This window comes from Paroedura picta, chromosome 2 (assembly GCF_049243985.1).
Source record: "Paroedura picta isolate Pp20150507F chromosome 2, Ppicta_v3.0, whole genome shotgun sequence".
Lineage (NCBI taxonomy): Eukaryota > Metazoa > Chordata > Lepidosauria > Squamata > Gekkonidae > Paroedura > Paroedura picta.
The window spans coordinates 128,409,958-128,536,993 of NC_135370.1; the positions used below are offsets into that span (position 1 = coordinate 128,409,958).

The 127,036-nt window shown below is 45.2% G+C and overlaps 2 protein-coding genes and 1 long non-coding RNA gene across 13 annotated transcripts; 2 read left to right on the top strand and 1 right to left on the bottom strand.

The window, feature by feature from the left end:
• Nucleotides 1-716: 716 nt before the first annotated feature.
• Nucleotides 717-44,798, top strand: TTC9 (tetratricopeptide repeat domain 9). The gene is made up of 3 exons (XM_077322645.1): nucleotides 717-1,187; nucleotides 28,327-28,509; nucleotides 41,528-44,798. The coding sequence occupies exons 1-3, from the start codon at nucleotides 806-808 to the stop codon at nucleotides 41,605-41,607; spliced, it is 645 nt and encodes a 214-aa protein (XP_077178760.1). The 5' UTR covers nucleotides 717-805; the 3' UTR covers nucleotides 41,608-44,798.
• Nucleotides 25,633-119,698, bottom strand: MAP3K9 (mitogen-activated protein kinase kinase kinase 9). Of its 11 annotated transcripts, none has more exons than XR_013228418.1 (13): nucleotides 118,841-119,464; nucleotides 112,673-113,086; nucleotides 104,859-105,039; nucleotides 102,557-102,705; nucleotides 98,449-98,624; nucleotides 97,757-97,997; nucleotides 96,867-96,989; nucleotides 93,519-93,672; nucleotides 82,991-83,103; nucleotides 80,748-81,536; nucleotides 77,784-78,189; nucleotides 56,078-56,412; nucleotides 52,913-53,081 (listed from the first exon to the last, which is right to left on the bottom strand). XR_013228418.1 is itself a non-coding variant. In XM_077322641.1 (12 exons), coding segments are annotated over exons 1-12 (3,126 nt in total). In that variant the 5' UTR covers nucleotides 119,220-119,464; the 3' UTR covers nucleotides 25,633-27,835. The 11 variants fall into 11 exon arrangements, 8 of the variants coding, with proteins under 8 accessions (XP_077178756.1, XP_077178753.1, XP_077178752.1 ...); XR_013228417.1 differs by having other exon boundaries at nucleotides 77,784-78,277; nucleotides 118,841-119,463; XM_077322641.1 differs by lacking the exons at nucleotides 52,913-53,081; nucleotides 56,078-56,412 and adding an exon at nucleotides 25,633-27,836.
• LOC143830312 (uncharacterized) lies at nucleotides 85,709-87,504 on the top strand. The gene is made up of 2 exons (XR_013228420.1): nucleotides 85,709-85,789; nucleotides 87,275-87,504. It is a non-coding gene; the product is annotated as an uncharacterized LOC143830312 (long non-coding RNA).
• Nucleotides 119,699-127,036: the final 7,338 nt, after the last annotated feature.

Genomic DNA, 127,036 nt, shown 5'->3' on the forward strand with positions numbered 1-127,036 from the left:
GAACAGGAGACACCTCCCCCCTGTTTTTGAAATGTGAGGCCTCCTTAGGTTAGGGGACCAAACAGACTAGTGGGACCACGCACACAAAAAGGGGGAGAAGGGACTGAACTGTTGGCCTCCTCCTTCACTCCTGGCACCAGCCAGACCATTCCAAGCACCAACTTTCCAGACGCCCCCCCCCCCGTGCAGGTGTCATTCCCCCCCTGGTAGCCCAGGCAGGCATCCCTCTCCCAGCCCAGCAGCCACAGTCTCCCCAACTTCTTTTCCTTCATCCTGCAGCTGTCTGGGGGGGAAAGCCAACTGGTCAGACCCAAGTGCCTGGCTGCCAACACCCAGGGGTGCATGTGGGTGGCTTTTGTAGGGGGTGGGGCTTCTTCTTCTTCTTCTTCGCCTAAGTCCCCTAAAGCTTCCCTCCGCTGCCCAAACCCAAGCTGGGGTTCTCCGCCCGCCCGCCTGCCCGCCCGCCCGCCTTCCTCCGTGCCCGCCGCTCCTTCCGGGTTAGCAATCCTCCTTGCCCCCATCCTGGCCCAAGAGGGAGCCCGCCAGACTCCCGGCAGGTGGCAGGTGGCAGCCGGGCATGGGAGGCAGCAGGCGGGCCGAGCCCAAGCCCAAGCCCGTCCAGCCCGGAGGCTGCGCTGCCGTTTGAGTCCTCTCGCAAGGAGGGAGGGAGGGAGGGAGGGACGGAGGGGAGGCGGGGGCGGAGGCGGCTCGTCGCCCGCTGCAGCCGACCCCGCCGCTGTGCTGTGCTGTGCTGTGCTGTGCTGTGGCGTGCGGGCGAGCCAGGAGGAGCCAAGGCGCGGCGGGCATGGAGAGGAAGAGCTCCGCGGGCGCGGGGAAGCTGAACCCCAGCAGCCGGGCGGCGGGCGACGGGCAGTGCGCCCTGGGCGGGGGCGGCGGGGGCCCGTGGGCGGGCGCTGCGGAGGCGGACGAGCTGATCCGGCGGGCGCTGGACTTCAAGAGCCAAGGGGCGCAGTGCTACAAGGAGAAGAAATGCCGCGAGGCCATCGGCAAGTACCACCGCGCGCTGCTCGAGCTCAAGGGGCTCCTGCTGCTGCTCGCCCACGACGAGCCCCGCGACGAGGCCGCCGCCGCCGCCGCCGCCCCCCCCAGCAGCGCGGCCAGCCTGACGGACGAGCAGAGGCGGCTGCTGGAGAGCATCGAGGTGGACTGCTACAACAGCCTGGCAGGTCGGGGGCGCGGCGGGCGCGGCGGGCGGGCGGGCGGGCGGCGGCCAGGGGAGGCGAGGCGAGGCGAGGCGAGTGGGGCCCAGCAGCAGGCGCCCTGCCCGCCAGAGGGCATTCCCTCCCGCCGGGCCGCCCAGGGGGGCTGGCTTGGCCGCGGTCGCCGGGGGGCGGGCGGAGTGCGGCCGAGGTCCCCGGGCCGGGCAGCAGCAGATCGGGCGGGGAATGCTCCGAGGTCTCCTTTGCACCTTGCGCGGGAGGAGGCGCCGATGTGCCAAAGAGGCACATGCAACTTCGCCAGCCCCAAAGGAGGAAGCTCTCGAGCCCGTAGAGCTTCCAGGCTACATTTGAACAAGCAGGAGGACGCAGCACGGAGGAGGAAGGGAGTCTCAAGGACGAGGGCGAGAGCATTACAAACACATCGGGCCCAAGCTTGGGTGGGCTAGAGCCCATTTTGTCAGCTAGGTGAAGGGCTCTCCTAGCTGGCAGAGGGGCACATGGGTCTGGATCTGTGCATGCACCTGCTGGCCTGCCAATGGGGACTGGCATCAGAAGAAGTGGTTTTAGTCCATGAAATCTTATTCCACCAGAAATCTGTAATCATTTAGTTGGCACAAGAGTCTGTGATGTTTTAATTCCCTAGTGCTGCATTTTGTCACTAGATGAACAATATGCAGAGGCTTCACAGAAAAGGTAGCTGTTGAGGAAGGATCTGAAAGTACACTAACATAAAAAAGGAGATCCTTCCATCACTGGTGATGGAGGAGAGAGAAGATGGAGTGTAGCTAGTATTCAGCATAGATCCCTTGAAATACATCCATAATGATGATGCCTAATAAAATGCTACCTCTTTTAAAGCTCACTGGGGTTTATAGAACGAGTGACAGAAGACTTAAGGTATCTGGTCAGGTGTGTACTTTCTTTGGGTCTTCCAAGCACTAACCAAATGCAGACGTACAGTCCTGTACGGCAGTGAAGATGATGATGGTGGTAACTTTAACATGATGTATTCTCCAAAGATTACACCCCATGTACACATTCTGGGGCTAGTCCTCATCCCCCCTCCCCCAACTCACAGCTTTGTGCTTCTGCAGCAGCCTTTTCCCCTGCCTGTTTTGAAAATTATTTCACTGCCGCTTCAGTTCAGCCCTTTGTAATTAGGAATGTTAGAGAGAGTTGTTCTCAGAATGGAACTTGTCCTGAGAACAAGCAGCTAAGGAGACATATTAGTGGCCCCAAAGACTCACACATGTCAAACAGAATATAGTTACAAAAGCCAGAAGAGAACACAATTCGTGCTAGTTGTGAGATGCCAGCCTGGGCAATAAGAAGAAATATCCATTTTGCTCAGATCACGCTCCAGGCTGCTCTGTGGAGATCTGCAGAGCTTCCCCAAATGAAACTTCTAGATCCAAGAGCACCTAAGGGGCCAGCTACATGCACAGACAGATCCATGCACAGCAGGACACAACATTTGGAGAGTCAAAGCTCCCTTAGGCAGATACCAATACCAGATATCTGACAAAGGGAACTCTGGCCTTGGACAGCATATACCCCCAAAGTCTTGTTGGTCTCTGAGGTGCTCTGGATTCGAATCTAGCTGTTCTATAGGAAGCCTCTCAAACTATCCCCAAATGTAAAGCTCCTGTTCTCATTGGTGGATAAAAGCATTGGTTGAATGAGTGTATTTCACGCAGTTGTCATCCAAACATTGGGCTTGGGGCGAGAGCTTTACCCCTGGAACCAGAACTGGACTTGGCTTTTGTGTGTGTGTGCTAATGCCTATGATATAATGGGGAGATGACAGCTTAAGTTATTATGCATCCAAGTTTCTCTCCCTTCTCCCTTCTTAAGCTTTTAATTACTCATTTTATTACTGATGTGTTATCAGTGCATAAGAAACATAGAGCACAAAAGCCTTACAGAGATTGTGGAGGCTGTGTATTTACAAAGGCATCTGTTCTGTTTACGAGGACGAAGGAACGATGCGGGTGCTGGGGTTTGTTAGAAGCCCTGGGGCAGAATGGGAAAATTCTACCAAGAGGGTCCATTTAAGAAAGGCATATCAGGTCTGGTCCTCTGAACTGCCATGCAAAACCTGGTCCTGAATCATGCAGCTGTTGTGCTGCTGTGCCAGCTCTGCCTTCCAGTGCACACTTCTAGGAGTGGCAAGAGAACACCCCCCCCCCACACACACACACAGCTGTTTGCTTCCCATAGGAACCATGCCTCCTAGGCCACTCTGCTGCTTTACAAGCATGGCTTAGCAGTCACAGGATGGAAGTGTGTGAGGGGAGTGAATCAGGAGTACTCTGTTGCTGTTTGCTAGGTAGCGTTTCATCCTTCAGATGCGTCTCGTATCAGGACTGCTTCACACATGCATGCACCAAAGATGACACCTCATCATTCAGTGACTCACAGCTCAACCCTTGAAAAACATCTCTGAGGAGGCTGAGTGTTGTCAGATGACATGAAAGCCCCATCTGTGGAGCTGGAGGTGTGGTAGGGAGGGGGCGTGGCTCAGTGATCAAGCGCAAGCTTTGCACGCAGAAGGTTGCAAGTTCGATCCCTGGCATGGCCAGGTAAGCATTGCCATCATTATGAAATACTTTTGGTGAACAACTGAGAGCCACCTGAGTGTACTGACTAAGAGTGACAGCCTCTAATCTGAAAAGCCAGGTTTGATTCCCCACTACTCCTTCACCTGCAGCCAGCAGTTCTCTCAGAGCTCTCTCAGCCTCACCTGTCTCACATGGTTTCTCTTGTGGGGAGAGGAAGGGCAGGTGATTGTAAGCTCTTTGGGGTTGTAAAAAGCCAGATACAACCTCCCCGCAAGTTCTTCTTTTTCATAGACTTTTAAATCAATACTCTGACTTGGTATACCACAGCTTCATAGGATTGCATCTGACAGATCAGATTATCAGTTGATGGACCATTCACTGAGTGATCAGTGTGTGTGTGTGTGTATGCATGAACTTCTCTTGTGAGCTTGCAAACACAAGCAGCTTCTACTGATACATCTTCTTTTGTCTAGTTTAAATGATTTACAGAAAATATTAACTCTTGAACAGATATAGAATTTTGAAGACATGGTTCCTTATTCTTAAGTGTCATATGCAGATAGATATCCCATTCCTGGAATCCTCTGTTAAGTATAATTCTGTCTGTAAAAAGAAAAAGGCAAGCTCAACGCTCTTTGCTTCTTGCCCCTGTCTCCCGTGGCATTTCATGCTTACAACTACTGTATGGATTGTCAGGGCTGTGGCATCAATAATTCAGTAAATGCTGAAGTGCTCCCTAGTTTTGAAAAATAGATAACGTTAACTGGAAATATATCTGCATTGGCAGTACAGAGATACTACCCCAGTAGAGATTGGGAAGGTGAATGAGTTTGGGAGAAGCAGGAGGGCATCACGGCTGCTCTGGGTATCTTTCTGCTGAGCATCTCCTGTTCCCTTGTTAAAAATGGCTACCCGAGTGTGCCAAAGTGCTTTGCATAACAATAGCAGCTTATGTTTGGATGTAATCATTCTGATTTCCTGTTTTGCTTAGTTATTCTCTCAGTGTGAATAAATCCAGTCAGAAGAACATCAAGCGGTGGACACATTTCTTACCATTTCCCTGGGCATTTCTATATAGCTTTATGCCTGCGACTTGCAGTACTAGTACATGAAGCGCATTTAGCAGCATTGTTAGCGCATCGTTTTGTGCAAGACAAGTATGAGATGTTAGCATGTCTCGCTAAATAGCCATTCTCTGCTCATCACGTTCTAGAACTGTACAAGTGTACGTTGGGAGCATTCACCTCTGCAGACACAGAAGATTCCCTAATGAAAAGAATGCTTTTGAAATTGCACCTGCCCACTCTTTCTACGTCCATTTCATCCACCTCTTCACATTTCTGTGCCATGTGACAGCTTTGTGCACTTGCCACTAGTGACTGCTCTGGGCCACAGCACCCTTACCCTCCAGCACCAGTGTGTGGTCCAAAGTCAGCACTCAATGTCAGGGCAACACACTGGATGATAATAAGCTAGTGCTACGGCTGTAGAATCCTATCCTCTGTATATAACTTGTTATTACAATGAGGGTTAGAATCCGTCTATTCAAGCACAGCACATTAAGCTTAGCATCAAGGACAGCCTGCTCCACACCTCAGTGACATATGGGTATACGTTGAAATTAATGGGTCTAAATTGGTTTACATCCAAACAATCTGTCATAGTTAACCTGCAGGTCAAAATGATGGGGTGTTTGCCTTCTGGTTGTATCGTGTTCCACAGCAGCACAAGGACCTTTGAAACACTTTGGTCTTCCACAGCATGACATACACTTGGAAACCAACAAGCGGGAGCTGAATGAGGCCTTGACGTTAAGGCAGCCTTTACCAATGAAGGGCCTTAGAAAGGTGTAAAGCTGGATAGGATTGCCCTGTGAGAGCTTTAACATGTGGTGTCATAAAATGAACTGTTTAAGGAAGACTGCTTGGCCTATCAAAAGGGAGAACCTCTCCTCGAACTAGAAGCTAAGAAGAAGCTAAAATCCATTTAGCTCCAATAGGTGATTTGCACCAGATTTTTTTGTTGCTCTGATGTCTACCTCAAGGGCAAAATAAAGAAGGAACTCTTGTAGGAGCGCTCTAATACTTCAGAGTCTTCCGGGGATATCAAGAGAGGAATACTTTGTGCATATTCCTTGGAGCATGGCTCATACCTACGCGCTTTTCAGGAAAGAGGCTCTTTCCTGCTTGATACCTTGGTCAGGTGGAAAACAATCCACGATAGCTTTAGTTTTCTCCGTCTCCAGCCTATTATAATTGTCCCCACCCTTTCCTCCTTTGCTAATGCCCCACTGATATTTGTGCCAGACTTGGGCTGTTAAAGCAGCTGTGGTGGCCAAAATCACCTGGGGGGGTGTTGCAGAGAGGCAGTTTGATCCTGCCACTGTCTCTTTTCAACCCTTGAGTTTCTCTCCCTTTTGGTTTGGTAAACTCTTCTTCTCTGCAGCAGGGGACGGGAGGGAAAGGCATTGTTAGAATAAATTCATACTCTTGCACTCAAGGCACACTCAAATAAACTCAAGGGTATTTTTTTTGGGGGGGGAAGATGGGTTGAAACCTTGTTGAATAACTTAAAGGGCCTGTGACATGACCAGAACAAGAGACCTTAGCACAGAAATTCTGAAGAGGAAAGGGAGAGATGCTGCATTTCAGTGGCATGTGCCAATCAAGCAGGCTGTATTTTGCATGGTATTACTCATGTATCTAACTTTGACACCCCTGAACAATGGAGAGCTGCTATTCATTTACAGTTGGGTAAGCCAGGTTTGCTCATTTTCATTTCAGTGGTCTTTCCTCATAAGCCAGGAAAGCATGCTGTGTATGATCCGCTTCCTATACATGACTGCCATTTTCTGTGAAGAAGGGAATGTACATATTTTCCAGCCTGAATGAATGCAAACAGAAATCCCGATCATTGAAGGTACATGTTTGCTGGGAAATATGTGTTTTGCCCTATGTACACAAAAGTGGTGAACATGTGTATTGACGGGATCATATATAGCACAGTCTCCCAGTATGACAGGTGGGAGCATCAACTGAAAAATGTCCGCCAGTTTATATGCAAATCTTTGTCATGTGGAAGGGGCTGCCTGCAAGGCCTTCTGGACGATTTAGAGTCAAGTTCCCAAAATGACTGGATTTCTATTGCAGCCTCAGCCTGAACTTCCCTATCTATTAGTGTCATTCTCCCCCATTCAGCTGGTAATGAATGAGATACAGAGTCTGGTACATGCCCTGACCCTTGAACTGTTTTATGTCATATATGCATCCTTATGCCTATGATTGCAATTTATTATATACTAGAGGCTAGAGTTGCCAGCCTCCAGGTGAGACCGGGGGATCCACCGGAATGACAGCTCATCTCCAGACTACAGAGATTCGATCCCCAGGAGAAGAGGGTGCTTGGAAGGGTGGACTCAGGGATGCCAGCCTCCAGGTGGCAAGTTACAGTGGATGAGTGATAGGGATGTGAGTGTCCTGCATAGTGCAGAGGGTTGGACTAGATGACCCATAAGGTCCCTTCCAACTGTATGATTCTATGATTCTACTAAATTCAAAGCCCGTTCATGAGAACGGGATTTGCAAGGCCCCCCACCACTATTGTGGCTGCCCAGCAGACACATAGAGGTGGCATTGCCCCTGGGTGCAGCATTTCTGGGCCCGGTAGGGGAAGGCCTGCTTCCCCCCCTCCCCCTCGGTGGCGGCGCAGCCTTCCCCTCAGGTTGAGAAGCACACCCGGTGCCTCTTCCGGGTGTGATTCTAGGCCCAAGGGGAAGGCCTCCTTCTTTACTCACGGTGTCCTGCCGCTTCCCTGTCACTTTCTGGCCTGTCCTGGTGAGGGCCTAAAAGCCTTTCTGGCCTGTCCTGGTGAGGGCCTAGATTGTGCCCTCATCCGATTGGCTAGAACTGCTGTCTGTCCTGGTGAGGGGCCAATCGGAAGGCTCTGTGTGCCTTCTGATTGGCCTCTCACCCAGACTGGTTCCGCCCACTCGCCGCCCACTCAGCCCTTAACGAATTATGAAGAAGGGAAAGATGCTGTAAATCAGTGGTCCCCAACCTTTTTATCACCGGGGACCAGTCAATGCTTGACAATTTTACTGAGGCCCGGGGGGGGGGTAGTCTTTTGCTGAGGGACGTCGCTGTTGCCGCCTGAGCCCCTGCTCCACTTGCTTTCCCGACGGCGACCCTGACTTCCCACCGCCTACTGGGGGGCACTACCAGCAGCAGCTGTGCAGTGCCATGCTGAGGGGGAGCCCCAGCCATGGCGGCCACTGAGAGCACCAAAAGTGAGCTGGCGGCAGAGTGGCAGGGCAGCCTCCGAGGCAGCAGCCGGGGAGGAGGACAAGGAGGAGCCGCAGCCCGGTACAGAATGATCCCCGAACCGGGACCGGTCCCCGGACTGGGGGTTGGGGACCACTGCTGTAAACCACCCTGAGCCCATGGGGAAGGGCGGTATAAAAATTAGGTAGATCGATGGGCGGACGGAAGGATGGATGAATGTCCATCTAAACCATCAGTATGCTTACATCCCTTTTGACTCTTGGCAACTGTGCTACGTTCTTCAGCGGCACCACAGGATGACACGGGTGAAACCTGGCTTTGCCGTATTTTACCAGGGTTTGCCAAAATAGCAGTTTCTCTCAGTAACCTTTTTGATCAGCAAATACCAAAGCAGCTGCTTCCTGAAGCTGTAGAGTAGGGAACATTAAACATTAGTCTCTTGTACGATGCAAAGTCACGTCATTTCAGCATATGATTACAAGGCAAACAGAGCTTCAAGCAACCATTTAGCTATGACTCACCGCCTGCCTATGACTTTGAGCAAGGAAAAGCTTTGACCTTTTTCTGGATTAAATTGTTTTTTTTTGGGGGGGGGGGTGCAAATTATCACAGCATCTTGATAGTGCAGTAAAGCCACAGTTGTGGGGCAGTAGGATAGATTGGAACCAATTCTTGGGCTATAGGTAGCCTGCATATGTATTGTGTATGTGTATAAGCTTGGTGTATAGTCTGAGCTACTTCTATCTATACATCTAAATAAATTCTATTTTTATACACACGCACACATTCATATAGTTATTCTTTCCCTGACCTTTCCACATATGATATATTTTCCAGAGAATGTACAGAATAATAGGCATAGCTGATTTTGAATATTAGAGACTGTATCAATAGACCAGCAGTTATTAAAGATCTTCAATTTATTCCATATTTTCATAGGCGGTATGCCTATCCAACAGTTAAAAGATTCTTAGGAAAAGCTCTTGTCATTTTATAAATCCTCTCCCATTCTCCCATAACCTTGATTAAGATAACACAATTCAAGTTTCTTTGTCCTGGCTGCAAACCATATAAAAATTCAGGATTATACAATATAAAACAGCTGCAGTGTACACAAAATTGCACATTCATAAAAAGAGGTGCAAAAAAATGATGTTCCCAAAATGAATAACATATCCATTAGCCTCAGATGTCAGAACAACGATGTGTGAGTAGCTAGAAAATTTCAAGGAAAGTTAACATTTGCCAAAACAAAACTTGCTACCCTTAGCATAACTTATTGTTAACAGATATTCCAGCATTTGCAGAGTAGACTAATCCTTGTGAAAGAAATCCGTGCCTAGAATTTTGACAGATATAATCTATCGGTTGGATCCAGCAAAACATTTTCATTTGTTCTACAGCTCTTACACAAATGAAAACACAAGAAAAATACTGTGGTAGTCACTTGTGCTGTCCAACTTGTTGTATCCGCATTTGTGTTTCCACTTGCAAGAAATCCTGTGCTCCTGATTCCTGGAGACTATAGTAGATGGACCCTGACCTGGGTGGCCCAGGCTAGCCTGATCTCACCAGAAGTCAAGCTGAATCAGTACTGAATTAGTACTTGGATGGGAGATCACCAAGGAAGCCCAGTGCTGCTATGCAGAGTCAGGCAAGGGCAACGCCCCTGTGTTCATCTCTGGCCTTGAAAACTCTCTTGAGTCGCCACAAATCAGTTGCATTTCCTATCTCCACCATAATACAGAGGGAGGAAAGTGCTAGATGTAGCACAAAATACTGCATAAGTGGAACTGCACTAAATCCATTTGTGTTTCTGCTTGCTCATCACTGGACCCAAACCTTTGTGTCACCATTGCCACATAAGCAAACATGGCAGGTTATAATGATTTTACACCACCCAATAACAATTTCCAGTATAATATTTTAGATAATATTTTAGATATCTTTCTACTATACGGGCAAAAAATGTTCTAGTAACTCAGCAGAATAGGATTGCATAAAGCTCTGTTTTGGGGAGGAATGCAACAGACCGTTGTGTGTCAGTTTTCCTAGGCACAAGTAAGAGCTGTGTAGGAAAAGAGAACAACGATGTTAACTGTTGCGTTAAAGGACTAAGTGGTGTGACTGATTTAGTTTTGAATTCTGCTAGAAACTTCTTTTGTGATCTTGGGCCAGAACTATCTAAAGGTGATAATAAACTATACCATCTCACAGTGGTTGGTGGTGGGAGTTGGAATTAGTTGCATCCATTTGAGTTTTAGATCTTAATTAACAAATGTTTCTTTCTTAATCTGTGGTTATGAAGAGGACCATTAGTCATTCCAGTTGGAAGGTACAGTATATTTGCAAGGTCTTAATACGGGAGAATGGCTTGGGGTATTATTAAATAACCAAGCAACCAAAATTAGCCATCCTTACACTTGAAAGACATGCCATAGGTATTTTTATCATCAGATCTTCATTGCTCCAAGCATGGAGATTGGGTGGAACTGAAATGCAATTCTAGTCAGGCTGTTTTTGCAGTATACCACCAGTGGGAGGAAGGATGTGATTGATTTGCATTTACATGTATATGTAATTTATGTGGTCATTGCCAAGTAACAGCTGGTGTATGTGTATATATATATATATATGTGTGTGTGTGTGTGTGTGTGTGTGTAAAGGTATCCCCTGTGCGAGCACCGAGTCATGTCTGAGCCTTGGGGTGACACCCTCTAGTGTTTTCTTGGCAGACTCAAAATAGTGTGGTTTGCCATTCCCTTCCCCAGTCATTACCGTTTACCCCCCAGCAAGCTGGGTACTCATTTTACCGACCTCGGAAGGATGGAAGGCTGAGTCAACCTTGAGCCGGCTGCTGGGATCAAACTCCCAGACTCATAGGCAGAGCTTCAGACAGCATGTCAGCTGCCTTACCACCCTGCGCCACAAGAGGCTATCTATCTATCTATCTATCTATCTATCTATCTATCTATCTATCTATCTATCTATCTATCTATCTATCTATCTATCTATCTATCTATCTATCTATCTATCTATCTATCGAGTTCTCCAAGGAACATCCCCTTTTCACTCTGTGATGTGAGCTGTCCTTCATTGTTAATCTGTTTCTCACTGAGATAGCTATACTGATCTCAAATATCCAATGACAGAAAAAAAGGGAAAAAAGATTTCGCTACATTTAATCTTACCTCTCCTCCTACATTTCATCTTGCCTTATCTCTCCTGCACAGGGCATCATTCTCTCATTTCCATTTATTCTTTAGCAAGACACACAAAGGTAGACTTCAGCTGAGATAGAGGAATTGCCCTAAGGTGAGTTTCATGGCAAACCTGGGATATTTGTGGGCCAACATGCTAACTGTTTGGCACCTCAGAACTGGAGGTTGACCTTAAGCAATGGGTGCAATCTGGGGGAAGTGAAGCATTCGTAAAATGGTTGCCTGTGGTCAGCAATAACGGCATCCCTGAGGACTGGACAACTGTTGCAAAGACATAGCATTGTCCTATGGTTACCTAAAGCTCCAGGATGATTGCTTCACTGGCTCCCTACATTTTTCCATGTTATGGCGGCACTACACAAGAAAGTTTTTTACACGTTGGGTTCTCGGTTCCCTGTAGTTATGCAGTGGGCCCGACATTTTGAAATCTGTGGGGGCTCACTTCCATGGTGCAGTGGGTGGAGAGGCCTACCATGCCATTTCCCCAAACAGATGGGTTAAGGGGGAGTTATTTGTCCCAACTTAGAGCCAAAGCCAGCCCCGAAGAATTTTAAAAATTCTTCCCTGCAGCTGCTGTGTGTTTGTAAGGAATGGGAGTTTGTAAGGAATGGGAATGGGAGTCCAGGGTGTGGAGGAGGGAAATGTCTTATGGAATTTGGCCCTTAGAGACTCACAGTGCAATCTTAAACAGTTACATTTTTGTGAATTCATTGAATTGACTCGGATTGTGCTGTTAGTGTCCCTAAAGACAGAAGGAAGAGGTGTTCAGCTGTAGCTTCCATAGCACAGTCCTGTTTATCAAAAGGTTTATTAAATAAATCCATTGTCTGCCATACCTGTGACTATCAGGTGGTGAGAACAAGCAACAGTGGGGGCCCACTGTCTTCATGTCTTAACATGTGAGTTCCACAGAAACTTCTGGGGAATCCAAACGACCTTTGGTCTGATCCATTATAGGCTTGTCTTTACAGTCCTGTAAAGCAGTGGTCCCCAACCCCCAGTCCGGAGACCAGTACCGGTCCGTGGATCATTCAGTACCGGGCCGCGGCTCCTCCTCATCCTCCTCCCCGGCTGCTGCCTCGGGGGCTGCCCTGTCACTCTGCTGGGGCTCCCCCTTGGCATGGCACTGTGCAGCCGTTGCTGGCAGCACCCCCCAGTGGGCGGCAGGAAGTCAGGGGCACCGGCGGGAAAGCAAGTGGAGCAGGGGCTCAGGCAGCGGCAGCGACGTCCCTCAGCAAAAGACTACCCCCCCCCTGGGCCTCAGTAAGATTGTCAAGCGTTGACCGGTTCCCAGTGATAAAAAGGTTGGGGACCACTGCTGTAGAGTAACACAATGGAGCCTGTGCATTAAGTATCATCTTTTGCTGCCCTACCACTGAACCCACCATAAGTAGGGTTGCCAGCCTCCAGGTAGTGGCAGGAGATCTCCATGCATTACAGTTGATCCACAGATGACAAAGATCAGAAAATGGCTGCTTCAGAAGGTGGGCTCCATGGTATTATAACCCATTGGATTGCCTCACCTCCCCAGTCGCCACCCTCCACAGGCTCCACCCTCAAAATCTCCATGAAAACAGAGAACTGGGATAAGACCAGCTTCCTTTTTGGTATTAATAACTTTTTATTGAAGGTTTAAAAACATAACATAAGAGACATAATGAAATAAAAAGAGAAAAATGAAAGAGAGAAGAGAGAGAGAAAATACATTAAAAAGAGGCTTTCAGTTTTATCTACAATTAATATATATCAAATTACTAATCAGTTACACTATGATTATATAAAGGAAATGGTCCCCCTTTTTTCTATATTCAAAACCATATACTGTCAGATCATTTCCCCCCTTATTATGTACAAAGTCTATAAGAGTTTCCAGTTAGCAACAAATACAGATGTTGTGTGTTCCCTAATTAAGTTTGGCCATCTTGTCCAATTCCATCATTGTTATCATCCATGCTTCCATTGTGAATCATATCAATCTTTTCCATTTTTGAGCATTTAAGAGTCTCGCTTCATGTCCTCACTTGTAGGTGCTCATATAGGACAAGAAACAGTGGCAGCAGGGTTAATTCAGAGGTGCAAAGGTGTGGGTGTGTGTGTGAATGCAGGGAGAACATCCTCTTTTTCAACTGGATTTACAAGATAGCCTTCCATCCCATAATGACAGAACCCATAAGACTTCTGTATTTAATTTTATGTGTACCTACATTTGTCTGCATTGTGCTCTTTTGAGATCATTTACTGGGGATTCTGGTTCCTGACCTTTTCAGGCAATCCAGGATCATAAAGAACATATTATGAGCCCTTCAGCCATATTTCCACAAAACCTTTCTATGCATGTTAATGACTGATGAAGAGGGTTGTGATCTTGTGTTCACACCTGTAAATGTGGGTAGGTGCTTACTGCTCTTCATGTTCTCCTGAACATATTTTTAAATGCACACTCTCCCTTTTGTTTCTGGCTGAAATCCCAAGCTGCCGTCTCCTTAAATGACTTTCAAAATACAGTTTCTCAAGTCTGTGTCATGTGGATGTTCTCTGGGGAAGACAAAGTAACACAATAACCCCAGTCATCCTGGAGCCATGGCTGGGGAGCTTCGTCTCTCTCTGTGTAAACAAACCACTCCAACCTGCTGCAACATTAAAAGATCTTCGGCTCCTTGGTGCAGTCCTATGGCCTAGGCACATCAGGAGCTGGTACAGTAGTACTTGCAACAACATAACACAGCATAACATAACTCTGTGCTTTCCCAGCATCCAAGTCAAAAGCACAAGAATCCCACTGGAGACAAAAGCAATTAATGTAACAAAACTAACAGCCACTCCCATGGTGTTCCTGATAACTCTGCCACTGCCCACCAATTACAATGATATTCATTGATGATACCTCCCACAAACACTGATCAACACATGGCAGTGGCAGAGCCACCATGATGACATTACAAAACCTAATGCGTATCACCTCCTACAAGAATACACTCAGGAAGAGAACCCAGGTAACAGGTGTACCATGAGTTGCTCCTCTGCTATTGCAGCAAGAATTCCATAAACGGAATAGACAGAGGACATCGTGTTTGCATTGGAGTGAAGGAAGCAATCGAACAGCAGGAGGGAGTGGTGGGGGCATATGGACCAGGATCAAGACACACTGCAACAAGTTGCATGTGGTGTGGCTCTAGCTCACTAAAATATCTTACTCGGAAAAAGCCATGAAATGAAAGGAAGATGGGAAGAGAGTGGGGTTGTCTTATTTCCAGATATAGAAATGCAGCTTCTGCGGTGGAAAGCCCTTTTTTGCATTCTGTTAGGAAGGACAGCAGCAGCAGAAATCCCCTCCCCCAACACACAACACATTCTGGAGTATATATTCTGAACACAGCCTTCCCCTCCTCTCCCCACAGCAGGCACTTTGTGAGGGAGGTGGGGCTGAGAGAGCTGTGAGAGAAACTGGCTGGCCCAAGGTTACCCAACAGGCTTTATGGGGAGGAGGAGGGAATCAAGCCCGATTCTCAAGATTAGAGCCCACTGCCCTTAACCTCTATACCACACTGGCTCTCTAATGTAGCACCTAAAGTAGCACTTTAGCGACTAACAAGAGTTTCAGGGCATAAGAGTCAAAAGGTCCCTTTATAAGATTCACCCTGTGTGATTAAAGGAGCCTTAACTCTCAAAAGCTTATGCCCTGAAACTCTCAGGTGCTACTGGGCTGGAATCTAACTATTCTACTGCAGACCAACATGGCTACCCTCTGAAACTAGACAGGAAAAGTGTGCATGATGGGAGCATAGAAATGTCAGAGGGGCTTAGACTAGGACCCTTCTCTCCCAGCCTCATGCATGGAACCAGTGCTCCCAGCTGTTTATCAGTGGTACTGATTTATTTTAGTTCCCCCCCCCCCATGCACATCCTTTTTAAAAATCTTATATTCTAATAGCAGAGCCTGGATACTTAAATCTGGAAATTGGAGCAGCGAATGGGCAAAACGGATCTTTCTACAATCATGAAAAGGGTGCTAGGTATGCAGAAAATTGAAATCTAAAAAAATACATCTGAAAATGATAAAATGTGCACCTTTAGCTTTAAGCAATGGATTCTTTCAATGGCTGTTGCTAGGCAACCATCACAGTCAGTGCTTTGTTCTGTCATTAAAAGGGAGGAGGGGAGACCTTTCCTGTCCACTTTTGGCCTTTGAGGAAGAACTCATTGGTATCTGGCCTGTCTAGAGTTGCCAGGTCCAGGTTGAGAAATTCCTAGAAATTTTGTTATGAGGCCTGAGAAGAGCAGGGTTCGGGGAGGAGACAGGACTCAGCATGGTATAATGCTGCAGAGTCCATCCTTCAAAGAAGCCATTTTCTTCAAGAGGACAGATGTTTGGAGTTCAGTTGTAATTCTGGGGATCTCCAAGTCCCAGCAAAACATTAGCAGCTCTAGGCCTGGCCTCAAATTGTAGGTGATTTGATACCACCTGACTTGCATGAGTCAAGTAGGCCTGGCAATTTGCTACTTGTTCAGCAGCAGCCATGCTATGAAAGCTGATGTGGTGCAGCAGTTAGAACTTCAGTTTAGGGTCTGCATGACCCTGGTTCAGATCCCCATCTTGCTGTTCAAGCAGACTGAGTGATTTTGGACCCATTGCATACTTTCAGTGGGTGCTTAGGATTGTTCTGTGGATAAAAAGATGGAGAAGAGAACAATGTATGCTACTTTTGTCCCCAGGTGAAAGGTGAGGTATAAATGAAGTAAATATAGAATAAATATGGCTGAATATGGGAAGCAGATAAAAGGTAGGGTGATGAATGGCTGAAATGAAAAAAATGAGGCACAAAGAGGATATGGAGACTGCCAAGAAAAGGGAAAAAAGTTAGGAAATGACTAGATTGGGGAATTTTTTTCAGCGGGGTGGAGCTTGAGGAATGTGGAGTCAGGTTGTCAGGTTTACTGCTGTTGTAAACATCCTACCCACACCCCTTGTTGCTTTCTCCAGTCCATGCAGTGGCAGGAGAGGACTTAAAAAAAATGCCAGCAAGCATTATGCACATCATTACATCTGGGGATGACCCAGTAGTAATGTACCATAGTTCTGGGAATTGCTGGAGATGCTATGGTTTTACCATAGAGATTCCTAAAACAACATGATGATACTTCCAGGTTCTCCTGAAAGAGATGTCATCATGCACCTCCCACTGGCCCCCACCATGTCCATTCCCTACCAAGCTCCTTCCAGTTGCCAGGCCACCCGAACCAATGATAGCTTTCATAGATGCCACACGGATGCCACAAAGCTTCTCCAAAATACAGTGACCATCGAGTCCTTGACATCTTGGATTTGTTTGGAGAAACGAGTTGCATCATACGGTGGGGCATAAACTGACAATAATGTATTAATGTCCAACTGCTCAATGACTGTATTTGACAACAGATTGGTGCAAATAATGGGTCTCTCTTCCTCAACTAGAAAATTTTAAACAGCCTTTCTACTTGAAGTGTCCTTCAGAGGAGCACCATAGACTTGCAATCTCTGTTTCTGCAGCCTCAAAAACCACTGCAATGGCCTTCCTAAAGTCCTGCAGAATAACAAATCTTTTGCACAAGAATTGGGCTCTTAAAGAAGAGATCTGAGCACAATCCCTGTTTTCTGCACAGTTTGAGAATCCTCAGAAAATGCAGTATCTCTCCCTCTCCTGGGTGGGAATTTGTGGTTATCCAATGAGCTCAGGTCTGCTTCCTCCTCCATTCCCACCTCATGTGATGACATATCACCTCCACCCTCTATCTCCCTCTCCTCCTGCCCTCCCCCCTTTCATTTTTTTAAATTGAACTTGATTGCATTACCATGCACATTTGCAGTTACAATAGTGCCCATTTTCTGGGGATACTCCAGGAAGTTAAGTCAAAAACAAGGATTCCACATCCCCCCCCTGCCTCCCATGTCTCCCCATCCAGCATCTAAATGCACTTTACTTTCATGATTTAAGGTACAATGGGGCACTTCATAGCGTTCATGCAGAAATGCAGTTGTGTAATGGTGGTCAATATGCTTTATCTTCATGCATGCATGGTGACTGAGTGCACATCAACATCAGACACGCACACCCCTTGTTTGGGTGATTTGAGTGCCAGGGGAATTGAGGGGAAAGGGGGTGCATTCCTGCACATGCTCAGACCAAAAAAAGGGGGTAGGCATGACAGGAGGTGGGACTGCCAACTCTCCTGATGAACATGCAAAACACATGTCATAATTGGAGTCCTTTCTAGTGATGGGAAAAATCCCACAAATAAAGAATGACAGGTGTAAATTTGGGGTCTCAGTTTATTTCAATGCAATGAAAACATGCTGGCAAATTGTAACTGTGAAATCAGTCTGTAAAAATATGTTTATGCATTTGTGTGTTTGGAAAGCAGCATTCATCACAGCCACTGCAGTGCTATTCCCCAGGCAAAACCAGTGTGGGTCCCTGGAGCCAACCAAGCAAAGAACATGTTTCTGCCAAGCACCTACTTCTAAGGCACTGTACATCTCTCGCAAGGCTCTTATTTACAGGGACTATTCTTGGTCTCCAGAACGTCCTGTACATCTTATCAGGGTGCTCAGCAACCAAAGTGTGGAGACTTCCTTGCTCCAATGAGATGGCTAATTGTCTTGAAAGTCTCCCCCTAATTGCTGAGGCCCACTTTTGATTGTTTAGGGCAGCCTTTTCCAACATTTTTACCATTGAGAAACCCCTGAAACATTCTTCAAGCTTTGAGAAACTCCAGAAGTGGCACAATCATGCAGAATATTGTTGGGAAGTATAGCTGTGTACATGCCCTCCCATTCCCACCCCATTCAGGCCCATCACTGGCCATTTGATTGCAATTCAGTGTGAGAAGGTGAGAAGGTGATGAGTGGGTGGGAGACCCTCCCCAGTGTTGCATCACCTTCCAGAGTTCTGACCTCCTGAAGAGGCAGCCTTGGTGGAGCCAGTTTGAGGGAAGAGTTTCAATCATTCCCACTTGCCCTCTTTTTGGCTTTCCTGCTGGCTGGCCTCTCCTAGCTGTTAGAGACTATCGAGCCACCCACTTCCTCAGCTGTCTGGTCTCCCTGAATGAAGGATCATGGTCCCTGCCAGAACCACTCCGGTCCAAAGAGAGGGGCAGGCATGAGCCAGAGGCCCAGCATCACCCAGCCACATTGTGTCAAGAGATGCCCAGTCTTGCCATGGCTATGGACAAGATGTTTGCACCTTGTCTCAGTTATTCATCAAGAGAGAAGCCCATCCAGTCCCACCCTGCCTGGCACATGGTACTCCTGCTTGGGCTGACGAGGCATGGTCTCCCTCCCCGTTTTGGGCTGGTGGAGTGATTTTTCCAGGGCCATTCCCACATTCCCACCTACTCATGACAGTCTGATCTAGCAGTAGGGCTTGTTTTCAGAACGTGGCGATCTTTCACATCCAGGGGCAAGCGAAAGATGGTCGGGCCTGTTACAGAGTAACAGTAAAAATGTGACCCACGTGGTATTTCTCAGCTGTCACTTTGTGCTCCCTACAATTCCAGTAAGAAACTTTCAGCATAAGCCCTGAGCAATTGTACTGTAGAACTGCTTAAATCGAATTCCTACCAGTTAAAAGGACAACTCCTATTTAAATAGTTTGCATCATTTCCCTAAGATTTGAATTAAAATATTAATGTTGCCATTCCACTCAAGGGGGCACAGCAAGGTGGATCTTAGTACTCTGAACATTCTTTAAGAAAAGTCATGGGGATTCTATAATACGAAGTTCAGTCTTTGTTGATATTTGTCCTTTATAGGCACCGATTTAAAAAAAATAGCCCAGCTATTTTAAACCATCTTTTCCAGAAGACTTAAAGGAGACTCTTATGAGCAGGACTGTGTAAATTCTTTGCTGGAAAGAAAATCATTACATCCTGATATCAGTCCAATTTAGGGTCCTATATTCCTGGTATTTAAAAATATCCAAATGCTTCAGAGCTCAGTACACTGAACTGCCAGTGTCTTATTTGTGTTGGCCCTGTTCACTGAATAGAACTTTTTGAAATGCACTGTTGACTGCCTGGACCATTAAGGAAAATTATAGCTTAAAAAAATTAGATAATGTGTAATGGAACCCTGTGATTCTCCTCGGCAGTCAGAGTACAGACAGAGAAGATTGCTTTTCTAGGGCATATATTTAGCTGCCCCCCTTCACAGCTTTGTTGTTGTGAGTGAATACTGCAAGAACTACAGTTCTTTTTAAAGCATTTACAAGACTCAAGTACTACTTCAAAGTGTTTTTCAAGACTGAAAATATTACCCAAGTGATTTATGGCTATGCCCAAATGAAATTATTTGAACAATCCCCTTAGGGTGCTTCACAGCACTTCCAAAACCAGACAGACACAGAATCCTTTTTCATTTGATAGCATAATTTATTAGCAAATTTATTGGGAGAACCCTACAAACAACAATGATGGTTTCAAATAAGTGCCTACATCTATAGCCACTACTATTGCATTGTTCTATGTGCATATTTGGAAAGGAACCTGCCATATAGCCTCACTCAAACAGATGAACTGCCCAACAACAACAAGAAAACCCAGCCTCCTGCTTAGAAGCACAAGTAGAGCATAAACTGAACCACCCTGGTCTTCAAGTATCCCTACCTTTGTGGGACTTCAGAGCGCCTCAAGTTTGTCCTGTCACATCTTAAGGAATTTTCACACATTAGCTAAAATAGTGTCACTCCCACGGAATGGAAAAGCACAAAATTATATCGCGCTTCCCAGGCCCTCCTCATGTTTTTCTTCTCTCACCTTTGTCTGCCATCTTTTCACGTGTCTTACCCTCCTCATCTGCTGCTGGAAAAGGCAGAAGAGAGAAACGTGCCTTATATGCATTGCACTGCCTCCTGTCAATCAATCCAGGCAACCAATCCCCTTCCTCCATATTTTGAAACAGTTTAAAGGTCCTGCGATGCCCGTTAATTTTTTTAAAATTCAAACGTATCCTTTGCAATGCCTATGCATGGAATCATAGATGCATAGTGCTTCTGCATACTACTTTCATGTGCCATACTTTGTACCATAAACAAATCTTTATTTGTCTTTATTAACTGCTCGGCCCCCCTGCACCACCACCACCTTCTTTCCCCCTGCCACGTCTTTCTCTGTTCAAGGTCTTTTATTTCTGGCATCCCCTACATGCCTGTCCTCCTAATCATTGCTCCAGGCACATCACCATTTTAAAAATTAATTTCCATTCCTGGGAGAGGGAGGCGAGTGTGAGGACAGGACGATACAGACAACTCTAGTGTAAGCTGGTGAAGCCACTTTAAGAGCCATTCTGCATCCCATTAATGTAGCGTTATACTTAGAGTACGAAGATGCTACATTTTTGGCGTTTCACACGACACCACCAACCTCCCATTTCCGGCCAGCAAACCTAACGCCACATCTGCCATTTTAAAATGCTAGTTGGGGAATTGCATAAAGTGGATTCCCCAACCTAAAAAGCATAAGCTACAGGAGAGCAACCAGCAGGCCACACACTAAAGAAATGTATGGAGGTTAGAAGCACTATCTCCACCTCCAATGTCCTGCCCTTGCACCCGCCTCATTCCCCCTTCTCCTGGGGATAGGTTTTTTTCTTTTTAAGAGCAAATTGCCTGGAGCAATGAATAAGCATTCAGTTGTGAAGGCAAAGCCAAATTAATTTTTCCCCACAGTTGAAACACAAAGCATGCCTCTGTAATGTTCCCCCCCCCCAAAAAAAATCAGGAACAAGATTAATTTTTAAAAGATCCAAGACCTGTGATTCCATAAGAGGTGGCTTTCAAAAGGCACTATGCATCTATGATTAGATGCATAAGCATTTCAATAGAGAAAGATTGAATTTAAAAAGAAATTAGTGGGCATCATGGGCCCTTTAAAACATCGAGAAAGAGGATTGGTTGCCTGGCTTGAGTCCTGTGTAAAGCACGTTGCTCTCTTCCACTATTTCAAACTGGCATGTGGAGTGTAAGAAGCACGAAAAGGTGGCAGACAGAAGCGAGACAGGGAGAAGGTGAGGAACAGCCAGAGGTGCGATAATATTTATCACTATGCCATTTCGCTGGCATAATGCTATTTTTTCAATTAGTGGAAGTTAGCGGTCCCCAACCTTTTTAAGGTTGAGGACCGCCTCCGGGGGTGGCGAAGAGCCAGCGGCCCGGGCGCCGCACATGTGCGTTAGTGCCCCCTAGTGGCAAAAATGTGCATGCACGGCAGCTCCGCACGTGCGCGTTTTCACCACCAGGGGGCGCTAACACACATGCACAGCAGCTCCGAGCATGCGTGTTTGTGCCCACCAGCGTGCCGGCAGCCGCGCCTCCCTCTTCCTCCCCCCTCACAGCAAAAAGCTAGCCGGGCTGTGAGTGAAACGGCTGCTTTGGCGGCCGCTTCTCTCATGGCCTGGTGAGCTTCTCGCTGCAGGGGGGGAGAAGCAGGCATGGCGGCCCGTCACCGAGGCCTTCATGGCCCGGTAGCGGGTCGCGGACCGGGGGTTGATGACCCCCGCCCTAAGTGATTCCCAAAGAAGTACTTTAAAATGGAGGATGTGGTGAGGTGTCAGCTGGCCACATGATGGATGTGGGCGAAGTCATGTGGAGCGGCTGGAATATAATGCCAACATTCGACTGGCATGGTGCTACATTTAACAGGTGCAGAAATCCCCTTATACAATACTGGTAACAAATTCTCAGTCCTTATGTAGGATTCACTCCTGAATCAGTGAATTTTTAAGAGCAAGAGCCTATTTCATCAAATGAAGCAGACCCTGAAGATGTATTTGGTGATGGAGGTGGGATTTGGTTTGAAATATAATATTAAAGACTGGATCAGTGTGTGTGTGTAAATCAAAGAGAAGATCCATGGGCAGATCAATCACACAGTTCCCTCTGGAGGATTGTAATATGGAATGGAAAAAAACACAAAAAGGGAAGAACAATAGGGAAAGGAAAGTTGGAGAACAGCTAGGTGAAGAAATCTGCTTTGTTGGTGTAAAGGACTTGCAAAAAGAGGAAAGGTAGCTTGGGAATGCAAAAATAAGAACTTCAGGATCCCCAATTCAGCAGGCTTGACAAAACATATTGATTTTGAAAGATAAAAGCTAGGTCAGAGATTACTGAGATAATTTAAAGAACATAGGCGGAGAGCAGAGGATGGTCCCCAGGGCATTTAACCTGCTAGATCAACACAAATTTTTAAAAAGAGAACAAAAACAAATAGAAGAAAGAGGAGGAAGTTGGATGGAGGCGACAGTCATCAAACGGGCATTCGCTGGATATTGCAAAATGCTGATCTGCCACTGATTTAGTCACTTATTTACTATTGCTTGTGCTTTATAGCTTTAAAAAATGTGGCAAATATACAAAACAAAAATAAAACTTGATTTAAAAGCAACAAGATGAAACAAGGAGCAACCAGTTCTGTACATGTCAAGGATGAAAGACCTGTGCATCTTCCCTGTGAAGCTGTGTTTGGACCCACTGTTTTCTTCTCAGATAACGCCTCTGCCTCTGCTTTCCTGCCTGTCCATAATTGTATCCTTTATAATTTTATACTCTTTTAACTGAATCCCCCAGAAATTATCCTTGTATCTCTAATGTTTCTTTGTGTTTCATTTGAGAAACCTTGTAAGACTGAGAGAGGAGAAGGTTTTTGGTCAAATGGCAGGAACAAGGTATTTCTCTTCATTACGATCCTGTCAGATACCGTTCAAAAATCCAATAAACCATTAAGTGTATTTATTGCACCATGTAGCAGCAGGTATGCCAGGTGCCTTGGGCACCACTTGATGGGAGGCACCACTGAGCAGTTTGTATTGAATTTGGATAGAGATGATGATGACATTGGATCAGCTTCTCATCTAGATCTAGGATCATCTAGATCAGGGGTAGTCAACCTGTGGTCCTCCAGATGTTCATGGACTACAATTCCCATGAGCCCATGCCAGTCCATGAACTACAATTCCCATGAGCCCATGCCAGTCCATGAACATCTGGAGGACCACAGGTTGACTACCCCTGATCTAGATGGATTTCCATACCTCTAAGACTTACCTAACAGATTGTACGAGAGAACCAACACCAGGCAAAAAGCTTCTGAGTAAAATTGCCAGCCTGCAGGTCATGTTTCTTCAGTAGTTTAGCCTTTCTCCTTGCATACAGCTCAGTCAGATCTTGCAAAGCAGTAGTTAGGGGGCGTTGCAACAAGATAACACCACCTTTCCCTCTCTTAATTTCTCTCCCTCTTTTCACATCTTTCTCATTCATTTCTATCTCCATCTAATTTCTCCTCTCCCCTTATTTTTACTTCTTGGTCTCAAGATCTTCTCATCCCTATTCTGCTTGTCAAAGCACGTACAGACAAAATCTGTGTACAGGGGCTCATAGGGACTCTCAGCAGCCCTGGAGATGTTTCATAGTCATCTTAAATTGTTAGATGTTGACTGTTTTTTGGAGTAGATCATCTCCCCCCCCCCAAAAAAAAAACACATACACAGAAACAAGACCAGCAATCTTGGGACCCAGTTCTTCCTCTGAAGTCATAGCCTTGGCCTAGACTGACCTCAAGAGATCTAAGAAGCTAAGCAGGGTCAACATGGAGGCAGGCAATGACAAACCAACTCCAAATGTCTCATGCCTGGAAAACCCTGTGACTCAACAATTGGGGGAAAAATAGAGGAAAGAGGGTGTTAAAGCGTTTCATGGCCCAGGCACCAAACAGGCTAGGTATGCCACTGTTTGGCAGATACTGTTTTTACAAGGTTGCCATATTGCTACTGACTCCAGAAGGGTCTCCTGTAAAAGTATGGCAGATAGCTGAGGATGAAAAAAAGTGCAACGTTCTGTTTAGACAACAGATTTTAATTTAGGACACAACTTTAAAGGAGTCAATGACTGAAACAAGAGTTAAGACAAGACAATAAATAAAAAGAGTTAAGACAATAAAAATCATGAGTTTAGAATGAAGGGAATTGCTTATTTAGAAGAGGGAAGTCATTCACATAGATCACAACAGAGTGAGAACAATCCCAAACATGCCCACACCTCAAAACAAGGAAGATGTTCAGAAAGTATTAGGCATGTTTAATTTTGAGGAGAAAAGCATTCCTAATTTAGCATGGGAAACCAAGACAGCAAATCTTGCCTTTTCTGTCTTTGTCCTGAAATCACTTTAATGGGAACCTATCAGAAATCATCCAACAATCTCTTCAGCTTTTCTGTTTGTTTCACTTTTGTAAGGGGAAGACAGAGTAGAGAAGCCCCCTTTCAATTAAAATCAGAAGCATGACATGCAAACAAAAGAGGGACATCAAAAATGAGGGCAGCAAGTTCTTTGGGTGTGCAGGCAAGGTCTGAACTGTCAGTGCAGATGCAACCACCTTAATTGTGTCCAGTAAACACAATCAGTTTGGGCTGATCATGTGCATGTCAGCAATACATGCTAAACTCACCATAGATTATCCATCTGGCACTCTTGCAAATGCTTGAAAAGTGGAGCTTGAGACAAGCACTGCATTTAATATGCAGCATCAGCAAGGAGGTACATGGCAGGCTCTGTCTGTGGCCAAACAACTAGAAATTAGCACACATTGATAGAGAACCATGTCTGGAAAGCTCATGTAAACATGTATTCGGCATCCTTCTGCTGTAGGGGATTAGGAACAAGTGACTAGTAGAGCTGGCCTGACAGCAGATCATGTACTAGCACAGAAAACAGACTGTCCGTGGGGAAGGAGACCGGAACAAAAGGTCTCTCCCTTGGCGCCAGAATCTTAAAGGATTTGTGATACTGCTGTAGCATTAATTGATTCCTGCTATAAAGCCTGAATCCCCAAGCTCACGCCATCCTACTGCATTTAATGTCACATCACATTCACATGGAAGGGTTTATCTAACATAATTTGAATAGGCAGATAGGAAAATTATATAAAATCATCTGCTAATTGGATAGTGGCACTGATTTTAATTTCCCGCATTCATCACAGTAAAGGTGCCAAGCTGAAGCACAGTAAACTGGATCTGATTAATACTACACGTGATCAAGGAGGTTGTAAGTTGCCTGTTGCTGGTGATAGAGAGTAGGAGAATCCTCTCCAGTTGCATGCACATGCAGATGAAAAACCTCCTAGGTGCTCTCGATCGCTTTCTGTTCTTAATTTGGATAAACACTGGATGCTTGGTTCCAGTCAGACCAGAAACAAATCCTGAAACTACACCAAGCAAGGTGAATTTTGTGTCCAACTCAAGCAGCCCCAAAACAGAGTTATGGCTGTCTTGTTGTATTCTTCAGTGTGGAAGACTAGAAATTTCAGTTTCCCATTAAATCCAAAGGAGGTTGGACTAGATGACCCTGAAAGTCCCTTCCAACTCCATGATTCTATGATTCCATTGAACACTTGGGTAAGCAATGAAGGAGAGAGGCCCGTAGATCTGGAGTGACGATAATGTGGGTACATGGACTTGGGAAAGCAGCTTTATTCTGGAATCATTTCACAGAAATATTTAAGCCAGAGCTATTTAACTTCTTGTGCTCAGCAGTTTTCCAAGTAATTTCTTAGAAGACTTGGTTTGCATACCTCCACTTTTTACTGGCTGAAGGAGTCTCAGTGTGGCTTATAATCACCTTCCCTTCAACTCCCCACAACAGACACGCTGTGAGGTAGGTGAGACTGAGAAAGCTCTGACAGAACTGCTGGATGGGAACAGCTCTAACAGGACTGACTGGCCCGAGCTGCCTGCATGGGGAGGAGTGGGGAATCAAACCCAGTTCTCCAGATTAGAGCATGCTGCTGTTAACCACTATACCAAGCTGGTGGTGCCAAGAAGCCCTTCCAACTCTCAATCGCAAGCCTAGATCAACAAGCCAAGATTTTAAAATGTTCAGGTGTGGAGACCCAAGTGAAAGACAAAAGAGATGGGAATCCTTGACACATTCCGGACAGTATCAAGACAAAAAGTGTTTCCCCCCACCTCCATACATTTGTATATGTTCTCTTCCTACATTACTCATATGCACTGTTTTGAAAACATCCTAAGCAGAGGAATGATTCTAGACTCTGAACAACACCGGGGAAGCCGTTTGGACAATTCAAGGGCAGCTGCTGCTTCCTCCGTTCCTGTTAAAGAACATGTAAATATAGAACAGCAGTCTGAAGAGCTGTCAAGGGCTCCAGCATGAAATCACACTTCGGGGGAACAGAAAAAGAGAGAAGATCTAGACACATTCATTTCAAGGTCCATTAGAATCAGGAAAAGGAAATCAACATTCGATAAACTGGAGAGAATGATAACAGAGGAATGTTTCGTGGAGTTATTTCTTTGTCTAGCTCATTTCTGTGCAATTTGACTATAGACAGCGACTTTCTACTTGACTAGTTTCAGTAAACTGGAAATGCAAAAGAAGTCCTTGCGAGAGACCTTTCAAAATTGCATGAGTTCACAGAACAATTTGGACCAACCCCACTGCAACTGTTCTGTTGTTTAGAGGAGTGGGAATCTTCTCACCAATAGTCTGTACTGTTTGTAGGCCAGAAATAGAATCATTTAGATGGCCTGGTAGCTTAACTATCCACAGTCTGGAAACAAATTCTGAAACTACACCAAGCAAGGTGAATTTTGTGCGCAACTCAAGCAGCCTCAAAACAGTTATGGCTGTCTTGTTGTATTCTTCAGTGTGGAAGACTAGAAATTTCAGGTGACCAGAGAAATCAGTAAGATCATTTCCCCCATGTGCCACTTAACTGACCTAAATTATCCTGCCCCAAAGGTGTGTGTGTGGGGAGAATATAAGCACTGTAAGGGCACTCCTATTTTTATTTCCTACAGAAAGAACTGCAGATTGGGGGACTTCTGTCGGGAAAACCATGGGGAATGGGAAGAAGTAACCCATCCCATAGGCCTTACCCAGGCAGATAGGGAATCCCTCATGGTTGCACATGTGCACTTGAGACCCAGGCCTGACAATGCCATCCCAAGCAGAATTACAAAGTCCTCTGGAGTCAATGGACCTAGAAGGATGCTTTGGATGGTACTGTGGGTATGTTTGGCTTAGGTGGGAGCAGCCCGATTCATATTTTTGTATCTCCAATGGACTTACCAAAGGTCTTCAGGCAACTTGTTGTCTCTCTCCCTGGCAAGGATTATAATCATGACCTAACAACATATAAGGTATTTATAAATATTAGGGGAAAATGTATATGAAATGCATGCCCACTAGAATGTGGCATATTAGCACTGAAGCATTGTGAGCAGAGAGTACATGCGCTACACACCAACACCCCATGTTTATTTTATTTATGTATTGATAAGGATTTTTATTTCCCACCACTCCCAGAATGAGCTTGTGGCGGGTTACAGATAGTCCATGAATTAAAAACCCCAATAAAACCCCATTAAAATATCGAAACAGGACATAAAAATTACAGCATATAATAAGAAGACCTGGTGGTTTGCCATGCAGCCAGCCTTAGCGCAGGCAAGGCCTGTGTAGCTGTGTTGGTGTCAGAGGCTTCTTTTGTGCTGCAGGAGGAGGAAGCAGGTGTGCTAGTTCATGGGCTTTGGGCATGCAGGTGTTCTGGTAACAGACAGAATTAAAAAGACACCGTGAAAAGAGAAATCTCTGCAATTTAAAATATAATGCATGTTTTTCTTACATTCAATAAACTTATATTCTTAAAAGAAACTTCAAATAAAAAAGTAATCCTGTTCTTTTGATGTGCTTTGAAGCTGCCTGTCAGTTCAACATTCTGCTTATGTTCAGTTTCCTTTGTTGGTTTAAAGCCATCTGTCTGTTTTTAGAACTTTTATTTCCCAGTCCACAAAGAAAAACTTAAATTCCTGTCCCACCTGCAAAACAAGTGCCTACCAATGTATCTTTACTGAAATTTCTAAATATAGCCTATTTCTATTGAGAGTAGAGAATGAAAAGCAGGATTTGACACTCCTGTTGGATGACAATGTCATTTTCTGAGTCATCACCTCACCTGGCTTGGCACCTTTCTCACACCTGTAGTGGTGGTGGGGAAGCAATCCTCTAAAGAGTGCCTTTTTTGTTTCTCTTACAGCCTGCCTACTTCAAGCTGAGCTGGTGAATTATGAGCGAGTCAAGGAATATTGCCTGAAAGTACTGAAGAAAGAAGGAGAGAACTTCAAAGCACTGTATCGGTCAGGTGTAGCATTCTACCACCTTGGAGACTACAACAAAGCACTTTACTACTTGAAAGAAGCAAGGTCTCGACAGCCAACAGGTACTGGCAGTAAAGAAAAGCCATTCCAAGGTGGCATTTTATAACACTTCCTTTAAAACGAATGTTCCCATGAGTGGCAGATTCCCTCCTCCTTTTCTTGCTATTTTAAAAATATTTTTACTCTTCAGAGTTCACACAAAGTGCAGAACTTGAAGTTCCTAACAGAACTGGTACCTAAAATGGCATTCCCACATATGAACATGGTTGCACTGTTAGTGCAATCCTAAGTGAAGGTTTACTCAGTCCACTGATTTCAATGGACTTAGAAGATAGGATTGCATTGCACTTTCCCTTTTGGTAAAGTGCCCACAATATAAATATGGGTGCCCAACTGTTATTGGGGAGAAGGATAATTCAAAATGGAGCTGCCATTTTTAGATCTCCACAAGGATTAGTTAAAAGGATGCAATCTCACATTGTCGTTTTCAGGAAGATTCACAAATAGAGCCTGGGGCAGAATGGATTCCTGTCTGACTTTATGAAACACATTTTTTCCATAGGCTAATCCAAAGAGGCAGAAATTTATTCCTCATCAGTTGCACGCAGATTGTTACCAGTTCTTGAGACGTGCATGTCAGGTAACATAACAGTTACCTTAAAAATAATAAAATAGCATTTATAAAAGTTTTTAAAAAGCTATTTAAACCATGCACACCTACACAAACCACTTGCAACCCCCTCCCCAGTCTTTAACTCCTGAAAAATGGACATTTTTACAGCCAGTGGAGGATGGGGGTCCAGCTGAGAGTCAGGAGTTCTTCAGAGTGATTTTACTGTCCCCTGGCAGTCAGTCTGCAGAAGCCACTCCTGGCCAAAGGAAAGAGACAAATAAGGGGGACATGAAAGAGGTTTATAAAATTAAGCATAAGATGGAGACAGTTGACAAAGGGAACTTTTCATAGAATCATAGAATCATAGAATCATAGAATCATAGAATCATAGAATCATAGAATCATAGAGTTGGAAGGGGCCATACAGGCCATCTAGTCCAACCCCCTGCTCAATGCAGGATAAGCCCTAAGCATCCTAAAGCAATCCTAAGCATCCCTAAGCATCCTAAAGCATCCTTTTCCTCCCTCTCTTAAAATACTAGAACTTAAAGGTAAAGGTAAAGGTATCCCCTGTGCAAGCACCGAGTCATGTCTGACTCTTGGGGTGACGCCCTCCAGCGTTTTCTTGGCAGACTCAATACGGGGTGGTTTGCCAGTGCCTTCCCCAGTCATGACCGTTTACCCCCCAGCAAGCTGGGTACTCATTTTACCGACCTCGGAAGGATGGAAGGCTGAGTCAACCTTGAGCCGGCTGCTGGGATAGAACTCCCAGCCTCATGGGCAAAGCTTTCAGACGGCTGCCTTACCACTCTGCGCCACTAGAACTTGGGGACATCCAATTAAGTTGATGGGTCATAGATTGAGGATGAACAAAAGCAAATACTTCTTTACACGAGTGATTAAAGTATGCAGTTCACCGCCAGAAGATGTAGTGTTGGCCATGGGCAACTTTAAAAGGGTATTAGATTTGTGTGGCTACTGTCAATGGCTACTAGCCATGCCGAGAGGAACCTCCACATTCAGAGGCCTTAAACTTCTGAATATCAGTGCCAGGAGGCAACTGAGGGGAATACTTTGGCCTCTATGCTCTGTGTTGGACCTCCAGAGGAACTGATTGGCCACTGGGTGAGACAGGATGCTGGACTAGATGAAACAATGGTCTGACCCAACAGGGCTTCTCTTATGTTCTTGCTTTACACTGGAAATGCAGAGAACTTATTCTTTTGTCTTCACCCCCTCCCTCCTCCCCAATACACAAGCGTACATTGACAGTTGAGGACAAACTTTGTATCTTTAACCGCTTCTGCGGAGCGGAATAAATAAAACAGTAAGCCCTAAGGGGGAGGAGAAAAGGCGGGCTCTGTCTGTGATAAAAACTCGGAGGGCCCAATCAGGAGCCACAAAGCGGCTCCTGATTGGGCCCTCCGAGTGTCACACCAGGGCCAGGCGGCCAATGAGGAGCAACGCAAAGCCCGGCTCCCCATTGGCCGTTTGGTCCAGCCTCGCCTTGCCCGGCTGAGGACTCACCACACACAAGGAGAAGCAGCCTTCCCCGACAGTGAGTCCCCCCCGCTGGCTTCCCCTCGCCCAGACACACACACAACCCCCCTGGCCGCCCTCCCATTGCACCGCGGCTGCTTCCCCGCACCCAGACACACACACACACCAGCCAAACCCCCCTGGCCGCCCCCCCCCCATTTTACCAACCTCTCTGCCTTCCTTCCTTTCTTCCTTCTTACTTCCTTACTTCCTCTATTTCTCCATCTCCTTCCTGTCTCTGTCTCTCCCGCTTACTTGCTTCCTGTCTTTCTCCTTTACTTCCTTTCTTTCTCCCTTCTACCCATCCTTTCAACCACACCTTGCCCTTCTTTCTCCCTCCCATACCTCCTTTCCTCTTCTTCCTTCTTTGCCTAGTCTGCCTCCCCATTCTCTAGTGCCTGCTGTCTTTCTTCTACAGCGGGCTTAATTTCTAGTATCAGAATAAAGTTTGGGTCCACTGGCACCTTTAAGACCCACCAAGTTTCAACTGATATACAAGTTTTCATGTGCAAGCACACTTCTTCATGTATCATGGATGAAACTTGGTGGGTCTTAAAGGTGCCACTGGGAATGAACTTTGTTCTGCTGCTTCAGACCAACAGGGCTGCTCACCTGAATTCTTTTCTGTCTGACCAAGTGAGCTCTGGCCGTAGGATTCCTTTTTGGTTTGGCCATAACAAACCAATGCAGCTTGGAATTTGACCTCTGAGCAACCTATCTGGCGCTCTGCTCCCATCTGTCGTGCTGGGGCAGCGCTTTGCCTGAAGCGGCTTCATTTGGCTGGAGCAGCTGTGCAGCCAATGGACTTCTCTACCCTTTCAGTCTTAGCATGGCTTGATTGGAGCCTGCCATGTCTGCTTTCGTCTCAGTTTGTTACAGGAAAGGCATAGCTGTATGAAAATGAAAGCCAGTTATAAGGAAGAGCAGAATTCTCCCCATTCCCCCCCTTGAGTCCAGTTTAGATCCAGGTCCTGGTCAACATTTCCAGTTGCTGCATATTTATAGAGATTGAAAATTCTGCTGGGGCTTTTATTTAATACTGTGCACCCTGATTGGCATTATTTAGTAATTTTTAAGAACAATTGCCTTAAACATCAGCTTTTCCAGAATAAAAATATCCAGGCATCCTAAACAACTACAGCTTTTGTAGGGAAAACTGTGATACTTTAACAGGGATTGATAAGCCTTCAAAACTGAAGCCCGCCTGGGGCTTTTAATTTTAATACAGCAGAAGCTAGGGGAGGGAAGGCAGCCTGCTATGGCCTGAGTTCATTACATCTCAGAAGCTAAGCTGGGTCAGTACTTGGAAGGGAGACCACTAGGCGAGGCCCTGCCGAGGAAGGCAATAGCAAGCCACCTCTGCTCCTCACTTGCCTTCCAAGCCCTGTGCTGAGGTCACCGTAAATTGGCTGTGACTCGACAGTATTTTCCACACACAGGAAAAATTAGATTGCTAGAAGTTTGAGTAAACGTCACAGGCACTTTTAATACTTGGATCCCATAGTTCACAGATATAAGGCTGTGGGTCACTGGGTTAAGCTCTCATGTGCCACTGAAGGTTGCTTCCACTGGAAGGTTCCTCAGTGGAACAGGCTTCCTCAAGAGGTGGTGGGTTCTCCTTCTTTGGAAGTTTTTAAGCAGAGGATAGATAGTCATCTGACAGAAATGCTGATTTTATGAACTTAAGTCAGATTATGAGTGGATGGGCAGGAAGGGATGTGCCAGTGTTTGTCTCTTGTGGCCCTTCCTTGCATGCTCAGGGAATTTATGATCACCACTGAGGGATGGCAGGTGAATTTCCTCCAGGCCAGGCTGGATTCCGGAATTTTTTTTGTGGGGGGAGGGATTACTTGGGCATGCAATTGAGGTCACTGTGGGTAGGCAGGTAGTTGTTAGTTTCTGCATTGTACAGGGGGTTGGACTAAATGACCCTGGAGATACCTTCCAACTCTATTATTCTAAGGTTTTACTCTGGTTAGTCATCCAGGGCCTTCAGCACAGCAATGTTGATCAGTTAAATCACTGTGCTTGACACCCAGTATACTCACACAGGCCTTGGAAACAGCAATAACTGAGGAGCGTGGGCTCTACCAGTCTATGGTTATGCCTCAAGTTCTATGCAGTGGCGAGTGTCCACTTTGTTCCTGATGCCAATCCCAGGTTCTGCCCTATCTGTACCAGCCTTAGCTATGCAAAAACAGCTGCTTTTTCTGTGGGTTGGCCTTGTAGGCTTTGTTCAGTATGTCATTAAGTGTCACTCACAACAGCAGGACTCCCAATAGAATCTCCAGGGACTCCTGCCATGGTACCAGTGTTCCCTCTCAGCTGTGCACGTGAGCGGCTGCTCATTGGCACAGGAACCCCCCCCCCAACAGCAGTCTGGAGTTGCACAGGGTCTTGCACTGCCCATGGCAAGATTACAGTGTTTATATTCTGCTCAGGATGTAAAGTGCTCCACTCAGTGTGTGTGTGTGGTACTTAAAGGGAACATTACATGAGACTAGAACATCTTAAACCAAATAGTGGTCCTCTTATGTTCTTTAAGAATTCCAAGGACAGAGAAAGAAAAAATGATTAGTTTTTAGAAAACGGAGAGTCTGAATATTGAGATAAGGCTTTAGACATTCTAAAGTGCAACATGCACGCTAAGTATGATGGTTCTGACAAGAGTCATGCCTTCCTTTGCCTCAGTTATCTCTTCTGTAAAATGGTGGCATTTGTTCTCTTTTGCTGTTTTGGGAGCTCTCAAGTTTGAAATATTATCAGCATGTTCTCTCATATATATCAATTTAAGGAGGGTGCATGAGGACAAGCCATTGGAAAATTGCTTTTCTGAACAATAGAATTTCTTCAGTGGCCAACAGGAATGTACTTCACAGAGAGCTTCTCTGTTCTGAAACTCTCCTGGCGGGGGAAGCAAATCTCTTTAAACTATTTATTTTCCTGCCAAAGGCTAGCTGAGCTGAAACTAACCTGCCTAAATTGCTTTCCCTTGCCCTTCAACCTCAAAACCAGCTGAGAGGAATTTGAAGTAATTGTGCAGCTCCCTCATTAAGGAGGCAGTTTGGGGAAAAAGTTGAAGCAACTTGGGATAAACTGTACTAGTTCACTCCTAACTGGACTGTTAATATGACGGTTATTTAAAAGGGCTCAGTTTTATCATTGCAAGTTCCTTTCTGTCAGCAGGAGTTTTGTAGAGAAGATGCATAGGAATAAGCCTGTACTTTAGCCTCTCAGTTGCTGGATGTGATGTAATATTTGCATTTCTCCTTCCAAAATACATTGCTCATTGCATGAGCAACTCCTCTATACAATAATCATCCACCAATTCTGCTCTCAGAAGGCAGGTGCATAGCTCAAATCTTCCCAGGGCATTGTGGGAAGAGATGAAAGTCCATCTGAGGGAACAGTGGCCTAACCAGCATAACTTAGTGAGGTGATTGAAGTATGATCTGAAAGCAGAAACTAGCCTACTTTGATCCATGAATGGGTCATGTCTTTATATGCACATACACACATCAGTAATCTAGTAAACATTGGGTAAACACTGGCCTCCCTGCCTGAGAACACCCCCACTCTGGCTGGCCTGATATAACCAGCCGCCTTTCGTAAGGTTTTTAAAGAGGAGTTTTAAAAAATAATTTGTTGAAACTGTACTGTTTTCAATTTTATTTGTTTGTGTGTTTTTAATATTTGCATATTAAAAACTGAGTCAACTGGGAAGGGCAGGTTATTATTTGTGTGTGTGTTATATTTGTTATAATAATGTTATAATATTTACCCCAAAGTTAGTTATATAGTCCAGTTTTATTATTTAAACTGGGTCAACCTCTATTAATCTCTTGTCCTTAACTTTCTTCACTTGGGGATGATTTTTGTCCCCCATATTTTAATTTGGCTTCTGCTTATCTACATGTTGTTTCTTTGCTCTCATTTAAGGAATAACCTCATTAAACTGTAGATTAAGCTCAGTACTATTCTCTGTGAAAGAGCTCTCCCCTTTCCTTCCAAATATCATCAACTGAATTTTTTTCTGTTAGTTTCTTTCCCCAGGATTTTATGCCCCATAACATGTGCTGAATCCCATTTCAGAAGCTGGCACTACATTCTTCCAAACCCACTGTCCAGATTAAGAAGGCCCATATTTTATTTAGGGTTGCCACATTCCCTCTGACTGCCAGCAGGTGTTTGTGTGGCGTGGGATGGGGTGACAGGGCTAAGAGAGGCAGTCCTATAAATCTAATTATAAACAAATAAAGGAAGAAACAAACCTAGCAATATTTTGATTGGAACTGAGCATGAAACAGTGAGGGAAGCTGAGAGTCAGTTAAAAAAATTAAATTACCATATTTGCCGGTGTATAAGACGACTGGGCGTATAGGCCGACCCCCCAACATTTCCACTCAAAATATAGAGCTTGTTACATTACATTACAGTACTATGGGCCACTATGGGCAGCTATGTCTATCCCAACTGAAGTGCACCCGGCGTATAGAACGACCCCCCCCCCCACTTGGAGGCATGTTTTTCAGGGGAAGAAAGTAGTCTTATACGCCAGCAAATACTGTATATGAAGGAGATGAGGAAACTGGTCCTGAGGCTGGTGCCAGGCCTGAGAACATAAAGAACCCTGGAGAGGAGACTTGGGGGAGATGTTTCCAAATCACTTATTCTCCCCTTTCTTGCAAAGCCCCATCTTGTACAACTGAATACCAAAAGGGAAACTGCATTGGGGTTGCAAACCTGCAGGTGGCAGCTGGATATCTCCTGCAATTTCATTGAACTCCAGGACCCATTATGCACGGGGGGAATAACACACATTTGGGGTGGAATGGCGGTGACTAAAATCACCGATAATGCACGGAGCCGGCTGCAACCGGCTGCAGCTTCGGTGCATGCCGCCGAAAAAGCCGCGTCAGCGAAACGCGGAAGAAAGCGCAGCTTCCGGGTGACCGGGGCGCAACCAGAAGCGGCGTTGGGATCGCCACGTGCATAATTGGTTACTCCGGGTTTTGCCGCCGTCGCGCCCCGTCCCGTGCATAACCGGTGTGCTTCGCGTCTTCCCCCTCCGCGTTTTCCATGTGACCCGAAATCACCGTTTCGGCGGCCGTGCATAATGGGCCCAGGTGACACAAATCAGTTCATCTGGAGAAAATGGCCACATTGGAAGGTGGACTCTGTGACATTACACCCCATGCAAGTCCCTCCCCTCCCCCAACCCTGCCTCCCTCAGGATCCAGCCTGAAAATTCCCAGTTATTTCCCAATCCAGAGCTGGCTTCAGTGCAGCAGCATAGCTTGAGCTGATCCAGTTGTTGCCATCAGCAGCAGTAACCACTGCTATCAACTGCTGTGTGTTACTTCTGTGCTACAATTTAGACCAGCAAACACTCTTGTGTGGCCATACCCACATCCAGGTTCTTACTGGAAACTCTGACTGATAGTATATAGTAGTCCTGAGAGCCCAACATGTAAAAGAGGAGCAAAGTGGTGGGTGTTGAGTCGCAGCACTATCGATTTCAGTGGAATGCCAAATAAACCCTACAAAGCTATGAGGGGAGATAAGAAAATAAAATACATGGCCAAGGGAGACTACGGAACCCGTGTCAACTGATAGAGCTGTAAAAGTGCTGCCTAAATAGATGTCAGGAACTGTTTCAACCGAAGAATTTCTTGCCTGTTGGCTGATTTGATCAATAGCTGATGACTGCATTTCCGATAAAGTCTAAGAGACTCTACATTAAGACTCATCTGAGAAATGTCTAGGTAGGTGCTGAAACTGTCTCCTGACATAAACTTGACTCTGTCCTGTTCTACCCCCCAGCTCTTGAAACAGGAATGCATTTGAGGAATTATTCATGTGAATAAATCTTCACACTGGGTCACTGGCTCCCTTTCTCACTGCAGAGATGAGAAATTTCATCTCCCATGGGCAAAAGGTGTATGAAGCTTGAATCCCACACACACACTCACACCCCCTTGCTCTCCATGTTAGCTATCCAGCCACTGCAAGTTTGAGCATGTGTGATTCCCTGGCCCGTCTATAATTGCCACTTACTATATTCACGGGCCCCCCGCTCTCGGTGCCAGGAGGCAGCTCATGCAGGATAGAGTGCCTGGGAGAAAGGAAGGCTGTATACTCTCGAGGGGGCAAGAGGGGTTGGTCTAACGGGCTGAAGCCCCACAGAAGGAGCAGGACGATGTTGCGGGGTTGATACATGTGTCGCACAAAACGCTGATCCCGACGTTTGGAACTGAAGCCACAAATGCAGCTTTGTGTGCTTAAAACACTGGAGGAATGTAGTAAATGGTATCGACTAACCGCCTAGTTTGTGACATGTTGTGTACTATTATAGGGCAGGCCTCCCTCACAGCATTGCAAATTACCTTTTCTTCTTGCCCCTAGAGGGCACTGGATTAATTGAAGTGGTAGCTAAGAGCCTTCAGACAGAGGGCTAAAGTAGCTGTGAGGGCATCTCTGCATCTGCCTTGCGGGAGCACTGGTATTTTAAAGTAATTTAAAAATGCTGGGAGGGCCTGGTCCTGTTTAGGCCTCCTGTGCTGCGCTCTTGTCCCCTTCCCTCATGTTTTCAGGTGCTGAAGCAGCCACATGTAGAGGGGAACTACAGACCTTTGGGCACTTGAAAAGGGGGTGGGGCAAGAGTACTTCTGCCTGATGCACTGCAGGTCCGATTCTGATGGGGCCCTCATGGGATTGTTGGGTTACTTTACGATGATGGCAGCCATGAGGCTGGCATCTCATCTAGTTTGGCTCTGGGAACGTCCATCCAAATCTCAACAACATGAATGCACAGTGACAACATAAGGGTGACTTTTGTCTTATTAACAGCTGCACTACTTACTGTGCTATAAGCTTCTTTAAAGCAGAGTCATTTGGTGAAATGGGCTACAGTCCACAGAAGCATATGCCACAACAAATGTTACTCTTTATGGTGCTACAATATCATTATTTATATTAGTCCTTTTCCCCCAGTGGAAACCCACAGCACCTGACATTGTTCTTGTCTCCTTCGTTTTATCTTCATGACCACCACCCTGTGAGTAGGGTTGCCAGGTCTCCCGTGGCCACTGGCACGGGATTTTTTGGAGGGGGGTGTTAGAGTTTCCATATCCACACTGCGAAATCTCCTGGAGATTTGGGAATGGCACTTGGGGAGGACAGGGATCCCAATGACGCCACCCTTCAAAGCATCCACTTCCTCCGGGAGAACTGATCTCTGCAGTTTGGAGATGAGCTGTAATTCTGGGGGATCCCCAGGTCCTACCTGGAGGCTGGCAGCCCTGCCTGTGAGATAAATTAGGCTGAATGTCCCGTATCCCCTAGGAAGCTTCCATGGCAGAACAGGGATTCAAACATGGGTCTCTCCGAGCCTAGTCCAACATTTTAACCACTATACCACATTGCCTCTCTAACAAGATTCCATTTTGTTCTTGCTGAAAACACCAATGTAACGATCACTCAGGGAGCTGAGGATAGTCACTCACAGAGAGTAGGGACAGAATGCTATAGTATAATAACAGTGGCATAGAAGAATTAAACTTCCTTTCCTCCCCTTACTGCCTCAGTTCAAATCAGGGCCCCAGATAGCTGCAATATTTCTCCCAAAAACACTCAGAAGACTCAATCACAAATCTGCCAGCAGCTTACCTAGCAACATTTCATGAAGTATCCTATGTTGCGTGTCAAGGAATGCTTGGGTGGACTTCTTGGAACATGCATTGCTGTCACTTGACTTCATAAAGGCTTTCATATGAAGAATTTGATTAGTCTCTCTCTCTCTCTCTCTACGGCAAAATTCTCCTGTAGTAGAATATCAGTTTTCATATTTCTGAGCAATGGCTCCAGTAATGAAAAGCTACCCATCCTCTCTCTGCATATTATGTTAGAGGGCACAGTGTCCTGCCTTGTCATTTATAGATTGTAACTGATGAGACATTTCATAATTACCTAACAAGGTTGTTGGTGAATGATGATTAGAAAGATTTACTAATATAGCACATTGAGATAAAAGGGGGGAACTGTACCAGGTCATCATCTCCAAGGAGAAAATAATGCAATTTTGCTACTTCTCAGGAAGTTGATACTAAAATATGAGAACGGACTCGTCAGAGCAAGTCCAGCATCCTGTTTCCAACAGTAGCCAGCCAGATGCTTCCTGAAAGCCCCAAATTAAGAGCGACTGCCCATTATATATCCCAGTCATCTGGTATTCAGATTTTACTGCCTCCAAACCGGGGGATGCATAAGAGGGACTGACAAACTAAGGACCTGCAAAGGCTCATAGGGGGGTGAGAAATCCTTCCCCTGCAGTCCCACTGATTCTGGATTTCCTCTTGATGTCTGCGGTGTTTCCGTATCCCTTTGCTGTTCTCTCCACCATCATTCTTTGTAGAGCTCCCACTTGGCCCCTGTAACACCTGCATCCATTTCCTTCCATCCAGTTTCCTCTTGCCCCATTTCCCATCCACTTACCTGCTGCTGCTGCTGATCTGCTTCCTTCTTTCTCTCTGTTGTGCCTTCCCTCTCTGTTGCCATGCTGTTTTCCAACACCATTGCTTTACTGTCAGCTGCCAAAATGTTCCCAAAAGTATTTGGATTTTGTGTGTGTGTGTGTGGGGGGGATTGTTTGCTATGTAGAAGCACTGTTGTTTCTTTTGAGAAGTTTAAAAAAAGCCTTTTCCATTTCTATACTGCCACACTCGGGAGTACCATCTCATTGCAGTTTACAGATAAAATGATAAAATTACAGTATAAACCCCCCCAAACCCTTATACAAAACAAAACAAACGATGGCATATTCAGATTCTCTAGCTCTTCTACACCCTTCCACAGCTCAGCCCTGTAGTTCCAGCCTCTGGGTCCATAGTGATGCCCTAAATGATGGGAGCCAGAGGTCCTGATCTTTAAGAAAAGTAGGGCGGGATCCAGTCTGATAACTCTGATCACCGCCCTGGCCTCAACCAAACGCCTGGTGGAAGAGCTCCATCTTGCAGGCGCTGTGGAACCCAGAGAGCCCTGCTAGGGCCTGTAGCTCTTCCGGGAGCTCATTCCACCAAGGGTGGGGCCAGGGCTGACAAAGCCCTGGCTCTGGTTGAGGCCAGGTGAATGTCTCAGGGCCCGGGGACAACCATCAAATTCATACCCGCAGAATGAAGAGCCCTGTGGGAGGTATAAGCTGTTCTTCACTGTGGCTCCCACTTTACAGAATGGTCCACCTGAGGAGGTCAGGAAGACTCTTGCGCTTCTTTTATTCTGTAGAACTAGCAGTAGAGCCCGCTGTCCAAAAAATACAGTGGGCCCTAGGGGAGGGTTTGCTTCCCATCCCCCCCATGTAGGAAAACGCTCTCCAGGCCCCGGGGCTTGGGGAGCGTTTTACAGGGGACAGTGCTGTTTTAAAACGCTCATCAAGCCCCAGGGAAGGCGATCCGTGCCTTCCCCGGGGCTTGGGGAGCGTTTTAAGGGGCGGAGGCCAGGGAGCCTACCTTCGATCTCGGTGGCCAGCAAAGTAATGGCCGCTGTGGAGCGAAGGAAAGCTCTGGTGGGGAGTGGAGCGGGTTGGGAGGTGCTTCGCGCCTCCCAATTGGTTGTTGGCCGGGCAAGCAGCCAATCAGCAGCCGCGCTACACGCAGCTGCTGATTGGCAGCTTGGGGGTGGACTGACCAGCGGAGGGGCCAATTGGGAGGCGCTTTGCACCTCCCAATTGGGCCCTCCGCTGGTCAGTCCAGGGGAAGGGGCGTATCGGCACCCTTCCTCATCCCGGACAGGGCCCGCCTTCGGGGCCCTTACTCTTTTATTTAGTCTGCGGCACCGCGGCGCCACGGGGCTGTTTTAAGATGTGTGAAAAATAATTGTTTCAGAGGGCATTATTATAAAGTAAGGTTGTCACTAACATCAGTGGAAATATTTAAGGTCTTCCTTGATTATATTATGCTGTTTATTGCATGGTTTTCTAATTCTGTAATCCGTATCATCAAATTGTTTGTATGTATAGTTCTCCAAACTGGCACCTCCTTATACACTAAAACACAATACAATTTTCTTATTTCATTTGCAGTCAGTCACCTTGGAGTAATGGCTTGTACTCTTCTTAATGCATTGTTTTTAGTCGTAATCTGCCTTGAGTCTCAGCAAGGTTATAGATGAAGTAAATACAATTAAGATTGATTCAAGGGGGTGGCCGTGTTGGTCTGAAGCAGCAGAACAAATTTTGAGTCCAGAGGCACCTTGCTGATACAATGTCAACAATGCATACAGTGTCATTGTATCTGAGGAAGAGTGCTTGCACACAACAGCTCATGCCTTGAATAAAACTTTGTCGGTCTTAAAGATGCCACCAGACTCTAAATTTGTTCCACAGTTAAGACAGGTCGTGATGCATAGGGCTCCTTCTACTTTTCAAATAGGCAGGTGTACTTATATTCAAATAAGTGAAGCTGGCCCAATCCAAGGATGCTCAAATCTGTTGACTGGAGCTGTGAACAGGCAAGACAGATCTTTCTACAAATCTGAAAAATATCCCAGATTTGCAGAAAAATCTGAAATCTAAGAACAAAACCCAAAAACATGGGGGGTGGGGGGGGGGTGGGGGTTAAAAGTTCCCAATACTACATGAGGTGCCTGTAGCTTTAACAAACAGTTTTCTCTCAGTGGCTGTGGCTAGGTCATCAGCATTCCAGGCTGGGTCTGGGTAAGTAAAAGGCAGAGAGAAGGGCAGAATCCTTTCCTGTTTGGGAAAACTGAAGACAGAAGGGCACATAAGAAAAGTTGGATGGGAAGGAGAGAAGGAAGCAGGAAAGGGGAAGTGGGTATTGGGGCTTTCAGAAAAGGCAAAGAGGAAATAGGAGGAGATGGGATGCCTTCCTTGCGGATTTCCACTTGTTCACATTTCCATTCTCTTTCCCCTGCAGATACCAACGTTGTACGGTACATCCAGCTGACGGAGATGAAACTTAGCAGATGTTCCCAGAGGGAGAAAGAAGCCTTGTGAGAGGAAGCCCAGATCCATGGCTCTCCTTGACTGGACACATCCTCCCTTAAAATGCCCATTTGGTGGATTTGCCCATTTTATCCACCTTAGCTGGCAGTTTCTCTGCCTTCTCCTTTCCTTCTGATCTGAGCTCAAGCAATTTTCTTTTGTTTTGGAAAGAAGAAACTCCACCTTTGGATCTGGCTTTGGCTGTTTGCTGGCATCATGTTAGAAACCCGGCCCTCTTAGCACAATTGCTGCAGGCAGTCAGGTCTGGGGCTTAGTATGAGGGGAATAGTAGAGAGGGTGCATTTACTCACCAGCTGTTTGCTGAGAGACCGTCTTCCTGAAACTACATGGTCACGCTAGGAACAAGAGAGCCACTCCCCCCCTCCCCGATTGCAGAGGGGATGGACAACAGCCTTCAGTTACGCATGAGACGAGTCCTCATTGTGCCGCTTCATACACCTGCGGACTTTCAGGCTCCAGCAAGAAGCCCTGTGTAAAGAAGTCTCGTGCCAATGAGACTATTGCAATACAATCCGTTTAAAGCACATAAAAGGTGTGCTTTAAGCAACAAACTCTTTAAGTGCAAAAGACCTCAGAGGTCATGGTGAAAGGACACCATATTGTTTGGGTTATAAAAACTGTAGTGAGATAAAATGATATCAAGTATATATTTGTGGACAGCAGTCCTACATGTTGTTTCTAGAAGGTACAGCTGGGCTCCTGATACGCCTACAGGAATACCATGACATTGTATCTAGTTGCTGCTCAGAGAGTGGAAACAGGTGCGCTGAATTATGGCTTTGCCACCAGCACCCATGGGCAAGTCATGTATCCTCTTTGCCTGATTCTCCATCTGTACAGTGGGAGTAGCAATGTCTCCCTACCTCACAGGGGCTGTTGTGAGGATTTGTTGATGTTTGTACAGTGCTAAATATTATTATTGGTACACTGGACTGAATTTGCAATCTTTCCGTCTTGGTTGCCTGCCTGCCTGTTTGGATTTACTTTCTTTCACTTATTCTTGGAACTTTGGGATGCAGTGAACAGGCCATAATCTCTAAAACCAAGCTATTAACTAGTTCACACAGAAACATGGAACCAGCAGCAAATGCCTGAGATGTCTTCAGCCAGACTTTGTGGTTTCCACATTGTTGGTGTGGCTGCAGATAAATCACAGCAGCAATGGGGCCTGCACATGCCAGGCCTCCCCAGTTGCCCTGCCCACAATCCCTTAGTAGCAGCCACCTCTCTCCGCTGGAGACTAGAGGTTTACTTTTTAAAAGAAAATAAAAGTTGAGAATTCAGAGAACCTGCTACATCTATTGTTACAATGGTATAGTGATAGGACATTCTAGTGCTAATTTTTTTTTAATTAAAAGGCCCCAATAGCAGGGAATAGCTGCCATGTAGGCCAGAAAATCCAAATTTACCCACCCACACAGAACCTATCCAGGCTTTACTGCAGTCTTTCCCAAAACTACAGAGCAAAGCAGGTTTGAGAAACATTGGAGAAAAGCAGGGGTAACTCCTAGAGGTGAACAAATGCACTACAATGGGCGGAGGAAGGGGAGGGTCCCCAAGAGCACAGAACTTGGGGGCAGGTAACCTGTGTGGAAGACCTCTAAACTGTTCTTGAATCTCTTTGGGGAATTTAGAGCAATTTAAAGTTCCACTGATTTCAAAAGGATTTTGAAGCACTAAACTGTGTTTAGATTGTACCATTATTTTACATGTTATTTTTAGAGAGAACATGGCATAAAGTGGCTCACAAAAACACAAAGGTTAGCACCATGCCCATGGACTCTTTAATAGCTCACTTATACCAAGTCAGAGCCTAAAGTACATCTAGCCCTGTGCTATCTACTCTGACTGGTCAAGGGTCTCTGGGAAAGGAAAGGAAGGAAAGGAAAGGAAAGGAAAGGAAAGGAAAGGAAAGGAAAGGAAAGGAAAGGAAAGGAAAGGAAAGGAAAGGAAAGGAAGGTTTTCCCAGCCCTGCTACCAATGATCTTTTAACAAGAGGTGGAATGAAAGCTCTGTTTTCTTCACCCACCCAAAGCCAGTGGTGTGAATTCTCATGTTGGGAGTGCTGCCCTTCCTCTAAGAACACCAACCAAAGTGTGTGCACTAAGCCCCCTTTATTGTCACAGTAATCCACTGAGATGGGTTAGGCTGAGGAAGCAAGTATCCTGCATACTTCCTAGGCTGAACACACAACTGAACTCACATCTCTGTTTAATGTCCACCATTCTATTCATGGTTTCCTGAAACAGCAGCTTCCAGCCTTTCTAGAGCTCTGACTTACCTTTAACCCTAGAGAGTGGTATGGGACCCTCTAAGTTGCAAGAAAGGAAGTCACATTACACCAGAGTGACAGGTAGAAGAACAGCCAGTGCCTTTCCTCTGCTAAAGCAGAACTCCCTCCTTTGCTGAGCAACCTAGCCTCACAGTCCTCCTGCTTCTTAGTATGGAGAGGTAGGAATTGGGGCTCCCTTGCTGGCAGTACATGTGCACTAGCAGCAGCTCCTCCCAACAAGAGGGAAAAATTGTAAGAGCTTGAAACCCAATAGCTAGGGGTCCCTGACACATCTGATTGAGGGTCATAGAATCATAGAGTTGGAAGGGGCCATACAGGCCATCTAGTCCAACCCCCTGCTCTACGCAGGATCAGCCTAAAACATCCAAGAAAAGTGTGTATCCAACCTTTGCTTGAAGACTGCCAGTGATATGGTCGTGACCCATGAGTTCGAGAGAGCTCCCCTAGATCATACAGTAGTCTCACAATCCTATAGACATGGCCCAGAAGGATGAATTAAAGTCTACATAATACTTTACATTCACTTTTCTGAGGGTCTAGCTGACCTTGAATAATACATCAGAATGTAGTACTGTATTTCAGTGCTTAGTCACTGAATGTGTGAAAGGCCCCCCAGCGTGAGCAAAAAGCTATTCGCTGAACATCCAGTAAGCACATGAGGTTCCAAGAGTTCAAAACCTCCATCCTATATGCAGTGGCAGTCTGACTCCATAATTCTCAGTTTACAGATTAACTGCTGAATTACATGTTCTTGTAAGTACATACTGCATAGTGAAATCTACATAGCATTCCCTGTGCTCTATTTGTTTCTGACGGATGAATTTCCCATTATTGTATTTCAACTTGACCTTTGCACTGCATTTATAAAAACCATGTCCTAATACGTTAAGACTCTGATTTCAGTGAAATTTGTTTTTAAATAACTTTGCAGATCAAACTAGGAAAATGCCCCAGGGGTCACGGGAGTGCCCCTCTATCTGACCAAATCCCGGTGCTCCATTTGGTATGACACACGCATTCTGTAAGTTCTGGGCAGTTACTTTTCCTTGGGGTTACTACATTGCCCTCTGGTGTGTAGTATCCACATAATCTCAAGCACATCTAGATCAGCCTCATGTGTATGGAAGTTCACTTTTGGAATTCCATGTCCATCTGCTTGGCCCCACTTTCTGCAGGTCTATGTGAAGTTCCACTAATTCTGAGTATGACTCATATAGCTACTGCACTTTCCCCTTTTGAGTAGGATAGATACAAACCCTGCCCCCACTCACGGGTTTACCTTGACATGGTGATATAAACAACATATGTCATGCATGGATGCCTTCTAGTAAAATAGTCACTACATCAAGTTGACACAGAATATTGTTTTGTTAATGCATCAGAAAACAGGAATGTCAGTCCCCACTTGTATCCCATGGTCTTTATGACACTGTAGTCTCCACATTACCTTCCTAAGAAGAGGGACATAGTGAAAGTTACAACTGTTAGAAAGCTGTTTCAAACAGCTTGCTAGACGTATTTTGAGCAGCCAACCATGCATGTGATTTCAGCTAACACATGCAGAGAAACAGATGGGAAACTGCTGAAGCTCAAGTATAGAAAAATATGATCAGAAAGGTCACTGAAAATTCTTACCAGAGAGGGGAGCACAGAATAACTCTGTTTTGTTGTGTTTTTTTAAAGTACACATACAGCATTAAAACTCTAAAAGGCTACTTTTAAGTTTTCACTTTCCCTTCACTTAATGGCTCAGGAGGATGTCCAGATGAACAAGACCTGTCAACGTTTCAAAAGAACAGAGAGCCACAGGAAAATTTCCTACTTGAAGCAGATCATCATGTGACATTGTACTTTTTCTATTAATATTTGCTGTAGGTGGAAAAGAAAGAACACCTGCAGATTTAATGGTATCACTCAATTCGAGCTTGCTACTGGGAAAGCACAAATTTTCAGTCTGGAGACCTCGGGTGTATACGTGTGGGTTGTTGCTTACCTATATACACAAAGCTATTAAATGCCCTCTTTGCCTTAGTGAGGGAACAATAATAAATGACAATTCAGTTTGAGAAGAAAAAGCATAGGAACAAATTCAGAAGAGAAGCAGCAGCAGCAGTTTTGCTCCAAGGCAACCTAAAGCAGCATTTGATGAAATAATGAACACCCACCCCTCTTATTCAAATACAGCACAAGGATAACTGCCTTAGACATTCAAGGGGTTCCTTAAGATTGTTAAAATCAAATTTTAAAATCAAATTTTCCACAAGCAGCTTGTGGAAAGAAAGGGGTGGGGAGGGGAGACCCCAAAAGATTCCATTCTGAATAGAGGACAATGTAGCAAGAACTGGAAGTGGGCAGATGTATTACCCTCATCAAGGCCTCGGAACAATGAGTTTTACTGCAGCAAGGCAACTTTCTCTCTAGACTTTAAAACTTGTTACATATATTGCAGTTTGTCCATAGCAGCTGAAATGAGGGAGAATCCAAGATTGTCTCGAGTCTTCGGAAAGGAAGAATTTCACAGCATTGCTGAACTTGCTCTGATGTAACGATTTGCTTCAAAATTAGCACATTCTGCACCATGGAACAGGAAACTTACTTTTCTTGTCAAGTATTGACACTGTTTTGCCAGTGTCCTTTCTTCCAAATGCTCTCACATCCATCTTCTGACTTGCTGTCATGAGTTTGGAGCCTTCTTTCCCCCACTGTGCTATTCAATGCTGCTAGCTTTGGTAAGCCACATTTTTAAAAGCTTTTGAGACACCATCATACAAGCGTATTGTTCTGATGCCCTCAACTAAACCATGTGGGTTGTCTGGGCTAACAGGACAGCAATGCTGGCAAAAGCACCCAAGGATCATGAGGACAAAGTGGTAGAATAGACAACAGCAGCACTCAAAATCTGCCCCAAGTCTCAATGAGAAAGGCAGAACAAAATATGTCAATGTACTGAGATTTTCCAAGTTAATACAATAAACTTGTAGAATTCTGATTTTCTTGGCACATAATTTGGAGTAGATTTCCTCCCCCATCCCAAGTCTAGTTTTGGTTCAGTCCAATGTAGATTTGTCTTTACCAAACAGACAATGGATCAGAATAGATCTGTAATCCCTTTCTTTCCCCAGTGGACAACTGATCTGCTGGATAAGGTGGGAGTGAATAAATGAGCTTCTAGTATAATTGCAGATTGTATTGCTAGGCTCACATCAGCAAATATTGCTTAGCTCGCCAAGAGGTGGGGGAAATCCCACTTCTCTGTCATCCCCTTCTTCTTTTGCCCTCAATTGCTCCCAGCATTAGGCTCTTCTCCAAGGAGTCCTTCCTTCTCATGAGGTGGCCAAAATATTTGAGTTTCATCTTCAGGATCTGGCCTTCTAAGGAGCAGTCTGGGCTGATCTCCTCTAGAACTGACCGGTTTGTTCGCCTTGCAGTCCAAGGGACTCACAAGAGTCTTCTCCAGCACCAGAGTTCAAAAGCCTCAATTCTTTGACGCTCGGTCTTCCTTATAGTCCAACTTTCACAGCCATACATTGCAACTGAGAACGACCCCTGATTACTCACCGAGAGGGGTCCTTCTCCTCAGGGGTCAGGAGGACAGCTTGATGGGTGTTTCCCAGCTCTCTTTGAGGGAGGCAGGTAATTTAAATATTCTGTCTTCCTGTGGGAAACGCCCCTCTCAGCCAGTCGGTATCTCCGGAGAGTCCTTCATATCCTGTGCCATTACTGCTATAACGTAAGCTTGTTAACACTAGACACAGACAAGACACCGAGGAAGGAGGGCAAGGAAGACTAACACAAACAGAACTATACCAACTAATCTACCCGTCAGGCGTCTACTCTCAATGCCCCTATACCATTTTCTTTTCTTTTTTTTTCCTTTTAATATTCCTGAACCTCCAAGTGGAGAACTCAACAACTACTAAATAAGTTACAGCGCGATGGACCTCCCTACTGGGCGGGACAAGCTGTCCTCCTGACCCCTGAGGAGAAGGACCCCTCTCGGTGAGTAATCAGGGGTCGTTCTCCCTCTGGGTCAGGAGGACAGCTTGATGGGACCTTAAAGAGCAGTCCCAAACCCAGGGCGGGTAGTTAAACCAGGTCCATCACGTGGGACAGAACTCTGCGCCCGAAGGCCGCCTGTTCCATCTCCCCCTGCTGAATCTTATAATGCCTTGCAAACGTGGAGGGCGTGGCCCAGGTCGTGGCCTTGCATACCTCCTCCACAGAGGCTCGCTTGGCGAAAGCGGCTGAAGCGGCCGCACTCCGCAGGGAATGGGTGGTGATGCCCTCAGGCACCCTCTCCCCCGTGGCCCTGTAGGCCTCCACTATGCATGCCCGCACAGATCTGCTGATGGCAGCCTTGGATAAGGACTGCCCCCTCTTGTCTCCTGAGACCCCTACAAACAACGTCTCAGTCTGTCTGAAGTCACTAGTCCTGGTAATGTATACCTTGAGGGCCCTCTTGATGTCCAGCTTATGCCAGACCTTCTCCTGATCCGAGCTAGGATGAGGAAAAAATGCGGGCAAACTGATCTCCTGCGTGCGGTGAAACCTAGACTCCACCTTGGGCCTGAATAAGGGATTCACCCGAAGCACCACTTTGGAATCCCTGAAGGTACAGAGATTCTTGTCTATGGACAATGCCCCCAACTTGGAAACTCTTCTAGCAGATGTGATAGCCACGAGAAAAATCGTTTTTAGACTAAGCGTGGGAAGGGACACCGATCTAATCGGCTCAAAGGGCTCCCGGGTCAATGCCCTGAGTACTAACCCCAAATTCCAAGTGGGAAAAAGATGTTTGGGTGGCGGCTCCATCTTAGCAGCCCCTTTTAAAAACCTGACGACATGCGGATGCTTGGACAACGGAAGCCCCCCTTGCAAGCCTAGCACTGTGGACAATGCGGCCACCTGCCTGCGCAGCGTCCCTGAACGCAAACCTGACTTGAGACCATCTTGTAAAAACTCCAGGATGCTGCTATTCTTTGGATAAGAGGTAGACACAGCCTTCCTCCGGCACCACCTCACAAAAGCCTTCCAGGAACAGTTATAAATTCTAACGGTGGAGGCCCTCCTGGAAGCCATGATAGTGTCTGTAACGGCTAAGCTGTATCCCTTCCGTCTCAGGCCCGCCCTCTCAGTAGCCAAGCGGTCAGATTCCACCATCCTGGCCGAGGGTGTCGAAGAGGGCCCTGAGACAGCAGGTCCTCCGTCACTGGAAGTGTGAGGTGCGGCCCCACTGACATCTGCATTATCGCCGAAAACCACCATCTCCTGGGCCACCACGGAGCCACGAGGATGATAATACTGGAACTGGTGGAAACGCGTACATGAGACCGTCCGGCCAGGTCGCCGTCAGCGCGTCTGTCATCTCCGCCTTCGGATGATAGTACCTGCTGCAGAACCGGTCCACCTGATGGTTCTGGCTGGAAGCAAACAAGTCCATTATGGGACGACCGAAGTGTACTGTGATAAGGTGGAACGCCTCTCTGCTTAGAGACCATTCCGCTTCTACTACTCGCTGTCGACTGAGCCAATCTGCTTGGGTATTCAGAGTCCCCTGAATATGTTCTGCTCTCAGCGATGCCAGATGCTTTTCTGACCACGACATCAGCCTTTCGGCCTCCTTTTGCAACTTGCCGGACCTGGAACCACCCTGGTGGTTGACATAAGCCTTGGCGGTTACATTGTCCGTCCTGATTAGAACATGCTTCCCTTCTACCTCCTGCTGGAAGAACTGTAGGGCCAGAACTATCGCTCTCAACTCCAACAGGTTGATCTGCTGCTTTTTCTCGGAAAGTGACCAAAGTCCCTGAGTGGGTGAATCGTTCAGCGTTGCTCCCCAGCCGGATAGGCTCGCATCCTTATACAGTTGCTGGAACTGATTGAATAGGAACGGCTTCCCCTTGATCAGATTCGCTCTGACTGTCCACCACACCAAGCAGTTCTTGGTGTGCAGATCCAAAGCTACTAATAGGTCCTTCTTCCGGGCAATCCTGTTTTGAAAAGGCCGTAATGCTTTCTGCAGCGGTCTGGCTCTTGCCCGTCCCCACTGCACTGCTTCTGCATCTGCGACTAGTATTCCCAGTACACTGGCCAACTGGAGCAGTGAGGACCTCTTTGCCCGAATGACCTGGGAGACCAACTGAATGGTTTTCGACACCTTGGCCTGGGGAAGGAACAGGGCGCACCTGATCGTATCTATCACAACCCCCAAATGCTCTAGGCGTTGTGTGGGTACTAACGAACTCTTTTCCCGATTCACTAGGAACCCAAATCGCTCCAGTACCTCTATGGACCTCTTGGTGAACTCCTCCGCCAACCTGAGAGTGGGGGCGCGGATCAGGAGGTCGTCCAAATATGGGTGAATGTGGATGCCCTCCTGTCTCAATATGGCCACTAGGTTTACCACTAATTTGGTGAACACCCGCGGAGCCGAGGACAGGCCGAAGGGGAGAGCCCGATACTGATAGTGCCGCCCCTCTGCGCAGAAACGCAGATAACGCCTGTGTTCTACTGCGATGGGCACGTGTAGATATGCCTCCTGAAGATCTAGGGACGTGAGGAACTCCCCCTGTTGTATGGCCTCTGTTATGGACCTTAAGGTCTCCATCCTGAATTTCCTGAGAGGAATGAAAGTGTTCAGGAAACGGAGGTTTAGAATGGCTCTCCAGTCCCCATTTTTCTTTGGAACGGTAAACAGGAGAGAGTAGACTCCCTGACCTCTTTCCGATTCCGGTACTGGTTCTATTGCTTTTATATTTACAAGATGCTCGATTGCCTTTAGCATGCGAGCCCTCTTTTCTGGGATGTGGGAGACCGGAGAAGGGAAAAAATGATCTGGTGGGCGGCGACCCAGCTCTATTCTGTAACCCCTCCGGACCAACTCCTGAGCCCAGGAGTCTATGCGCGGATCCGTCCACTGTTCGTGGAAAACAAGTAGTCTCCCCCCCACTGGAAGGGGCGGTGAGTCACGCCTGAGAGTTCTTGTTATCTCCGTCTGAACGGTCAGCTCTGTTCCTGAACCTCTTGAACCTGGCATTGAATCCCCCCCTGCGGGAGAACTGTCTAGACTGACCCCAGGAACCTCTTCTGCCTTCCGGCCGATATCTGGGGCCTGAACCCTGGTTCCGGAAGGCTGAGGGAAAGGGCTTGCCATCCCTGCGGATGCGCCGCGGAAAAGCCTTCTTCTTGTCCCTGGTTTCAATGAGGACCCTGTCTAAGGAATCCCCAATAAGTTTGTCCCCCTGGAATGGGTAAGCCACCACCGTGGTCTTAGAGTGTGGGTCAGCCGGCCAAGCCTTGAGCCACAGTAATCTCCTGGCCCCTGATGCAGAGGCCATAGCACGTGCTGCAAATACAACAATGTCAAGAGATGCGTCTGCATTGTACGCAGAAGCTTTCAATATTCTGTTGGTCCCCTCCTGAAGTCTTCCCTCAGAGTCTGGGATGAGGGAAAGCAACTTTTTACACCATGCCATGGAAGCCCTGGCTACCACTGAGGCGGTAGTGGCCGCCCGAATGGACATTGCCATGGCTTCGTGTGCCTTACGTAGGGCCGACTCTGCCTTTCTGTCCATTACGTCTTTCAGGTAGCCCTCTCCGTCCTCAGACACCAAGCCCGACGTCTGGAGTGCTGCAACCAGACCATCAATGACTGGTACCTGTAAAAAAGATTCTGCATATTCTGGTAAGGCATACATCTTACGAATAAAGGAGGGGAACTGCTTGGTGACCAGCGGCTTTTCCCATTCTGCCCTTATTTTCCTCTCGAAGGATTCTGGCAAAGGAAAGTTCTTTAGATTAGTTTCAGGTTTGGGAAAAAATTCACCACTACCCTTAGGGCCGTAGAATTTTCTGGTCTGTTTGCAAGGGGGTTCCTCTGAACCAGACTGTTTCAAATCCAGGATAGAAATGGATTTGTTAAGCAGAAACTGAAAGTCTTCAACATCAAAAAATCTCTCAGTCTGTGGAGGCACCTGGATTGGCTCAACCTCCTCCTCATCTGTAATAAATTCCAAATCGCCCTCCTCTCGTTCTCTGGCATCCATCTCCTCCTCTGAAGAATGAGATCTCTGTTGGGTACAGTGTGGTCTCTTTCGGGCTGCCTTGGTAGGCCAGCGAGGCCTGGAGCTAGAGGCCTGAGGAGACCTCCTGTGGGAATAGCTCCTTCTGGAAGCCCTGGATTCTGGGGAGGACGAACGGGAACGAGACATGGAGGCTCTGGAACCCTGGGGTAGAAGCTGCTGGCACACCTTTGCAATTTCGGCCTGTACAGTGCTCTGCATGAGCCTAACAAACTCTGGAGGTAAATTAAACTGGCCTTGATTGGCCTCTACATTACCCTCCTCCAGGCGTTCTGCAACGTTCCTCTGTCCAGCTGAGGGCCCTTCTGGCTCTCTCCTCCTGTGGCCCGCGCCTGGATCCTGCCCTTCACCCGTAGCCGCTGTGTTAGTCGGCTTGGGGGGGCGTTTAGGCTGCTTTGCGGCTCTCGCGGCTTTTGAGCGCTGTCCTTGCTCTGCCGCGGCCGATGCAGCTGTTGCGGGGTCGGGCGCAGCCGTTCCGGCTGCCTCCGACATTGCTCCGACCCCGGCGCTCCCAATCCGCGGCTCGGTGTCCTCCTCAGAGGAAAAGCCGCCGTCTCTTCGCTCCGCCGCCATTTCCCGCCGAAAAACAAAATGGCCGCCGCAACGCACGCGGCCGTCGCCGGCCTTCCCCTGCTGCCCGATCCGGCGCAGCCGAGGGGGTATTGAGCCCAAAAAGGATCACCAGCCGGGAGGAATGGGGAAAATGGAGGGAGGGAGGCAAAGGAAGGAATTGGGAAGAACGACTAGGGAATCTTCTTCAAAAAGCTTAGAGACGCCTAGACTCTAGCTGCTCCCTCTAACGAGGCAGGAAGAAGACTGGCTGAGAGGGGCGTTTCCCACAGGAAGACAGAATATTTAAATTACCTGCCTCCCTCAAAGAGAGCTGGGAAACACCCATCAAGCTGTCCTCCTGACCCAGAGGGAGAATACCATAGCCTTGACTAAACGCACTTTTGTTGGCAGGGTGATGTCTCTGCTTTTTAGGATGCTCTCTAGATTTGCCATAGCTTTCCTCCCCAGGAGCAAGCGTCTTTTAATTTCTTTGCCGCAGTCCCCATCTGCAGTGATCTTGGAGCCCAGGAAAATAAAATCTGTAATTTTAAATGTAATTAATGTAATTAGTTGACAACATTGATTGGACAGTGAAAATGAGTATTATGTTCAGCTTATTGTATGGTTTAACATGACCCTTGCTTTTAGAGAAGATTGCAGAGCTATAATGGAAAACAAATCATCTTGTCTGAAAATGAAGAGATAAAACAGCAATAAGATTTCACAAGAGAAAGGAAGCACCCCTGTCCTCTTCATAGAAGAATATCCTTTAAACAACACAGATTGATCTCAAGGAATGCATGCAACAATGTGCAAGCACTCCTTAAAAGCTTAACATGCTCTGCCTGAGTTCTTGTTCGCTCCATGTTAACGGATAATCCCAAGACCTTTATTTCCCCTCTTGTATCTCGGTGGCACTACAGAACCCATTTAAAATAAATATATAGAGTCCTTATTAAGGTGTACATACACACAAACACACACACACATATATAACATTTATATATATATACAAACTCCTCTGGAGTTATTAGTGCCTTTCCTTCGTACTAATCGAGTACTTGGGAAAATACAGTAACTTCCATGTTTTCCGACAATGATGGCACCCACAACACATGTATTTCCCCCATAAAGAATACAAAACTTTAAACTAGTAGCGTTACAAACCTGAGCGATTCCCCAGCAAATAGCAACTCAGAATGCTTCTAATGCAAGCATTTCTTCTCTAGCTCAGATTTTAATCCAAACCAGGGAAGTCTTTCCTTCTACTGTTCCTTCTTCAGTTCCACTCAGCCATCACTTTCTTGGCAGCTGCAGCCTCCTTGCTCACCTGACACAATGCCTGTAGTGCTATCTGAGCCAAGGCTGCAACCAGATCCAGACCACGTACTGAGTTTTCTAATAATGTCTCAGCTACAGCCATAGCAGAGCAGGGAATGATGCTTCTTTGAATGTGCCACGTGCACTGTGCACATTCCATTGCAGCTGGCTCTCTACATTACTTATTTTAATAAATTGACTAATATCACCTTTTTTACCTGCCATTTCTCTTCCTCCTGGTTCAGGCAACTTCTTAGTGGGAAAAGAACGGACTCCTTTATGCCCACCGCTAAAAGTTAAGCTGTGTTGGCAGTGATACCATAGGGACCCAAAACATGTAACACGATCAACATGTCACCTTTTCTTGCTTATAATATTCTCAGGGCCCAAATACATATACATTAGATGTTGCACTATAAGATCATCTCCCGAATAGTGTAATGGCAAAACATAATATGAGATTTTTGGACAGTTTGGAAGTCAGTCAGATACAGAAATATTCATTGTTTAAACATTCTGTAATTGTGCTTTTGAATCCCCAGATTCTATTTTTAGTGTATATATTCCAGGATATATTATTAACCAGGTAGAGGAGGTAGTCAAATGTCCTGCAAAAAAGCTCATATATATATATCAATCTGTTAAAAATCATGGCCTAGAATATTGCAGGTTGGGCATCAATTTAATGAAAATCCATCTCTCATCTAGAAAACAAGTTCTTATATTGTCTTTCTCTAGGTATACTCAATCCAGCTGATATTTCTGGTTACATCACTTTCCATTGCTGCATTCAAGCAAAAGGGTAAGCCAGGGACAGGCCTTGAATGCCTTATCTCACATTCATTGAATGTTTATAGCTTGATGCTCATTTTGGTGTCCCCATCTCTCTTTCGGTACACTTTAGTTCTATGCAACTTAGACTGGTAAATGTTTAGTCACATCAACCTTTGGACAAGTAAACTCACACTCTTTGAATAAGTCTTGGATATCTTTGTACAGTTGAAGACATTTTGTCCTGATAACCCTTTTCATTGTCCAGATATATTAATGCCAGTTTGGGTTCCTCTGATGATGTCTTGATTTATTCTAGGTGGTGGCCACTGGATTCCTAGTGGAATGTAGGTCCTCAAGCTACCTTGTAACACATTTTGCTGGATCATATCTGTTCAGACTTGCAGCTAGGGTTGGCCTTATTGTAACTAACGGTAACTCCAGGTTTGATAATTAATGATGCTCTCTCTCAGCTAGAAGAGGCAGCCTTACTGATTAGAGCAATAATTGAGTAAGCTACAGATTTGAGACATGCTGCAGGTTTGGGGGAGATTCTGGAAGTAGTTGTAGAAAAGATATAGTACAGGCGATGATTGCTGTTGAAGAGAGGAACAAGCTCAGCAGCTGAATAATTCATTTGGAACAAGCAACAGCCATGTCAGTGAACAAAAGCAGTGCACACAATACAACGTAATTATGAAGTGGCTGCATCAAGTGGGACACAGATGGAGCTTTCAGATCCACTGATTATGATGACGTCATGCCCTAGGCAGTAGTGCCAGACAAGCATGCTCTTCTGTTTGCATTTTTAATAATGGTGCTTCCCCCAGCCCTTCAAATGAGACTCTTCTAAGCCATTTTCAGTCCTTGATTGCACTTCACTGCACTCCTACAAAATGCCCAAGTAACACCACATTTTACTGAGGGAGTAAAATTTTTGAGTAATTTCCCAACGTTTATGACTCACCCAAGTTGTGGGATCCTGCCATTGTGTGGAAGCTGAAGTGCCAACACAGCTGCTCAGGGATCAGACGTGTCAAATTAAACCTGAATACTCTCATCGTTCACAAAAGATTTATGCCATAATGGCCTAGGGATAAAGGCTCATTAGCTGTTATGGATTAAAGGGGAAATTTTGTCCAGACACCTGCATAGTATGCGCACACACCAAATCCCAATGAGCTATAGAGATGCTGACTGGATTTGGACTTGGGGCAAACACATGAAGGAGGAGGGTAAGCAGAGTTTCATGTGTGCATGGGAACGGACACTAAAGCAGCAAAATATAGCAATTATTTCAGTGGCTTCCCAAACTTGCAACATAAAAGGTTGACTGTTCGATCAGCTGCATTGTTCCTTTTGTTAATCAAACATACATTCAGAAGAGCATCATCACTGCCCAAGGGAGGCCAGCCTCACACATTCGGAACACAACATTGCTTACCTGGAACTGTTGGTCTTTTTGCAGTAAATGAACAAGTACAGCCATTGGTAGATATCTGTAGAAAGCTCAGATTACACGATATGTCAGCTTCTCTTATCAGCTAGTTGTTTCCATATATACAACACAATGTAATTTCTGGAGTCATCTATTCAAAATCTTCAGATCCACCTGATTTATAGCGGAAAGGCTGTTTCACTCTGCCTCAATATGTCACAAATTGTTCCTTTGAAGATCCCTCATGTATAGGATCCCAGACAGTAGCTTCATTGTGTTGTTTGAAGTAGAGGAGTAGCATGCATACTGTGATGTTACATATGAATGTAGAGAACAGTATTCTGAAGGCAGGAAGATAAGGATATTGGATTTGTACACTAACCAGGGATAACAACCAGAATTTATTTTAATCACTGCATATCATGAACCCCATTTCATGCCTGTTTAGTTTTGTTTCCTGAAGCCTGGCAAGGCCAGGTGCTGTAAAACTGTCTTCAGACTCCACAACTCCCCTACTTTCCCAGCGGGGCATCTTCTTCCTTTCGCTTTATCAAATTCTTCCTGCAACCTTGTATAGACAGCACAGACTCAACAGAAATATAGCTGTAGAGATTAGACTCTGGCCATCTGGCAGCCTGTGAACCCTGGCACCTCTGGTGCCTTCCACTCTCCCGCCGAAATGCCTATGTACCCCCTTCCCTTATCAAGAAGACCCTATATCTGTTCTGAAGTGTCTATTGTTCTTTGTTACTGCCAAGATCTTTGCTTAGGAGATCTTGGCTCGCTCTAGCAGCTCTGTAGATTCTGTTTAATAAAGTTCTTCCTTGGATTCTCAACTGCCTGTTGGATCTTGGATGTGTCTTTATCATGGACTCTACGGGCTGGGCTCAGCTCGATTCCTGACACTGTATTAGTGAGAGATCATTATTGTGGAGGTGGTGGTGATGTAATCAACAGGCAGGATTACAAAAGGACAAATGGATTTATTTACTTCCTTAATCAGGGTTTAACAATGCATTCTTAACTGGTGACCACAGACCACTAGGGTCCATGAACTGAGTGAAAAAATGTGATTTTTCCTTCAATTCCTTGTGTTAGATTTTTAAAGTCAAATTATGTTATTAAGGTATTGTTACATTCCAAAGACATGCATGGTGGCCCCCTAAAAGGTTAAGAATCACCAGTTTAATACCAACTGTAGTTCAGATGTTACAACCAGTTATGTAGCTTCAGAGTTTTCTGATATGGCAACTCTTGTTTTTCAGAGAATTACTGTTGCAAGGAGGTTAAATGTACTTTTGGCCCAGGCTGACACTGTTTCAATCAGCCCGTGTATGACATCTTCAACTTTAAAAGGTCGTTGGATCAGTTAAATCAGTCATTCTCAGTCTTTTTTGGTCATGGCCCTTTAAGGAATCTTCCCATGTTCCAGGGCCCCTTGCAGTAGCCTGGCCACTTGTGGAATGAGCTCGGCTAATAAAGGACTAGGCTAAGAGTGAGCTAACTATACTTGATGTACCTCGTCTTACACACACAGACACATGAGACAGATTTCAAGAGCATTTGACCAAGAGAAGCACACATGTTTTTTTCTTGAATGCATTAATTCAAGCACACAAACGAAGAAACGGGTTACACTTTTTCTTTCCCTTGACAAAGGTCAAGCTTTCTAGCAATGACATCATATGTGGCAAAAAAGATATTTCATTGGTTCAGTTACCAAAACCCCCCATAAACCCTTTGCATTCCCCATCTCACATTTTTTCCAGTCTGCTGCCCTCTTCAAATGTGCGAGGAACCCTCAGGCCCCTATTGAGATCATACAGGCACAGATATATACATAGAACTAGTCTTTTTCCTTTAGAATATGAGCACATTCTGGATGAAGATATTTTTTCTTAGGAATTATTAAAGTAACCAGTCTGCTCTGTCTGAGATGGACTCTAGTCTTTTGGCCTCTTCACCAGACCCATTTCTCTCTAGAACCACTTGCAGAAGTCTTCAGTTGACTCTCCCCCCCCCCCCACCCCTGCAGCCTCTTCCATACAGCACCCTAACCTTCTCTCCCTCCTGACTGGATGTTGCTATGGCTCTGTCTACTCTAAACTCAGTGATAGGCAACTGGCATTTGACTCAAAGAAAGGTAGGATGGCCACCTGTCTTGTCACCTTGGGCAAGACCAGAAAGGGACCCTCCATCTATGGTTCCCACTACCAAATGATTGCAATACAACAGTCAGCAACATTTCACTAAATGCTTTAAAAATTTTCCATTAAATCTGTGGCTTGGAGTCAAATCTTAATCTGAATGTGCTTCCAGACACAGCTGCTGGACCATTTGGATGCTGTCCATGAAGTCTCATAACTGGCAACAGAGGGCAAAAAGAAATTTAAAAGAACTGCATGAGGTACGTTTTTTTTTTCCAGAAGAGATACACATTCTTTTTGCAATCAGTCAGGGCAATTTCCTAAAAGGGAACCAAAACAAGATGATGCAATGTTTAATTTTTCTCCGTACGTAGTTACGATAGTGACAAATACACACAGATACACATGGAGTGAAATATGTATCTCAGGATTTTTCAGGTTCTGGACAAACCATTAAACAAGGTTCAGCTTTGAATGGGCACTGGAAAAGTATGCTCCTAGCCCACTTATCTATGAGCAACTGTAGGATACAGGATCAAATACAGTCAACTAGATCTCAGTTTAGGGACAAAGAACACATCTTGCATGCAGACCCTAGGTTCACTCCCTGCCACCTCTAGTTAAATGAGAGTAGCCCCTCTGGGGATGGGAGACCAAGATGTTCAACTCCACAAGAAAAAGATGCAGATGTTCTTAAAACACATCTCACAGTCAGAGTTTTAAAACTGACAGTGAAAAAACTGAAATCCTTCAAGATTTTCTACTCTTTGGCTCCATCATCAACAAAAAGGGAGACAACCAAGAAATCAGAAGGAGATTGAGACTGGGAAGGGCAGCATCTAAGGAGCTAGAAAATATTCTTAAGTGTAAGGAAGTGTTGCTATTGACCAAAAGCAAAATAATTCATATGATAGTATTCCCCATTACTAAGTGCAGAAATAAAAACTGGTCAACGAAGAAATTTAGCAGGAAAAAAATTGACTAATTTGTAATGTAGTGTTGGAAGAGAGTTTTATGGATACCATGGACCACCAAAAAAAATCAAGATAAAATCAAGCCTGAATTCTCCTAAGAAGCTAAAAAGACTAAACTAGCGTACCTTGGTCACATCACGAGGAATGAAAGCGCACTGGGAAAGGCAATAATGGAAATGGAAGTCAGCAGGGAAAGAAGATGACCCAACATGAGGAGGATTGACTCAAACAAGGAAACCAGGGCCCTCAGGCTGCAAGACCTAGGCTGTTAATAACAGGGCATTACTTACTTCATTAATTACTTCATAGGGTCACCAGAAGTCAGAAGTAACAATAGCACATAACACTGCCTCTTTCAATCTTTGACTGTGGTAGAGCCCTTGAAACAAATTTTCAGACTTCCGAGGTCCCTGGGAAAATATATCAGCTGGCCATGCCTCCCCACCACAACCTCAGCAAGTGACATGACATCAAAAGTGATATCATCACCTGCATCCTTCATCCTTCTTTTGCTCCCTCCCTCTGCTGCACTGCCGCCTAACAGAGGCTGCATCTGTTAGTCACAAGGCTGGGCCATGTATGATGCTGCGGGGGCTGGGGTGGGGGAGGTCCTGCCAGCACAGCCGTTATGGACCAGCCTTGTTCTGAAGGCTACTGCTTCTCTCTCTCTCTCTCTCTCTCTCTCTCTCTCTCTCTCTCTCTCTCTCTCTCAGCTGATCTCCCTGTCTGAGCCCAGATCACCCTTCGTTTCCTGCTCATGGGAACTCACCAACTTTTAAGGCAGGAAAGGAACATCTTCCAGGGAGCACGAAATTTAAGAGGCAGGCTGGAGGAATGGAGGTTACAGATTTAGAATTTAATAATAAAACTCCTCTAAATCACCGTTGGTATCGCTTCAGCTGTGTTTCTCGTAGCATTCTGGCTGACCTTGGAACCATCACATACTTGCAGCCTGACCTCCTTTATAGGGTTGTTGCGTGAAGAATAGAAGGTACTTTGGGGAGAGAGGCAGGACATAATTCAACTGAATAAATGAATGTGTAACAAGGGTCAGTTTTTGTTACCCAGCTTGAATTCTTAGAACAAAATCATAGAGTTGGAAGGGGCCATACAGGCCAACCCCCTGCTCAATTAAGGATCAGCCTAAAGCATCCAGGATAAGCAGCTGTTGCTTGAAGGCTGTCAGTGAGGGGGACCTCCACACCTCCTTAGGCAGTTGATTCCACTAATGAACTACTCTGACCGTGAACAGTTTTCCTGATATCGACTGGCTAGAACTGCTGTCTGTCCTGGTGAAGGGCCAATTGGAAGGTGCTTTGTGCCTTCCGATTGGCCCCTCACCCAGACTGGTCCTACCCACTCTCTACCCGCTAAGGGCTTAGCCTTTTATGTAAACAGTGAATGCTGATTACAGATGCCTCATACTATGTATTACTACATTTATCTCTGGCTATCAGGTTAGCTCAATCTTGTCACATCTTGGGAGTTACACAAGGTCAGATCTGGCTAGTATTTGGCCGGGAGATCACCAAGGAGCTCCAAGATTGCCATACAGAGACAGACAATGGCAAAACACCTCCAATATTTCTGTCTTAAAAAAACCTCATGGGGTTGCCATAGCTTGGGTATGACTTAACAACCAAAAAGCGATAAACAGCCCTTTTAAAAACTCAGAACAACTGAAATACCTACAACGAGACACTTCCTTTCAGCATTACCTTGGTAAACTCAATTAGGTTTCTATTCTGTATAGTAAGTGCCTTGTGATAGCCCTTTCCCTTTCTCCAGTTGCTAAATAGGCTTACATCTGTCAAAATGTCATTAAAGACTAGGTGGAAATCAATGTTATTTTATTAGTTAGAGACTGAGACGTTTTAGCTCCACAGCCCCACTTTAATCTGATTGGATTTGCAAGGCTGCTAGTACCTCAGGTAAATGAATTACTTCAAGATGCTTTAGAGCAGTAGTAGTCAACCTGTGGTCCTCCAGATGGACTACAATTCCCATGAGCCCCTGTCCGCAAACACTGGCAGGGGGTGTCCATGGGGAATTATAGTCCATGGACATGTGGAGGACCACAGGTTGACTACCCCTGTTTTAGAGAACCAGTAGGGTCTATACTTAAGTAAGCACCACCTGCTGGCTGTTGTGCTTTGAGCAAACTTAAAAGTAACTAAGAAAACCAGAAATGTTTTGTTCACTTTGTTCAGAACTCAGATTTTGGAATGAATCCAAGACTTGGCAAGCTACACTTGGCAAGTATCACATGGGGAGTAAATATACTAGAATCATAGAATTGGAAGGGATCTCCAGGGCCATCTAGTCCAACCCCCAGCACAATGCAGGAAAATCACAACTAGTTGCGTACCCACAGAGATCCCAATTCCATGCACAAATGATGTCCTCCCAAAACCACAGAGTCTCTGGCCCATCAGGCCTGGAAGAAATTTGCCTCCCAATCCCCGAAGTGGCGATCAGCATTTCCCTGGTCGTGCAAGAAAGGGCCACAAGAGCCAAGCACTTACACAATCCCTTCTGCCCACCCACTTACAATCTGCCTAAGTTCATAAAATCAGCATTTCTGTCAGATGACTATCTAGCCTCTGCTTAAAAACTTCCAAAGATGGAGAACCCACCACCTCCCAAAGAAGCCTGTTCCACTGAGGAGCAGCAATAATTGTCAGGAACGTCTTCTGGATGTTTAGCCAAAAATTCTTTTGAATTGATTTCAAACCTGTTGAACCTGTTGGTTCCGGTTTGACTCTCTGAGGCAATAGAAAACTCTACTCTATCTTCTCTATCACATCCTTTCAAATACTTGATGATTATCATACACCTGTTAGTATTTTTGGAGGTCACTGGGGGATGGGGTACAGGAAACAGCAGCAACACACATCTGAGCTAATATGAAGGGTCAAAGACTGCTTGTTGTGGAAAGACAGAAACAGCAAAGATGCTACTTCAATCATGTTTACTGTGTTCAGTTTTGGGCACCAGAACTGAAGAAAGATGTATAGAAACTGGAGCATTTCCAGAGGAGGTGAGGGGTTTGGAGACCAAGTCCTATGAGGAAAGGTTGAGGGAGATTGGTCCGTTTAGCCTGGAGGGAAGACAATTAATAGCTGATATAATAACTATCTTCAAATACTTGAAGGGCTGTCATATAGAAGATTGAGCAGAGTTGTTTTCTGTTGCCCCAGAGGGTCAGACCTGAACCAATGGGTTTAAATTAATTCAAAAGAATTTTTGGCTAAACATCTGGAAGAAGTTCCTGACAGTTAGAGCAGTTCCTCAGTGGAACAGGCTTCCTCGGGAGGTGGTGGGTTCTCCTTTGGAAGTTTTTAAGCAGAGGCTAGATAACCTGACAGAAATGTTGATTTTATGAACTTAGGCAGATTGTGAGTGGGTGGGCAGGAAGGCACATGCCAGTGTTTGCCTCTTGTGGCCCTTCCTTGCATACCCAGGGAATTGTTATTTGCCACTGTGGTATGGTAGATGAATTTCCTCCAGACCAGGCTGGATTCTGGAGATTTTTGGTGTGTGTGTGTGTGGGGGGGGTCGTTTGGGCATGAAACTGGGGTCACTGTGGGTAGGCAGGTAGTTGTGAGTTCCTGCATTGGGCAGAGGGTTGGACTAGATGACCCTGGAAGTCCCTTCCAACTCTATGATTGTATATTTATGAATTCTACAACAAACCCAGAGGATTACAGCCACTGGGTTAGCAAAAGAGAGTTGGCCAGCAGGAAGGAAAAGTGCATGAAGTATACAAGCACATAGGGATATACTGAAGGCACTGTCTTATGTCCACATTACTTGAAGTAAAACATCCGAATGTGGTCCATATTTTTATTTTTATTCTTAAACACTTCTATATTGCTCAAGTATACACAGATAAGAGGCTAATGTAACATCCAGAATATATTTAAATATCATTAACAACAACAAAATAGCCTATAACACATGGAAAAATTCAAAGTTGGAAGAACAGAAGTGGTTTTTGATCTAGATCTGTAAGAAGTTGGTGCCTAGCAACCAGCCTGATCTTTCTAGGAAGAGTATACTATCTCTGTGGTTTCGGAAAAGGCCCTACTCACATTCATCGTTTTAATCCCACGAATCACAGAACACCAAGCAGGGTCTTTATCTTAATAGATTAAGTATGCAAGAGATCTATAACCTAGGCCTTTTTAGCAATAACCAAAACCATGCCATGCCAATTTATTACAGCCACCCAAAATGATACAAAATAATGCACTTGGTGACAACTTTTTTAGGTTTAGCAATGGCAGACTGATCAGTTCTGTTTCTGTGCAATGTCTGAGCCAACTCATCTGAGAATTTCCCCACATAACCAATGCTAAGGCCTGAACATTGCCCAAGTGTCTGTGTTGTAAATTACTGGGTTAATTAGTTCCCTAGGCTAGAGGTACAATGTAATGAGGTTCCTACTGTTCTAACACTATTGTCAGCTGCATTCGCCAAATCACATTACAAGAAACATGATTCATAAACCTCAGAATCAAGACTCAGAAAGCATACAAACAGGATGATATGAATTTACACTGGAGAAAGGCTCTGTATCAAATTATCTGATGGAAACATTACACAGTGTACAACAGAAAATGCATCATGTGGCTGTATAGCATACAACAGTTTGCCATTTTCACTGTTTCTAAAAACATTTTGCAATTAATGAGGGAGAAAGAACAGATCACTATACAATGACTATTTATAACAGCTTTATTCAAGTTTGTGTGCTCTAATGATGAGACAAGGCCTAGAATAGCATTACACTGTAATACAATATAATTTTAGCCATTGAACCAAGCCTGCTTGGAATCCTTGGTTTACCTTTTTACAGTACACCAAACAACGCCCCCACCCCCACCAAAGAGATATTCTTACCAGCTTCAATGAGCTCTGTTTTAAATATTATTAATTTCTACATAATTTTAAAAGCCAAATATATATATATATATACACATATACACATACACAACACAATAAGAACATACAGTAGATTGTGAAAACATATACATGTTGATGTGTTAGCTACAGAGAAACAAATCAGTCTCTGAAATAATTTTAAAACTATTTTAAGCCTCAAAAAGATCAGAGGCAATGGCTCTCTTACCAATAAAGCTTTTCTGAGAAAATAACTTCAATAACTTCCATTTGATCTCCTGCCTCCTCCACATTTACCTTTAGCACAAGTGAAAGACAGTCTCTAGCATCATGTAACTTTAGTATCCAAAATGAGGAAAGCAGAGTTAATCTAATAATCTTGAGAGAATTGCAATATGAATTTAGGACAAAAATGTACTGAACTTCCAGCACTTCCTCATGGTGCTGTTTTAGCAAACATAATAATTGGGCCCAAACTTTTAGAATTTTCAGGTTGGGGACATTAATTAGATAGAAGGTATTAAGAGTCCAAACAGTCTCTCCAGGACACCTTATTTTTCAGCCTGTATCTACACTAACATCAACCAGAAGTGATCGCATTCTACACTGGGACATGCAAGACCTAAACTTATACCACAGGGCCATGCCGATCTGAGTCATCCACTTTGCAGAATTACTCCATGTATATACATTCTTACAATGAAATAAAACCAGGGCCCCCAAGAAGGAAGAGGGAAGTTTCAGAAGAATAAATTATGCAATTAACCAGATACCATCTTACAGCAGCAAGATCTAAGTAGTGGTAGAACTGGATTCTTAAATTGATTACAGCTCCCCACCCTCCACATCCTAACTTAAAGCCTATAATCTCAGTAATAGAATTACTTTCAGTGGTCCATCTTTGCAGTTTCATGTACACACACATTATGCACCTCCTGGGCAAAACTGAGAGACAGAGGCAAAAGTCCTGGATGTGCCCAAGGACAGGAGTCAACATTATCAAGCTTTAGGTTCAAAGTAATTATGTTGCATGTGTCATGATCAATCCCTGGAGCTTTGAATTCAGTATTAGGAGCATTAGGTTGAGCCTGACACACATAAAAATCAATCAAAAGTAGAGTACCCTTCAGCATGTGCAGTATGCATTTCCTTCATCCATGAGCTAACCTAGCCTACCTTTTCTAGTTGGTCTTCAGTGTTAAAGGATGTGACTTCTAAGGAACCTGAGTTTCAGTATTTAGGGGGGAAGCAGGTCAGTTAGGATAAGAAATGCAGGTAGGTGGAAGAGGCCAGCAGATCAACAGCATAGGGCTTAATTTGTGCCTGGGTCCAGCCTGTTCACTATTAGGCCTATTAATACATACAAACTGTATTTCCTTCACCAAAGAATTACCACAACCATATCAAAATATTTGAAGTGAAGGAAAAGATCCTGATATACACCAGCAATTCTTCTCAACGTTACACATGAAACCCAAACACACACACAAAGATGACAGCAAGACAGAAATCACCACTACACTGCAATGTACCCAATCTGTTCCATTTCCTCAGCAAAATGCAATAAAGGAATAAAACAGACAGACTGGACTTCACAGAAACGCATTAGCAGCAAGTGAAACAACTCAGAGAAAAACCTTAACCATTCTAACAGAAACGCGAGGCCTTTTTACCTTAATACTGAACACAGCCACACCCAAATTGTGATTTAAAAAACCTATATACAAGGCTACTTAGAGAATTATTCCAGCTTTCTCTTGTGTCCACATGGAATTGCTACCTTCTGGTGGTTTTATCTTTTTGAAAAGAATGCCCTGAAGGGAAAGCACAGTGTGCTGTTCCAAGGCCCTTTGCTCATTATTTCTACAAATCATATAAGGTCAATCCGAGGCAATTTTCTTCTGCTCTGCCTCCCTAATGCAGAACTACAAGTGGGAACAGCTTGACTAGTACAGACCTTAGATGACAACATTGAGGGGGAAAGCAGCTGGGGGGGCAGTTAGATTGGGGACTTTGTGAGGAGAGAGAAGCGTAGTTTAAAATGGTGAGGGTGAAAAGTCCAATTGTCTTTACTGCCATATGTATACTCATCCTGAGGCATGCCCAAGATGCCTTAAAATTACTCATTAACACTATTTGGGTGCCATCCTGTCAGAGTTAGAACAACTGAGATGACTGGAGGAATTTGCTGCTGTTTCACAAACTACACAGCTAAAGCAGGACTTCTAATCTACATTAGGAATTGTAAATATGGAATATTTTGACAGATATTTTTTCTGAATACAGAAAAACTGAGATCTTGCATGCATAATTGCATATATGGTTGTAGAACCATATCATATTTAAAAATCCTCATTTTGTCTTACCATTCTGTATATTCATCAGATGTACATACACAACTACCAAAACCACAATCTCTCAGACTCAGATATACACCCCATAGTACATAGATCTACAAATAAATGGTAATGTGACTTGTAAATCTTATTTCTGATTTTAGTTCATGTGTGTGTGAGGGGGTATCTGTGCCTAAAAACAGCTACCTCCAAAGCCTGTGTGTATTTCTGGTTCTGAAATCTCAAAAAGGACACTGCAGAGCTGAAAAAACACAGGAGAGGGCAACCAAGACAATTAAGAGGTTGGAGCACCTTTCTTATGTGTTATGTTCTTATGACTGCACAGATGACCAGATGAATCCCAGATGCAACAAACAACCCATTTTTCTCCTTCGTTCCTCTGGGCAGCCCCACAAAAGGATAACTAACAAAGTGGCATAAAGGCAAAAGGTGCTGGTGTGCCCAGAAAGGGAAAGACTCAAAGGTTGCTCTAAAAGCTGCCATCTAATCTAGCATACAGAAATGTACAGTGCTTTACAAAAGGGTGAATGAATAGATTATGTCACAGCTTTTCACAGGGCTGGAACTGAAATATCCCTGAGGAGAAAGCAGTGACAGTTGTCATGCTTTCAAGAGCATCCCCTCCCTCCAGCCAGAACTGGTTCTTTACCCAGTGTTATAAATTGATAGAAAAGGCCAACTTCTAATGATAGAAAAGGCCAACTGGGGAATATGAGCAGCAACCCTAGTTATAAAGCTAGAAGGATGGTCTTTTTCAAAGTCTTTGCCCTATAAACCAGTGTCAAGGCATTCAGAACAGATCTAAGTAGTAGAAGCCCTTTCCCCCAAGGTATGTGTAGAGAGATAAACCTCTCCTTCATCAGAGAAGAAAGAAAAATTAACTGCTCCATTTACAAATGTCTAGAAAACTCCAGAGGTTTCTTGATACGGGTGCTGATCTAAAATGTTGGACTACAAAGATAAACAAAAAACTCAAAAGCCTAAGAAGGTTGCTTTGTTCTAGAAAACTTTGCATTTTCAATTTGTAAAAGTTAATACTATTATTATTTATATATATATATGCTCCCTTTGTCGGGGACCCGCTTGCTAACTGAAAAAACAGGGTGTCGCTTTGAAGAAAACGTCACGCCAGGCCTGGTGAACGATACAACAGGAACAAGCTTTATTTCAGCAACGTGGAGTCCGCTGGTATGGAGTAAGAGCTTCCACCGAACTCCAGGTGGAAGCTCCCTTTTATACAAAACCCACCTCCTTAGGCTGTATTGCCCCACCCAGTACTTGCGGAGGGAACATGCTGATACAATCATGACTCATGCACATATGCGAGGTTTTCCGGGGTTCCTGATGGCCCATTTTCCTGGAACAAAGGGCCATCTCCGGGCCCTTGTCAAAAGGTGGAGGGGGACATTGAGGTTCTTTAGCGGCCATTGCCACCTCAACGATCGGGTGGGGCGCCCAGCTGCCGGCTTGCCTATGATCACCATGCCCTACCTCCGTGATCGCGGGCGCCTCTGATGGCGGGGTTCGGTCCGGTTCCCCAGCCACCAAGGACCGAACCACGACATTCTGCCCCCCCAAAGGTCCATTCTCCAACCCCCCGGGACGGCCAGGATACCGCTTGTGGAAACGTTCAGTGAGTCGGGGCGCAAGGACGTCCGCTGCCCAGACCCATTCCCGGTCCCCCAAAGCGAAGTCCTTCCATTCCACGAGGTACTGCAACTTCCCCCTGTGGAGTCTAGAGTCCAGGATATCCGCCACCTCGTGGTGCTCCCCCCCCGGCAGGACCTCGGGCGCTGGCGGGGAAAACACGGGGTGCCAAACGTCACCGTCCGGAGTTTTTTTTAGAAGGCTCACGTGAAAGACGGGATGGATGTGCCGGAGGTTCTTGGGGAGCTTGAGCTTGACCGAAACTTCGTTGATCGGGGCCAAGACCTCGAAAGGCCCCAAAAACCGAGGGCCTAGCTTCTTGCTGGGCAAATTCAACCGTAGGTTCCGGGTGGAAAGGTAAACTCGATCCCCCGGTCGGATCTCCTCAGCTGGTCGTCTCTTCCGGTCGGCGTCCTCTTTCTGCGCTGCCTTGACTTTGTGGAGCTGCTCCTGCAGCGACTTCCAGCAGCTCCCGGCACGCTTCCCCCACTCGCGAAGGTCGGCCGATTCCCGGGCGGGGACCTCTCCAAGCTCCGGGAAGTGTCTCAGGTCTGTCCCGTAGACGACGGCAAAAGGCGACATCTCCGTGCTGCTGTGGTCTGCGTTGTTGTACGCGAACTCGGCCAGGGGGAGCAGGGGCACCCAGGTGTCTTGATGATAGGAACCGAAACACCGCAAGTACTGCTCCAGTACTTGATTAACCCGCTCGGTCTGCCCGTCCGTCTGGGGGTGGTAAGCGGAGCTCAGCCCTTGCTCGATGTCTAACAGGCGCAGGAAAGCTTGCCAAAACCGGGACACGAATTGTGAGCCCCGATCGGAAATCACCTTGTCCGGCAGCCCGTGCAGTCGGAACACGTGATCCAGGAACATCCGAGCCAACTGTGAAGCACTGGGGACACTGGCGCAAGGAATGAAATGGGCCTGTTTGGAAAATAGATCTACCACCACCCAGATCACCGTTTTCCCCTTGCTGGGAGGCAAGTCTGTTATAAAGTCCATGGAGATCACTGACCACGGCCGGGTCGGGACCTCGAGCGGGTGCAGCAGACCTTTCGGCTTGCCAACCCCCGGCTTGCAGGTCAGGCAGACAGGACAACCACTGACGTAAGCTTTTGTGTCCCGCCGCAGACTGGGCCACCAAAACCGCCGCCGGGCCAACTTCCAGGATTTTACGAAACCGAAGTGCCCGGCGGTCTTAGCATCGTGGCAGAGGCTGAGGGCTTCCCGTCGTAGCCCTTCCGGGACGTAGACAGCCTCCCCCCTCCGCCAGAGACCGGAGTCCAAAATCAAAGAGTCCCGGAGCTCAGCCAGCTCCTCGTCTGTCCCGTAGGCTGCCACTAGGCGGTCTCGGAGCGGGGCGGTCGCCGGGTCGGGCTCCCATTCCTCCCTGGCCCGACGCCTAGTGACGACCCCCCGTCCCAGCTGCTCCTCACCAAACACGGACCTGGTGCAGGGAGCGTACCCCTCCCCATAATGCGGCAGACGGGAGAGGGCGTCCGCGAGGAAATTCTCTTTGCCGGGGATGTGACCAAGCTTGAAATTGTACCGCGAAAAGAACTCCGCCCACCTCATCTGCTTGGCGTTCAGGGATCGCGGTTGCCGGAGCGCCTCCAGATTCTTGTGATCTGTCCAGACCTCGAACGGCTCCTCTGTTTCCTCCAGCCAATGCCGCCATTCGGTGAGGGCGAACTTAATCGCAAACGCCTCCTTCTCCCAGGTAGACCAGTTCCGCTCCGTTTCGGCGAATTTTCGTGAGAGGTAGGCCGCCGGCCTCAGCTGTCCCGCCTTGTCTCGCTGCAGGAGAACCGCCCCGGCTGCTGCGTCGCTGGCGTCGACTTGTACCACCATCGGCTGGGTTGGGTCGACGTGCAGTAGCGTGGGCTCAGACGCGAAAGCTTGCTTGAGGGCCAGGAACGCTGCCTCCGATTTCTCATTCCAGCCGAGCGCTGCGCTGGGCCGCGTGGCGCGAGGACCTCTCCCCTTGGTACCTAGCAAGTCCGTGAGGGGAGCCACTACGGAGGAGTATCTGGGGATGAAGCCTCTAAAAAAGTTAGCAAACCCCAGGAAGCTTTGTAGCTGTTTCCGGGTGCGGGGCCTTTCCCAGGCCAGCACCGCCTGCACCTTCTCGGGGTCCATAGCTATGCCCTGGGCTGAGATGCGGTAGCCCAAATAGTCCAGGGAGGGACGGTGGAATTCGCACTTAGCCAGCTTCACGTATAGGTGGTTTGCCAGCAGGCGCTTTAACACCTCCCTCACCAGGGTCACGTGCTCTTGGGGATCTTGGCTGTAGATCAGGACGTCATCCAAATAAACAACCACCCCCTGAAACAGAAGGTCCTGCAACACCTCATTAATTAGACTCATGAAAACCCCAGGTGCCCCGCTTAAACCGAACGGCATCACTTTAAATTCGAATTGTCCCAATTGACAGTTAAACGCTGTTTTCCACTCATCCCCCTCCCGGATGCGTACCCGGTAGTACGCCTCCCTTAGGTCCAGCTTAGTGAACAGAGTCCCTTTGCCCAGCCGGGCCAGCAAATCCGGGATCAGCGGGAGGGGGTAAGCGTTCCCCGCTGCGATGGCGTTGAGGCCCCGGTAGTCCTGGCACAGCCGTCGGGACCCATCCTTTTTCCGGACGAACAAGACTGGAGCTCCCATGGGACTGGAAGCGGGCCGGATGAAACCTCGGGCCAGATTTTTACCCAAAAACTCCCGGAGGTCCTTGAGCTCACCCTCACTCATCTTGTAGATGCGCCCTTTGGGTAGTACCGCCCCCTCTGGGATGTTGATAGCGCAGTCCGTGCGGCGGTGTGGGGGTAGCTCGTCCGCTTCCCGCTCGCTGAAAACGGCTGCGAGGTCTCGGTACTCTGGCGGGACCTCGGGCTCTGGTATCTCCTGCTGCGCCGCCGCCGCTCCCCTGGGACGCGCCGCCGTCCTCTTGTGGCTGGAATTCTCGTGGGGGACCCGATGCCGTGCACCCACCGTCAAGTCGAACTTCAGGGTCCCCGCCCGCCAGTCCACCACGGGGTTGTGTTCCTTCAGCCAATCCAGGCCCAACACCGCCCGATATCCCGCTACGGGGACCTGGATCAGCCACCGCAGCTCTTGGTGGTCCCCTATGTGGATGGCGATAGGACCCACCTCCTCCCCGAAAGGTCCCCCCTGAATCGGGCTGCCGTCCATCTGGACGAAAACCAGGGGAACCTTCCGAATGCGCTTCGGTAGCCCCAAAGCCCGGGCTATCTGGGGGTGGACCATGCTGTGGTCGCATCCAGAGTCCAAAAGAGCCTCCCCCACCCAACTTAGTCCGTTCTCCGGGTTCCGGAGCTCTAAAATTACCACGTTCGGAGGTCGCGCCTCATGCTGTAGGGGTTTTCCCTCGCACCGCGGGACCTGCTGCCCGGCGCCGTCTACAGCAGGTCCTGGCCGTTTCCCGTCGCCTGGGCGCTTCCCGGTTCGTTGCGGAGGTCCTCCGCCCGGCGTGCCTGCTGGGGGCGTGTCGCACCTCCCCCCTGGGAGAGCCCGCGGTCCTCCCCCCCTTGCCGTTGGCACGCTGCTGCGAAATGTCCTGACCCCCCGCATTTCAGGCACAGACCTTCCCGGCGTCTCCTTTCCCGCTCGGGGTTCGGGGGTCGTTTGGGGCGAGAGTTGTCGGGGCCCGGTCTCGGCGCCTCGGCTGACCCGCCTTTGGCCTCCCGGGGGGGTGCGGCGGCCCAACCCAGGCTGGCTTCCAGCTTGGCGACCACAAAACACCACCCCTCTAGTGTAGACAGATCTTCTTCCGTCCCCTTGATCACGGCCCATTCCCTGAGCTTCGGGTTAAGGCCCTCCCGGAAGTACTTGATTTGGGTCTCCTCGTTCCAGGAGAACACCTTGCCTGCTTCCCTCCGGAAAATGTCTATATAGTCCATAACCCCCCTAGTACCCTGTCGAAGTCCCTTGATCCGACTCTTTGCCTTGTCCTCAGCCTGGGGGTCCTGGAATCGTCGGCGGAGCGCGACCACGAAGTCCTGCAGGTCCCGAGTTGCCGGGTCGCCGCGCTCGGCCAACCCTAGGTACCACTGACCCGCCTTGCCCTGGAGACACGAGGCCACCCCCCAGACCAAGTCCTCGGAGTCCTCATACCGGTCTCCATACCTCCGGGCATGCGTCAGCGCGTGGAGGAGGAACTGCGGGAGGTCGTCCGGCGTCCCGTCGAAACGCGCCTTAAGCTCTGGGGGGGAACGTTTTGGAGAGTAGTCCGACCCCCTCCGGATCCGGGATTCTCGGCGTCCGCCGTCTCGTCCTGCTCCGCTCCACCGGCTACCAACTTGCCCAACGACGCCGTGCCGCTCCCTGCCTTGCACGTCGCTCCTGCGTTGGTCCGGCTCTCGCCGCCCCGTCGGCTCCCCCGCTCCCCCGAGATCCTCTGCTGTCTCGCCTCTCCGCTGGCCGTCTCGCCTACTCGGGACTGAAAACTGCTCCGGGTCGGGGTCCGGGGCCCGCTCACCAGTGCCGGGCTCGTCCTCGTCGCTGGAGACGTCCTCACTCGACGCGATCCCCTCCGCCGTTGTATTACCAGTCCCTCCGGGCCCGGCCCGAGCTTGCTCACGGGCTTCAGCTGCCTGCAAGCGCCTGGCCAAGTCCGCCATGGCCCGCCGCAGGTCCTCTAGGGATTCCTCAGGTCCTACCGGGCGAAGCGCCTGCCTCAGCTGGGTGTCCCAGGTTGGGGCCAACCCCCCAGACCTCGGCGCGCTCCCCGCCGTGCTTGGGAACCCCATGGCCCGGCGCCTTCCCTTGGCCGCCGCTGCCGAGGGTCTCGGGGTCCCGGACAGCTGCTCCTGGCCCCCCGATTTTCGGAGGAAATCTCCCGGGGACATTAAACTCATGTTCCCGGGGTTCGTGGGGGTCGAGACCGCCCCGTTGCTTGAAAACGCCATCTCTGGATCCGTCCCGATAAGCGCTCGGATGCGATGCCGACCCTGGAGTTCGGTGGGAAGCTCTTACGATGTCGGGGACCCGCTTGCTAACTGAAAAAACAGGGTGTCGCTTTGAAGAAAACGTCACGCCAGGCCTGGTGAACGATACAACAGGAACAAGCTTTATTTCAGCAACGTGGAGTCCGCTGGTATGGAGTAAGAGCTTCCACCGAACTCCAGGTGGAAGCTCCCTTTTATACAAAACCCACCTCCTTAGGCTGTATTGCCCCACCCAGTACTTGCGGAGGGAACATGCTGATACAATCATGACTCATGCACATATGCGAGGTTTTCCGGGGTTCCTGATGGCCCATTTTCCTGGAACAAAGGGCCATCTCCGGGCCCTTGTCAAAAGGTGGAGGGGGACATTGAGGTTCTTTAGCGGCCATTGCCACCTCAACGATCGGGTGGGGCGCCCAGCTGCCGGCTTGCCTATGATCACCATGCCCTACCTCCGTGATCGCGGGCGCCTCTGATGGCGGGGTTCGGTCCGGTTCCCAAGCCACCAAGGACCGAACCACGACACCCTTAGACCAGGCTCAAAGGATTTCACTAGGGCTTCTCCTCACTCAATTGTACTTCAGAGAGCAATCTACTTTTTGAATGTGTAAACAAATGGGACTGAATTAAGAGATTACTTTCCCAAAGTCATTAAAATTGTGTAAATTGTATATCCAGCCACACACAGGAGTTCTAGGTCCAGCCTGAATGAAAAACAATGGATGTCTCTAGATCTGTATGCACTTAAACATCTGCAAATCATCAGTCATTTTCTTCTGTGGCACAGGTAGAAACACCGAGGAAACAGGGAGAGGAATTGCCAGTTAAGTACTCATATTGTTCCTTTGAATATGCCACAAAAGCATTCAATTCTGTTTGCTCATGGGATGAATCTTCCACTTTATGGCATGCACCTGAATAATCAGAACTGGATTCTAATAATCAGAACTGGACTTGGAGAGGAAGAATAATAAGCCGGCTAAGTGGAGTAAAGCCACTAGATTGTGTTTCCAAGGCTATATAAACTACAAGCAGCTTTTCTGGGCAATCATTATTAATTAAGCTATCTTCTAAAGCCCACTGTGGGAAGCCTGGTTTTGGATTATAATTCTCTCACACCCAAAGGCAACATTCAATTTAATTTCAACAGAAAATGGTGCCGATTGCCTACATCTCTTAGAGAATCAGGGAGATTAAATCAGATTCTGAAACTTTACTCTCTAAAGACTTGGATTAACTTAAAGTTTTGGCTTTACAAAGCCCTTCATGGCCTTGGACCCTCCTAACTGCAAGACCGTCTCTCCCTTTATGCTCTGCCATGACAGCTTTGCATATCCCAGCAAAACCTCCTGCAAGTACCAACCTACAAACGGGCAAACTCAACAACTGCCTGTTCATGTGACTTCTCCTTTGTGACCCCCACCTTGTGGAACTGGTTGCCTGAGGAAGTCAGGAAGGCTCCCCACATTCCTGGCTTTCTACAAATTGCAAAACTGCATTATTCCAGAGGGCTTTTTTATGCAGGCAATAGGGTCACACCATTACAAAAAGCTTCATGGAGTTACCTGGATAAATTACTGGGAACTTTGGCCAGTACTACTATGCACAGTTTGCTGTGGGTTGCTCTACAACCCAGATTCTATTTCACTATCTCACTTTGCTGAAAGTATTGACTCACTCTGTGTGATCCTCTTGATATTCCAGTGAGAAAGGTGGATTATAAATAACATAAATAAATAAAATAATAAATAATCCACTAGAGCATTTCTACAGGTGATCTAGTGGAATGCAACTCCCCTCCCCCCCCAACCCAAAATACCCTTGGAAGCAGTCTGGGGATAAGACTACAAGAAACTTGCTTTCCATAAGTAGAAATCCCTCCATCTAGGGAAACTAGAGTCACCAACTTCCATGCGGACTTGGAGATCTCCCAGAATTACAACTATTCTCAAGACTACAGAGATCAATTCCCCTTATGATAATGGCTGGTTTGGAGAGTGGAATCTTTGACATTATTGCCTGCTGTGAAGATAAAGGCCTTTGGTTTACTTTGCCAACAAGCAAGAGTCCTTCATCTAGAAATGCAAGGTTTACTGCACGGAATGATACGTGTTGTACAAAATTAAGGTAATGTGACTACTAGGACAATACAATTAGTTTAAAATGCGATTTAATGTGCACCAAATTGATAGTTCTGTATTAGGATTAGTGCCATTCATGGTACATGAAATACTGTGTTTCAAATATTGTGGAACTGAACCGATAATGGTGTCCACAGGATATTGGATAGCCTATAGACACAAAAATACATTTTGGTTCTTCATTACTAGAAAACCTTTTTAGGCTCTTGCCCTATACAAGCCCACTTCAGAGAAAGTTATATTGATTTTGTTGGGACTGACATCTGAGTAAACATGCACTGGCATATGCTCTTGGAGCCATTAATAGTCACTAACTTCCCTTCACAAAATGAGGTTGGAATTGTTCTTTGAGCAATTCCCTTGAAAGCCTTACATAAGCTACCTTGAGTTCTGTGAGGGTGGGCGGGATGTATGTACAATAAATAAATAAATGGGCCTTATAGTTTAATCTATGCCTCTACATAAAATAATTGAGTTTTGTACCTAAGTGCTCAAAATGTTCTGAGGAATCTGCCTCATCAGGGTCATGACAACAATTTGGGCTCACCTGTAAATTTCCCTCCAAATATATTCATGTTAAGAATGATTTTCTCTACACTTGTAGAAGCAACCCTTTAGAATTTAATTATTAAAAATTCCAAACAGCAATTTTCAGCCTTAAAAACCAAATTGCAAATATATGTTCTAGAGACTGATCAGATTTGCTCATCTGTCTGGCCTTGTGATAAAGTAACCTTGGGAAATTGCCATGGATGCTCTGCTTCCTCTGCTAATGCAAGACCTTAGGAAACCATTTACCCCCCCCCCCCCAGCATCAAACAGGGCTTTTAACATGTCAAGGAAGTACAGTTCTGCTTCTACGGAGACCATAGTGCCACATTCCAGCTTGCACAGTTGAGATAAGCCTACACTTCTGCTGCATGAGGTAGCTATAAATATAGATGGGAAAAAACTGAGGCACATATGATAAAGTTATTTGTTCAAATTTACACAGCAAGATGCTGGCAGAACCAAGGTAAAACCTCAATAGTTACAACTTCCATTTTCCCTGGCTAACACTGCTACAGGTTTAAACACAAATCTTTTGAGAGTGATCAACTATGCTTCAGATGAGTGAACAGTGGCCCTCTTTTAACAAAATAAAAATGGAAAGAAATCACATGGCATTAAATACAAGAGAAGCAAAAAGATGCTGGGAATAAAAATCAATAGGGATTACATCCATAAATCTAAAAATGAAACACAGAAAAATGAAACACAGAAAACACTTTCAAAAGTTAAAATAATACTGGCGCTTACTATTTTAATATAGCACAAACTGGAAACTAGAAGAGGGGGAAACACCTAACCCTAAAACCATGTCATAAAAGCAGTTCAATTTTTTTGTCTGACTTTTAACAGCCACACAGAATTTACCCTACCAAAGATTCCTTCCTTCAGATGAATGGTGGCAGCTTCTGCCATTACACTGTACTTTGGAGATACTCTGAAATTTTTATGTCGACCCTTTCTTTTTTCTCTGAGTGGCTCAAATGAAGCTCTTTTCTGTTTACAAGTGTCAAAAGTACTATGAACCCAACGTGACTGCAAGAGTCCTCCCTCACACAGTTCCCGTTTCAGAGAAACCTGGAAAAACATCAAGGTGGTTCATTACTTTCAGAGCATCTCCAAGGCTCAGGTGTTGATAACGGTGGGAATTCCTGACATATGGAAAGATGGGTTAAGGGCTGCCATTTAATCTGTATGCCACTGACAGTTTCTCTAGATTAATTTCAGCACCCATGTACTTCAGCCTAATAACACATATGGTGTCAGAGGGGAAAGCAGGAGGCATAAAAGCATATGATCTTAGCCATATCTCACACTGTCCTGTCCCTCCTCCCCTCACTATCACAGCTTCCCTCCTTGGTGCTTGTGCACCAGTTTAGCCATACGCCTTCTAACTGCATCTACTTCCAGGAGTTAAAAGATGGGCACCTTAATGTTTCACTGGCATCCTGTTTTATCATATTTCCTGGGGGGGGGGAGATGACAATGGGAGACGCTGGCCAGTTTCGCATTTATGAAGAAACATACACACAGTATCCAATCTGAGGAAGAGGAATCATTTGAGTACCCATAATGATCAAAGGATGAAATGGTAATGAAATGTGACAAGAGCTGTGGTGTAGGTACATTTACATCATTTCTGAAGTTTAATAACCTTTGAAAACGAACACTGGTGCCCAACATAGCATTCTAAATATTGGGACTGAGGTAACTGTAAAACCTACAGTGATATATGGTATCTCTGGCAGAGGTTTAGATATAGCCTCATTGCCTACTGCAGTTCTGAAATGGATGAAAACTGCAGAAAATCCCAGAACCGAAATCAGCAGTTCTGAGTAGCTGAAGTACATGCAGCTACAAGAATAATAATAATAACCATACAAAAACTCATAAAAATCCCACTCAGGTAACCCAATACCATGTCTGTGGCAGACACAGCACAAGTGACATGACCTCAGCAGCATCTCTCTACTTCACTCATGTTCAAAGTGCATTCTTAGTGCAAGAAGTAGAACCGAATGGAAAGAGGCTTACCAACCCCCAGTGGATTTCATGTTAGGACCAGAACTCTTGTTTGAGTTCATATGATGTCGCTTTATGTGTTCTGAGTTCAGTTCTGCATAGTGGAACGGTGTTGTCCTGACTCTGACCTTCAGCATCCACATCCAATAGCGTCCGCTCTTCTTCTGGCAGCCTGACATGGAAAGGAAGCAGTGCAGGCCTCTCTTCAACAGTGCTACTGCTGCTGGCAAAGCAAGAGTCCAGGTTACTGGGTGTTTCAGCGCTGGAACTATTTGCAGAGGATTCACCCCTTGCATTACTGGGTGAGACAAACCACCAGGGGTCAAGCCGCTGCCTGTTAGCAGAAGGGCGAGGCCTAGGCAGGAATTCCAAGGTCTTCGGTCTCTCCAGTGTAGAGTCCTGCTGAGCATTATAGCGCCTGGGGGTTGGAGGAAAGATGAGGTTGGGGTCTGGCAGTCGAGGGACTTCATTTGCACCCTGACTTGGGCTGGGTGTTTTAAACACACCTATTTCCCCCAGCAAGGAAAAGAAATGAAAGGGGAGAAGAGAGAAACCAACCAGTTAGACAACACTGATGAAGTGAGACACTGGGTTCATTTAGTAAACACAAGGTGAAGTCAGACACAGGGTTTCCTTGATTAAGGACATGCAGGCAACATTGCATCTACACCCGTCTTCCTGCTGACCTCTTCTGAATGACAGCACAGAAGGGTAGCTAGACCAGAACACTGGGCACTTCCCCAACCAGAGAATGTTTAAGTCTCCTGCATAATTAAGTCCACTTATTTCTTGAGAATTATTCCCACACTTGTGGTTGAGAGCTGAACTGTGTGGCAGTGTGGAAACCTGCCATCTTGATACAACCAGGGGCAGGGAAAACTGGAACATAGCCAATGCCATTAAAAATCAAAAAGATGCCAAATGAGTTGTTGAAGGGTGATATGCCTCATTACTAAGGTTGTTCAGAGCAAATAAGGATTCTGAATGCTTCAGTGTTATGGCATAGAGCTGGCTGCAACTCCAGCTCACAAACTATTCTGCTAAGACCGAATCATTGGCCCATGTATCCAAAGAAAACTGAAGAATTGTAGAGACTGAAGCTACTCTTCCCTGTCAGATGTAAAATATTGAGACAGTAACACTGCATGGATACAGGTTTTATAATTAGAGAGCTTGTGTTTAGGGGCTCTCATTTCAGACAGAACTTTGCAATTTGAAAAGGTAACCCATTTTTTATGGATAGGATTGAGGAAAAGCCTTTTTTCTTTGTGGAGGAAAACCCTACAACTGGAATTATATTGATTGACATTATATTCATGAAGAAAGATTTTGCAGTATTCCTATTGACAAATACGAATAATTGACACGGTTCACACCTTTTCATTATGATCTTTGGCACCAACTGAGTTGGAGGAACAGAAGGAAGCTCTGATTTGGGTGGCAGTAGTTGAAGGGAGAGAAACATTATGGATATTAGAAGAAGCCCTGCTGTAGGCAGCTAGGGAAGCATGATAAATTAAACTTTTATGCAGCATGGAAAAACAATAATGTGCCAGGGGAAAAATGGAATGGGGGAATAAAGAAAACTACAACTGGTGGCTACCAGTAAGAGAAAAGGAGGCTGGGGTTATGAACAAACATGACTTGACAAAAGTGGTCATGGCATAAAAGCCACCAGGGTGCAGAGGGCTAAGAGTCAAATTAGGATCCATCTTCAAAGCACAAAAGTGCAAAGTAGGAATAATATCACCACACTGCCAGGGCTCACTTTGTCATCCCAAGCAAGATACATTTTTATTTCCCCTGCCCACAGTTAGTTCTTAAGCAGCAAATCATGGGCTCATACAAAAAAGGTCTATTTCCTAGCATTTCTGTTTTAATTCCCGTAACATGGGTGGTGGTGGAAAGTGGCATCAAGCCATATGGTTTTCAAGACTTTTCAGCTCAGAGTTTGTTTGCCATACCTGCTGCTGTATAACAACCCTGGGCTTCCTTGGTGGTCTCTCATCCCTATCCTAACTATGGCTGACTCTACTTAGCTTCTGAGATCTGATGAGATCCAGCTAGCCTGTGCCATCTAGGGCAGGGCTCTTTACATAATACAAATTGATTGTGAGGGGCCCGTAACCCTGTGGCAGAATGAAATTTAATATCAGAATTGGTCTCTCCTTCCTTATTTTTTTTAAAAGGAGTGTTGTGGTACCTAGCAAATTTATTGTAGCTTAAATAGTTGCTGAATTGAAATTCAACAGCAGACTTAACCGTATTAGCCGGTTGGGAAGTTTCTGCCAAGACATGCTTAGGCCAAGAATTTGCTTTCAAACAGTAGGATTGTTAGAAAAAGTTCCTCAGAGCATGACCGTCAACCATAAGTAACGTCAATCTCTGCTTCCCCATATTGTTCAGCAAGATGCCTCTTGGCAGAGATAATGGCAGGAATTTTAAACACAAGGGCTGAGCTGCCCACAAGCCCATCCTTCCCATCCCTCTGTTCTTCCCCTCCATTTCCCTTCCCCAGAAACATCTATTGTGGTCCCTGGCCAACGATATACTTGAGCTGGGGTTTGGAAGTTCTGCAGATTTTAATGCATTCATTTTATGCAAGTCTCTTTGTACACCTCCACAGCTTATGTGACCAATTAAGAGAATAGGGAGAAATTTCAAATTACAGGAGAATATTCTTGGGAAGTATTGTGCGGAGTTTGTCATTTCAACTGTAGTCATCTCATAGAGCAAAAAAACCCAAAACAAACAAACAAAAACCAAAGAAAGAGAGAGAGAGAATGAAGCATAGAAAGATTACAGAAGCTTAAAGATTGTTTCTCCCTTTAGTCGTAGAAAGTCCTCCACAACTGCCAAGCAGATAGTTCAGAATGAGAGTGGGGAAAGGGGCAGGATCATAAATGCAAAATCCAGTGGCAAGAGAATGAAAGTTAGTTTTTATTCTATGGGATGTGAAGGAAAAGGGTAACCTACCTGCTCCCAATGTTCCTGTGGGGGAATTACTGGAAAGGTATCCATTGGTAAAGAGACCAGCAACTTTTATGGCACCGTCAGAGGGGGTGCGCCGGTGCCCCCCTGGGTGAGTTTCTGAAGAAAGAGTCACATGTGTGGGAGTCAAAGACTGGTTGGGATTCCGCTTGAACTTCTCAACACGTATATTAACCAGTGGATTACTAACTGCCGGCAAGGGAGCTTTCACTGTCACAGGGCTGACAGGCATCTCATACACTACAATCTCATCGCTGTCTGAGCGTAGCAAGGATCGAGTTGAGTTACATTCAGAAATGGAAGACAAGGAGAGGAGGGTGAGGGAACTGGAGGGTTCGCCCAGCTCCTCTTTCTTGAAGAGCTTCCTTGAAGGAGGGCTGGTGCTCCGACGGGAACGGCCAGCTCGCTGAAAGATACTGTCACGTTTCTTCCTCTCTTCCTTGGGGGCTTCCAGTTCATCCTGGGTTAGCAGTTGGCACTTCCCAGCTTCCAAGAGATCGAAGCCTAGGCCAGCAGCAGCTAGCACTGCTGCACAGCCGAGAAAGGCAAGCTCACATCGTTTGTGGTGGGAACCACCACGTTTGAGGCTGTTGGTGGGGGTGAGTTGAGGGGTACTTGTGGCAGAGTTCACAGGGGTGGACTCATTGGCATCACTGGATTGGCCATCCCAGTCCTCATTCTTCTGAAAGGGGATACAGAGGTAGGATTGGTTAGGTCCAGGGGACTGCTGCAACTTGCTTTCTCCATTTTTCAAAGGATCACTGTCTTCATTCTCTGCAAAAATAAACAGTGAGCCTTTTACATTCGCGCTATGGAAATATCTACTGCCTATGTTTTATTGTACATTCCCAGGTAGAAATACACTGCAAATATAGCCTTTTATGGCAGTATTTTAAAAATCTCAGTCCTTTTTAGGCAACAATTCCAAACTAAGTATGACAGCAGATGTGCGTGAGTGAATCTACCATAAACATGCTGTATGTTTTCCGTGCTCACCAATAGCAGTTGCAAGAAGTGAGCAGTTGCATTAGTCCAGTGTTACCGGGGGGGGGGGAGAGGTTAAATCCTGCCCCATTCATCTCTGCAAACTCAGTCTGATCACAAAGCCCCTGGTTTCATGTCAAGGGAAGGCTAGATATTTTTTTAAGATGGCAGACAAAATTATAAGAAAGCCACTTTTTTTGTCAAAGGGCCATGTTTATAGGCTTTCCGTTTCCAAGATACAGGCAACATTTGTTCTGTAACTAATGAAAGGCTTAAAACAGCATGTTAATTTTCTAAAGAAAGCTAAACAGCTAAAGCAACATTGGTTGAATGCAAGAAAAGAGCCCTGCAAATAAGGACTAAAGCAGTGACAGAGACCCATCCTCAGCAGACTTCTTTCTCAGAACAATTCACTGTTTCCACTATCAGCAAACAACTAAGGAGCAATACACAAACCCAGGGAATAGCCCGTGAATGATCGAGGGCAAAACTGTAAGACAAAGAGGGCAGGACACAAGATGAATGAATTCCAGTCTGCTTCACACATCAGAGGAAAGTGCAGCAACAGCACTGGTACAACACATTAATACGCAAACATTACATTGATGTATATCATTATAAACTTGAATTTTTTAAAACTGCAGAGTACAGGTGAGTGAGATTTTTTTTAAGCTGCAGAGTACAGGTGAGATCATCTCTTCCCCTATGTCCCTCAATGGGGCTTACGCTCCAGCATGTAGAATCTGTTAAAGACCCGTGGCCCTAGAGAAGTAAAGTGGACCTCAACCAGAGCCGGGGCCTTCTCAGCTCTGAAGCTGGCCTGGTAGAACACTCTCCAAGAGGAAATCAGAGTCCTGTGGAACCTACAACAATTCTGAGTTATTCTGGCAGGCCTATGGTTCAGAACTCAAAATTTACCAACGGACTGGCCTCTCTAAACATTGCATATACATCTGAAACATCAAAACAAATTTAAACATTTGCCTTAGTGCTTCTACTCACAATCCCCTCAAAACTGTCGAGGAAGAATGGCTGCTCCTGAGCAGTAAGGTAAAGACAATAAGAAATAGTGATTTTAACTATTTATTATATTTAGCCTTTTGTATTTTATTAGGGAATACTTTTAATTTGAATCTGTATGATTTTGCTATGACGAAAAGTGCCCTGAGCTCCTTGGAAGGGCGTATAAAAATTCAACGATCAATCAAGAAACAAACAATAATTCAGTTAACAGGCTACTTTACCCATCTCCGTTAGGCTTGTAAATCCAGGCAAAGTAGCTGCCGTTCTCTGGACCTTTCCTAGGTTTGGGACACTAGATGACCACTGTCTGTATCCATCGACCAGAACCTTCAGACTAACATAAAGAAAAAGTATGCTTGAATGCATGGATTTTCTTCTGCCCAGTATTTAAGTTTCAATTAGGACTTCAAGAAAATGTTTTTACCCTTCCACCCCAATTTCTCTTCCACCACATCCCAAAGACAATGAGAACATGAACACGGGCACAGCAGCTTATACTATCTCCCAGATTTATTGTCATGTCACAATAATCCTGTGAAAATTCCTTCCATGCTAACAACCAAGAATCAACATTATATGCATGTATTAGATACAAAACTCTCTCCTTTGAAATTAGCACACTCTTAAATGGAGGCAGGATTCATTCCATTACTTAACAGGACTATAGCAGAAGTGGCTGGGTAGCATTGTATTTAGTGTGCTCATATTATAATTCTGCTAACAAACAATATGCATATGATTTCCAAACAGTCTCTCTATCCAGACAGTTTACAAGGCTAAACCTGGAGCAGAATTTTATCAGAACATTTTCTGAGACTTATAAAGGAAGACCCCAATTATACATACCCACAGAGTATGTATATACAGTCTATGTCTATGTATACACAGAGAGAGAGAGAAACAGAAGTGGGACTCACATGGCCATTTCAAACAGAAGGCCAAAGCCTTCTTTCCAGTCCATTTAACTATCAGGATATAAAAATCATCACATACTGCCATTAGCACAGTAGATTATCGAAATGAACCAGGGTGTTTGGAAATACAGTTTGTCTGCAGCTTGTGTCCTTCTCTGCTGCCAAGCAGAATCTCTGGATGCTATTCTGAATGACCTTGCGATATCATTCTTCTGACGAAATATCACTTTACCAGGAACCTATATTGCACTGGATGGATGCCTTTAATGCAATGGTTCTCAACCTGGGGGTCGGGACCCCTTTGGGGTCAAACGATCCTTTCACAGGGGTCGCAGCAGGGCAAGCAGGTTGCCTGGAGGGGAGGCACCATCCACACAATAGCCTTCCAGGGTAGAGCGAGATAGAGCATTCATCTGTCTGGAGCAGAGGAAGAGCAAGATCGGCATGGTAGGACAAGAAGCAGAACTGAACTCAGAAACTCCAGGGAAAAACCATTCTTTATACCATCATGAACAATGGATCTTCACACCATTGGTAAGTTTTGGTTAATTTCTGTAAAAGATCACTTGCATAACCTTATGGTTGGGGGTTGCCCCCTCTGTACTTTTTTAGCTCTACAACATTCTTTTGGAGATATGCTGACCAGAACTGTTCATAGTATTCCAAATGAGACCAAACCATAGATTTATATAGAGCAGTGGATCTCAGCTTGGGGTCGGGACCCCTTTGGGAGTTAAACAACCCTTTCACAGGGGTCGCCCTTTCCTAATAATCCTTAACAGAGTTTTCCCTTTTCACTACTGCAGCACTAAGTGGCTCACACTTTATATTTATTTATTTATTGTTTAGACTTATTGCCCACTACTCCCAAATTGGCTCGTGGCAGGTTACAACTCTCCATATTAAAAGCCCCATTAAAACCCCATTAAAACAATCTGGACATCCATCTATGCACCATAAACAGACTCCTAAAAACTTTTAAAAACCATGGCAGTAACCCACTAACCCCGCCCCCCCCCCCGAAATCTGTTACAGGAGTGGGAGGAGGGAGTGTAGATATACTGTCTTAACACTGGGGGACCCATCAGATCTTCCTTGCCATGCTGGCCTCAACCATAGACCTGATGGTAGAGCTCCATTTTGCAGGCCCTGCAGAACGGCAAAAGCTCCTGTGGGGCCCGCAGCTCTTTCCTTGAGCTATCCCCTACAACCACTTTCCCCCTCTCATTCTCAGCAAGTTCAGATCCCATTAATCTACACCTGAAGCTGGGATATTTTTTGTCTCAATGTGCATCACCAATACTGAACTTCATTTGCCATACTGTTACCCACTCTCCCAATTTGTGGAGGGCCTCTTGTAGCTCTGCACAGTCAGCCTCCTGAATAATTTTGTGTCATCTGCAAATTTGGCCACTACAGTGCTCACCCCTAGTTCCAGATCATTTATGAATAAATTAAATAGTACTGCCCCCAATATTGATCCTATGGAACCTCATTGCTTACTTCCCTCCATTGGAAGAACTGTTCACTGATTCCTATCATTTGCTTCCTGTCATTTAACCACTTTTTAATCTATAAGAGAAATGCCCTGTTATCCCCTGATTGCTAAGTTTGCACAGGTGTCTTTGGTGGGGTGCCTTATCAAAAGCATTTTGAAAGTTCAGGTATATAATGTCTCCTGAATCACCATTGTCTACATGCTCGTTCATTTTCTTAAAGAACTCCAAAAAGTTGGTGAGGCAGAACGAAACATTGGCCTACCTGAAGGTTTCTTCTCTTCAGTGGGGCGAAGTCCTCCACACTGGTTAGGTCACGCCTCCAACTGCTCCTTGCAGGGTAATGCAAATTAGCAAGCCTTCTGGGATCGTGGTAGGCTGACCCCTCCAGGCCTGGAATAGCCAAGCTCCAACCAATAATGTTCTTATCCAACCAACTTTATGAATCATTTAACTTCCTTAATTATTGAACTTAAACATGAACAGCAATATTAACATGAAAACCAACTTTTCATAACTTATCTGCTTTTCACCAGTTTTGCAACACAACCTATTGAGGAGGGTAAATATATTGGAGGACTTCGCCCCACTGAAGAGAAGAAACCTTCAGGTAGGCCAATGTTTCGTTCTCCTTCAGTGGGGGAAGTCCTCCACACTGGTTATGTAACCAAGCTAAATAGGGTGGGCTTATGTATATACGTCTTACAGATTCAACCTGCCACCTGTTTCAAGACTCGTCTGCCAAAGGTTACCAATTCCTCCTCCTGAGCCTCAATTTTGTAATGCCTCACAACAGTAGTAAAGGAGGACCATGTAGCTGTCCTACAAATCTCCTCAATCGAGGCTCTGGTTCTAAAGGCTGCCGAGGTGGCTGCGGCTCTGGTTGAGTGCGCCGTGATATTCTTTGGACAACTCAACCCTTGTGAATCATAAGCCTGCTTGAGACACAGTCTTATCCAATTGTTCACTGTAGACTTTGATACCTTATTACCTATGTTTGTTGTGCCGTAAGCCACAAATAAGGCCTCTGTTAATCTAAAGGCCTGAGTCCTTTTGATATAACATCTCAGTGCCCTTCTGACATCTAATTTGTGCCAGTTCTTTTCAGTTTCCCCTGAAGGGTTTGGAAAAAATGACGGAATCACTATTTGTTGGTTCAAATGAAACCCTGAATTGACTTTTGGTACAAAGGAAGGATCTGTACATAACAAAACAGATCGTTTACGGAATATACATAGATCTTTGGCAATTTATAGGGCACCCAGTTCAGACACCCTTCTTGCTGTTGTAACTGCAATCAAAAAGGCCACTTTCCAAGACAAGTACTTTAATTCTATCGATTTTAGGGGTTCAAATGTAAGCGCCTGAAGCACCCTTGAGAGGTTCCATGTCGGAAACCTATGTTGGACAGGTGTTGCTAATTGAGCTGCCCCCTTGAGATATTTTTTTGATCAGTTTACTGTTTGCAAGGCCTTTTAGACCTTTGAACTCCAACACCGCTGCTAAGGCTGACACCTGACGTCGCAGCGTATTAGGCCTTCACCCTTTACTTCTACCTTCATGTAAGAATGCCAAGATATCTTTATGAGACGGCTTCATCGGGTCCAAATTGCGGTTCCGTGCCCATTTCTTAAAGGCCAGCCAGGTATAATTATATATTCTCCTGGTTGCTGGACGCCTAGCATGAAACATTACATCCGCAATCTCTTTGGGAATGCCAGACTCTACTAGCGCTTCCCTACCAATTTCCATGCCGTCATTTTTAACCACTGAGGATCTGGGTGCCAAAGTGGCCCCTGGCTTAACAGATCTGGAGTCACTGGCGCAAGGTCCATGGGTTCTCTACTGATAGTTGTATTAAGTCCGAGAACCATGGTCTCCTTGGCCACCAGGGTGCCAATAGTATTACAGTTGCCTGATCCTCTCTGATTTTGTTCAACCCTTTGTTCAAGTCGAGTTGGGGGAAACATATAGAGAAGCCCCTTCGGCCAGTTCTGGAGAAGAGCATCTATGCCTTCTGACCCTTTTTCCGGAAACCTGGACATGAATCTGTTCACTTTCCTGTTTCGTTTTTTGTTTTTGCTGTGGCAAACAGATCCACTATTGGATTTCCAAAGCGAAGGATGATCTGCTGGAACATTTGTTGATTGACCACTCTGTCGGATCCACATCCTTGCGGCTCAGCCAATCCGCCATCACATTCTGGGTGCCTTGAAGATGCTGAGCCTTCACTCCTTGGACATGGCTTTCTGCCCACTGGCATATCATCACTGCCTCCTTGTGTAGCATCAACGCTCTTGTGCCCCCTTGTCGGTTCACATGGGCCTTGGCTGTCACGTTGTCTGTTTTGACTAGGACATACTGGTCCTGGAGTAGATCCTGAAAAGCTACCAGCGCCAATCTAATGGCCCTTTGTCAGGTTTGCCTTCGAGCGCCACCAGTTTAAATCCTTTTTCAGTCTCTCTGAGATGAAGATCATTTTGTGTCTTTTTTTTTTTTTTGATGATCTGACGTTGAAATGGCAGTAATGTCCATTGCAGTGGTCTGAGGTGTAACCTTGCCCAGGGAAATGTTTCTATGGTTGCTATCAAGAGGCCTAGCAGTTGTGCCAAGAGCATCAAGTCCCCTTTTTTTTGTCTTGCAAACCTTTGACACCATATCCTTCACCTTCCTCACCCTGTCTGGAGTCAGGAATACCCTGGCTTGTTTGGTGTTGATCAGAGTGCCTAAGTGAATCAGCTCTCTGAATAGTGTCAGATTGCTCTTCTGAAAATTGATCAAGAACCCATGTTCTTGAAGTGCGCGTACTGTAACCTCTACACTCTTCTGGGTTTCCCTGAGGCTCTCCCCCCTCAGCAAAACGTTGCCCAAATACGGATAAATGTGAACAGCTCTTTGTCGAAGAACTGCAACCAAAGTCACCATCACCTTGGTAAAAACTCTTGGAGAGGAAAAGAGGCCAAAGGGTAATGCCTTGTATTGGTAATGCTTGTTCCTGAAGGCAAATCTGAGGAATTGTCTGGAAGTTTGATGTATTGGAATGTGTAGGTAGGCTTCTTTCAAGTCTAAAGAAGCCATGAAATCGTTGACCTGAAATGCCTGTAGAATGGAACGAAGAGACTCCATTCTGAACTTCTGTTTTCTGACAAATAGGTTTAGTTCCTTTAAGTTCAGAATTGCCCTCCATTCTCCTGACTTCTTGGGCACAATGAACAGTATAGAATATACGCCCTTGCCCCTCTGAGATGTTGGAACTTCCTCTATCGGCCCAATGTCCAGTAAATGTTGAATAGCTTTCTGTACTAAAGAAGCTTTCATTTCCTCTTTCGGTATAGGGGACGACACAAATTTGTGGGGAGGTGTCTGAACAAACTGTATCTTGTAGCCGTGCTCCACAACTGACAGGACCCACTTGTCTGAAGTGGACTGCTGCCATGCAGGAAGAAAATTCTGAAGCCGGCCTCCTATTCTGGTGTCGTGCTGTAGATTTTTTTTTCTTCTTTTTTGGATGCTGTATGTCCATCCCTTTGTTTGTTGGGTTGATACTGGGGTCTCTGGTATCTAGACTGGTATGGGAAGGAATGTCTTCCTCTGAAACTATATCTCTGGGTACTTTGAGACTTGTACGAACGAAAGGACTGAAAGGATTTCTTTTTTAATTCCTTATCCTTCTGAGAAGTTGATGGCATTGCTTTTTTCTTCTCTTTGGTCTCTACTAAGACTTTGTCTAGTGCACCTTCCCCCAAAAGAGGTCTGCCTGAAAATTTTTCCGTTGCCAGATTACATTTTGATAGGGTATCCACTTTCCAGTGTTTAAGCCAAAGATTACGCCTGGCTACTATATTGGCCCCCTGTGCCCTGGCTGAGAACTGCATCGCATCTTGTGAGGCATCTGCAGCAAACTGGCAGGCTCTTTTGATCTTTAAAAGAGATCTTCTCAACCTTAGAGGGTCTGGCTCTGGATCTTGCAACAAGTCATCAGTCCAGACTACTGCTGCTCTGGCAAAATTAGAAAGAACTGCATCTGCCCTGATAGCTAAGGAGTTGGCTTCATGAGCTTTCTTTAACACAGTCTCATTCTTTCTGTCTACAGGATCCTTTAGGATGTTATCTCCATCTTTGGTTAGTACTGCTCCTGATAACATAGCTACTACAGGAGCATCGACCAGTGGTATTTTTAGATCCTGTATGGTTTCATCTGGAAGCATATAACATCTTTTGGCTACAGGATGCAAGGATATCCCACTATCAGGAATTGCCCATTCAGCTCTCATGACATCTTCAAAGTCATCAGCAAATGAGTATACTGTCAGCTTATTGGGGGGGTTCTTGAAACCTCTTGTATCCAAGTTAGCTGATCTCCTGGTCTTTCCTGAAGCAGAACTGGTCACAGTCTCCTCCTCATAATTGAGACTTTTAGTGACCTTTTTCAAAAGTCTTTGAAAATGTTCTGCTTGAAAAAGTCTGGAGGAGACTTCTTTGCAGTCAGAATCTGTCCCTGACCATTCCCCATCCTCCTTGTCTGAAGCCACTGTAACTGATGTAGCTGCTGACTGAAGATCCTCCCTTTCTGCCTCTTTGGTCTCCTGCTAGAGGAAGAGGCTGCTCTCCTAGATCTTAAAGAGGATCTTTTTCTCTTTCTGGATCCCTTGCTCCCTCCCTCCGTCTATTTTGGGAGGGTGGGAGGGACTTTTCTTGCACCCTGGCTGCAGTCTGGGCTTGTGGAGGAGCAGCTAATGACTGTGGAATCCACAAAGTCTGCCATTGTTTTCCCCCCCCCCCCCACTCTGCCAGTGAGGGTACTAAAAAGGCGGGGAAAACCGGCGTGGTGGTGTTATCTGCAGCCATCACATTTTCTGCTCTAGCAAGGGAGGTTTGTAGAAAGAGGGGCCCCACTGCCCCACCTCCCAGCCCAGCCACAGTTCCTGTTACAAACACATTACCAGCCTGCTCTTGTAATCTCTCAGTGCTGGTCCCGGGTGCGGCTGTATTCTGCCCGGGGGCGTCACGTCTTTCAGGCAGAGGAGACGCGGTCGCCTCCAACCGGGCCATTTCTTCCCCTCCCCGCTCAGCCAGAACGGGGGTGAGGGAATTCTCCGGCTGCAAGCCTGCAGATGGAGCTGGAGAAGATGAAAGCTGCTTCCCTGAATTCAGCATAGCCGACCCTTTCTGGGCTTCTGCAGCCTCTTTCACCTCCAATTGATTTGACCTTTCCTTCCTTCTAGATTCTGCCCCCGAGGCTATTTTCCTCTTAGTGAAGGAATTTTGCATATTCTGTTTGCTTTCTGTTTTGCAGATCAAGGAGCTCAGCTTCTAAGATCCTGCTCGGAGCTTGCAGGGCAACAGGACTGGAGGGGTCAGCCTACCACGATCCCAGAAGGCTTGCTAATTTGCATTACCCTGCAAGGAGCAGTTGGAGGCGTGACCTAACCAGTGTGGAGGACTTCCCCCACTGAAGGAGAACTTCCCTTTGCAGAAACCATGCTAATTTCCCCTTATCAGGCTTTGTCCCTCTATGTACCTAACAATTCTATATTTGATAACAGTTGCTATGAATTTGGTTGGGACAGACGTTAGGCTGACTGGCTTATAATTTCTTGGTTCCCCTCTGGATACCTTTTTTCAAGCTTCCTTCATAAAATAAAAGACTAAAGGTTCATTGGGCCAGACAAGCCAGTCTCAGTTTAAGAATGAGGATTGGAGGTCAGCAAAATATTCTAGAATTTCCCCGTCTGAACAAATTCCTGTTGAAAAATATGAGGGAAAAGGTGGAGAAACCACAAGGGGGTGCTATTCAACCTCTTTTCCACTGATATATTTTTGGGCTTCAGTGTTTACACCAAATTACAGAGAGCCCATTCATTCATCCTTTAATTACCTGGGAATAAGCCCTGGTCTTAGACAGGTAAATATAAATTATGTGTTTTGGCTCCATAAAAATGGAGTTCACTGGCGACTTGAAGAAAAGGGAAGATGAAGACCCACAGCTGTTCCCATGAAGTCAGATTTTTCAAGGTGTAAAATACTAATTTCCGTGTAGTTTGTTACATCTGATACAATTTCCCTCAAGTCGTTGGAGGTAAATATTTCCCAGAAACTCCCACAGCACCTGCACACAGGAAAGTAATACTTCCCCCTAGACGACGTATCCATTGCTATGATCTGTGCAAGTAATGTGGCAGTAGACGCATCACTGGGCATCTGCTGGAGATGGTTTGACACACTACTAATGATAACTGCCTCACCTTCCCCATTATTAACAGTTTTTTTAGTTAACTTTAGCAAGGTTTAAGACACAACAAAGTTACACATGACAGTTACAGCTGTGTGGCTCCAGCTTGCACAGCAATCAGATCAACTTCCATACCACTAAAAAAGTTCCCTGGCTACAATTTTCTTGCAGGATACCGGATGGGACTGTGCAGAGAGAGAAGTACCGTTTGTGTAATGCGCTAACCAGAAAACAAACTAGCAAACAAACAAAAAGAATATTGGAAGGCAAAAAGTTTTTAAAAGCCCACTTTACTTGCTAGCATTAGACTGCAATATTATCCAAAGAGAGGGACTTGGGACTTGGCCAGGTGGGTATGGCAGACTGGGGGGCGGGGGGGGGGGGAGAACTGTGCACAGGTAAGATCATGGCTTAAATTAAGAGTAAGAACAAACAAGGGTCAGTTAGCCTGCATAAAGGACTATGTTTTGAAAAAACAGAGTCCCTGTCTGCATCATTTGTCTCACTTGCATATTAACTACATATTCAGTTCCCCTGACCATATTTTAGAAGGCTGCACTCTAGCTTCCGCTTTATTGAATTAATATGAAAAATTAAATATTAGTTTATTTGATCCCAGATTTCACCACCCCCTACACTGTCACAGGCCCATTATGCATGGAGTGGAAGGTCCTCATTCGGGGTGGAATGGCGGTGGCTAAAATCACCAATTATGCACGCTGCAGGTGGCAACTGGGCGCAGAGTCAACGTATGCCGCTGAAAAAGCCGCATGAGTGAGATGTAGAAGAAAGTGGAGCTTCCCGGGACCAGGGCACAACCAGAAGCGGCTCCGGAGTAGCCTCGTACATAATCGGATACTCTGGGTTTTGCCGCCGTTGCATTCCATCAAGTGCGTAAGCGGTTTCCCTTCACTTCCTCCTCCACGTTCTCCATGCCGCCGTTTCAGCGGCCGTGCATAATAGGCCACAGTGAGCTTTTGATCATTAATTCTAGCAAGTACAACATCCTTGCGTTTATTAGAAGGGAATCCAGGGGTAGATGGACTATCAGTTGTGACCTCATTAAGCAGGTGCCAAGCTATAAATATTGAAGAGTAGGGTTTCTTTCTCCTGGGGTTTGGCACACTCAAATTAAACTGTTGCAGGGAATGCCAAGAGAAATGTTTTGGGCTTTGATATGAAGATTTTATACCAGAAGAGGTCAATATAGGGCGCCCTCAGCTATCCACTTTTTGTGGACAAGGTTATTGCATAGATGTTACATGGCTTTCAATTATGTGTGTAACAACAAACATTGAGTCCAATAGCACCTTTGAGACCAACAAAGATTTATTCAAGGCATGAGCTTTCGTGTACTCTTATGATTCTTGTTCCATTTTGTCTGAGGAAGTGTGCCCACACACGAGAGCTCATGCCTTGAATAAATCTTTGCTGGTCTCAAAGGTGCTATTGGATTCCATTTTTGTTGTGCTACTTCAGGCCAACACGACTACCCACTTGAATCTAATTATGTGTGTAGGGTAGTTTTAGAATTTTTCAAACTATACGGACTAAATTTTTGAGACCCATATTTGCAGTCTCCAGCTGCCTTCCCAACATGGTCATGCCCCTTGAGACAGGCTTAATGTCTCGAAGCCTGTGTCTGGATAGAGGATTAATTAATGGCTAAAGCTTGTTCTTTCCACTTGCATCTCTGACACCCCTTTCAGACAAAAGGGAAGAAGTGGCGTAATTTTAAAAACACATTGGGAAAGAGAAGGAAGAGAGAATGAAGCCAGTACTGTGGTAGCTGCTTCTGCTAAGCAATGTTATTTCAATCTGCAGAGTCAGTCAGATCTCCAGTGGCCACTCGGAAGCCATGCTGGAAAGAAGCCCCACTGTGCCAAACCCAATTTCTGAAAATACTTGGTGGGTGCCAAGAAAGGTGGCAACAGGCACCCACCAAGTAAGGCAGAGAAAAAGAGACAGACCATGGTTTCATGACACAGCAGAAACTCAACGTATATTATAAGCACTTGCCCCTTAATTGTTATTACAAGAGCAAGTTAACGGCTAAGTCCACCAAGGAGTTTTAAAATAAAGTATCTATCCCCAGAATGCCTCATACCCATCTTCGCCTGTTGTTAACTCCTTCGGACAAAGTGAACTTGGCCCCCATGTTCGACCTTTCTTCTTCGGGCCTCTCCTTTCTTCATCTCCTTCCTCTTCTTTCAGGAATGCTGCGTTGCGTCCCCAGGTTTTGTTACTCTCACTGGGTGTCACTGGGAAGGAGGAGAATTAGAGATGTGAAAATGCTGTTATCAAGCAGTTTTGAAGCAGCCTTTTTTTGACAGATTAATAAAAACATTTTGCTTGCCCTACATAAATCATATATAGAACTCGTGCCATAAGATATGCTAATCGGGAGGAGGGGGGTGTGCTAAGAAAAATGTTGTTATAATTTGGATCTGGGGTGGGGATGAGAAGAATTTTTACTATGAATTATTGTTTTAGGGTAAATCTAGGATGATTCACCAGGGTACCCTTGTTCTTAGCTCAGGCCTCTTGTCAAAATTATAACATCTGGTTGTATTCTTAGCAGTACATCTTCACTAGCCCAGATGCAAGGCACCCCCACATGGTCCCTTGATACAAGGGAGGGAGGAGCCTTTCCTGTAGAAGGATAGGGGAAGGGGCTTCACAGGAGACTGCTAAAGAGCATCCAATGGAGAACTGAATGTGTCTTTTAATACAATCAAATGAGGCAGCACTGCAAGAAAGAATAGTCTTTACTGTGTTCACACTCAAATGGCACAGTCATGAAATTTCAAGTCCTAATTTCAAATTCTGTGTTGAGACAATATTAGTATTAACTATTTTAATTTAATGTGAAGTCAAATGGGCCTTAGGAAGTCTGAGCAACAATAAAGCTAGTGGTGGTGACAGCATTCCAGTTGAACTATTCAAAATCTTAAAGGACGATGCAGTAATGCAGTAAAAGTAAAAGTGCTACACTCAATATGCCAGCAAATTTGGAAAACTCAGCAATGGCCACAGGATTGGAAAAGGTCAGTTTACATTCCAATCCCAAAGAAGGGCAATGCCAAAGAATGTTCAAACTACCGCACCATTGCACTCATTTCTCATGCTAGCAAAGTTATGCTCAAAATCCTACAAGCTAGGCTCCAGCAATATGTGGACCGAGAACTTCCAGAAGTACAGGCAGGATTTCGAAGAGGTAGAGGAACTAGAGATCAAATTGCCAACATACGCTGGATCATGGAAAAAGCTAGGGAGTTCCAGAAGAACATCTACTTCTGCTTCATTGACTATGCTAAAGCCTTTGATTGTGTGGAGCACAACAAATTGTGGCAAGTTCTTAAAGAGATGGGAATACCAGAGCATCTTATTTGTCTCTTGAGAAATTTATATGCAGGTCAAGAAGCAACAGTGAGAACTGAACATGGAATCACGGATTGGTTCAAAATTGAGAAAGGAGTTCGGCAATGCTGTATACTGTCGCCTTGCCTATTTAACTTGTATGCGGAGCACATCATGAGAAAGGCGGGATTAGAGGAGTCACAAATTGGGATCAAGATTGCAGGGAGAAATATCAACAACCTCAGATATGCAGATGATACCACTCTAATGGCTGAAAGTGAAGAGGAACTAAAGAGCCTGTTGATGCGGGTGAAGGAGGAGAGTGCAAAAGTTGGCTTGAAACTCAACATCAAGAAAACAAAGATCATGGCAGCCGGCCCTCTCAATTCCTGGCAAATAGATGGGGAAGAAATGGAGATAGTGACAGATTTTATTTTCCTCGGCTCCAAGATCACTGCAGATGGGGACTGCAGCAAAGAAATTAAAAGACGCTTGCTCCTAGGGAGGAAAGCTATGGCAAATCTAGACAGCATCCTAAAAAGCAGAGACATCACCCTACCAACAAAAGTGCGTTTAGTCAAGGCTATGGTATTCCCAGTTGCAATGTATGGCTGCGAAAGTTGGACCATAAGGAAGGCCGAGCGTCAAAGAATTGAGGCTTTTGAACTCTGGTGCTGGAGAAGACTCTTGCGAGTCCCTTGGACTGCAAGGCGAACAAACCGGTCAGTCCTAGAGGAGATCAGCCCTGACTGCTCTTTAGAAGGCCAGATCCTGAAGATGAAACTCAAATACTTTGGCCACCTCATGAGAAGGAAGGACTCCCTGGAGAAGAGCCTAATGCTGGGAGTGATCGAGGGCAAAAGAAGAAGGGGACGACAGAGAATGAGGTGGATGGATGGAGTCACTGAAGCAGTAGGTGCAAACTTAAAAGGACTCCAGGGAATGGTAGAGGACAGGAAGGCCTGGAGGATCATTGTCCATGGGGTCGCGATGGGTCGGACACGACTTCGCACATAACAACAACAACAATTTTAATTTGTTGCAAATGTGACAGCCAACCATTGTTAAGCACAGTAGCTGGTATTCATGCATCAAAAAGGAACAAAAACAAATTCCACTGTCCATTCCCTTAGCTAGCTTGGACAATGTAGGAAGGTTTTCATACAGCATTTGCTATTAGGTAAGATAACCTTCATTTCCCTGTCCCAGCTTAGCTATTCTATAACTGAAGTGAAGTGTTGCACTGCTATTGGGCAACAGATCCCTCTAACATTTACCCAATCAATATTTTACACTGCACCTATTACTACAATTGATGCACTGCTTCTCAGAGCAACAAAATATTGCTGGGTGTGTGCTAGGAAATGTAGCAGATAATTCTTTTGCTCTGGAGCTTTCTTGGCTATAAATGTCTGGACAAGTACAGCAACTGCACACCTATTGTGAAAAAAATCTAATCTGATGAGATCCATAGTACAAAATACAAACAAATGCGATGACAGTTTTTTGGGAGGCTAAATTTCTAGAACAAGATTGTTCTTGTCAAAGAGAGACACTAGGAGTGAACAGAAAATGCAAGCCTCTCAGAACAAATGGGATAACCACCCCCCAAAATCATGATTTATACATATAACATGTTTTGAAGAATCTCAACCTGAACAAATCCTAAATAAGCCTACCCAGGGCCAGGACCTTTTTGGTCCTGGCCCCTATCTGGTAGAATGAAGAGATGCAAGGCCCTGTTGGAGCTGACTCAGTTCCGCAGGGTTTGCAAAACAGAGCTCTTCCATCAGGCATTTGGTTGAGGTCAGGCTACCAGAAACATCTATGACCCCCCCCCCCAACACTCTCCCCTGTTAACATCCTGAATGTGACAAATAATGTGAGTGTAATGTGGTGAGCTATGTGAAGAGGGGAGCAAGGGACGCCAGTTGCTATTGGTTAATGATCATTGTTTTTCTCTCATGCTGGCTATAAATAGTTGTACACCACCTCGAGAAAGCTGGGTGAGAAGCAGTCCTATAAATTCAATTATAAATAAAGAAAACCACTGGGTTCTGTTTCACACATCTTACCGAAAAGTTAAGCTACTTACACTGGATGGCTCTGAGCCTGGGAATGACGGTAGGACTGGCAGGAGGGCTGGAGCAGCTGCTGATCAAACTCTTCCTTTTATCCATTGTTGGAGATGCCTGTACAGTAAATTTGTGCTGGAAATCTGTCAAAGGAAATCTTGATCAGGACACACATTACTGAAATAATACAAGGATTAAAGTTCCACCGGCTAATCTAACAGAAAACCATTGTACAATGGCTAAGCAATGCTCTAACCCAGTGGTCTCAAACCTGTACGAACCTTTGGACACTTTTGGAATTCTGGCACAAGTTGGGGGGGGGGGGGGGCAAAACTTCAAAATGACAGGGGGTGCCACTAACTAGAAAACAGCTGTTGCAGGAGGTGGAGCTACATACATAAGGAAACCCGAATGTAGGGCAGAAGAGGGGCAACTTATAAAAATGCACTGGGAAAGAGAAGTGAGAGAATGAAGCTACCATTGTGGTGACAGCAGCACCTGAAACAACACTGGTTAGGCCAGGGGTGGTCAAACTGTGGCCCTCCAGGTGTCCATGGACTAAACAATCCCTCCAGTGGCCAATCAGAGAAGAACTGCCAGGCAAGAGTCCCACAAAGCCCCACCCACTCTCTAAAAACACTTGGACACCAGTAAAGCTATAGGCAAGCACCCACAGGCAGCATATTGGGAACCTCTGCTCTAAGGGTCTCCAGCTTTCTAGCTTCACCCTCCGACTGCTGGTTTTCTGTGAAGCATACTTCACAGACTCTCTTGCTTTGAGAAACGGCTCAGGTTAAAATGGTGAACAATAATCTTAATTTCGTAGTGCCAAAGGCAAAGCAGGATTTCATAGAGCATGTTTTCTATGTACAACTCTGAGGAGGGGCAGACAGCTCCCCTTTGCACCCACCTGAAGGGAAACTGATGCGGTTGCCATCCTTCAACTTGAGACGGTTTTTCCTGAACTTGCCCATACGTTTTTTCACAAGCGGTTTATCTTGGCACAGTTGGTGGATGATTATGTTGAGCTCCCTTTCCAAGATGTTAATCTCCCGCTCTGCCAGCTCCTGCTCCCGCTGCCGCAGCAGCTGCTCATGGTTCTTCTGCTGGACTGCTGCTCTTGTTAACTCCTCCTCCCACGTCCGCAGCTCCTAGAAGGAAGGCAGACAACATCCAGTATCTGAATTGTTAAAAGCTGCTGCTCCTCTTTCAGAATTCTATACTAATAATAAACACAGAAATCAGCATCATCTTCTACCAAGTACACTGTAGAGATCAGCAAATCCTTGCAATGCAACTTCCTATGCTGCTGTATTTCTACACAAAGGAATACCAATCTTACCTTAACTCAACATAAAATGAGAAACACTGAATTAGAGTGGATATGTCTCTCACTAGATATACTATAGCTGAGAGTTGTCAAATTCATTTGTTACACAGGCTGGGCTGTGGGTGCCATAAAATGTAATGTCAAATACCAGAGATATACACTTCAGAAAGAATTCTTTTACTCTGCTTGAGCCACCTCAGCACCGCTTCCAGGTATCTGGCTAAGGATTCAGGTGCATGAAGTGCATGAAGTAAAAATCCAAGTCCGCTTACCTTCTCTTTGGCTCGTAGTTGGTCAAACATCTCCTGGATCTCAAGTTTCCAGTCTTCTTGGAGGGAATGGAAGGAGTCCTTTGGCATTTCAAAAAACCCAGACTCTTCAATGTTAGTCAGCTGGTTCAAAACGTCATCAAAAGATGGCCTGGAGTGAGGATCAGTATTCCAACAATCTGAATAGGATCAAGAGAGACAAATATTCTATGGCAGAAAGCACAAAACCATAAGTAGTTTCTTAACTACCACTATTTTATATAATCCTCCGTCTACCTCCTAATGCATATGAACTCCCCCTCACTCTCTCACTGAGTCCAGCATGGCCCCATGCTCTTTCGGGCTGCACTGCTAGGCCCAGTGTGGCTCCTGGGCTGAGCCACAACCTCCTCTTCTGGGCTCAGCATGGAGCCCTGGGGTGCACAGCTGCTGTCACTGGGCCAGTGCAGGCCTTGTAGTCTCTCTGGTTGTGCTGCCACTGCAAAGCTCACTGCAGTTACCAGGCTGTGCTACTGCCACCACCAGCCCAGCTTGAAGTCCTGAGGTGCGGGCTGCTTCTACTGCATACGAATTCAGAAAAACATAAACAGGAACACTTTATATTGAGGAATCTACGGTTCTTTCATCTGCTTCTGCTGCATACAGCACAGTTCCCAACCTCTTCCAACTGCTGAGATAGGTCTTTTAACTTCTCAGAAGATTTTTTAAAAAGCTTTTTTTTTTACTGTTTTACTTATGGGGAAAATTTAACATCCCACCTCCAGGGCATTTTTTTTTAGTTTTCAGACAGCCAGCTTGGTGTAATGGTTAAGAGTGGCGGCTTCTAATCTGGCGAGCTGGGTTTGATTTCCTGCTTCTCCACATGCAGCCACCTTGGGCTAGTCACAGTCCTGTTAGAGCTGTTCTCACAGAGCAGTTTCTCCTATCTCACAGGCTGTCTGTTGTGGGGAAAGCAAAGGGAAGTGATTGTAAGTTGCTTTGAGACCTCTTCAGGCAGTGAAAAACTGGGTATAAAACCAATTCTTTATCTTCTCCAAAATTGGAGACTGCCCCAAATTTGTTTTAAAAAATCTGTTTAGTGTTGGTGTGTTCATCCTAGATCCAAATTAAGCTTTAGCTTTCCACAGATGGAATCACACATTGCTATTAGAATACAAGATGATTAGAAGAACCCTTTTTTTTGTATACACATAGTCACTTAAAACTGCAATCCCTAGTGTTAACATGGCATCTTCCTCTCTGAAAGAGGTTTACAATGCCTATAAGACTAGGGTCTGTAGTTAGAAGTGAAGGACTTCAGTACTGCTATACATGTAGACTCTCATATGCCAGTCTTTGGGTCTTTTCTTAAAGCTTCACAGAAGCAGATATAGCTTATTAGAATTTATAAACAAGCACAGAAGGAGAAACAGTGGGCTAAATTTTCCTCTTTCAGATGTCAACCTGCCTCCAGCCTCCTAAAAACAGTGTGGGCCGAATGGAACCTGACCATTGGATTGGATAGATCCACTCACCCACACTTGTTTAGATGGCCAAATGGGGGACAGGCTGTAGAAACCATTAGGTTAGCTGCCAGGGAGAGGTAATGTTGGGCACAATTGCCTAGAGTCTTTTGGCTCCCTCCTGCCTTCTTCCACCAAACCACAATAAGTGTATCATCTTACGGCTGTGCACTGGATTTTGAATCACCTGATGCACTTCTCAATACGATTTGTTTCTAAACTTAGTGTCAGTTAAATAGCAAGTCCAAACCCATACATGCATACTTCATACTTTATTATTAGACAGATACATAGTGTTAAGATACAAACCCACTTTTTGTAAGTTTATCATGCTTTCACAGATTTCCAATACCAAACCAGTAAATGTTCATTTTTTTACATTCTACACTCACCAGTGACAGTTATTTCTGCATTAGGAACTTTTAGAATTTTCCCCATGATTTGTAGCACTAGAAAAGTAATAACAACTTTGTATTTCAGAGATGTATAAGTATACCTCTGATACCACACAGTTATTTGTGCACTCTTGTTAAAATGCTAAGTTGAACAATGTGCAAAATGAACATGTTTATACAACAAGCTGGCAAATAAAAACATTTATATATTAGCATATGCAGAGGCTACTGAATGGAAACAATATGCCAGAAGAAAGAAAATAATGCCACATATTAGGTTCTTTGGTTCACATCTCTTTCAGAGTGGAACACAATTAGCTATTTATTATTTATTTATTAGTTGGATTTATAGGCTGACGTTCTTGGTCCAGCCAGCACAGAGAGGCAAACAGCATAAAATAATACAACAAATAATACGCATTAGAAACAACAACAGTAAAAGCTAACCATCCAATCTCCACACACCCCTTCCACCACTGATTCCAGGCAATGATGTTGGCCAGAGCATTTTAGAGGAGGGGCTTCAGATCCTAATCTGGCCTCCTTTGAATGCCTGGTGGAAAAGCTCCATCTTACAAGCCCTGAGGAACCTTTCCAGTTCCATCAGGGCCCTTAGCTCGCCTGGAAGTCCATTCCACCAGATGGGAGCCAGGACCAAGAAGACCCTGGCCCTGGTTGAGGCCAGGCAAGCGGCTCTTTGGTTTTCTTTCCCTCCTACTCACAGCCCTTGGAGCTTCTCATCTGCTTCATTAAGCAAGATAATCTAAATGAAGCCCCTTCGACACAAAAAAAGAAGCACAGGGCAAAAATAAATTCCCCGCCCTCATGTTTCTTCTGTTGCTGACCAAACAGTAATATAGACAAATCTCCTGAAGTTTGAGATTTTAGTATGTATTTCTTAGGTGATGAAAAATCAGAAGCGGCTAATGTAAGTCCATTTCATTTCTAGCACCATTTTTCTAGGAAATGCCATCTAGTGGCTGATAATTTATCCAACATAACTGTCTAAGGTCAAACCACAGTTCAAGTTTGTAAAAGTGGACAAAAAAGTGAGTATCTGAGAGATACCCTTCCTGCCTATACCCCCCAGAGTCTTATGCTCTGCGGATCCCTGCCCCAGAGAAGCGCGTCAGACCTCAACAAGGGCCAGAGCCTTCTCAGTCCTGGCCCCCACCTGGTGGAACGAGCTCCATGAAGAGATCAGAGCCCTGCCCGAACTTCCACAGTTCCGCAGGGTCTGCAAGAGGGATCTCTTCCACCAGGCACTTGCTTGAGGCTGACCGACTCAGAACACCTGCTGGTCCCCCCAGACGCCTGTCCATGACTCTCCCAAAGTTACTGTTAATTGTTATTATATTATAAATGTGGTTTTATAATCTTTTGATGTTTTATTGAAAGTTGTTTTGATGTTATAGTCTGTATAATGTTCCATGTAAGTTATAATGTTCTGTGTAAACTGCCCAGAGCTGCAAAGAAATGGGCGGTATAGAAATCTAAATAAATAAATAAAGGAAATAAATAAATAAAACAGCAGACACACTACATGGCCTGGTTGTGGACTGGGGAAGGGAAGTGGTTTATTTGCAGACTCAGCACTGCCAGAACTGCATTCTCAGAACAACAACATTAGAAGAGGTGCTTTTTATACCCCACTTTTCTCTCTCCTAAGGAGTCTCAAAGCAGCACACTATCGCCTTGATTTATTTATTTAATTCTTATATTTATATACCACCACTCTCAAATGTCTCACAGAGATTTACAAAAGTCAGTAAAAACACAATAATCCCCCCTAAAAATACCCCTTAATACATAACCAAGATGGTGAACAATAAAATACCAATCCCCTATTTTACCCCCCGTTCAGCATGTGGGTCAGTAGCTCTCTTGCTGGGAGCGAGGATCTTAAGCTAGCCTCATTAAGAGATCCTCTGATGGTAAGACCAAGACCCCACCCTGGCCTCAGCCATGCGCCTGGCGGAAGAGCTCTGTCTTGCTGGCCCTCCGGAAAGCTCACAACTCCAGCTCCCTTCCTCTCCCCACAATAGTCATCTTGTGGGGCAGCTGGGGCTGAGAGAATTCTGAGAGAACTGTGACCAACTCAAGGCTACCCAGCAGGCTGCATGTGGAGGAGTCCACTGCTCTTAGCCACTGCACCACACTGGCTTCCAGGGAAGAAAAGAATGAGCAACTTAGTTAAGCTTGATTAACTCTTACCTTCCATCAGTCTGGCAAAAGGTTCTGGGCATGTTGAAGGAATGGGAAGGGCAAGTTTATTCATGGCAACACCATATGCAACTGCTAGGCCATCAATTCCTCGAAATGGTACTTCTCCAGTTAGCAATTCCCATAGCAACACACCATAGCTATTTTTTAAAAAAAGCAAAACTGGCTTTAGCTTTAATTCTATAAGCCACCTCTTAATGCCAACTGTTTCCTAAATTAATAAATGTAGGCTAGAAGCAACATATTCAGAAGTCAAAGTTATCATTTATTTTCTGCCCCCAAATAATCAGCATTTTTGCATTATGCAACCCAAACATGTGAAAGAAGCATCAGCAGGAAAAGTAGATTTGGCCACATATAAATACTTTCGATGAAACAACATACCCAAGAAGTAACTAAGCAGTGTTTTGTTAAAAGTATTTATTAAAGTGTCTTTAATGTACTACACAAAAAGTAAATACTGGCACAGCACAGTTATGTTTACCAGAGAGAGCACTAATGGGAGGAAACAGGGGGGTGGGGGGGGGATGTCCATTCCCCTCAAATTCCTTGTTGGTCCCTCCCCTTGTGCATGTTATAGTGTTGAAAGTGGAACTATTGATTTTACTGAGACTATGCTAAAAGCCTTGGGTTTTTAACTTGATTAATAAATTCTGGTAAGTTCCACCCCATATAGATCCCTGCTGTTGACCTTTTTAAGTTCTTGGCAAAAAATGACACCTACATTTATCTGACCCATCCCTTTATAGCTTTACATGGGAATTGTGAAGTCTGTTTCTTAAAACTCCCCTTAATGGATATTCAAAATAAATAGGTTGAGACACAGTCTACCATTCTCTGCTAAAGCCTGCCTTTGTCCTTCACCTCTCCTAGAAACATCAGCAACTGCAGACTGCACCACAACAGGGAGAAAAACAATTAATCCAACAAAGCAGTCTGTTTATGTGTGACATGACGGCACACGGGGACTGTAAAACTCGCTCCTAGAAATCCACAGAATAAATGAATTCCTAGAATTACTCTAGAGAACAATTCTGGCAGGTGATATCTGCAGAAACCCCTGGGGGTCCTTCACAACCTTTCAAAAAGACCAGTAAACACTGATGGGCACACACATATGGTAAATTATCAAGTACATGCATCCCCTTTATTCTCCCAAGACATACCAAGTCCTAAGATCATTCAGTTTAGCTTCAGCTAGCTGCATATTTGTCCATGGGTGCTCTAGTAAATGAAATTTTCTTCAGGAGTGCTTCAGGGCTGTGTTCACGTGAAATGAACTAACCTACGTTTATTAAGACATCTGCTTTTGAATGTCATAACTAAATGTAGCCTTTAGGTCTCAGCATGCTGAGCCAGGGAAAGGAAGAAACTCACAAGCCCAGCAGTCAACTAGATATGTAGCTATGATTAAACATCAATATGAATTGAGTTATAGCCACATTAGTAATATACTTGAAACAGAACCAGGATACTGGTTGTATTCTTCAGAGCTTTGTGGTGTTATAAAAGTTTTAGTTATAATTTAAACTCATCTCTGGCAAAACAACAATGACAGAAACAAAGAGATACCACCCCAAATCTGTGTATAATAATTTGGGACACAACAAGCAGAGCAGAACCATATATGCTGAATCTATAATTCCAAACACATCATTAAAACAAGAGGGCAAAAAGTTTGTGAGGCAGCTGTCTCTGGGGACCTCAGGACTTCAACACAAGCAAGGACCATCTGCAGGCAGAAACTAAGTTAAGAAAGTACATTTCCTGCAGTGGGGTGAGATCCCTGCTTCCCAACTCCCTTTATTCCTACCATGACACATATACCTACCTGAAATTTCAGTACTGATGCTTCTTTTTTATATAATCAAACATATTTGGCACCTCTAGAAGAAAGTCCCTGTTAAGATGCAACATACCAAAGTTTATCACTGTGAATAAGCCTGGCAGCACTCTCTGGCTCACATAACTTTATCTTCAACATGGCTCAGTCGTTCAAGACTTCCTCTCTCACAGCAAGCCTTTGTTTGCCTTTCCATCTGAATCCCAAGTTTCAGTTTGTTCCCTTCTCTTCAAACCAGGATTAAATTAGTTGGAAGTCTTGGTTTTGGGAAACGAAAGAACACGGTTTGTGCTTGAAGCCTAACAGCAATATAGTTTGCTGTGAAAGTATCTACATGTAGGCAATGGAGAGAAGGAGGAAATATTTGAGCCTGAGAATCTCCAAGGCTTATTCACCATCCCTCAATTCTTTTAATTCAGTAGATCAAAACATTTAGTGCTGACACAGTACCTCCACACATCACTGCCTTTAGAGAACATGGACGAGCGGATGACCTCAGGAGCCATCCAGGCATATGTCCCAGCTGCACTCATTTTGGTTGTCTTATGCCATTCCCTGGCCAATCCAAAATCTGTGATTTTCAAATTCTTGTTACTCAGGACTCCATTTTCCACCTTCTCAAGTATCAATACTAGAGCACAGAGAAAGAATTAAATGTTTGTATAGAAAAAATATAAATTTATGCTTAAAGAAAAATATTTACTCATCTTTTAAAATCTAGTATTGGCAAAGGGAAGAAGAGTCAAATCTAGCCATGTATGCATATGAGTATAAAGATGCTTTCTGGATTACCACCTGAGCTAGTTGGATCCCTATCAGCACCCTTAACAAACGACATACTGGATTCAATGGCAGAACTGCCTGTATTATTCATGATAACTTTTAGGGCACAAAAACAGCTGCTCCCATCAAGGAACAAAAGACTAAAACTGCGATTTTGTAACTCTCCAGTCAAGTTTCTCAAATCAAAGAAAAATTGTTAAAAGTGAAAATTAAGATCAGTAGTTCAGCAGTGGAATAGGCTGCCTAAGGAGGTGGTGAGCTCCCCCTCACTGGCAGTCTTCAAGCAAAGCTTGGATACACACTTTTCTTGGATGCTTTAGGATGCTTAGGGCTGATCCTGCATAGAGCAAGGGGTTGGACTAGATGGCCTGTATGGCCCCTTCCAACTCTATGATTCTGTGATTCTGTGATCTGTTACCACAAGCTAGTATTCAAGAGCTTCTACCTTGAACCAAGAGGAAATGTGGAATATAAATGGAAGAGATCTCCTGAAGACAAACAGTTGCCAAACAAAAATGTGAGCTGAATGACTATACCAAGAAAAGCAAATAGAAGCTTCTAATTGAAGTGTACAAGGCAGACTTACTTAAGGCTACAGAAACCAAAGAAGATTATTTAAAGTTTGGAATAAAAGTTCAATTTGACAACTGGAAGGAAAAGCACTTGCATAGCCAATATTTTAAAGATACAGAGAATAAACTTGATAGTAAAAAAACTTGGAAGTGGCTTCAAAATGGGCACTTGAGGAAAGAAACGGAAGGACTCCTTCTAGCTACACGAGAACAGACACTTAAAACTAATAGTATAAAAGCCAAGATTCAGAAGACCAGTAATAGCAAATGTCAACTTTGTGAAACAAAGGATGAATCAGTCAACCATGTGACCAGTGCCTGAAGTAAAATTGCTCAAACTCTATCTAAAAAATGTCTCAGTAGCCACAACTCTATGTTGCACTGGAATCTTTGCAAGAAGTATGGCTTGTCATCAAAAATTCATGGGAGCACAAAGCAGACAAGATCACAGAGACTGATAAAACCTAGAATCATAGAATCAGGACTGGCTGTTTGATGATTTGTTCTAAAATTTTGCCAGCTATAGGCTTCAAGCTGAGAGGTTGTTAGTTACCTGGGTGCCAAGAGTATTACACAGTCACTACTACCAAATGTGCCCACTACTTTCACCTCATCAACCAGTTCCTCCCTATTGGTGAGAATCAAGTCTAAAATAGCTGGGGGAAGGGAAGCTCAACAGCTGGCATGCTGGTGGCACATGTGCCCATGTGCAGACCCACCGTGCATGCATGTTTGTGCCACTGCTTTGTGCAAATGCGCAGGTGCGCTGGGTCAGTGTGTGTGCACATGTGTGAAACTGCCGCACATGTGTGTTTGCACCACCGCCATGCGCAAATGTGCATGTGAGGTGGGTCCACGTATGCATGGGGGCCCTGGTCGCCCTCTCCCCCACCCCTTGGCAACGGGCCGCAACCTTAAAAAGGTTGCGGACTGCTGCTCTCATCCATAGGAGCCTGTGAAAAAAACTGAAATTTGGGGGGACTGGGAGAATACTTCTTGCTCCTGTGGTCCTGAATATCTATAGGCAGATTCTGAAATTGATTACTGAGTATCAAAGGGGCAAAACGACCACTATGAATGGTCCTTCTCCTCTGAGGTCAGCAGAACATGCTCTATTTGGTGAGATACCTTTCCCTCCTCTCCCAAATGCCTTCCAAAGAGTGCTTCATGAGTTCTGTCCAAGAACGCTTCACCCTCCTTTATAAAATGTAGTGTGAGCAAGCGTTCCTCTAGTCTCTCTATATTCTCCTCCAATAGAGCTACCAACTTACACTCACTGTATATGCAATTGCAATTACCCTGACGTAAGAATAAAAACATGCCACAGACAATGAATGTCACTGTCTCGGCTCCTTTGATCTACTGCGGAAGTGGTTTGTTTCTCTTGCACTCCCTTGGATGCTTACAGGAACTCCCAGCTTGACCCTCAGGCAAAAAATCACAGGCCAAGAGCCTTTTAGCCCTTGCCCTTCGGCTCTCCTGGAGCATAACACCTCTAATATCAATACTGTGGGAGGGGGGAATGAGAAATAGTATTTGGATCATTGGCACTGCAATCACAGGAGACAGGAGAACAGAACAGAAATAGGAGATATCAAAATATTGAGATCTATGAATCAAGTATCTCTGGGAGTAGCAGATTACCAGCATGCCAGATGTCACTGGAGGCCCTGGAGCAATCATAGAGTTGGAAGGGGCCATACAGGCCATCTAGTCCAACCCCCTGCTCAACGCAGGATCAGCCCTAAGTATTTAGGACCTAAAGCATCCAAGAAAAGTGTGTATCCAACCTTTGCTTGAAGACTGCCAGTGAGAGAATGCCTATAAGTCTCAAAAAACACCTAGACACTGAGCCAACTTGGTTTGATTTCCCCCAAGCAGCCTGCTAGGTGACCTTGGACTAGTCACAGCTGTTACAAGTGTTCTCACAGAGCAGTTCTGTCAGAGCTCTCTCAGCCCCACCTACTGGACAGGGTGTCTGTTATGGGGAGAGGAAGGGAAGGCAATTGTAAGCTGCTTTGAGACTCCTTCAGGTAGTGAAAAGCAGAGTATAAAACCAACTCTTCTTCAAATAACATCAGCTCAGTTCCAGAAGACAGTGCTGTCTGGAACAGCAAAGATCCTATGAAGATAACCTCTGCAATTCCCAATAACTTTACTATATCTTATATTTCAGAACAACATCTACTTGGTAAATATCTGACTGTGACAATTCATCATCACCATATTCAATCAACAAATATCGTCTGTTGTTCTGCTTTGTAACAGAAACCTTTTTTGTGCCTACCTAATCAAAGAAATATTCTCCAGGCAATCAATTCTGGCAACAACAAGGTGGAGCTAAAGTACACAGGGCCCAAGCCACTTAGAGCTTTCAGAACTGAAACGTAGTGTCTTGAGTTGTACCCAAAAAGCTCTATGAATCCACTGCAATACTGATGTAATGTGTTCCTGGCAACACACTTTGTCAGAAGGCAGAATGCCAAGCTATGCACCAGACGCAACTTGAGAAGAACCATCATGGGCAGCCTTATATACATCACAACAGCCCAGCCTCAACCTTTACAAAAGGTATGAACAACAAAGTCATTAAGTACATACATAAAGAGAATACTTAATTTTTAATCACAATTATAGCCTTTGACACTGAAAATACAGGATTACATTATAAAGCAACTATTCCAAAAGTTTTCTAATTTCAGTAGTAACATATATACAAATAGCAAGAGTCATGATCACATACAGTTCCCTTAATGTAAGGTAATTTGATTGCTAGGAACCCTAAGAGGTTTTGGAGTGGATGCAGTCTAATGAACTAAAGTTTAATCCCAACAAGATGCAAATGCTACTGGTGCACAGAAGGTTTGGCATCACCTATTCTGGAAGGAGTTGCACTCCCCTTAAAGGAACAGGTCCATAGTCTTGGAGGTGCTCTTGGACTCAGCATAATGCTGGACAAGCAGGTGGCAGCCATAGTTAGAGACACCTTTTAGCAGCTTCTACTGTTTAGCCATCTTTTCTTGGCAGAAGAGATCAGTCCACTGGCCCTGGCTAAATCTAGATTATTCTATGGTCTCTATGTGGGGCTGCCCTTGAGAAGTGTTTGGAAACTTCTATAGGTATAGAATGCTGCAGCCAGAATGTTGACTCCCAGTCTATTTCCAGGCACAATTCAAGGCGCTGGTGTGTGCACCTTTATGAACCTACCTAACCAATACAGTAATGTTCCAAGTCCCTGCTTTAGGTGCCCACCTTCTGAGATCAGGTAGGCGGCAATCTGAGGGAGGTCCTTCTCAGTCATGGCTCTAACACTGTGGAACCCTCTCTCCAAGGAGTTTCATCTGCCACTTTTTGTCGCTATAATTCAGTTATATGTCATAAGATATTCTTCCTCAAAATTCATTGTTACCATTATTGAGGGGAAATGCCTACATGGGGATGGAAAAAGATATTTTGTTTATCAGACATGTTTGTGTTTTACCAGGAAAGAACAGTTTTTCCAGCTGATCTATTTCAGTAAGGCTATAACTGATAACACATTTACATATCCTAAGACTGGTTCCTGCCACTGTTATTCTTCCAGTAACAAACTGAGGGACACTTCAAGGGAAACTGCACCAATTCTTCCAGCCCAGTGAAACATATCCCAAGACAAGTATTTGCTGGCAGCTGCATTGATTGGCTGCAGTCACAAAGAGTTAAATATGCTAGTAAAATATTTTCCCAGTGTTACCCTTGGGATAATTTTAGAAAGGGAGTAAAAAGGCATGTACTGCAAAATAAGCTCTAAAGATTACTCCAATCTTTGTTCCCAGACCATGAAGGACAATATTCGTGAAAAATCTAGAGTGAACCCTTGATACTTCTCAGTCATACTACACTGATTTATGTCATTTTATGCAGCACAGAAGCATAGACCATTTACCTGCACTGCAACATGGTCAAAATACATGTGAAGTTGTGGTAATAAACAGTTGCTTAGCCTACGAGGTCAAAAAAAAAATAACCACACTTTATAAATAGTGTGGTCTTATGTACCAATGGATTCAAATTGCTTTACTATAGGGAGACACATAAGCACATAAGATATACAAGTTTAAAAGAGGTTTAGCATTTTAATAGGTGTACTGGAATCTCAGTGAGGGCAGATACACTAAGATTTGCTCTTTTTAATTGGCCACAAGTAGTTAGTTCGGTAGTCCATTTCAAACAAAGACAAAATATAGGTTGGTGTTTTGGAAAGTTTGCTTTATTATCATACACTTCCCTCTCCTCATGCACTGCAAGTCCCATTCTTATCTGATCTCACAGCAACTACATTCCACTTTTATATACCTTCAAACAAAACTAATTGTTTACCTTCTGGGCAAGTATTTTAAATTTGGCTACTTATACCTTTCTTGCTTTCAATGGGGGCCTAAAACAACTACTCTTTCGTCTACCTCTACCAGTTTACTGTCAAAATCTCTGTGATGTAGGATGAGGCTGACAGTGGGTGATGGACCCAAAGTCAAAAAGCAAACTTCAGTTGTGGAGTGAGGATTCAAACCGGTGTCTCTCATATCCTAGTTCAGAGGTCCCTAGCCCTTTTCAGCTGGTGCCTCCTTTGGAATTATGACACAGATTGGTGGACACAACCAAAAACCACACAAAGAAAGCTCAACTATAGGGGAGGCAAGGGATGATTTTAAAGGTCCATCAGACCAGCTCCCACTCTCAACTGGTAGAGGACGCAGACTCCAGCTGAACAGGGAGGGTAAAGACCGTGTACAGAGGATGTGACCACTGCCACCTTGCTGTTTAATTGTTTAACTGAGCAATGTATTGGGTTTTATTGTATTTTAATCTTTTATCCTGTGAACCGCCATGAGACCTGTTGGGAAATGGCGGTATACAAATTTAAAAATAAATAAATATTAATAAAAATATAATGGGGAAGAACAAGGAGAAAAAAATAAAGCCATTTCTGTGGTAGCCATTGCCATTGAAGCAATTTTACTTTAACTTCCCCAGAAAAACAGATCTTCAGCAGCCAATCAAAAGATCTGCCAGTTATGTATCATCTTCTAAAAAGCACTTTGTTACATCTGCAACAGCCCAATGTCATTTTCTTATAGATTGTTTTTTATTTATTTTTGAAATGTCCAGTCTGTTTATCAGCATACACTACAATGACAAATTAGTCATGCAAGTTACAGAACTTTCAGAAATATCCTTTTTGTACCTTTCACAATACGTCTGGTGTCCAAGCACTTACCAAACAAGCTTTATGCTTTCCTTTGGTCAAATGAAGATGCTTAATATGAACTCATGCCATTCATCTAATATAGTACTATACTAGTCTCAGGCAGAAAGTACTTTCCTAGCACTTTTTATTAGTGAGTAACTGGAGAAATTAGGGTCTGTATTCGGAAGAATTAACTAAAAATATATAATCTTTTCCACTGAATCACAGCCCCTCTACTGAACAGTGGAGTTTAGAAGTCAATCAATACTAGGTTTTAGTAAAGAAATGTTACATATCCCTGTTTTACGGGACCCCCATAATAGCAACATTTGGAACAGCTATGAATTTAATGAGATTATATATAATTATAATTTCAATTTCTTGTATAGACTTTTAAAATGTTATTAAAGGTCCTAATCCCTTCCCTTTTACTTCATGCTTGTTGCTTATTTTCCTCCTATCCAAAATACACTTACAAATTCCTCATTATCCTGTACATATCATAGAACAAGAAGGAAAATTCTGATGAAAGTTGCTTCTTTCCTCTACAAGTTTTCTGACTGACAAGAATAAACAAACAGGAATCTTGGGTTACCTTAAAAACAATTCCCCCCCCCCCCAGCATATGCCTTTGTAGACTATAGCCCATTTCTTCACATAAATTCAAGATGGGCTGCTTATGGCTGGAGGTTTCATGCCGGGCTGCAGGCTGGAGTTTTAGTCATGGCCAGTTGCCCCACCTCTTCCTGCACCCACACGAGGGAGCATTTGGCCCAGTGCCCCTCATCAGCCCCTGATTTTTGCTCCTGCACAGCCCTTCATGCACGGCGTCAGCTTCCCCGCGCTGGCGCCATGCCGCGCCATTTCCCATGTAGACACGGGAGCGGGGCATGTACACCTTTACAGCGGAGCCAGGAGGGCCGGATCCCTGCCGGCTGAGGTAAGTGAAGCGGCGGGGGCGGGGGAGGTGGGGAGGAGCCAGGCTCCCTCCACACACACTGGTGGGGCCAGGGGGTCGCCTCTGCCAGCTCTGTGGCTCCACAGCATTGTAAAGCATTGCTATTTCACATGACCAACAAGTGGTAAGTTACAAAACAGCATAGCAACAGAAATACTGAAATTTGTAGTTGAGTCTACTGAATTATTGAAAATGTATATAGATGTGAAGAAAGTAAGATGGAAAATAGGTGGCAGAAGAGGAACAGGAACATAAAGTAGAATTTAACATTATTATGTTGTTGGCACCACCATCTCCAAAATCTTACCACATAGGGGCAGGTGTTATCACTTTCCCAACTCTATTGTCAGTTATACCTCATATGCCAAAAGTATCTCTTAAAAAGAAAACAATCTAGGAAACTCTAGATGCTTAGTAAGGACATCTGTTGATACCATCTTTAAGGAAAGGAAAGGTCTTCTGGTAGGAGTATATTCTAAATAAAGGCTGCCTTTTTGTCTATTCTCTTTGCTTTAATTAGTAGTCCCTCCAGAGTAAAACAAATGTGAATTACTGATTCAACATCTGCACACTATGCACCCCTATTACCTAAAAAAAATCATGGGACTAAATTTCTGTTTTCAAACTTAAGATTGAAATTTACTGCAAAATGTTAACATTGAATTAGTGTATTTTTACTCGTCATGAAGAACTCAGTGCTTTGAAAAAACAACAGTTCACTTACTGTTGCTGGATTTGAGATCCCGGTGGATAATAGGAACAACCGCTTCATCGTGCAAATATTTCATGCCTCCAGCAATTTGGACAGCCCAGTTCACCAGTATGTCTGGTGGGATTCTTTTACCAGATAGTGCTCTATTTAGTGACCCTCCACGGGCAAATTCCATGATTAAGCAAAGATTAGGCTCCTTTAGACATACACCTTTAAGGGCAATGATGTTGGGATGTTTGAGCATTGCAAAAAGTTTAGCTTCTTGACGAACATTCTCAATAGTTTCACTGATATCTTCATCTGGATCATAGCGAGCTGCCTTAACTGCAACTTCTTCTCCAAGCCAAACTGCACGATAGACCTTCCCAAAGCCTCCTATGCCAATAACTTCTTCCAGAACAAGCTCTGAGAAGTCTATCTCCAGCACTAGGAAGAGAAAAATGAAAAAAATGTAATTTTTATAACCAGGTAACTATCTTATACAATTTGGAAATAGCATCATTCCTCTCCTAAATTTAACTTCCACTCACACAGCATAGCTATATGGTGATGCTGAATCCGATAGCCTCTGTGCTTTCAGAACTCCTGGATAACAATATATTAAACTGTTATCATGAAAGCACTGAAAATTGTATGCATTTTCTTGCAAACAATGACAACCATAGTGATTACAAAATAACTTTACAGCTACACAGAAATATTAGCAATGACTATAAACAAGAGATGTTTTATATATAAAGTTTACATTATATATCTGACTTTAACTATTGTTGCAGTTTTCTTTTACATCTCAGCTCTTTGCTTGGCATAAACATTGTGGTTATTTCTTCCAGTATTAGCAACTGGGCTAGTACTCTAGGTTAACATTATGTCACAAGTATGCCCACAAACCAAATTTCAATAAGGGTTAAAAAGCTTCCCCTTTACCAGTCTACTCATATTAACACACCATTCAAGTTGCTCTGTAAGAAGTTACACTAGACTAGTGGCTCATCAGGCTAGAAAGCATAATGAATAAGGAGGAAACTGCAGCCTACCTGAACTGCATGTATTTCAGATGGGTGATTAACATTAACCATCCTACATAAAGCTCACTCAGTCCACTGGCTCAAGAGCCACCCCTGAGCTCACTTAAAGCACAATTCTACTTAAGTGAAAAGAATCACACTGGAACTTAAAGTAGAAAGAAAAACAGGAAACTGCTGGCTTTGAGAAATACTCTTGTTAGCTTAGGGACAATTATACAATAATTTCCTCAAAAGGAAAATGGAAGTTGAAATTGCACCGTAATTTAAAAACCAGAAACAGCCACTATAGATCTGCAGTTCCCATCAATGAAAACATAAATATGCTCAAACTACGTTTCTGTAATTTTAGTTATTACTTTGACATATTAAAAAAGTGAAAGTTTATTATTGCTTTGATAATGACACATGACACATTTAAATCCCCAAATTTGTGGGAAACTGATTTCAGTAAGATAGCTATATCATATAGTTGCAGCAAAAAAGTCATGTTGTAGCACCATAAAGACTAACACATTTAATGTGGCAAAAGTTTTTATAGTGTAGAACCTACTTCATTAGATTCATGAAATGGGAGCTAGCCCAGAAAAACATAAGCTACAATAAATGTTTTGTCTTTAAGGTGCCACAAGGTACTTCTTTTTTGTTCTACTAAGAAACTACAATTCTGAAATAAAAAGTGCTGAATGGATAGCTCCTTTAATAACTTCCTTCTGGAAACTAGTAGAGCAGTTCTTCTCGCTCAAGCTTTGGAACAGTTCTGAATCAATTATTTCAATGACCTGAGGAGCTATTTAGAAATAGGTATATAATTGGCTAGGCTGAATGAATGAATGAATGAATGAATGAATGAATGAATGAATGAATGAATGAATGCAAAGAGCATGAATATATAGCAACTGTAAGCTGTAGATGTAGACTGATCCTATGCATATTTCTTCCAAAGTGTAGTATTTGCTCACTTCATAACAGAAAACTGCCTGACTAGCTACCTCCCCAAGCACACTGCAACATCAACCATGTCAATACTCCACCGTTTCCAGTCTGTCATCACTCGAGAGGAAGCAAAGGAGGGGAAAGGGTTAATGTACCACTAGTTGGTCACTGGTAGTTGGTGTCCTTACTTTCAGTGTTGCTTCTAATATTCAAGTAAACAATGTTCAAGGCAGCAGAAGATCTTAATTGCTAACACTACACAAGTTAACACTGAAATATTAAATTACTGGCTGTGTTTTTTTACTGCACTAAAGGTAAAGGTATCCCCTGTGCAAGCACCGAGTCATGTCTGACCCTTGGGGTGATGCCCTCTAGCATTTTCATGGCAGACTCAATACGGGGTGGTTTGCCAGTGCCTTCCCCAGTCATTACCGTTTACCCCCCAGCAAGCTGGGTACTCATTTTACCAACCTCGGAAGGATGGAAGGCTGAGTCAACCTTGAGCCAGCTGCTGGGATTGAACTCCCAGCCTCATGGGCAAAGCTTTCAGATGGCTGCCTTACCACTCTGTGCCATAAGGGGCTCTTTTACTGCACTAGCAAGCAGTAAAAAGATTAACACCTCTCTTAAACAGAAGAGTTTTTGATCCTTTAACTTCCTTGGGACTTTCCTCCTTTAGGAGCTCTTCAGTGTAATCCTTAATGAAGCTAAGCAAGTATACGTTGCATGAGGCCTTCTATGTGAAACCCCTTTATGGAAAAGGTAGGATTTCTGTCAACACATTACACTTTAGAGACCCAGTGCAGTGGTTAGTGTGAGACAAGGAACTGGGAGACCCAGATTAGAATCCCTAGTCTGGAAACTGGCTGGGACACCTTGTGCCAACCACACTCTCAGCCTAACTGACCCTCACAGTGTAGTTATAAGGGTTAATAGAGGTGAGGGAAATGTTATAAGATGCTTTGATACCCCACTGGGAGGAAAGCAGTAAATAAATTAATAACCTGAACTGCATGACCCCCCCCAAAATATGGAGGGGTGAGATGAGATGTAAGGGAGAGTGGCACAATCCAACTTCATTAATACACCTAGCTTTTATGCCATGCTTTTATCTTTCTAATCCATGTTACATCGTTGAATTATCCTCACTGCTTGCACAATGGTTACAGGGGTGATGAACCATACCAACAACAAACAATAAACGCAAGGCAGAGATCTCAAAAACATCAAAAACAAATCAACCTCAACTACAAACTGAATTCAAAATATGCATTCTAAGATTTGATACACAGGAAATACTGAAAGTTGCGCAGCCACTGCTTTTAGTGACTGAAAACAGAATGGTGAAAGGTAATGTGGGAGGAGTCTCCTGCCTTCCCTCCCTCACACGAGTTGCTCATGGGCTGGATAAGAGCTCTGGACAGGCATTTCTGGCCCAGGCCATATGCAGTAGTGAATTAACCTTTTCAAACTGATAGCAGTTACACATTAACACCTTATCTCCTCATCCCTTTAGTTCTCAGGTACAAGTTATCTGAACTGCATAACTGGTATGCATTTCCCTACTGAAACAAGTACTGTTAAATCTAATTACATCACAAATTTTCAAAGCAATGAAAGGCACTCACCAAAGAATACCTAAATTTTTGATACAATTTCAGCCTCTACATAGATGAATTACATAGGTCTGGGCTGCTGACAGAAGGGAAGGGGATTTTCACCAGTTTGCTTGTTCTTATGCAGACCTCCAAGTGCTCTTTCATGCTCTTTACTGGAGTCATTCATGCAGTTCAATGTCATTGCAAAATGGTAAATATAGGTATGACCAGGTGGGCTGTCAAAGGTTTATGAGGACAAGAGCTTTATAAGAACAGGGAAGACATAAGCTCCACTCGTGGAATGTTTTTTTGCCTTCAGACATACAGGGGTTCAGCTTCATGAGATACAGGAGGAAGACTTTGGAGAGGAGGACTTTTTCTTTAAAAACTTTGGCATCTATAAGCTTGGAATGACTGGCAGTTCTATGAAAAATATTGCTCTGGGTGGATTTTTGTTAGCACTGTTAGTTCTTGTCATTACAGCATTTTCCTTTCACTATTTGTGGCTGATTTGATTCTTCACATGAATTTTTTGGCAATAAAACATTTTAGATATTATCTTTGCAGTTTGTAAAAACCTATGTGGACTACATGCATTCGTTTTATTCACTTGGTCTTTTTAGTTCAGTATAAGAACCTTGAATTTTTGCTTTATCTTCAGCATCCTGAATAGGCAACAACTTTCTGGATATGTCTTGCTCATATCATTAACTTCAGTATCTTTCTTTTTTGGGGAGGGGGGGGATATAGGACTTAAGTGTACAAGCTCTTTACCTTGATCTGAGTTTGCATTCAATTATACATGCTTGGTAATTATTGGCATACCTGTTAATGAAAAAACTCTTAATTATAAATATATTTTGACATCCCAATTAGCATCAGTGTATTGCTTTTAATGACTGTAGCATTTGTATGTTAGGTCACTGCAAACCAGCCTCCAAAAGAACTCCAGTTGGGGATAATCTTAAATGAGTTATTTATACTTAACATGTATTAACTGACAGACTGGTGTGTGGATAATATGTGTGGGAAGTGTTTTGAAATATACCCTTGATTACCATTAGATGAAGATCTAACTGAATGTTAATTTTTAAAGTATTAATATTCAGCTGATATTAGATGAGGACTTCAATATCAAAATACATCCAGTTTTCTGTCCGAAGTTTGTACTTAGAGATTTTAAATATTGTATTACATGGTATTTAGGTGAATTTTATTTTTGTATCTTGTACTACAATGTTAATGATACAAAGTACTTTATACAATCTTGTAGCAAGTAACAAATCTACAAGCTCTTTATGCAAAGCACTAGTATGAAAAAGAACAAGAAAATTCACATAAAGCTACTTATGTGACTGTCCAATTTCAATATCCTGCTGAGTATTCAAGACAAAATTTGAGCTTTTAATATAGATTACATTGTACATATATACTTTATAATGATGGAAATAGGAATGTTTGAGCTTGTTAAATCCTGGGAAAGAAAACTGCGTCGCTTACCCATAGACCAGACTTTCTCAACCAGGGTTTTGTGAAATCCTGGGAGTTCTTGACAGCCCTGGAAGGGTTTCCTGAATGTGTGGGAGTGAATTATTTTTTAATATATTTTAATATTTGTTAAACATTCATTGGGTGATACGGTCAATGACGGGGCTGGAAGGAGTGGGAAGGGGAGGGTCCCTGGGTGTGCATGTTCACAGCTATGCTTCCCAAACATATTCTGCATGATTACACTAGGTTTCTTGAAGTTTACTGGCCTCTGAGAATTAAGAGCATAGCAGAACACAATGGATACATCAGCACTTTTGAACATTCATAATAAGAACTAATCCACCTTGTTCTGAGCATTACTAGTATTGAATGTATGCAACTTCATAGCTTAAGCAAAATAAACTGCCTTTGATCAAATGTTTCCAAAACTTGTAAGAAAAACAGAAAGGGGGGGGGGACCAAATTTCAAAGCACTGCCAATAGTCACCAACTGAGAATGAAGACTGCAGACTGGACGTAAGAGGGGAGCTCTAAAAGGCAAAGGAGCAAGTCACAATATGCTGCGCCCCGAGAGTTGGCCCTGCGGGACTCCAGCAAGCGGCAGTTTCCCGATTATAGCCATGAGAACTTAATGAACGAGAAGGGACACCTCCACAGCCCGGCTTTCAGTGCTGTCTTCTGGCATTGCCTTTAGAATATATGCCCTCTGACGTAAAATGTGCCGCTGATTTATAACCCTTCCCGGGAAGAAACAGGGGAAGCGGCTCCCACGTGAATCCTTCAGCAGGCACCAGCCGCTATGCTTGGGATCAAGGTCCTTTTCATGCCCACAAAAAGCAACGAGGCGAAAGACACGGGCAGGCTCCGTCCCGGCACCACGCCCCGCCCGCCGATCCCTCGCCAAGCGCCCCACTGGCCTCCGCACGACCCCGGGAGGACGGCTCCCTGGCCGTGGAGCCCTATGGGCGGGCCCGGCACCTTTACAGCCGCCCACCCGAGGCAGCCTGCAAGACCCCGGGAACGGACGCATTCCGGAGTGCCGCAGCTAAACTGGGTGCGGACCCCGCCTGGCCCGGCCGCCCCTCTGCACGAAGGGCCGCTCCTCCCGCTTCCCTCCGTGCCGCCCTTACGCTGTATGGCCGGAGGCTGCGCGCCGCGGTGGGGCTGGAGCTCCGGAGCGCCCCCTTGGCGGCGGAGGCGGCAGCAGCTGCCGCTCTGGCTCACGTAGTTGCTGGGGAAAATGCCGACGCGCTGATCGATGCGGCCGGTCCACCAGCCCTCGTCGCCAGACACCTGCGAGTCCCGCGACAGCACCTGCACCACGTCGCCCGGCCGCAGGCTAAGCTCGTCCTCGCCGCACGCCTCGTACTCGAAGGCGGCGGTCCACAGGCTCTCGCCCGCCTTGCCCCAGCCGGGCTCGGCCGCCGCCGCCCCCTCCTCCTCTTCGTCTTCGCCCTCGGGCGGCGGCGGCGGCGGCGGGCGCGGGCTGCGCTCTGCGAAAGGCTCCATGGAGGAGGCGGAGGGAGCGGCTCCTCCATAAGGCGCGAGGCGCTGCCCGCAAGGGGAGCCGCCTAATGCTCATGCGGCCGCAGGGACCACCCCGGCGGCGCCAAGAGGCCGAGCGCGGAGCGGCGCCCCAGCGCGGCATGGACGCCCCGCCGAAGCCCCCTCCCGCCCGCCCCACGGCCGTCGCCTCCCGCGGAGCACCGAGCCCCAGCGGCGCATCCTGGGCCACCTGACTGACCGGCGAGCTCGGGCGGGCGGGCGGGCGGGCGGGCGGGGGGGAGGAGGAGGAGGCATCGCAAGCCCCGCCTCCTCGCCCGAAGCCTTGCTGTCGTTCGCTGCCCCAGCAGTCTCTCAAGCTCCTCCCTTACCTGATTGAAGATCCTCGGGCACAACCCCCTCTTCGGACCACCTCCGCCCGTCTCTCGCTCAGTTGTCTTACACGTTGTCCGAGTCGCCCTTCCCATTGGCCGGTTCTGACCGACGATGGTTTCGCATTGGCTAGCGTGCCCAAGGGTTTCTTTCTATTATCGACCGGGGACCCCGTTTGCGCGGCTTTACTCCTAGGGAAGGTCGCGGATCAAGGTAGATATTTCATTGGGCCGTGAGCGGATGGGCGTGGCTCAGCGCGGGAGGAAGGCTGCGCTTGCTGTATTCAGATGGGCACATAGGAGAAAGGACGTTTCTTTGTTATCTTCCGTGGTCTACGGGCCCGCTGCTGTCCAATGGTAGGACTATGCTTTTGCCCCGGCTGACCCATGTGCACCTGCTGGGGAAAGCGGGAAAGACTTTTCTTTTTCCTGTATGGGAGGAGAAAAGGGGCCTCTTGAAGGACCAGGATATATTAGAAGTTGTATATATATTTCTAAAATCACCCAGCAACTGTCGAATTTTCACATCCCTACAAAAACCGAAGGTCATATATACCTGTAAGAAACACACAAGCAGATTTTAATTTTGATAGATCGGCGATCTGACGTATGAAGAACACAAAGGGAGCTTTCGAGGGGGTTTTGTGCCTTGTTTCCGAATCAACCTATCAGCATTCATTTCTAATTTCTAATCAACCTAAAGCGTTCATTTCTAATTTTGCCTCCTTGCGACCAGCAATGCAGTCGTAAAAAGTCCTAGGAGAATATTGTAGTATTTCATTTGTGGTTTCTTCTAAGTAATAAAAGGAAGGCTGTAGTCCTCAAACTGCTGTGTCCAGTGGAAGCATAATTCATTCTTTCGTTAATTGTATTTGTCAGAAGAAGACAAGTGGGATATGTTTACATCAAAGCTGCAGTTGATATAGAAAGTGTTGCTTACTAAGCTATGAAATTCTTGAAAGGCTTTTAGTAACAATGTTTTGAAAAATTCTCTTTCCAGTCCTCTGAGTTGGGAAACAACAGCAAAAATAGCAATCAACTGAGGTTTAAGAGACAGTGAGGAAGAATGCTGGGCAGGTTCAAATCTGTTGGTAATCCCTGGCCCGCGGGAAGTGGGCCTGGCCTCAACTTGGGCCAGGGCCTTTTCAGTCCTGGCCCTGACCTGGTGAAATGAACTCCCATAAGAGTTGACGGCCCTGTCAGAGCATCCACAGTTCTGCAGGGAATGCAAGATGAAGCTCTTCTGCCAGGTATTTGGTTGAGGCTGAGGTAGGTAAGATCGGGGGGGCCCTCCTTGGAATAGCCAGAATATCCCCATTAACATCCCCCTCGAGGGACAGGTTAGGGGATTCATTGAGCTGAGGGTAGGGGAGTAGGGAGTTAGAGTATATTTCACCATCATGAGGATTGTAATTGGTTGGGATTAACGTGATTTTATTGTGGAGTTTTTATTTTGTAATCTGCCATGGAAGTAGCAGGCAATAAATATTGTTATTGTTATTGTTATTGAAGTTTGGGCTAGACCACAGCATTTCTCAACTTTTTTACCACTGAGAAACCCTTGAAAAATCATTCAGGCTTCGAGAAACCCCAGAAGTGGTGCAATTGTGCAGAATATTCTGGGGAAGCATAACGGTGTACATGCCCACCTGGAACCCCTCCCCTTTCCACTCCCTCCAAGCCCATCATTGACCATTATGGGAGGGGGTAGGTGTGTTGACATGACTATATATGGTCATATGAACCAATAAATTTATAACAAATTAACTCCCACCCATTTAGGATACCCTTCCAGGGCTGTCAAGAAACCCCAAGATTTAATGAAACCCTGGTTGAGAAAGCGTGGAGTAGAGGAAGGACAGACCCAAGATTCTCAAGGGAACACTGGCTCGTGAAATGCAGAAGAGCGATGTATGTATGCCTGTGTGTTGACTCAAACAGTGAAAAAAAACTTCAGAAGGACCTTATTAAAGAACAGAGAGAAGCCCTGACAGAAAAGGGTACAATCCTAAGTAGGTCTAAAGGTATCCCCTGTGCACGCACCGAGTCATGTCTGACCCTTGAGGTGACGCCCTCTAGCGTTTTCTTGGCAGACTCAATACGGGGTGGTTTGCCAGTGCCTTCCCCAGTCATTACCGTTTACCCCCCAGCAAGCTGGGTACTCATTTTACCGACCTCGGAAGGATGGAAGGCTGAGTCAACCTTGAGCCGGCTGCTGGGATTGAACTCCCAGCCTCATGGGCAAAGCTGTCAGACGGCTGCCTTACCACTCTGCGCCACAAGAGGCTCAAGTAGGTCTACTCATTTTATTAATTAGGATTTACATTGGTATCATCATAGATCCTATATTGTTCCCCTGTTCTTGTGATGAATCCCATTCATGAGGCTTTTGGCTATCTAGATCAGTGGTCCCTAACCCCCGGTCTGTAGATCAGTACCGGTCCATGGATCAGTCGGTACCGGGCCACAGCTCATCCTCCTCCCCGGCTGCTGCCACGGGGGCTGCCCTGCCACCAGCTCACCTTTGGTGCTCTCTGGTGGCCGCTGTGGCTGGGGCTCCCCCTCGGCATGGCACTGCGCAGCTGGTGATGGCAGCGCCCCCCAGCGGGAGGCGGAAAAGCAAATGGAGCAGGGGCTCAGGCGAGGGTGATGTATCTCAGCAAACGACTACCCCTCACTGGGCCTCAGTAAAATTGTCAAGCGTTGATCGGTCCCCGGGGATAAAAACGTTGGGGATCACTAGTCTAGATTTCCTCAGCTAAGGATACCAAGTGGGAATCTTCTATATACTTTCCCCAGTACCCTTTATCTAGTTTTAGAACAGCATTATAGAAGTTGAAAATTTCTGTGTAAGTTACCTCTCAGCTGGTCACTCTTATAGCTCAACAGAAACAAGAGCAAGTGTTAGGTACTGAGCAGATATGTCATTGATCTCCAGAATTAAAGTCAGACTGTGCAATGAGAATTAATTTCTTCAAATGTCGTGGCTGAGTCCTGTCTTTAGTTTACTTACTGCAGTAATAAATGACCCAGCTGGCAACATTCTTCTTTTTTCACTCAGATTTCTCTCAGAAATAGCATCATACATTTACATTTATAAATATTTTAAATAGATTCAACCTTCATTAACTTTATTATTATTATTATTTAATTTATGGGCTGCCTGTCAGGGCAACTTACAATATATTGGTAATAACATCAATGCAGTTTAAAATTATGCATTGCTGCTTGATATTTATTTTCATTTTTGTATTTCATTTCTATCATTTGTAGGAAGTCCCTAAAAGGAACCTTGTAAGGAACCAGTTCCCCTTGCTTTCATTCCTTCTAGTGGGTCTATGGAAAATCAGCACATTTGTAGTCAATCAAAAAGAATGACCAGAGAGTCTTTCCCTGTTCCTTTTAGCATCTTCCCCATTTAATCACCTTGGATTTTTTCAATCTCTCTTATCATAACTGATGCAAGTATATAATCAAGGTTTACACAGAATAGAAAAGAGGTATTTGTTATTCAAATCAACTGTCTATGTGATGTAAAAGTTACATTTCCATTGCAAACAAATTGAATGAAAAATGTGCTCATGTCTGTCACCCAAGAAGGCAAGCTGCTTTTGTAGGCTTTGATCAACATTGCAGTTCAAAATGTGAATCCATATGTTCCTATTTTCTTCTGATCTTGGAAGTGAAGCAAGGTTGGCCATTGTCAGTCCTTGGATGGGAGAATATGAAGGAATTCCAAGGTTGCTGCACAGAGGCAGACACTTGTGAACCATCAATTAACATATTTTCCCTTGAAAAAACGATGGGTTGCCATAAGCACTTTTCACCAGAGAGAGAGAGAGAAAATGTACGATTCCATCACGGAATTTGAACCTGCAAAATCAGACCATAACAGTCACCAGCAGATGTTTCACACTCATATTGACGCACTACACATTAGACTGGCTTTCTGGCCTGGTATTGTTTAACAGTAGCTGGGAAAACCTAGTTTAGGGTGTCCACTGAAGCATAAGGTGCCATTTGTTGGCCAGAAACAAGTGGTGAGTGGATAAAAATCTCTGCAAGAAAATGAGTGTTATGCGACAGAAGTACCCTTACTGGATGCGCTAGGACTTTCTCCAATTCTGATGCCAACACATGTCTCAGTTGTATGCCTCAGTAGATGCTCCCCATCCATTGCCTGCAAGTAATGGCCCTCCTCCCGCTACCATCCCCCTTGGCTGTGCTCCCCAGATCATGTAGGTGTGGTCACAGAAAGAACTTTTTTTTTATCCAGAATTTTTATTAAAATATAAGTTTACAGGGAAAACCGAGTGTGGTGATAGAAGAAATATCAGAGGACTGACTTTTGGGAATTGTGGCATAGTGTTTACAGATGAGCTTTCAAGAACCATGTCTTCAGATATGTGAAGGGAAAATCAGACTGGAGACTCTTCTTAGGGGGAGATTACATGGCAACCAATTCCTCCCAGTTCTGCATTCAACATTATTTCTCTTCTTGTATGAATTAGGCCACAGATGCTGAAATGTCCCCCTGCCCTAATACATATTGGATAGTCACAGTATACAGGAACCTTGCTCCTTCTGTCTCCATTTTTTTTATGGTTGATAAAATGTTATCAAATGTGGGGCCTGGAGATCTGGAATTGCTGCTCATCTCCAGACTATAACGATCAGCTCCCCAGGTAAAAATGGCTGCATTGAACAGGTGACTGTGTAGCATTGTATTCCACTGAGGTTTAGAGATGAGAATTCCCTGGAAGTACAGGTCATCTCAAGGAAGCTAGGCTGAAGGGAAAGCTCTCTCCCCTCACATGCATCCCTTCAAAAGGAATGCACTTGGCCCAAGACACCCCCTGGTTGCTTGGCTGGTGATGTCTGCCCTTCTGAAGCCTGAGGCCTACTGCTGACAACTGCAGTCCCTGTTGTTGTCCACAAGGCCAAGTTGTTGCCTTATAAAAGTAGATCACCTACCCCCCCCCCCCGAGTCTCACTGTCTACTTTCTTGTAAAGCTAACTCCACTTGAAATTCTGGGCCACTTATGCCTTTCAGTTCATAGGATCTTCCTGGCAAATACTGTTTTCTATTTACCAGGCCAAGTTGAAAAGCATCACTTCAGTTCCCATGTCTCTCCAGCCGTTTACTTGTTCACTGTTTACAGTTTCAGGCTGTAAATATTTATTTATTTATTTAGATCTTCCTGCACTTTTCAGATTCACAGGACTGATGCAGGTCTGTCTGTTTGTGCCCCAAAATAGTTGCTGGTAAGGGCTGGCCAAAGCCCATAACCCAGGAGGGACACACCCACACCACTCCAGCCCAACTGCAGTCTGCGAGCCTCTACCATTGTCTCTAGATCACTGCTCATCTCTAGATTATAATGATCTGCTCTACAGGCAAAAATGGCTACTTTGAAGGATTTATGTGATTCTATGGTTGCCATTATGAGGATGATACTCAGCTCTGCATTTCATTATTTAAACCAACAAAGACAACTGTTTTCATACTGGGCAAGTGCCTCATAGTGAAAAGTCAAGTGAAAAGCTCTTCTGCCAAGCTTTTGGCTGGGGTCAGTGAACTGTTAACATCTACTTGGTATGATCAGAACACTGCATAAGAGATGCCCAAAGGAGAACATGTGGAGCACGCTGGAAAATGGACGGCTGCCTAACTAGCTTTAAATGGTTTATTATTGAAGAATAAGAATAAGAAGAGTTGGTTCTTATATGCCGCTTTTCCCTACCTGAAGGAGGTGCAAAGCGGCTTACAGTCACCTTCCTATTCCCATCATAAGTTATAGAATTTTTGTAATTAATTATTATCAATATATTTTTGTATTTCGTATGTTTTAATGATAATGTTCTCCGTCCTCAGTCGCAATGCAGGAAGGCGGTATTCGAATCTACCTACCTAATAAATAAGAATAGACTGCTGTCTGCGCTTCAGCTCACCCACCGCACATTAAATGGTTGAACTGCTTCACCGTACGTGACTTCTACTGGCACATGAATTCCCAGCGCTGGCGCTTTGATATTGACGCCATCGGCATTATCGCGCGAGAGATGCCTACCACGGGAAGTCACAGGCAAGGGCGCCCCGTGCATTAGGCAGAGGCCACGCGAAATGCCACTTCCACGGGTACGGAAATGTAAGCATCCGCTCGGCTACGGAGGGAACGGACCCCCCCCCCCCCCCCTGCTGCTGCCGGAGCGACAACTAGAGGAGACGAATGTTCTGTTGCCATGGCAACGTGAACGCTTCCCAGCTCTCTCGCGGGAACAGGAAACCTCTTATGAAGAGAAGCAGAAGGCGTGTGCGACCCGGGGGGACGGGGCGCGTTGCATTCCTGCTCCCAACAATTTGTTCCCACGCTGGTACATGTCGTCTCGTTGTCTCTTTCCTGCAGCTTCCACCCTAAGGCGGGGATCCATATTTGTTTCCTGCAACCGACTTTTCACACACATTGTCCATGAGGAAAGAGGAAGGCGAAAGACGTGCGATTTGTGCTAGATTTCAAAGAGGCTTTTGAAAGGCTTCTGCTCCTCATATTGGACCATCCCAAAGCTCTCACGACCCAAGTGTTTGCCATCCAATGGGTTTTGTCACAGTGCGTAAAAAAAGTTTAGTGCAGTTTTAAAGGCTAACAAAATTTATTCCAGCATAAGGCTGCATAATCGTTGCACAGGGCAAGAACTGTACAATAAAATTACACACAGGAGTATATACAAGAATATATCTGCAATAGTGTTTTTTTTTCAATAGTGCTCTTATATTTAAGCTATTTGTAATTTTGTGCCTGACTCACAAAAGCCCATATGCTTTGTTAGCCTTTTTTATGCCCCTGGATTCCTGTTTATTTGCTGTTTCAGATTAACATGGCTACCTATCTGGAAGCTGTGGGTTCTGCTTACATCACAATATGGTGAGCTAAGAGTAGGCTGAGCTGAGAGATGCCCCCCTCTGAACAAGTGCCACAGCAGAGTGGCTTCTACTAGTGAACTTGCTGCATAAGGCTGTTCTAAAAAAAGAGAAAACAAAAGCTGTTTGCCGTCAAGCTGCTCCAAAATCCAAAAACAAAGCACAATCCACGTGATACCTTTTATTAGGACCAACCACAATGAGGCAAGCTTTGGAGTTCACTAGAACTCTTCATCAGGCTGTTACAAAATGAACAAGGACAAAACAAAGACCAAGAGGATTTTCTTTTTAAAATACCCTTCTAGTCACTAAGTCCTTTGCTGAGTAGGCTTTCCTGTTAGCGGTGAGCCACTTTCTGCATTGTCTTCCTTTTCACGATCACATAACCAGGACCTTTCTAGTCTCAGTCCACGGGTGCTATACATTTTGGGGGATCAGTAACTCTAGGGTGGTCCCCTGTGGGATACCGCCTGGCCTCGAACTTGCCCATCAAAACCAAAGGGGCTATAGCGGGTGGGGAGGGGGGGGCTGAC

Bases quoted from the DNA above. Each gene is read 5' to 3' on its own strand.
- MAP3K9 (XM_077322638.1), bottom strand. From the start codon at position 119,219: ATGGAGCCTTTCGCAGAGCGCAGCCCGCGCCCGCCGCCGCCGCCGCCG. The intron at 113,087-118,840 runs GTAAGGGCGGCA...TTCTCTTCCTAG, and splicing joins GCAGCCTCCGGCCATACAGC to TGCTGGAGATAGACTTCTCA. The intron at 102,706-104,858 runs GTACTGTGTCAG...TTTAAAAAATAG, and splicing joins AAAGGCAGTGATGTGTGGAG to CTATGGTGTGTTGCTATGGG.
- TTC9 (XM_077322645.1), top strand. From the start codon at position 806: ATGGAGAGGAAGAGCTCCGCGGGCGCGGGGAAGCTGAACCCCAGCAGC. The intron at 1,188-28,326 runs GTCGGGGGCGCG...TTTCTCTTACAG, and splicing joins CTGCTACAACAGCCTGGCAG to CCTGCCTACTTCAAGCTGAG. The intron at 28,510-41,527 runs GTACTGGCAGTA...TTTCCCCTGCAG, and splicing joins AAGGTCTCGACAGCCAACAG to ATACCAACGTTGTACGGTAC.